At 43.5% G+C, this 141,902-nt stretch overlaps 11 protein-coding genes and 3 pseudogenes across 23 annotated transcripts; 8 read left to right on the top strand and 6 right to left on the bottom strand.

The window, feature by feature from the left end:
• The first annotated feature begins 4,740 nt into the window (after positions 1-4,740).
• On the top strand, positions 4,741-7,798 carry LOC133895599 (nuclear pore complex protein NUP50A-like). The gene is made up of 2 exons (XM_062336030.1): positions 4,741-4,902; positions 6,178-7,798. The coding sequence occupies exons 1-2, from the start codon at positions 4,780-4,782 to the stop codon at positions 7,576-7,578; spliced, it is 1,524 nt and encodes a 507-aa protein (XP_062192014.1). The 5' UTR covers positions 4,741-4,779; the 3' UTR covers positions 7,579-7,798.
• A 19,687-nt stretch (positions 7,799-27,485) lies between these two features.
• LOC133894854 (vascular-related unknown protein 1-like) lies at positions 27,486-30,634 on the bottom strand. Of its 2 annotated transcripts, XM_062335038.1 has the most exons (4): positions 30,203-30,634; positions 29,995-30,069; positions 29,508-29,704; positions 27,486-27,722 (listed from the first exon to the last, which is right to left on the bottom strand). In XM_062335038.1, exons 1-3 carry the CDS (start codon positions 30,554-30,556, stop codon positions 29,552-29,554), a joined length of 582 nt encoding a protein of 193 aa, XP_062191022.1. In that variant the 5' UTR covers positions 30,557-30,634; the 3' UTR covers positions 27,486-27,722; positions 29,508-29,551. The 2 variants fall into 2 exon arrangements, with proteins under 2 accessions (XP_062191022.1, XP_062191021.1); XM_062335037.1 differs by lacking the exon at positions 27,486-27,722 and having other exon boundaries at positions 29,184-29,704.
• An 8,463-nt stretch (positions 30,635-39,097) lies between these two features.
• Positions 39,098-44,835, top strand: LOC133896321 (homeobox-leucine zipper protein ROC7-like). The gene is made up of 8 exons (XM_062336901.1): positions 39,098-39,518; positions 41,133-41,416; positions 41,741-41,858; positions 42,085-42,714; positions 42,823-42,924; positions 43,013-43,780; positions 43,911-44,286; positions 44,392-44,835. The coding sequence occupies exons 1-7, from the start codon at positions 39,426-39,428 to the stop codon at positions 44,256-44,258; spliced, it is 2,343 nt and encodes a 780-aa protein (XP_062192885.1). The 5' UTR covers positions 39,098-39,425; the 3' UTR covers positions 44,259-44,286; positions 44,392-44,835.
• Positions 44,836-45,805: 970 nt separating this feature from the next.
• Positions 45,806-49,535, bottom strand: LOC133896322 (tryptophan synthase beta chain 1). The gene is made up of 5 exons (XM_062336902.1): positions 49,156-49,535; positions 47,783-48,139; positions 47,122-47,564; positions 46,943-47,037; positions 45,806-46,176 (listed from the first exon to the last, which is right to left on the bottom strand). Exons 1-5 carry the CDS (start codon positions 49,504-49,506, stop codon positions 46,001-46,003), a joined length of 1,422 nt encoding a protein of 473 aa, XP_062192886.1. The 5' UTR covers positions 49,507-49,535; the 3' UTR covers positions 45,806-46,000.
• Positions 49,536-63,285: 13,750 nt separating this feature from the next.
• Positions 63,286-72,570, bottom strand: LOC133895988 (uncharacterized; annotated as a pseudogene).
• A 794-nt stretch (positions 72,571-73,364) lies between these two features.
• LOC133895509 (zinc finger CCCH domain-containing protein 55-like) lies at positions 73,365-80,980 on the bottom strand. Of its 2 annotated transcripts, XM_062335894.1 has the most exons (6): positions 80,753-80,980; positions 80,532-80,618; positions 79,913-80,017; positions 76,619-77,195; positions 73,825-76,138; positions 73,365-73,715 (listed from the first exon to the last, which is right to left on the bottom strand). In XM_062335894.1, the coding sequence occupies exons 4-6, from the start codon at positions 77,095-77,097 to the stop codon at positions 73,686-73,688; spliced, it is 2,823 nt and encodes a 940-aa protein (XP_062191878.1). In that variant the 5' UTR covers positions 77,098-77,195; positions 79,913-80,017; positions 80,532-80,618; positions 80,753-80,980; the 3' UTR covers positions 73,365-73,685. The 2 variants fall into 2 exon arrangements, with proteins under 2 accessions (XP_062191878.1, XP_062191877.1); XM_062335893.1 differs by lacking the exon at positions 80,532-80,618.
• Positions 80,981-84,131: 3,151 nt separating this feature from the next.
• LOC133895510 (mediator of RNA polymerase II transcription subunit 21-like) lies at positions 84,132-86,479 on the top strand. 10 transcript variants are annotated; one of them, XR_009905616.1, is made up of 5 exons: positions 84,132-84,391; positions 84,983-85,054; positions 85,138-85,185; positions 85,284-85,371; positions 86,207-86,479. XR_009905616.1 is itself a non-coding variant. In XM_062335898.1 (5 exons), exons 1-4 carry the CDS (start codon positions 84,137-84,139, stop codon positions 85,358-85,360), a joined length of 456 nt encoding a protein of 151 aa, XP_062191882.1. In that variant the 5' UTR covers positions 84,132-84,136; the 3' UTR covers positions 85,361-85,371; positions 86,207-86,479. The 10 variants fall into 10 exon arrangements, 6 of the variants coding, with proteins under 6 accessions (XP_062191882.1, XP_062191881.1, XP_062191879.1 ...); XR_009905615.1 differs by having other exon boundaries at positions 86,180-86,479; XR_009905614.1 differs by having other exon boundaries at positions 86,174-86,479.
• Positions 86,198-86,875, bottom strand: LOC133895513 (major pollen allergen Ole e 10-like). The gene is made up of 3 exons (XM_062335903.1): positions 86,809-86,875; positions 86,657-86,694; positions 86,198-86,536 (listed from the first exon to the last, which is right to left on the bottom strand). Exons 1-3 carry the CDS (start codon positions 86,873-86,875, stop codon positions 86,198-86,200), a joined length of 444 nt encoding a protein of 147 aa, XP_062191887.1.
• Positions 86,876-87,219: 344 nt separating this feature from the next.
• Positions 87,220-89,852, top strand: LOC133895512 (uncharacterized). Its single transcript, XM_062335901.1, has 2 exons — positions 87,220-87,908; positions 88,652-89,852. The coding sequence occupies exons 1-2, from the start codon at positions 87,683-87,685 to the stop codon at positions 88,798-88,800; spliced, it is 375 nt and encodes a 124-aa protein (XP_062191885.1). The 5' UTR covers positions 87,220-87,682; the 3' UTR covers positions 88,801-89,852.
• A 6,005-nt stretch (positions 89,853-95,857) lies between these two features.
• On the bottom strand, positions 95,858-104,430 carry LOC133896369 (E3 ubiquitin-protein ligase RGLG4-like). The gene is made up of 11 exons (XM_062336963.1): positions 103,892-104,430; positions 103,663-103,747; positions 103,364-103,504; positions 103,137-103,250; positions 102,908-103,005; positions 102,713-102,792; positions 102,532-102,637; positions 102,262-102,389; positions 101,961-102,099; positions 96,346-96,402; positions 95,858-96,242 (listed from the first exon to the last, which is right to left on the bottom strand). Exons 1-11 carry the CDS (start codon positions 104,072-104,074, stop codon positions 96,156-96,158), a joined length of 1,218 nt encoding a protein of 405 aa, XP_062192947.1. The 5' UTR covers positions 104,075-104,430; the 3' UTR covers positions 95,858-96,155.
• A 10,789-nt stretch (positions 104,431-115,219) lies between these two features.
• On the top strand, positions 115,220-120,819 carry LOC133895986 (uncharacterized; annotated as a pseudogene).
• Positions 120,820-123,147: 2,328 nt separating this feature from the next.
• On the top strand, positions 123,148-128,227 carry LOC133895593 (probable sugar phosphate/phosphate translocator At3g14410). Of its 2 annotated transcripts, none has more exons than XM_062336025.1 (8): positions 123,148-123,358; positions 125,004-125,111; positions 125,271-125,305; positions 125,937-126,049; positions 126,146-126,407; positions 126,497-126,765; positions 127,525-127,713; positions 127,882-128,227. In XM_062336025.1, the coding sequence occupies exons 1-7, from the start codon at positions 123,245-123,247 to the stop codon at positions 127,659-127,661; spliced, it is 1,038 nt and encodes a 345-aa protein (XP_062192009.1). In that variant the 5' UTR covers positions 123,148-123,244; the 3' UTR covers positions 127,662-127,713; positions 127,882-128,227. The 2 variants fall into 2 exon arrangements, with proteins under 2 accessions (XP_062192009.1, XP_062192007.1); XM_062336023.1 differs by having other exon boundaries at positions 127,803-128,227.
• A 191-nt stretch (positions 128,228-128,418) lies between these two features.
• Positions 128,419-134,305, top strand: LOC133895594 (rRNA (cytosine-C(5))-methyltransferase NOP2C-like; annotated as a pseudogene).
• A 4,816-nt stretch (positions 134,306-139,121) lies between these two features.
• Positions 139,122-140,830, top strand: LOC133895719 (glycerol-3-phosphate acyltransferase RAM2-like). Its single transcript, XM_062336210.1, has one exon. The coding sequence runs from the start codon at positions 139,189-139,191 to the stop codon at positions 140,656-140,658; it is 1,470 nt and encodes a 489-aa protein (XP_062192194.1). The 5' UTR covers positions 139,122-139,188; the 3' UTR covers positions 140,659-140,830.
• Positions 140,831-141,902: the final 1,072 nt, after the last annotated feature.

Here is a 141,902-nt window from a genome sequence, read left to right as displayed (position 1 = left end):
ATGCTGCTGTCTGCTTGCCGTGCGTGCGCGTCGCATGCTGCAGCGTGTCACCACCGAGCCGTCGTGTCGACGTGCCGCTGTGCTTTGTGCCGGCTGCCGCATGCTGTGCACTAACCGAAGCAAGCCAGGAAGAGAGAAGCTAGAAGAAGCAAGGAAGAAAGAAAGAAGAAGCAAGAAAGAAGAAGCCAGGAAGGAAGAAAGGAAAAGAAGGAAAGAAAAGAAAAGAAAGAGAAAAGAAAAAAGGGAAAAAGGGAAAAGATGAGAAAGTTGGAAATTTCGGATTTTCGTCGGATTCGTCGTCAATTTTTTTCGAAGGCGATTTCTCGGTAATTTCTGAACATTTGTAGTTGGATTAAATCAAATCAAACAATTTCTGTCGTGTATTATTTCATGTGATCAATAGTCTGTTTCGTTTCGATAATCATTATTGATTTGAAGATACGACATCCGAGTCAAAGTATTCTTTTCGTTCATCGAAGCGAAGTCTAATTAATGCGAAGTTTTGGTTCGACTCTGAATTGGAAATAGTGTATTATTTCATGTGATACGGTTTTCTGTTCGGTTTTTTGAAATTTAGGCGTATACGCGATGTTTTCAGGCGTAGGATTGACGCTTCATATTTTATGTGTTTTAAATGTGTTTTAGTTCTAATAGTATGCCTGTACAGGTGGTACTATTTCCGGACGTTCTTGATCGAATTTTCTTCATCGTCGGTAAAGGCAAGTGAATGTATTGTATGACTATGCTTTAACCTAATATTAGGTTGCCTACATTCTTTAATTACAGTGCATTCATCTAATCTGAATGACTGATTTTGGGCTGAGTACTATGTTGTTTACGTTTCCAGAAGTTTACTCGATGATTGATTTATGAAGTGCAGTAGGCACGATATGCCATTCTGCAGTTGTTCATTAGTGTTGTATGCAATGTTTTTTTTTTGAAGTCTCAAGCATATTCCGGAAGTTATGTTGGTTATGCTTGAAGCACGTCATACATATACATCTCATGCATTGGAAGTTTGTCGTCGTCTTCTGGCCGCGATCGTACCGGTACAGTACCGTATGTCACCCGAGGAGAGGTACGGTGCACACCCTTACGTTACCCGAGGAGGGGTAAGGGTGAGAAAAGCATGTCATGTGCATGGTTATGTCTTCTTGTGAAATTCAATGAATTATTCATATCAAATCTTATTTTCCTTTAGTTAGCGTGTATATAGATATATATGCGGCTCTGAAGGTTTATACCAACCGAATGTTAAAACGTTTAATGTTATCGTTGGACTTGCTTAGTCATAACTGTTTCTCCTAGTGTTGGCGGTCTGTTTCATTACTATTTTCTATTTAGAATTGTTAGCACATTCAACTGTGGCTAAATAGCTTTTTGTTAAAGTACCTTTCACTTGCTGAGATTTTTGAATCTCACCTGTGTTTTCTTTACAGGTATGTTTAGATGTTGACGTGCATTTTGGGGATGGATCTCGGTAGCTGCACACACTAACTTATCACGATGTCGATAGCTCAACCGGTGTATACAAGTGGTGTGTCTGATGGTCCGTCGTTTGTTTTTGTTTATGTTGTGGTACGACGCTGGTAGCGTCGTGGCGGACTCTATATATATGCTGGTTATATCTGTTTCTGTCTGCCTGTGATATTTCTTTTGGTCAGTTATACCTCTCTATAGAGGAAATACAGCCAAAATTTCTTTTTTTTAATAAATAGGCTTGGTTGTAAAGTAGGGTGTTACACTCTCTCTCTCTCTCTCTCTCTCTCTCTCTCTCTCCCCCCCCCCTTATCTCTTCGCTTCACACACGCCACCCAGATCTGGTTCCCGCCGTCTCATCCGTCGTTGCCCTCCAATGCTGGTGCCATTCTCCTCCTCTGCCCCGCTCTACACCATCCCCTCCACCTCTACCTTCCACGCTGTCGTCCACACCAAACGCACCCTAGATGCGGCTCGGTGTCGACGACCAACAGGTCGGCCGCTGGGCTGGGACTCGGCGGCGACGTGCTCAGGACATTAGTCGTGAGATGGCGCTAGCGCTGGAGGAGCAGAGGCCGCGACGTGGAGCAACGCGGCGGCGATGACGTGGTCCAGCGCCCACGCTCACTTCCATCCGCCCAGAGGTGAGACGCGGCAGTGGCGGTGCAGCTTGGTGCTCACGCACGCACACTCGTCCGCCCGTCGGCCTCCCCGTCAGGCGTCACCGGATTCGATGCTGAAGGGAAATAAAGGAACAAGCTCTGGGTGTATGTGTGTATGTACTTTCTTCGAGCAAATTTGGATCGTATTTAGTAGCAAGCAGAATTTGGTGTTTGTGTGTATGTGTGTGTATCAGTCGCCTCTACCTTCGATTTTGTGTTGATTTTGTGGTTTTGATTTGTGTATGTGGAGCTCGGTGTATGTTGATGCCAGCAGAGAAGGGGGCACGGGAGGCGCGGAGGAGGGTGGTGAGAAAGAAGGGGAGCGGCGGCGGGAGCCGGCTCGATTCCGGCTTCGGATGCCGCTCCCGTCCGCTATTTTTTTTTATTCTCTGAAAATAGTAATAATATCGGATGAGCAACTAGTACTGATAGTATCTTTCTATCAGTACCAAGTAAAGAGTGCCGGTTGAAAAACCGGTAATGAAATTATTTTTCAACTAGCACTGATGAGGCTTTTTATAGTAGTAGAATCTGGATGAGAAATATCTTCAGGACACTTTGAAATGAGTAATATCCTTAAACAATGCCATGTAGGAGGCAGGAACTACTTACAACACTCAAAACTTCATTCCGGTGACCTGCTCCAGCAAAAATCAAGATGCAGATCCCTCTACGGACATTCCATAGCCTAACAGATTCATCCTATTCAATGCCGACCGAAACAGCGTCAGAACACAAAAATAATTTTGTACGTCCAGCCTTAGAATAGGTTATTTTCCAGGTTGTAAGATTGCGAATCCATCTGCCCAGTAGATTTTTTATATGTCCATATTTATTTAGGTTTAAAACAACCTACTCTATCTTATTACTATGTTAAAAAAAACCCATTTTAATCGTTTGATTCCTCTTTACCGAAAAAGCCCGTGCTTGAAATAATCGAGGATAGGTTCTTCTGGTCAAAACATATTTTGTTTTTATTACTTTATCATGAGTTATTTTCCTTGGTTAACAATACTGGTTGTTTTTCCGATTTGCATGTTCATTAATTTTCTTTTTACCTCATAAAAGAAACAAAATCGTTAGGTGGTATATTATATCTATTTGTTTATTAGAATTCTTTCTAATGACTTATGCATTATGTTATCATTTTCAAGTAGAGGATCCTTTAATCCAATTAAAGGAGAATTCTAAATGGATAGATGTTTTCGATTTTCACTGGAGATTAGTAATCGATGGACTTTCATTAGGATCTATTTTTTTACAAGATTTATCACTACTTTAACTATTTTAGCAGCTTGGCCAATTACCCGGAATTCATGATTATTTTATTTTCTTATGCTAGCAATGTTTAACAGTCAAATATGATTATTTTCTTCAAGAGACCTTTTTACTTTTTTATCACGTGGGAGATAGATTTAATTCATGTTTACTTACTTTTATTCATGTGAGGGGGGAGGCGTCTGTATTCAGGTACCAAGTTTAATTTGTATATTGCAAGTGGTTCTATTTTTTCTTTATCGAAGTTCTGGGTATGGGCTTATATGGTTCTAACAAACCAAGATTAGATTTGGTATGATTGATTAATCACCAATAATTACTCAGAAATGTGAACCAGAAGTAGTAAAAAAAAATCCTATACTGCTATCTTTTTAATAAGAAATGCGAAATAAAAAAAGTGAAGTAAAAGTACCCATAGATATTTGATCTTGCCTTGAGGAAATTTTTGATGAAGAAAAAGGACCAATGAATTTATCTATTCATTGAACCCTAGTGCGCGACTGACGGGACTCAAATTCGTGCTTCCACCTTGACAGGACATGCTCTAACCAATTGAATTACAATTCTGTTGGGTGTATGACATACCTATTTTTAAATATAACTATAAAAAGATTCTATTCGTCTGTTGTACTCTAAGAAATAGATGAATCAGTACTTACATATTCACATAGGATATATGGGGACAATAAAAGTGGCATAACTAGTATGTCGCGATTTTTTATCCCTAAAAATAAATGATAATCTACTTTTTAATAAGAAAAACTCTTTTCTTATAAGAGATATGGATTTGAAAAAAAATCTTTTTTCTCTTTATCTCTATTTCTATGGGTCGGATATTTTTTATTCGGAAGAAAAAAATTGATTTAATTTATACTCACAAAACCCTAAATTTTTGGACATATATATCTAAAGGGCTAGGGTTCGACGAACTTTCGGGGCCTTTCCCTACGGTTCCATGCACGCGGGGCCGCATGTGTATTACTGTATCAGTACTGTAGCTACGGTCTTAGATATTTACCAAAAAATAAAAAATATATTTATTTCATTCTAAAATAATAACAACAGAATATCTCACTTATTTCTTTGCTCATACATGTGGGACCAGAGAAATCCAGCGTGTCCAAAAAAACTCCAATCGCTGACAAAAAATCCTCACGATCTTATTTTTCCAAATTATTACTTCTATTAATCTTTATTATGCTACCTGTTTTTCACAAAATAATAATTTTAATAATAAACCTGTATACTGTGCTACTATTCAATTAATTCTGCATGTAATTTTTCTCAATACACCTCTATTTGCACTTTACATCCTCTTTTCCAAGGATTTCATAATTGGTACGAACGGGCCAGGCTTAGCATGCCAATCTCGGTCACGGGCTCACGGCTTCTGCCTTCTTCCTGCCGCACGCGCCGCCCATTCGACGGCCGGAGCTCTCGATCTCGGCTTCTACCTTCCGCACGCGGCCTTCCCATCGCAACGGTATGTCAGCCCCTTGATGCTGATCGAGGGAGACTGCATTTCTGATGGTTTTCTCACTCGCCGTTGCTTCGCTCGGGGTCGTAGATCTGCCACCGGAGGGGGGTGGTTGTTGCTCCGCCGCCGGCCACCTCTGGCGGCCGCAAGAGCTCGCCGGGGTGGTAGATCCGCCCCTGGCTTCGTGTCACAACTTTTTTTTTTTGCTCTGTTTTTTAGGGGTTTAGGATTCTACTCCCTTTACTTACCAGATCGATGCATCGTTTAGCGGTCGACCCGGTTTGTAGGCTAGTCCAAATGGAACTGGGGACTCGCTCCATTCAGTGGGCAAGCTCACCGGTCGGATTTCCGTTTGTTTTGAGCTGCACGTATGCGAAGTATAGAAATTTGACCTAAGATCTGAAAATACGGTAAGGCCATTAATATGATAAGAACAGGGTTCGGAATAAATTCACATGTGCAGTTTGTTGATGGTGAGATTGCAGTACTAGCTGTGGCTAACACGCACGAACATTAGTGGGTTTGGGTTGAAAGATAAACTATACGGTAATCCAAGCTCTATTGGATACTAGGATAGTAAGTTTCTCATCTACAGGGCTAGATTTGGTGCAAGCATGTTATAACCATCGAGTTTCCGCTAAAAAAAACTGTCCGTTACTCTGGTGTCTGGAGATAGGTAATTCCAGTAATATTGTACATTCGTTGTCAATGAAAAGCAGCTAATGTGTACTTGCAACATACTTTTATGTACACTATGCCTTGAAAATGATTGTTGGTCGCAATTTTCATTGCTCAGAAGTTAGTGAATAAAAATTTAAGTATGTAATATCGAGCTCTAGCTTTGCTATTTTCTCTTTAACATCGATAACCTTGCTCATAATCTTTTTTCTAAACGTTTACACATGCTACTGGCCATTTACCTCTGTTATGTAGACCAAGCAGAACAGAGAAAAATGTTTCTTTATTTCTAATGTATGGGGTGGCGGAGGCCTTTCGAGTTTTCTGGTTTTTTTTTTAAGTTTTGGTCTGTAGATACTAGATAGCTTGATGGGTTGTGAAAAGATCTTGCATATTAACATGTAAGTGCCTATAGTTTTTTTTTAATGTTTATGGGTCACTAGGTAGCAGCTTGGGCTTGCGGTTGTGTATACACTATTTTTTCTATTTTACATGTTCAATTCTGAATTATGGTACTCTGCTGTTGTCTCTGATGATTGCATGGTGGCTTGTGGAACTATTTATTACTATTTTCTTAGTTTGTTCGTTCGTTTGAATTTCCAGGTACTGCCCGCTTGGAAGATGGTAGATGAGGAACATGCTCCAAGCTCTAGGAAGAGGATTGCGGGTACCCAAATCAACAAGGATAATCCTGAGCCTGATGATGACGGACCAGAGCAAGAGATGGGGACATTTAAGAAAGCTAATGAGGATGTGATGGCAACCCGGAGAATTGTAAAAGTTCGGCGCCAGCAGCCATCATCAGCTCCTTCTTCTAATCCTTTCTCAGCAATCAGATTTACCCCCAGTGATTCTAGTGTTCAAACAAGTGCCCCTGTCCCAGAGCCTCAACCTTCAGAAGACAAAGCTGATGACAGCAGCAATGGTAGTGGGAAAGATACTTTGTTTGTACCGGTTAAGAATGCAGATTCTGGTGAGACACCTGAGATTCAGAAGGATGATTCAGCTGCAAAAACGGACTCTGATGCCACAGCTGAAGCGCCGCCTCAACCTGTTGAAACCAATGACAAGGCAGAAGACACAAATGATGGATCTGATGAAGACAAAGTAGTTGGAGAACCCAAGGAAGGTAACAGCATGTCATCTGAAGTTGAGGGCAAAACAAAAGAGGGGGATGCTGAAGAAAAGAAAGGGGTAGATGAAGCTGGAAATGAAGATAAAGTCAGCAAGGACAATACTGAGAAGAAAGATGGAGGTAAATTAGAGACCAAGGATGGGTTGTCTGATGAGCAGAAGGATGCTGATAACAAAGGGCGGTCATCATCAGCGACACCCCTGTTCTCTTTTAAGAATCTGTCAAGTGGTCAAAATGCCTTCACAGGTTTGACTGGAACTGGATTTTCAAGCTCATCGTTCTCATTTGGCTCAGCCTCTAAAGATGGCTCAAGTGCTGGACTCTTATTTGGGCTAAAGAGTGACGGTTCTTCATTCCCTTCTTTTAACCTTGGTGCTAGCAACAACGGGAGTTCCTCCCTAGCTCTTGCTACTTCAGCAGAAGCACCCAAGAAATTTGCTATGCCAGAGGGCCCTGTTGAAACTGGCGAAGAAAATGAGAAGGCGGTATTCAATGCTGACTCCGCATTGTATGAGTACTTGGATGGTGGTTGGAAGGAAAGAGGAAAGGGGGAACTAAAGTTGAACGTCCCTGTATCTGGTGGTGAGAGGGCTCGGCTTGTCATGAGGGCCAAGGGCAATTATCGACTGGTTCTGAATGCAAGCCTTTACGACGATATATCGCTGAAGGACATGGATAAGAAGGGCGTGACATTTGCTTGCGTGAACAGCATCGGTGAGTCACAGAGCAGCCTTGCTACATTTGCTCTGAAATTCAAGGACACCTTCATCAGGGAAGAGTTCAAAGCTGTGGTGGAGACTCACAAGGCGAGAAAGGCATCTGACGCACTGAAGACTCCCGAGAACTCACCGAAGGCAGCTGATGTCTGAAACCACTCGGGTTGCTGTATGTGTCAAGGGAGGAGCTGCGGGCGGCTGATGAGAGATACTGTTTGTTATTCCAGTCTTAAGTAACAATATCGTATCATGCCATGTCTGACTTGCGATTGCATACGGTTTCCTGATGCTGTTTTTGGAACAGTGGGTAGCCTGTTGAACTTCCATTGAAGTCATAATCTTAGTAAACGGGAGATGAGACTCCTTTGGTCTATAGCTTTTTACTGCTCCTTTATCCTCTGTTAAGCTATGCGCGCTGTGTTATCCATTTATGTCTTTTGAGAATGAGATCTCTCACTAATGTGAGCTTACTCTGCCTTCCTTCGGATGGGCTTTCTTATGGTGTGGCATCCAGCAATTTGTGGGCGACTTCTCTTTTTGGTCCTTGTTGGGTAAGATGGGCCGGTCGCCGGATGATGACCGATTCATGTCTGTTCGACAAGAAGCATTGCATTTCAGTTCAGAACAGCCGAGTCCCAGGGCCTGGGCCTGCTTGTGAAAATTTCGAGAGGAATGGTACTCCAATTTCATAGATACTAGCTGAGTGGCCATGTTGTGCTACAGAAACAAAGATTTGCTCTTAACATAAGCACACCCATTGTTGCTATGGAAACACAAGATTTGCCCTCAACACAAGCACACCCATTGGTATTACTTCGGCGTTGATGTCATGCATGTGTATGTAAGCTAATGCGCATTTAGTTATCAAAAGAAGGAAACCTACATGGAAACATGATTCTAGAAACAATACTTTCCTTAACACGAACGTCCTACAATTCGGTGAACAATTTCCTTGTAAAATGATAGAACAAACAACTTTATTTGATTACAAAACATCAATCTTTTTTATTCTGGCTACTATCAAAACACATGCCTTCGGCAGCTCAACCCTGGATATAGACACTAAGGAGCCAAATGTGCCATCCTTGCTTAACTACAACTTTCTTTACTTATTTCAACCTTCAGTTAAATTACCACTGAAGGGCAGATCATTTATGAACAAATGAAGAAAAATCAGGTCAACACACTGATATAAATTTGAAGTAAGAAAAGCTGCCACGAAACGTTGAGGTTGTACAGTGTATACACATGATACTATATGTTCTGGCAAGTGTCTGCAAGATATTATGCAAGTAAAAGAAAAATTATACTGGAAACATAGTAAGAGTGGATAGTTGCAACAAGATGGTAACAGAGACCACAGAGAATACACATAACCTTCAGCTCTCTTGGCGGAGAAAAGCTTATCACACTTTAAAAGCTGTTCAATTGATATATTCGAAACATACTAAGAGTGCAGCTCAAACTAAAGCACAAAGAATTTTCAGTGAATGCATAATACCTTAGGAATGATTTTCTCTATAGCTCTAACAATACCCAGAATATCTCTTAAGAAAAATTGTAAACTCGCACCAACAATGTGCTTCTCTAAAATAGGGAGAATCCATTCATTATCATCACATATTGACTGAATCTGAAGAATTTCAAGAACATTCTTCGGCCCCATGGCAGCAACTGCTGAACCAAGACATGCATTGAGCTGCAGAATAGAAATAAATGAATGTGAACCAGGGGATTAACTAATCATTCAGAGACCAAATAAATTCTAGCAGTATGAAGGCCATGCAAGTGCACAGAAAAATAGTATACATTATTCTTAAGTAAAAGTAAGAGTTATCCGATAGCACAAGCACACAACAGCCATCATTCCACCATGCATTAAACTCAACACTAGAAACCTTTTAAAAAGGAAAAGATTCAAGGTTGAGGGAGATGACTATAGCTGTGTGCTTTGCAACAATAGGACTGAAGAGACTGTCTTCCACTTGTTCTTCAACTGCTCCTTCGCCTCCAGATGTTGGAGGGCTAACAACATCACCTGGAACCTCAACCTCCATTTTTTCTTATGCTGATAAAGGCCAAACATGATTGCTACTATCCCTTCTTCATGGAAATTTTCATCATTGCGACCTGGAACATTTGGAAACAAAGAAATGAGTTAATCTTCAAGGTCCCCCCTTCCTTCAATGGCTGGAAAGATAGCTTAGTTCAAGATTTTCTTTTACAATCAAACTGGATGTCTCTAGACCTTAGGCTGCTGGTTTCCTCCTGGCTCACTTCTTTCTCTTAGAGCCTTCCCCTTTCCTTGCTCCTTTGTTCAGTGTTCTCCCTCCCTCTCTTTTTCCTGTTTTTGGTTTCCGTTTCTGTGTTGCTTTGGCCTTACGGCTTCATATTAATATATCTACCACAGTAGGGGTTCCCCTATTGTTTCCCATCAAAAAACATCTCACAAGCATGAATGAGATTGCTTTCTCACCTACAAACCATGGAAGGAAGCTATGAGTTACTCTTAGAATGATAATGGACTGAAACATTTTGGTCATGGCCCAAAATTCTCGGGAGTCATGTAGTTAAGTCATGGAAAATCCACGTTCATAGAATAATTTCAAGGTAATTGTAAAACTGGACAGTTTCAAACTTCTCACTAATGCTGAATGATACTTTACAAAAATGCCATAATTGTTTGGCTGCTTTGCACCTCTAACCTGGCTATATGAGGGGCAACAGCAAGACTTTCCTACATAGTACATGCTAATGAATCCCGAGTGAGCTGCTATTACAACCAAGTTACACAGGCAGCACACAATGGCACTACCCAGTGAGGAATATCATAATGGAATAGAACGATTTTTTTGGAATAAAAAGTTTGAGAGCTTTCACTTGGCTAGTGATCGGTAGCGAGCCGCAGAATGGCCGCATAGAGACGCTCTACTGCCTCCTAGCTTGCCCTCTCCCCTGCGGAGATCAAATGCGTGAGGCATATATCTCGGGAGGCGAGGCGTGGGAGATTGTTTTTTGGTTTTTATTAGGTGCCAGGGGAAGACCGGTTTTTTAAGCATGAGGTGGACAAAACTCGGTTTTTTGTAAGGGATGGGAGGAGGAACGAGATTTCTTGGACAGAAAGTATCTTTGTTTTCCCAAACTTTTCGACAAAAAATGCTACACGTACTATTTCTATTCCCGTACAGCTTACATGTTGGAAAGAGACAACCATATTACTTCAGAGAAATACATTTAGCATGGGCAGGCGTATTGAGAAATTAAAAACATCACTGGAATTAGTTTAGAAATGATGAGCGAAGGCTTCAGGGCTTGAGTTCTTATCTCGTTTATTGAATCACCATGGCCAACAAAGCTCTGCATAATTTTGTAAAAAGAAATAGGACACTCACTACATGCCCTTGATTCATAGTTTAGATGGTAATTTAGTGGCAAGCCCAGTCCCCTGAGGCCCTGACTACAAATCACAATAGTACATCCACCTGAATTTACATGTCTTCACTGTAATATATTTACTGAAGTATTCAACACCTACAATATTCTGTGGAAAAAAGTTACAGTTTGCTAGTGGTATTGATACATAGCAAAAAGACAATTCCCTAATCAGTGCAATTTTCAAATGACTTTCTGGAATAGACAACACAGGTAAACCGACATTTCTCAAGCAAACGATGCACTGATTTATGCAAATGACACTTCATTCAACTTTGAAATAGGAACATAGGCAAGCCTGGGGGTACTAGACCTTAGATAACTTCTCGGTAGCACAGTTGATGACCCGAATGATCCCACTACTTCCTGCTGCCACCAACAGCGGTGAGCCATCAACATGATAGCGAACCCAGCTTAGTTCGGAATCAGATACTAGTACTCATCCTTCTGAGATACATAGGCAAAACTAGCATTAGAGAAAGCACATTATCAAACTTACATTAGCAACCACAGACATTGGGCATTGTCTTTCTTACATCCTCATCAACGTATGCTTGTAGAAGAGCAAACTACCATTCTCAAGGCACCGGTAAGTTGTCACCTGCAAGATCAAGAGGCAAGCGAGGCGATTTCTCAACACGAGCAGGGTGAAAGTAGCATCTTTTCATCTTAAGGGGCATTAAAAGATTATCTTATAATCAAAGTAGTAGTAGTACTAGTATCTGATTCCGAACTATCCTTTCCCCAATGATCAATTTTTTTTATCAAAAGTTGCAGCTATTCATCAAATGTATCAAAATGTACAGCAAATTTCACCATCTTTTCGCAAAACAGATCACATTATGGTCAGAGATTACGGACTTCAAATTCCCAACCAAACAATGAATCAAAGGTCCCAGCTTTTGGTCCAATTTCGAAACCAAAAGCTACCGTTTCCCAAAATCCACAGCTACCCACACGAAAATCGTAGCTTTCCCGACCATTCATCATCAAGAACTCCCTGAACCTCAAGAACACATAATCACAGCAAACAAGCGAGCAAGGAGTTGGGGATCTTACGCGGTTGCCGCCTACGGTAGCGAAGACGTCGTAGTAGCGGGCATCCATGAAGTTGAAGCCGATGGCGTAGAGCGGGCGCTTCCCCTCGGTGTGCTTGCCGCAGGGCGTGTACTCCCGCTTCCGGCTGGGCGCGAGCGACCCCTCCGCCGCCTCACACCCCAGCCCCTGCCCCGGGTCCAGCTTCGCCATGAACGGCATCAGCGCGGCAATATCCAGCTCTGCCGGGCCCTCCCACTCCGATGCTTCCCCCTTCTCCTGCTCCTTCTTCTCCGACGACGGCCTGGGCAGGGCCGTACCGTAGATTTTTGGAGGTCCTGTGCCAAAGCTATGATCAGGTCCCAAAAATACTGTCTCTTGCTGTAAACACAAGTCGACATTGAACGGTCTAAATGTACCACAAAAGTAATACATTGTTACAAATCACAAAAGTTCTATATTATGAGTATACTTTACATGATAGAATTTTTGAGACATAAACTTCATATGATCAATTTATATCGATATTCAAAATAAAAGTATTTGATCGATATAGCTTCAGAGACAACTTATATGCGCAATCACATAGAGTACATAACAATTATAGTAAAAAAATAACATGATCAAAATATTGATTAGATGCCTTATTCTGCATATTCACAACCCAATAAGGCTTGACAATTCAGTCTAGTCTATTACATATATTAAAGAGCTAAAAATTAGAGCAATTCTTAGAGTTAAGTGCTACAGCTACTGTTCATGTGGGTTACATATATATGTGCGTATACGGATACATATATATACGCATATGTGTATGTATACATATACGCATACATATATGTATCCGTATATATATGTATATATATTTTTTTGCAAAATTCTAGAAAAATAGCGAAAGAAATAATAGTTATATTGATAAATTGACTGAAATAATCTAAAATGCATAGAAAAATATCTAAAACTCAAAATATGAAACAAAATTAGTTAGGTTCGTATTACTATCGTCTATATGTAAAATTATATGCATATATGAAAGTACCACTATTTTTTCATAATTAAATAAATATGTTAAATATTGATAAATTTATAAATAAATATTGAGATGCTCAACATTGGTGAATCTAATTTTTTTAGACTTTTTCTTGTCATGCTCTGTGAAAAAAAAAAATGGATACAACGTAGGCATGCGAAACCACCTAGTTTCACTTAATGCCCCAACAGTCAAGGATGATATGCATGCACAATTAACTCACTACTTAATTATACACTCTAATTGAAAAAAAAAAAGAAATGCCTTATTTGCGCCAATACCATCGCATGCAACTCTTGTCTAACGTTCTTGGGGGAAAATGTTATCTCTATTTAGATTATGCATTTAATTTGTATTGAGTGATAACTGATTGATGTACAATTCAGAAAATAACCATTACTTCCTCTGTTTTTAGAAATAGTATGAGTATTTATTTTTGAAAAAATCAAATTTTCTATACTTTGACTAACATTTAATGAAGAAAAAAGTTAACATAACCCCTGAACTATCGACTGGTATATACTTAAAACCCTAAACTACAAAATCAAATATTGTAGACATTAAACTTTGCAAAACCGTTTACTTACCCCCTAACCTAGTTTTCTGAGGTTGTTTTCACCTCGTTGGTGTCCACGCTAGCACTGATTTTGCCACACATGCGGGGATAGGCACTGGGACCTCATGTCAGTTGCCTTGGGTCCACTAATGAGGCTAGTGGTGTGGAAAGAGAGAGAGAGAGGGGGGGGGGGGGCGGAGGGAGGTGACCAGGGAGGAGGCCGGAGGGCGCCGGAGAGGAGTAGCCCACCGGTGGAGCCTCTTCGTGTGAGGAAGAGAGGGGTGGTTGGGAGAGGAGGCTCGTCGGGGTTGGTCTTCCGACCGAGCGGCTAGCGGCACGGACTGGCTGCATAGTGCCACCATGACCGACCGGCTTGGCTAGCTCTCACCAGTGGCAAGCATCGGCCCAATCAGCCCAGCCGAGGGCACCAATAGCTAGAGCGTGCCGCGGGGAAACCATTTTGGTGGGTTATGGATAGCGGTTCTTGCCGGAAGGTGGACAACGATGAGCACAATGGTGGTGGTAGCTCGTTCATCAACAGAGAAGAGGAAGGAGAGGGAGATTCGACCATCTAAGGGCAAGGGAAGCTCTAGTGCGCTAAGGGAAGCCGGCCATGGGGTTCTCCGGCTAAGGGCCTGGCCATGGCTCAACCGATGGTGTGCGGTCGAGGCGTGGCAGGGTTGGGTCACAGCGGAGAGGCACACCAGCGTCGGGCTGAAGGGAAAGCGACGAGCGCAAAAAAAGGAGGAGGGCAAGAGGAAGCTCACCATGTGCATTTTGGCCGAAAGAAGCGTTGTAGCGGCGGCTCGATGTGCGACCGGATCAGGTGGTGGCCAGAGTTAGGGAAGAGGCTCGGTCCGGTGGAGAAGAGGATGAAATCGGACCACGGAATGATGGAGAGCGCCAGGTGGATCTCCCCTTGGTTTCACACAGCTAGGCTATAGAGGAACAAGGATCGGGCGTGACCGATTTCGCTCGGAGGCATGGGATTTGGCCGGTGGTGGCGCATTGTGAATCTGGGCACTAGTGCTTGCTTTGTTCAATTGGTAGAGACCAGAGCGGTCATTGACATACGGTCCCAGTGCCCATCCCCACCTTTGTGGCAAAATCAGTGTCAGCGTGGATACCAGTGAGGCAAAAATAGTCTCAGAAACAAGTTAGGGGGTTAAGTAAACAATGTTTCAAAGTTTAAGATCCATAATACCTGGTTTTGTAGTTTGGGGTTTTAAGTATACATCAATCGATAGTTCAAGGGGTTATGGAGACTTTTTATTTTAATCAAATTATAAGAATATCTAGTGTACAAAAATTATACAACTAGATTCATAATTCAAAATGATTTCATATTATATAAGTATTATAGCTATAAATGATATATTTTGTGAGAAAATCTTATTTAAAATTCAACTTCAAAGACCAAGTCTAAAAGAAATACACCTACTATTCCTGAACGGATGGGTCACTTAATTGTTCAAATTTCAGATGCATTTATTAACTAAAGTGGTCAAAAGGGGGGGGGGGCATAGATTCACAACTCAAAATGATTTCACATTTTATAAGTTTTGTTGCTATAAATGATATATTTTGTGAGAATCTTAGTTAAAATTAACTTCAAAAACCAAGTCTAAAAGAAATACACCTACTATTTCTGAACGGATGAGATAACACCTAATTGTTCTAATTTCAAATGCATTTATTAACTAAAGTGGTTAAAGAGGGGGCCTAAATTAGTGGGGGGCATGTGCAGCCGCTCATCTTGCACATGCTAAGATACAGCCTTGGGCCTGGGCTTCGGGGTAGTAGTGGTGGCAGCGGCGACAGGGACCAAGTGCGGCAGATTCCTTCAACATGGCTAGAGCAGGGTTCGAAAATTTGTTGAAAATCGCTCGGTATTAGCAATATTCGGCCAATTTGTTGCGGTCCACATTCAGAAATCAAACAATATTCAATTTTGAATTCAAAAAATTCAAATCGGATTTGAAAAAATAAAAAATTCCATAAAAACCAAAGACAATTATAAGACTATCTGTGAAAAAAAATCAAAAAAATATCGTTTGCATCAGGAAATATGTGCTGAAACATTGATAGTTCGAAAAAAGGTTGAAATGGGTTGAATGCACAGTGTAGATAGCCTGTTTCGGCCCAACTCAATGAGATAAGGGCAGGAGCAGGATAAGGTCTTCCCAGAGTTCCCTCGCTTCGCCCAGAGCAAAAATGATGCCATCTCCTCTAGCCCGGCTAGATCCGCCATGTAGCCGAGGAAATACGGCGGAGGAAGTGCAAAAGGCGGTGCGGAGTAGTAAGTAATCGAGCGCATTGCAGCGGTATTCGCGATTTACAGAGGGAAAAGCAAGCGCCTGACGCCCGACCACATTTTGATGCAGTTCGACTAGTAAGCGCCTAAAGCCGAGCGATTTTGTGCTTAATGCGATCAGTATGCGCTCGTAGGAGGTCGTCAGTGCGGCTAGTTGTCGATGCAGTCGAATCCGACCGATTTATTGTGTGATACGCTCATATTTCATCCTGATGCGATCGGTTTTAGGTCATGTGCGCTCGATTAATACGTTTTACCGATTGGTTGGTATATTTTATGCTTGGTTAGGGTTGGTTCCAAGTGGTTAGTGTCGGTTAGGGTTCGCTTTTAGATTGTTAGGGTTGATTAGTGTCCGATAGCGTTGGTTAGCGCCTAGTACATGGTTTTGTTCAATGTTTACTCATTGTTAGAATTTGTGGAGTGCTAATAGGATGATATATGTTATTTTGTAGTAATCGATGATGGATAGAGATGTGGGTGGTAGCACAGGGACAACTTGCACCTGAGGTTTAGGTGCAATTACTGTAAGAAGGAAAAGAAGGGCGGTGGTGCCACAAGGTTGAAAGAACATTTAGCAGAGCGCAAATCGAATGTTATAGGTTGCGATAGGGTGCCTCCAGATATATGTGATCACTTTATACGTGAGCTTGATAGGACAAGAGATAAGAGGAAGAAAATGTCTGATACATAGTTGCTATCTACACAGCGAATAATGCTTATGTTCATCGAGGAGTATAATACAACCGAATTTAATCGGCCCGTTAGAAGCTGATGCTATTGAAGGTGATGCTTACCTTCTGGAACAATTTTCTAATTTTCTATACATAACAAAATATCTGACTAATTTTTTTTTCATCTGGTAGGTTGCACATGGCGTTGATGCAATAAAAACTATGGATCATCACTTTTGGTAAGTGTGGATGGCTGTATGCTAGTATCAAATGAGTTTTGTAGCATGTGATTGTGTTTCTAGCTTTTGTGCAGATAATTCGATATATTTGTTAACTTGAGATGCTACTTATGTAATATATGGATATATTCAATGAAATAAGTATATAGTCACACTCGTAGTTCTATTAATATGTATTTGTTTCCTTGGAAATATCCAAAATATAGCAAAGGTTATGCCAAAAGTTTTTCTAATTTTTTCTAATTTTCCCCATATGTATGACATATGCATGAATTAGATGGTATGATTAAATAAAACTTAGCAAATCTCATACAATATTTGTTTCTATTTGTTTCTGATTTTTTTGACTTTTTCTGATATTTTTATATTTTCCTTGAACTTCCCTAAAATTCGAACAATGTGCTCAATAAATCGGCCAATTCAACCGGTTTTTGACAAAATTGGTCGAAATGCGGTTCATGCCGTCAATGCGATAAATTCAGTAAATTCAATCGGTTTTCAGTTCAAACCGAGCGATAACCAAATGTCGATTTGATCGGATTTTTCCACTGATTTATAAATTTTACCGAACGAATTTTGAGCGAATTTTCCGATATTCGTAAATTTTGGAAAATCGCTAGGTAGCAAATTCCGATGGTCCATCGAATTTGTAAACCCTGGGCTGGAGCGGGGCCGCACTTTAGAATTTGAGGGTTTAAGTGCACTGATTAAATAGGGGATTAACGCTTAATCCTTTTCTGGAAATCAAATTGGAAGGGAGGCTTTCACACTGCAAATCGAATTGAATCAAATCCTCACTAGAACATCGAAACAAACGGCAGGACGCGGATTGAAATATGCAACCTTGACTGGTAGTGCCTTACTAATGTTGCGGTACAAGTTTCGCCGGCGGAAGAGGCGACGACGAGGGGTTTGGGGAAGAACGGGACGAATGGGGTTTTCCCAAAAATAAGAAACTTCTGGCCGGGGGTCTTGGTAAAAATGGAGTTCAATCTGGTGCGTACAAGCTTTGATCGGACGGTTCAAAAATTTGTGGGCCTGATCTTGTAAAAAACCTGATTTTTTAATTTAACATCACTAGTTTCTTTATCAAGGCCTTTTATCTAAAACGAATAGATGTAAAAGTACAAGCTGCAGTTTGCCTGGTGTATATTGGGGAACAAGGGAAATTTGTTAAATGAAGCACGATGCAAATGAGCTAGACACAAAGGCTGTGATTGATTGCTCGCATAGATTATATATGCAGGTTAAAGAAAATAGGTTAGGTGGAGTTATATTTATTGAAAAAAGGAGTGTTTGATATGTTAAATTGATTGAGTTTTTGTTTGGTTGATCAAATCTGAGTTCGTATGAGCAGATGCTAGAGTTAATATTATAATTAGTTGTTCGTATAAAGGTGATTTTATGACACTAATAAATGGGTCAGCTTGTATGAGTAGATGTAAGAGTCTGTATCCGTCAAGCCAGACTGAAGATGTATATTTGCATCTGCACGGACCAAGATGAACAATGAATAAAGACATCAAAATATACTTCTTTCTCAAAATATACGCACCCATCAAACCAAAATCACCTTATACGGACAACCAATTAACTCCAAAACATATAAATAGACTAAACACAACGTGATGCAAGGAACCGCTCATATTCATACCCACCTATTTAGTTGGGATTTTAAGGCCATGATTTTTCTAGCAATCACTTGCATCTTTCGACGTGATTCATGTTTCTTTCCATCGGACTCCTCGTTCTTCTCATCGGATTCGGTCACCTGTTTCTTGCCATGAGACCTTTGTTTCTTGCCACCTGACTCTGTAAGTAATCACTCTAATCAAGAATGATTTTATATATTGAATTGATGACCAGGGAGTACACCTATATATGTAGCCCAGCCGAGATATTCTCCACGCGTGATTTATAAAAATAGTTATTAGGAGGAGGAAATCTCGGCGGATCCTATTGATTGGGCGGAGATTGACTCAAGGGCGTGATAAGCGGTTGACCAAGCCGGGTAGTCGAGCTAATCAAGTCCAGGGTCATCACGCATGTCTAACATGTCTCAGTAGTTAGAGCATCGGCGGAGCAGACGTTCAGATTATATCAAAACTTGATGAAGACAGAGAATGCAAGTCCTTTGCTGAAGATATCGGCGTATTTGGAAGATGTCGGAGCATGAAGGACGTGGAAATCACCCATGACAACAGCTCTCGAATGAAGTGAAGATCAACTTCCACATGTTTTGTGCACTTATGCTGAACAAGGTTGGTTGATGAGCATATGATTTCTTCGGGTATGATCAATACTGTCAATAATCCTTAAATCATACAACATCCAATTATAAGAGCACGTGCATGATAATTAGATCACGAGATGAATTCATTTCTCGTTGTTCATGATTCCTTAGATGGATTACTACTAAATTCTTGTGGTGTTTTTATTGCTTAAGAATATAGGAAAAGCACCATAATCTTATCCGAATGTCACCTCTTGAAGGTCAAGTCTACTCAAACTCGAGGCTAAGCTCTAGTCGTGGTCGTGGTCGTGGTCGTAGTCGAGTCTCAGAATAACACATCAGTAAAACGGGCATAACTCTCTTATACAAAATCCGTTTTAGGTTATCTTAGACATTATAAAAAGCTTACGATTAGCCCTTTCTAATAGATATGAGCTCGATCAAATATTCCTTATAGTTCAGTTATAGTCAAAGAAATAAGATATTATGCCACCATTTTGAACCTAATTAGGTCTTGTAATCCTGTCGGGCTCCGAGTCCAGGTTGTGTACGCCTCTTTCTACGGCTGCACAACCTTAGGTTGACCTCCTCATGTCCCCCTATAAATATATAGTAGTCGTCAAGCTCGGGTTTAGTTTAGATTATTCTGTTTTAGACAGTTTTGTTATTTATTGGTTTGTTGAACCTCAATAGTACTTCATTCATAATCAGTAATATTCAGATTGCATCTACATATTCTGTCTTGTATTCTCGATTCGCTGGCAGAAAAAGCCTTCTTAACAAGGTCAACCGCGTCTTGGCACGGTTGATTACCACGGAGTAGTAGTGTAGTAATTGTGAGGGTTCTTGATTGTTCTGATCGAAACCTTTGGATCATCAACATCAAAGCTCCATCAATCGACTTATCATATTAACTACGGAAGATCGGGCACCCCGCATCAATGGTGGATAGGTACACCGCACATACATTGTCGTAGTAGATAATGGTGGCTCGACGAAGAGGACTGTGGAGCTCCTAAAGTAATTAGCGCAGCCAACAAGCCTCGGTCACAGCATTGGCCACAGCATGGTACTCAGCCTCAGCACTAGAGCAGGACACGGTGTTCTGTCGCTTCGAGGATCAGGAAATGAGATTGTCGCCAAGGAATACAACATAGCCAAATGTAGACTTGCGTGTGTCAGGACAGCCTGCCCAACCAGCATCAGAGTATAGCACCAAATCCTGCTACTAAGTGCGATGTAGATTAAGACCAAGATCAAGTGTGCCACCAAGGTACCACAAAATTTGTTTAACAGCTGCATGGTGAGGCTCCCGAGGATCGTGCATGTGAAGACACACCTTGCTGAACCGCGTAGGAGATGTCCGGACGAGTAAAGGTGAGGTACTGTAAAGCTCCGGTAAGGCTTTGGTAATCAGTAGGGTCGCCCACAGGGGGGCTGCAGTGTTAAAGACCTTCGGATTGGTGACCACAGGTGTGCTGCATGGCTTGCATTCTGACATACCTGAGCGGTCCAGAATATCCAATATGTACTGGCGCTGAGAGAGAAAGAGACCACCAGGATGGCGCTACATAGAAATACCCAAGAAGTGATGGAGTTCCCCAAGATCCTTCATGGAAAATTCACATTGCAGTGCGCTGATAGTCTGGTGGAGTAACTCAACAGATGAGGCCATCAGAACAATGTTGTCCACATGAAGGAGTAGGTAGAGAGTGTCAACTCCATGATGGTACACAAAGAGAGATGTATCTGTATTAGCCTCGATAAATCCAAGTGTCAGCAAGTACGAACCAAACCGAACTGGCTGTACCAAGCCCAGGGTGCCTGCTTAAGTCCATAAAGAGACTTGTTGAGGCGACATACAAAATCCGGATGTGATGAATCCACAAAACCCGCTGGCTGGGAGTAGCAGACTGTCTCAGAGAGAGTGCCATGAAGAAGGCATTCTTGACATCAAGTTGATGGATGGACCGGTTCCGAGAGAGAGCCAAGGATAGAACACAACACACAGTGGCAGGCTTGATGACAGGACTAAAAGTCTCATCAAAGTCGACACCCAAACATTGTGTGAAACCTCGAAGAACCCAACAAGCCTTGTACCTATCGAGAGTGCCGTCGGAATGTAGCTTGTGCTTGAAAATCCATTTATCAGTGACCACATCCGCCCCAGGTGGACGTGGAACGAGGTCCTAAGTATTGTTGGACAGCAATGCCGCATACTCGTCCTCCATGGTAGCCCGCCAATGTGGATCGGCTAAGACGGACCGATATGTCTTGGGCAACAGGGAGAGGACCACAATATTTAAGTTGAGCCGCTCAACTGGCTGCCGGAAGCCATGCTTGCCACGTGTGGCCATGTCATGACAGTTGACGGTGGGCGGGACAAGCACCCCACCGGCTAGTAAAGCAGCCGTGGGTGCAACCGGTGCCACGGGAGGTGATGCGAGGCCAATGGGACCGACCGTGTGTGGCGATATGGCGGGTGCTGGGGAGGTCGCAGTGGCTGTGCATGGCACGGACACGTCGGGCGACTGAGATGCTGCACGGGCCACGCGTGGCATGAACATGGCAGGAGACGGAGGGGCCACGTGTGGCAGGCATGCGTAGGGCGACGGAGGGGCCACGCGTGGCAAGTACGCATCGGTCGACGGAGAGGCCGCACAGGTCGCACGTGGCACGAGTGTGGCAGGTGATGGAGGGGCTGCGCGTGGAAAGCATGTGGCAAGCGATGGGGTAGCCACATATGGGCGCATAGATGCAGCTAGTGCATCTGGCACCATACTGGCTATGCCAGTCACGTCTCTGAGGGAAGCTCTGGCACTAGGCACGGTGTGTGCACTGTCATGCGCATGGGAGGAGGCATCTGTAGAGGAAAACAACTACTGTGACCCAATGGGAACAGGGGCAGTGTCATCATCAAGTAAAAAAAAAATCAAAGTCATTAGTGGTTATTGGTTTATCTAACTCGGTAAAGGGGAAGGACGCCTTGTCAAACGTAACATTCGGAGAAATGATGACCAGGTTAGAAGTGAGATCAAGACACTAGTAACCTTTTTGGTCAGAGGAATAACCTAAGAAGACACACAAGGTGGAACAAGGGGGAAGTTTATGAGGTGTGGTGGCTAAAAGTTTGGGATAACACTTGGAGCCAAACACGTGAAGATGAGTGTAGGTGGGGCGGCGACCATGGAGGGCAAAGAAAGGAGTAGAGAAATTAAGTGTCTTGGTGGGAAGACAGTTAATGAGGTATGTGACGGTGTGGAGTGCCTCAACCCAATAGGACAGGGGAGGCCGGCCTGGAACAACAGGGAGCGCATAATGTTATTGGTGGAACGGATAATGTGTTCGGCCTTGTCGTTCTGGGGGAAGGTGTAAGGGCATGACATGCGAAGGTGGACGCCATGAGTGAGGAAGAAAGTGCGAGCGCTGGAGTTGTCAAACTCACGACTATTGTCACATTGGATGTTCTTGATCGTGGTTCCGAACTGTGTAGCCACATAAGAGAAGAAGTGAGAGATAGTGAAAAAAGTGTCGGACTTAAAACGAAGAGGAAACATCCAAAGGAAATGCTAGCAATCATCAAGAATGACCAAGTAATATTTATAACCAGACACACTGACGACAGGTGAGGTCCAAAGGTCACAATGAACTAAATCAAAATTCTTGAGAGCTCAAGACTGAGAAGTGGAAAATGGCAAGCGGACATGGTGACCAAGTTGACAAGCATGGCAAATGGAGTCACTAGCACTTTTATTACAAGAGATGGTGGACATATTAGCTAAAGTGGAGAGAGCGTCATGACTGGGATGACCAAGATGATGATGACATAAGGAAGCTGGGGCTCTGATGACAAAGGTGCAATGTGTGGGGAGGGACACCAGTAAACATAAAGGATAGAGCGGCCTAGAGCTATTACACTTGACGATCACGTTCTTGGACCGAAGATCCTTCACAGAAAGGCCAGTAGGGTCAAACTCGATGGAACAATTGTTATCAATAGTAAACTGGCGAACAAATATGAGATTTTTTATGATGTGTGGTGCAACTAAAACATTATTAAGATGAAAAGGACCCACAAAATTGTAGAGCCAGTAGAGGTAATGGGAAGCAAAGACCCATTACCGATAACAATCGATGAAGGAGTAAATGACCATGGATGGGCAACTAGTTACGAAGTGACCGTTTCGTTTTTGTAGGATGCTCCGGCCTATTGCTCTTTCCTTGTGCTTATTTCGCTTTAGGTGAGTCAAGGAGAGACTACCGGCATTCGATGTCATGTGTGATGAAGCACCAGAGTCCATGTACCACTCGTTGGTGGCAGACGGAGTCAACATCATGGTACTAAAAGCGTTCACCAATGATTGATGATCCCAAGAAGCAAGGCCCAACATCGGCGACCACTCAGGTGCTGGAGCCACCTGTGGACCAGGGGCTGGCACGGAAGAGTAGTGGAGCTACAAGAGGGGCGCCTGCACCAGGCCGTAAGGTGTGGCCATGTTGTAGTGCGCGATGGATAGGGGCACGTCGGGCACGCTGTTGCCCACCTGTAGCACACGGCTAACCTCCTAGAGCAGTCCTTGGACCCAACCACATCTGAATTGTGTTGGTACATGGATTGTAAAAGGAGGGCCAGGGTGCGTTGTTGACGCTGGATGAGCCCACGTCGCCAGAGGCCTTTCGACCACCATTGCCCCGGCATCGATGGCAATTGGAGTTGCCAGAGCCACCGAAAGAATTGCCATGTGGAGCGCCACCATGAGGAGGGATGGGCGTGCAATGCCTGGATGCGCCGCCGCTATGTCTGAACGACGCGCCCCTGCTTTGTGTGCCTTCACGAGGGACAGGTGGTGTAGTGGCGATGAATGCGGTGGCGGAGGAGGGCTAGTTTTCCATCATCAGTTCCTCGAGGAGGAGGTCAGAGAGAACCTTGTGAAACGTTAGGAACGAATGTTAGCGTTTGAGCAAGGCGGCCATATAAGCGAACTTATCGTTCAACCCGTGAAGAATGGCGAGAACGAGAATTCGATCATGCACGGGCTCACCGAGGGCTCCAAGGGCATTGGCCATACTCTTCAACTTCCTACAGTAGTCGGACACAAAGAGGTCGCCTTGGATGAGCTGGCGAAACTCGGCGTCAAGGAACACGACGCGAGTCTCCTGATTGCTAAGGAACTTTTCCTATAGGCCGAGCTATACGAGATGGGCGGCGGCATTGGGAGACATGAGGATCTCCACAAGCTCATTGGAGATAGTGCCATATAGCCACGAGCGAACAAAACAGTCCATCTGGGACCAATTAGGGAGGTCGGGGTGGCCGTCGTCGGCGAGGACGTGGTCAGTGAGGGAGTATTTGCCGAGTGTGAGGAGCAAATGCTCACACCATTTGCTGTAGTGCGGAGAAGAGAGGTCCAGAACAATAGGAACGAGGGCCTTGATGTTCTGAACCACCACAGCTTGGGCATGAAGGTTGGAGAGGGTGACCGCTTCATGAAGAATCAGCGCATGCTGGACTTGGCTGGCATGGCTGACCTCGCGCTCCCAAGCGACAGTCACCTCATGCTCCCAAGCAGTGGCAGATTCACACTCAAGAGTGGCAGCGGCCTCGCGCTCAGCGGCAGCGGCGGCTTCACCATCCATGGTGGAGCGTCAGGCTTGGGCGGAAGCGTGCGATCACAAATGCGACCGGCCTGATACCATGTAAGCAAGTAATCACGCTAATCAAGAATGATTTTATGTTTTGAATCGATGACCAAGGAGTACACGTATATATGTAGCCCAGCTGAGATATTCTCCATGTGTGATTTATAGAAGTAGTTATCAGGAGGAGGATATCTCGGCGGATCCTATTGATCGGGCAAGAGATCGACTCAAGGGCTTGATAAGCGGGCAACCAAGCCAGTCTAGGGTCATCACGTCTGTCTAAAAGACTCCATCTAGGGTTGATAGAACTTTTGTTGATCTCCGATGGTCAACTACATGATAAGAGGTGTAGCAATGTCATCCAAGTAAAGGGGAAGTTGAGAGGGGGCTCAATGAGGTCGTTGGGACAAGTACACAACGAGGTTGTTTGATGGTGGTCGATCGGAGGTGAGATGAAGGGGGAAATGGTGGCGGCTCTAAGATGAGGAGATGCGGTAGAGTTTGAGAGAAGGGCGCCTTTTATACTATAGCTTAGTTGATAGGGGCTCTCGGCGAAGCATGTCCACTAGGTTCGAACTTGAGCACTCACTTTTGGAGGGGGGTTTTCCCTTCCATTATTCTTTTAAAAAAGTAAGATGGGTGATTATGTGCAGCTTTAGTGGCGATTGGCTATCCCTATCCCACAAAAGCCACAAATCCCTCTTTAATCAGTTTCATTTTGCAACTGTTCCGTAAAGTTGGCTCCTCCAAGAACCAACCGGAGAAGTTGCCATTTTTTAGTGTGCACGCCATTTTGGATACTCATTGTGTGTGTAGCAGTGAGGGGAGCAGAATTGAGGGGAGCAGAATTGAGCAGAATTTTGTGGTGGTCGCAAATAAAGATGATTATTGGATAGAAAATCTATTTTACGTGTAAACTAAAGGGTAGGAAACCGGTTGCTCTATTGGATCCCGATGAATACGATTAGTGAAGTGCCAGGAAGATAAATAGGCTCAAGATTGTGGGTTCAATCCTAGGATGCTTGAGGTAAAACCACCTAGCAACGGGTCACTTCGAACGCTGAAAACAGCATGGCATGGGAAGCTTGACTTGTGAGGACTACATTTCAATTTGTTTGTATGACTCAGACATATTCCATTCTATATCTCTTGACCCACATGTCACTGATAGATAATTCTTGAAACGCCACATTTTAGAGATGTAAATATTCGACAACCATGCACCACAATGGCTCATGTCACTACTATAGAAACATCCATCCACAACCCTCCATATTGCTGGTTCTTTAAAACCGGCTAGGATAATGTATCAATGCTGGTTTATGTCAAAAATCGACACTGATAGTGGAGGGAGTACGGTTTATATTGTTTTGCAATCAATTTTTAAAAATTCATAATTTTTTTCATATGACGTTGAATGAAGATAAATTTTATATGAAAATTATAGCTCTCGACGAAGATCTATAACTTTATAGTTGACAAATATTTTATTTGAAGTCATCTAGATACCAAAATCTGGTGTACAACTATTTTGGCATTCGTAACTTATCAAGTTCAACTCTTCCGTCGTGGTTCACTCTTGGGAGTATCTAGCATTTCTAAACGAGATGAAAATAGATAAAATTAGTAATAACTAGTGAAATGATAATATATACAATGCTTAATCACTAAATAATGATTAACATAGAATAAGTGTAATGCTCTTTTTAACTTTGGTGTGGGCTAACTTACATGTTGGATGAAAAATGAAATGATATAAAAATATAACTTAGGCAAATGATCATCTCTAATAGTAGTAATTTCATTATAAAATAATAATATATACAATGTTTAAGTTGGTTCATGTTGAAGTAGGGTAAAACTAGTGTTGGTTTGCATGTTTTCAGTGAGATATTCAAAATTTCATAAAATATTCACACAAAGTTGGATGGAGAAATTTTTTATATAATAATTATAGCTCTCGATGAGATCTACAAATTTATAGTTGATAACTTTTTTAATTGAAGCCATTTTGATACCCAAATAATCATCCTAGGTTTTAGGCAACAGGGGTTAAAGGGGGGAAAATACTATTACTTTCAGCCATCTATAATAGGCTTTGGGTAAAGTGAGAGGTCTACACACATGTAGAATTTTTTTTGGATTTTTTCAGCCCCAAATTATTTAGAGGCTGAAGGGTGGGCCACGGTGACTTTTTAAATTGAGTTGGAACCAAGGCATCCATCTATACCGACTAGAGAAATTTCTATCTATACCGACTTGGAGAAATTTCTAGCTTAACTGGCCTTAAGGGAGGAAAACATTTTCCCGACCCCTGCTTCTAAGCAACAATGCATATACCCTTGTTCAGGTAAAATAACATTCCTTTGCTTATATGTATAGATAGATGTTAATGGTATAAATTGGACGCCGTTATATATACCTGAGTAAACATGCTTTCATTTCTGAGTTTTAAATAAATCAAGTCTTGTCATGCAAGTTCACGCGATCAAATCCGATAGTAAAGTTTGGCAAAGTTGGGGAAAACATATGATAGTCTGAAATGGTTGTCTCTTTTCCAGTGGAGTCAGAGTAGAATTCAATAGCCCAATAGCAAATACCTTTTTTTTTTCTATAGAAAAGAAGTCTGCAAAGGACCAATTGCAACAGTCCCGACCTTGCCCTTCTCAACTGCCCATCTGTTGTGGCACATGGCTCGACCTGTTCTACTCATGGTACTTAGTAGTACCTAGCTACCCAAGCATGTCTCCAGAAAAGAAAGAAAAGCTAGCCCAAGCATCTTATTAATGCATAGACATCTTGACACTAGCTTCTTCTTTTTTTCCCATCACACAAAGCTATGCGAACTTGCGAAGACATCTTGAAATTTAAAAAAAAAATTGAACACACAACATTTCGGTATCATTTTTATAGGAATTATAGTAAAATAGTGTTTAAGATTTACATGTATTCAGTGGCGAATAAAAAAAATAGAGAATTTCGTTCTTCATGCTCTCCTCATCCTTTTCTCTTCTTCCTCCTCGTCTTCTCTCTTCTATGCTAAAAATTTTAAGAAGAGCTTAGGAGGCTCATAAGTGCGCCCGAGTTAGACGACTTAAGCCCTCCTCCGCCCCCTGATGGATCTGGTGTTGTAGATATCCTACACCTCTGAATCATGGTGTAAAAAAGTAGAGTGACTACTCACAAGTCACAATATAAACAAGCATACGAAAGAAACCACATAGGAATCGAAAGAAACTATGACAAGAGCCTTTCTAGTTGCAGTGCCCCTGACATTGCTTGGCCTCGGCTAATCTTGACATCATTTTTATGTTTTTAGGATACATTTTGAATTTTGGAATGATAGATATTAATATGGGAATTATACAAAAAAACTAGTGGATTTGAACTTTGATTTATCACTATAATGGAATGTTCATTTTCTATTTTACCAGCTCTTGTACAAGGTAAATCCTGTATTTTCAGTATTTCTTCTTATATATGTTTCAGCCTACTAATGGTTAATGGAGAAATTCCAGCTAATCAATAAATCATCATGAACGAAAAGGAGTTTTACATGTCAACCCCAACTGGAGCCTCTATTTGTTGATTTGTTTTCGCATCTATGAATTAGAGAAAAAATAATCGCAGTTATAGCAGCTGAAAAATGCATGGGTAACAATGTAGTTAACTCTATTCATTTTGCTTTACGGCCTCTTGTTTATAAGTTTTATTTTGTTTCAAACTAAATTAAAGAAAGCAAACAAACTGGGTTTTCAATTATTGTCACTAAGATCCTTAGACAAGAAACCAAACAAAAACCTACTAGTCCTCTTCAGTTGACCAAGAATTTTTCAGCGCGTGCCAAAATATATTTAGCGCACTAGCTGCTAGCTTAGCTCGATCTGGATTATTAGTTCAAGGTCTCATCTGTCAAATATATAAACAAATGTTCTTTTGACCATAATGGTATCTCAATTCATACTGTCTGAAGATCTCAGAGATTAAAACTTCTTGATTTTCTTTGGATAAGGAAAATTTGAATTCAACTATTATACAAGGATTTAAATTTAAATTTGAACTAGATCCTAAAAGTAGTTTAAATTTCCACAAAATCAAGAAATTTGCCCGAGCAATCCCTCGTCCAACACCCACTTAAGAGCATGTTTGGCATAACTTAAGCAGAGAATGAATAGGTACTACTGCGATAAACTGAACTTGGGGTTAACACATTTAAATTTCTGTTTTCAAAGGATCACCTATACATTTAGGTAGCCAATCATGTGCATAGACAACTTTTTAACAAAAAACATCTGCAAGAGAGTAAATTGCCAGGAATATCTCAAACTTCGTTATTATCTGATTTTCGCCAGTCATATCTTTAAATTTCAATTTGTTTGCTCTAAATTTTTTTTGCTCAATTTTGACATTGAGCTGAGGTCCACCTATCTCTGAAAATGATGTGGAAAATTTTCACCCGACAAATGCACGTGCACCCATGACTGCATAGCTTCTTTAGATCAATTTTGGACGCATTTCGTTTTCACACAATCATTTAACATATCCTGATATCGTGTCGTTTTCGCATTATGCACTTTCATATTATATATCTTGGTTATGAATTCATGATGGAACTGGAACGAGGAAGGAACTGATCAATAACCTGCTCATGCAGGAACGGAGCAACTAATCTTCACAAGATGGAATAGACCCCATATCTAACACACACCATTGTGATCCCTCACCTAACACTAAAAAACCATGGTGGACCTTTTCATATGTGAAGTTTGCACCCTTTTCATGAGCAGGAACAGAATAACTAATCTTCACAGGAGTTGTACCTACTGCCCCACACCTTTGTTCGCAAGACTCTAAACACTTTCATATGTGCAGTGCAGTGTGTATATGCATGCATGTTTGTGAGAAGAGATAGGGTTGGTGCTAGCTTATTACCATATGTACAAGCAGCTAGCAACCAGTAAGTCTATTATGATCAGCTATACATGGAAAGCAGACACAGGGACCAAGCAAAGGCCTTTCTTCCTCAGCTCATTGTTGGCATATGCAGCATCATCGTCGTCCATATCTGTTGCTGTGTTTTCTCCATTGTTGGTGTGGTTATTGCAACCAAATTTATCAACACTAGTCTTCTGTAAATTCAGGAAACATGTAAATTAAAGTGAGAATTCTTAAAAAATATATATATGTTCTATGTGTCTCCAAGGTCAAACTATATCAAATCAAATGATTCCCTAATTAACAGTTCATCATCGTGAAAAGTGGAGTATGATTTCACCAAAAGATTGTGCATATGTTTCTACAAATCTACTGGCTATTTGATAAGTTCACACAAGCAGATTTCTGATCAGGCATACTGAAAAATATGAAGAAAGGGAGCAAAGGTGAAAAAAGAATTTGTTCTGTTAGATAGTTACTTTACCTTAGAATGGAAAATGTCATCACGGGCATCCTCTTTCTTCTGGTGGTTGGCATCTGAATCCCTCAACTCAATCAACTGAATCATACAATTAATAGAATTTACTTTCATAAGCAAATCTCCCAAATCAGAATAAGAATCTGATTTGATGAGGTGCAAAATAAACAAAAAAGAATTATACAGGACCATAAGCTTGTAATTAAGCTCTAACCTTAGGGCTACTGATAGGAGAGGTGGCAGTATCCTCCAAGGACTCGTCATACAGGACCTTCTTCCTCCTCCCCTCCTTCTTGAGGCTCAATCTTCCTGAAGCCTTCGACGGCTCGACGAGGGCCGGCAGCCGTGTAGAGCCTCCTATTCCTGCACAATCACCGCTGTACTCCGATGCAGAACGGCATCCAACATCGCCAGTTGAGGGATCAGCACCACTCTCTTCTTTCTGTGGCCGCTGTGTCTCCATGAAGTAGTCGATGTAGGACGTCCAGCCGCTCTCCTCCGAGGCGTCGCCGTCGCCGGAGAAGGAGTGGTTGGCCGTGGAAGAGAGGTCTTGGCTTGAGTTCTCCATCGGAAAGAAGGTGCAAGTAGGTTGAGGGTTTGAGGCGGTGAAGTGTTGCTGTCTTTTATATACACACACAGCAATATAATGAAATGGCGTGTTGGAGAGCAGGAGGAATCTATATCAATTTGCACTAGAGAGAATTGGCCACACAAAATTCTTCTAATTTGTACAACTATATATATATATATATGTCAATATGTGTCCGTGACTTTCTGAAATTCTTTTTCTAGGCAGTGACGACACGATGATCCAACACCAAAAGTGGAATTTTCAGAAGCTGGCCTGGTCTCATACCTATCGAATAAGTATAGCGCATAAACAAATTCATTGGCAGTGTTTTCTAGCTTGCAACAACCAACCCTGAATTGTATATGAGCAAATATACGATTTTTTCACTTGTTGCAAGAACTTTAATATCTACTTGTTTGATTACTTATAGACAACTACAAATGGCATTAGTTTTACTAAAGTACAAAAAAATTGCGTGATGTTGTCAACGTAAGATTTACAACTCATAAATCAGTTATAAATCACATATTCAAAATGAAAAATTAAATCACATAAATAATCTTCCCAACCTAAATTTTCTTCTCTTTCCTTTTTTCGGATATCCCAACCTACAATTGACATCATAACTGAACATGTTAATGGTTTTAGTTGTTAGCCGGATAATGATGATGTCATAGGTCGATTATTGGAGTATTGGACAATCCAACGGTTGGTGTGGGGGCATGGTGGATAACCATGGGTATTTCTCCCTCCATTAATGTTTTTAATAAAAAGGAATCATATATTCGAGTGGCCCAGATTAATTCCGACAAAAATAAATTAGCTATCAAACATCAAGTCTGAAATCGCAATCAGAATAAGATAACTAAACAACCATACATATATATCAAGCACGTAAATTAGTTGCCAGGTCAAAATGTTACCAGAAAATCAATCGATTTAGATGACGGTGCAATAGACTTATGAACATACTAGCAGCTACAGAATAATAAAAACATGTACCCATCCGATCGAAAGATGTTTGCTTGCTACTGGATACATGCATGTGGCGTGCCATGTCTGCCCTAGCTAGCTAGAAACGGCCTTGTGAATTGAACCAGCCGGCTTCGAGAGACAGCAATGGATGGCCCCTGACATCTGAGGACGACGACGCACGACAGCGTCCTCCTCGATGACCTTTGGGCTTCTTCTGTACCTGCTTCGTCACATCACGCGTGCATCATATCCATGTGTGCAAGAGGGAGCCATGAATGGATATATGGATTGCATTGGCTTTTTAGGGAAAAAAAACTGCATGGATTGCATTGTCATGCGACCATAATTGATGCAGGCATTGTGCATGATAATGTTTCCCTTGTGTTCTGTTAATTGTTACTCGACTCCTCTTATTAAATAGATGTTGATTAAAAACGTGTGTAAATTAAAATATTTTCACCACTGATATATACAAAAGTAGAAAAAGTTTGCCGCATAGAAATGGCATTAGTATTTAAAAAATAATATCAGTAGGTTTTTCATATAAAATCTTTCAAAACATTATATTTTCAGCACTCTTTACTAACATATTTTTTCCTTGCTTGATTTGATCAATGTGTAGTTGGTTGGCGCCAATGTCTCTCTGTTATTACTAAATTATTGCATAGTTCATTGGCATAGTTCATTGGCACCTCTTCGCTCTCTAGGGAACAAAGGGGGATAATATCATCTACACCGGACTTGACATAGGCTATTTGGGCCAAAATTTTCGTCACAGCCTTACTATGTTCTTTGTTAGAAAATGCAATTCCGCATGTCACGTGCACATACGGCTTCTCTCAACTATCCATTCCTTTCGTATGATATTCATACATCTCTTGATTTTTCTCACCTACCTTATAATTATTTTCACCTATCTCTCCGGTATAAATCTCAACACAAATGAATAGTCCTGATAAGCAATGTGCGTGCAAAGGCATGTGAAAATTTCCTGTTCAAGCTTTGTTGCAAAAAAACATTGCAAACTAACTAATTTATTGGTAAGAGGATATGTTGGTTGTAAGGACCGATGATACCCTAAGAAGATGGTGAATTAGAGATTATAAAAACTAATCAGTTTAAAAACAAGATAAACCTAGCTAAATCAAATTATATCTAAATATGCTCTAGGTTTATCTAGTGTGGCTACTTTATCACAACAAAACTTTGCACCCTAGATGCCAATCCTACAAACTATGCATGAAAATTCTAGGAAAGGTAAATGCGAAAAGGAAATGGTACAATATCTAAGTGCGAAATGTAAATGAGATAGAGAGCTCAAACTCAGCACGGTAACTTTTTTTTGGTATCGATGAGTTACCCCTCACCATTAATCCATGTTAGAGTCCTCACAAGGGCCAAGCTCTTTGATCGGATAACTCTACGACTCTTACCATTATAGCTCCCCACACACCGGTGTGCCTCTTACTAGGGGCACCTAGATGCTCACTGCCATCTTCACTAAGGTAGTGCTTTGACGCTCCAGCACGGACCACTCCTCCTGATCATAACACTATCACTGCCGACTAGTAAACCCCCTTCACTGTCGGTATTCCAGCCGGTAGTAGGCAACAGGCAATGATAGTCCTCGACTATCACTGCTGGCTCAGAGAACTGGTAGTGAAGGAGGTTGTCACTGTCGGCTCAATGCTTGAGCCGGTAGTGATACCTAGAGTAGCACTGCCGGCTCAATCCTTGAGCTAGCAATGTTTTGCCTCTCCTCTCTCTTTCCTACCTCTTTGTCCTCTCCTCTCTCTCCATCTCTCTCTCTCTCCCTCTCAATACATGCATACAATGAGACGCAAATTTAATGTAAATCAATAATAAAGACACCTTCATTAATATATAGTAATTCATGTCTTTCATTAATACATAGTAATTAATGCATTCATTAATATGGTGTCATTTGATGATATATACGTTGTTTAACCCTTTGGTAGACTTCTTTCTTATCGCATACTCTCTACTAGAAGGTATGGTGTTATCTGAAGGTCCTCACGTGTCGACGACACAGTCAGTTCATGAAACATGTCTTTTGGGTTGATAACATGTTCGATGAAGAACCTGGTGATCTGTTCTTGAATGACATGTATTTTCACAGGGAGTATCACACTTGTGTGTTGTTTGAAGCGTTGCGTTTGAAGAATCCAAAGAATTAGTCCTTGAACACGTATAGAAATTGAAAAGAATGCATCGGTATGTAATTTTTCTTTGAAAGTAAATTCTTCATGAACAGTAACAACTCTGTGAAGTTTGTATCAGACCAATCATTGCTTGTTTTCAATTATAGCAGTGAAAGTATGATATGCAACTTTATGTGCTCCTTCTCGTAGTCCAGGAACAACGGTGTTTTAGAGTTCTCTACCATACGCTGAAACTTTTAAAAATCTCTTTTATTGGTGAAGTTCCCCCCTCCCCATCACACAACATTTGCTCTAGATCATCGTCATTGTCGTTAGCTAACATCTGCTCTAGATAATCATCGACCAACGTATCTCCAACAAGCGGCATATCGGTGTATTCGTCAGTCGACATATCAGTGCACAAGTCTTCGTCTTATCTGCCAATATGTTGCCCTTCATGTACGATCTCAGCTTCACCATGCTCAATTCAACCGGTATAGCCAAGCATAAAGCCCTTTGGTATCAAGTGAGAATGTATCTGCTGGGTGGTGGAAAACAATCTTTTGTTCTCGCAATTGACGCGTGGACAACACGTGTATTGAGACTATGTATTTAACTTGTGCGACGTGGCTGCTACCAAGAAATACTCCACCCCGTTCTTATACTTTACGCTCACATGGCTCGCATCGTACATCCATCTTCTATCTATCTATAATTATATCATTATTGTAAATTTATATTCAAAATATCTAAAAGATTTTGCAATCACCAACAGATAAATTACCTTGACATCTCTTATCGGCAATTGGCCTGGTTGGAGGAGCCACATTTTGTATGTTTTCGCGTCCACTTTCGATGAGTGTTTGTTGGTGCCATCCCTAAATTTTTTTATTCAACCCTTATGTAGGATTAATTAATTAAAAATAAAAAATAAATACGCTCATACATAAAGTTTTGATATTGGAGCTTGCTAATTAAATAAAATATAAAAAATATAATTGGATCTTGCTACATACCAAAATATCATAGCAAAAAAATTTAATTCATTAAAAATCAAAATAAATACGCTCATACTTAATGTTTCTATATTGTAGCATGCTAATTAATTAAAATATAAAAAATATAATTGGAGCTTGCTACATACCAAAATATCATGGCTAATCTTTCTAATTCATTAAAAATAAAAAATAAATATGCTCATACCTAAAGTTTCTATATTGAAGCTTGCTATATACCTTAATTTTATGGCTAATTTTTCTAATTCATTAAAAATTAAAAATAAATATTCTCATACATATAGCTAATGTAAATCAATAATAAAGACCCTTTCTACCATAAAGCTATTAATTGAAGCTTCCATATCATAAATGGGGTATAATTATATCTACATTGTCTTAAAACATCATGGTCATAAGCTCATCTCCATCATTTCAAAATCTAGAGCAATTTAGCAAATAAAATTCTACTAGAAATGGATTGGTGATGAAGTTACATACCTTAGAACACCTAGGGCATGAGGATTCCTCAAAAATTTAAAGCCACCAAGAACTTGGTGACAAAAAATGGCCGCAATCGAGAAGAATAAAGCTCCTCTCTATTGTGCTCGGGCTTAGGGAAGGAGATGACGTATTTTATATACCTGAGACATCATTGTCGGCTCATATAACCAGCCAGCAATGATACCCTGCTATCACTGTTGATCGGTGGTTTAAGCTGGTAGTGATGAGGGAGTTGGATATAACCGCTGGCTCAAGCCATTGGCCAACAGTAATAACCCTTATCACTGCTGATTCATAAGCCATGATGACTGATTCTTCCCGTGCGGCTTATGAGCTGGCACAGATGCTCCATCACTGTCGGCCTATTAGGAGCTAGCATAAAAAGGTCGGTTCTGTAGTAGTGGTGGTTGCTCCACAAACTCGTTGAAGGGTCTCACAAGACTCACCACCATCATACCATCTAGGTGTATAAAAACACTTAGAGTAACAAGTATGGATCACTCACTTGATCTAATTCTAGGCTAATCACCTAGCTAGATGCACACTAGCCCTAAACTAGCACTAATCAAGTTCTTAATTTTGTGCTAATTACTTTGATCTTCTATATCTTCATTTTCATGACAAGAGCTATCAAATATATGCAATAACACTCCCTTTAGTTCCAACAACCTTCAAATAGTCATGGGTAGATTATTTATAGGGCAAACTCCAAAAATAAGTCGTTGGAGGTATCTTCCTAGAAACTCTAGTTATCGTATGATATTGTGACTCTCACTGTATAATACAACGACTTGATCCTCTCGGGCACCACTTTGACAAACTTTGTCTCGTGGTACGGTGCCCATCGTATGATATGGTGACCTCACCGTGTGATTCGATGACCCTAGAAAACTTCTGATATCTTCTATCTTGACTCACCATATGTTACAGTACCCCACTGTATGATACACTGACTTGATTTTCATAGGGGATTTGTCCAATTCAATCCATCTCAAATATCCTAGTATTTGTGTCTTTTCTTTCTTGATGTATTAGGTCATTCTCTAGTCTATTAGAGCTAGCAAAACCTAGTGTGAATCACCTACTAGGTAATTAACTTAAATACACTAGATCAAGCTACTAAATTCAAATCCTTCTTCATACTACAGTCAAAGAGAACAAACCTATCTATACAAGTGATGCTCTTGACACCATGATCATTTGTCTAAACAACATATCATTATATCTTCATGAAGCTCTTGATGTTCATCCCTTTAAAGTTTTTAGAATTCCAAGTTCATCACATACATAAACTCTTTTTTACCTTATGTTCATTCATTTGAGGTGTTTAGAATTTCAAGTTCACCACATAGCATAATGAGACTAAACTTCATATACTAGCAAACAATATAAGTTCCATTTATTATAATGATATTATTCACTAAGATCATATTGACCCAATGCTAAGCTCTTTGACATTTCCGTTGATAAGTGGTGTGTGTTGATTGTGTGTATCTTATACTCTATCTCAAAAGAAAAGGGTGATGCATCATGTTTATACCATATTGATATGGAATCAAGCATCAAAACTCCATCTCTCTCCATTTGCTATGGCAAGAAGGCACTTTATCGCCTACGACAACCCTATAGCCACCAACCTTTTCATGTGCCTTGCCGCCACACCTATTGTGCCGCCCCCACCGTCTCCGCAACCACCTAGTGGTAAATTTTCAATGCAGTTGTAGCCTCCATGCATGTAAATTTTTCCAACAAGAGATTTTTCATTGCAGTAGCGTGTCGGTTCATTGTACAAATTTCAGTTAGAGATTGGGTTTTAGTTGCACACTTTTTTGTGATGGTGGTTTGTTGGATTTAGTTACACCACTAGCTCTATGTTTGTTGCATTAGGATGGGTGTCTGTTATAGATTTTATTGCTTTCATTCTCATGCTTAACATATAAACATCTTATTTTTGCTTTTTGGGCTAGACAAATCCGGCCCGATGGGCCTAATTCCCAAGCATAACCCCAGCTTTAGACCCTAAAAAATTAGGCTGGCGGGCAGAGCAGGACATGAACAGAACAAATGTTGTGTCACTCTCCGGCGTTCTCTTCATTAATCCTCTTTCGTAGTCAACATTGTAGCAACGTTGTACCCAAAAAAAAATGTGCTAGCGTCCATTGTTTGCATCCAGTCAAATTACAGTACAAGTTAGTTCCCTCTATGCTCTAGCACATTCTACTCAATAAATTCTGTCAAATTTAGAGTTACTAAATATGCATGCAGACAAAATGGCCAGCATATCTCAAGAGTATACCAATTAATAATATATATATATGGCATGTATTTATACCAGTGTTCTGTATACTACGTGACGATCAGGCTAAAGTTTTGGCCGTAACTATTTGCATTAGGTGAGGTGTTAGCTTGATAAACATAGGGTCTTTGGATGAACGTTGTTTCTTAAGAAACCCCCAAAACTTTTAAAGCATATACAATCCAACAAACATTTATTATATTCTCCGATGGCTATTAGGGAATCATAAATACTTACATATCAATTGGTATCCTACAATCTGTAGTGGTGATAGAAGAAAAGACAAACAACATTAGTCTGAACTCAACATTTTTCATGATTTTCTGCAAAAAGTTAAAAAAAGATGAACTCAAAGCCAACCAAGAAAAGGCTAGTTTTTGATCATTTCCCACTCATTTATTACAAGAAAACTGGTACCTCTAATATCAGCATGTAGTTTTAGTCTATTTTAATTTGCATTAGGGACACCAGTCCCCCTCCCCCGCGTGACATGTCGCACAACAAGGCACATTTCAGTGACCAGCATCATGTTCATCTCCAATGACTTCCCTTCCATCATTCCCCATAGCTTAGCCATCGAGTTCTCGCTACCATCGCCTCTTGTGGATGACGACAGTTGGTGGTTTCTAGCCGCACCACCGGCACTCCTTGCTCACTGTACCCCACTTCTTCAAACCAGCATCCACCTTGCTGCACTGCCGCCATGCCCACAATCCGCCCTTTGCAGCCAATGCAAGAATAATGTTCATGAACTCTAACCCTAACACTGTCGCCACCTCGTCGGTCGTCGTCAGAGATCAATTCTTTTGCGGGTGGAGCAGTGAGTGATCGAACGCGTTCCGAGTTGCGCAAGCCCAAGAGTTATACGCTTGGGCACCTCCTTCACCCGATCGATCGGTACACTCACTAAAATTTTAGCCCTAGGCTGCTTTTTTTGGGTACCATTACCACCTTACCATGAGGGCATGGACATGGTAAAATAAACTAAAAGAAGAACATTTAAAGGTCACACACATTGCTCCGTTTTATTTAGCTGCTTCATCGATCGTGTACCTCTTGCCGAGATGGAGATCATATCGATCGAGTACCAGTTCAGCTCGATCGTGTACTCCTACATATGCAACGTCCGTCAACCATGATGGGTGGAGGATATTATGGATCCATTAGTATAGATCAGGGATTAAAAATTCACTAAAATTTTGACAAAACTTTGTGAATTTTGAGAATTTCAGAGGAAACGAAATATCTAATTTCGAAATTTTCTTTTACTGACATATGAGACCAATAGAGCAGAGGATAAAATTTTTATAATTTCGGTCTTTTCCCAGCTAAAATTGTAAAACGAAATTTAAATCCTGTATAGATATCATCACTCCCATATGTGTACCCATCCATCTATCTCCTCTCCTCTCTCTCTAGCTAGCTGTGAGCGAGAGTGAGCGGGTGTGTCGTGTGTGTCATGCAATAACTCCGATCCACTCCTCATTGAATGCCATTGCACCCTCTCGCTACTCTCTCCATTACAATAACTCCCCTATTCAATACGCACACCCTCCACCGTTCGTCCCCCACTTTCTTCCTCCTCTCCTCCATCCCCCCCCCCCCCCCCGGCCATCTCCATCACTGCCATCCCTTTCTCCCTCCTCGCCTTCTCTCTCTACAGCGCTCACTCACGCGCTTGCCAGGCCTGCTTCTCTGGCCGACCTCGTCCCATCACTGTACTCTCTCTGCTCTCTTTGATCGACGAGCGAGCAATTTGCATGTAGAAGATCACAAGGGGTTGCAGAGGCTGCGGAAAGGTAGCTAGATCTAAGCTTGGGGGAGGAGGAGGAGGAGGAGGGGAGAGAGAGAGAGAGGGGAAGCTAGCCTGTGCGTGTATGGTGAGGTGTTAGGGTTTGAGGAAGGAGGAGGAGACTAGCAATAGCAAGCTAGATATGCCCGGAGGGTTGATGATCCCCGGCCGGAACATGCCGACGGCGGCCATGATCGGTGGCGGCCTCGCCAGCTACGCCGCCTCCCTCGGCCAGGTACGTGTACGTTCAATTCACTTGTCATCCCTACCGACCAGCCTCATCTGCGCCTCTTGATTCTACTCCTCCTTGCGTGTGAACTGGATTCACTGTATCTACGTATCAACGTATGTATGCATCTGTTTAGTTGTGCCCGGACATTTTTCAAAAGGACAAAAATTGCTAGGACAGGCACTAACCTGTTCCACTTTTGAGATATTATTATGATGCTTAATCTTGTCCTTTGCAACACTGATTGTGCTGGTTGTGTGCATGAATCTGTGCTTTCAATGTTAAAATTCATTCAACTCAATTACTCCATTCGTTCAAGAAGGTACTATTTTATTCTGACCTGGTTTTCAAAATTATACTTTGACTATTATTTTCTCATAAAATATATCGTTTATAGATATGAAATTAATAGTGTGAAAATATTTTGAAATATAAATTGAGTTGTATATTTTTAATACACTTAATATAATTATAATTTGATTAATTCTTGATCAAAATATACACAGTTTGATTTTTTTAAATAAAATATGTATTTTTTAATTGAGCAAGTATTTCTTACTACTATTATATATATCATCTTGGAGAAAATATCCACAATGTCACCTTTATTTCGAGAAAATGAGGCATTTAAGTAGGAGATAATTAAATGGCAAAAGGGGCTCGTATCTCCAGGATTAATTTGCTGCATCGCTCACTTGGGTTAATTGAGAAAGGACGCATGGTTGGTGGTGCACTTTCTGGACCTGTACCGTACGAGTGGAGAAGCTAGAGTGATCTCTACCGAAAATAGTATGCATTTAGTACTCCGGCCTACCTGTACTGGAAATACAACTCAACATTTACTTGTGTATATATGTTTCATCTGATATCCATCTATTTTTATTTTATTTTAACCTTTAATATGAATCTTAACATAAATAAACAGTTATGATAAACTATACACAAGCGTATTCACATACCTATACTGGTGTATCAAGTTAGGGCAAGTATTTCTCAAGCTTAATTTCTTCCTCGCATGCATTTATTGCTCCTCAAAATGTACCAAAAACTTCTACAGTACGTCTTCCAAGTCATTACAAGAACTCTTCTTTTGCTGAGTTGTTTTCCTTGCATGATCCTGATCGATCTCATTTGAAATTAATTGCTGCTCACATTTTAATTTGAATCTTCCCCTTTTGCTTCAAAAAGTAATTAAATAATGCACTCGTCTTTTTTTCTAGCTAAGATCAATAGTCTTTAATTTTACTGCTCCACTAGCATATATAGATGCATATTTTCCCTCTTAATTTACTCTTTGGGAAATTCAGAATATACTATCAGTAAACATTTTTCTTCAGAATTGCAAGTTCCATCACAGCTGGAGATCGATCAAGTGCGTCAAAATCGCAACATCTCTTCACGCGAACATACATATTGATTCCTCCATTGCATGCCTTGGTATTATTTATCTATAACCAGAATACATAACTGTTGAAGAAGAGTGACGTAAGATCAGCCAAATTAAGAACCACTATCATATCATGTCTTTGTATTTTCTTGGCACACTTAGCTTGATTTTATTGTGTGCTTGAATGAAATCAATTAACTCCGATATATCGGCGATGCAATGTTATAATGCAGAACATGTTGGATGGGCCGCATCAGCTGCCGGTGATGAATCAGCATGGCCAGCAGCTGCTGCAGCAGGCGGCCGCGAGCGAGAGCGACACGCGCGGCCCGCGGCACGACGAGTTACTGATGGAGAGCAAGTCCGGCACCGGCAGCGACAACATGGAGGGCGGCGGCGGCGGCGGCGGGTCGGGCTCCGGCGGCGAGGAGCTGCAGGAGGACGACCTCGGCCTGCAGCGGCCCCGCAAGAAGCGCTACCACCGCCATACCCAGCACCAGATCCAGGAGCTCGAAGCGTACGTCCACACCCATCTCTGTCGCCTTACTCGTACATCTCCCAACTGATGATGAATGCTCCGATCCACTACACGGCATGCTAATTTCTCTAGGATGTGATCAGGAAATTTTAATTTGTGTAAACAATTAATCTGTGAAACATGATTTTTAATATTGCATGGTTACATGAATTGTTTCAGTTCGCAGAAGCAAAAAAACAACTATATATATATATGAACAATTCTTTTTCTTGTTGCATGTATATATGAACAGATCGAACTTTCTTGTTACAATTTACGTTGCACATTGAATTTGTTGGGTGCCTGCAAATGCATGGGTTGCAGATTCTTCAAGGAGTTCCCTCACCCTGACGACAAGCAGAGGAAGGAGCTGGGCCGGGAGCTGGGCCTGGAGCCTCTCCAGGTCAAGTTCTGGTTCCAGAACAAGCGCACCCAGATGAAGGTAGATATATACTTCAATCGTAATTGATCATCAACTCTTAATTTGTATTCATCTATAATATATGCAAACATGTTCAATCTTGCAAATCACAAGGGATCACTTCTTTAAAATTCATCCTTTGGTGTACACTTGTGCATTTCAAAAATTTATTTTTTCATGCCCTGCTGTGCTGGTGTTTGGTAAATGGTAATGGAGTGCTGTTGCTTTGCATGGGGCTGGAGCGCAGACGCAGCAGGAGCGGCAGGAGAACACGCAGCTGCGCGCCGAGAACGAGAAGCTGCGCGCCGAGAACGCGCGCTACAAGGACGCGCTCGCCAACGCCGCCTGCCCCAACTGCGGCGGCCCCGCCACCGCCGTCATCGGTGAGATGTCCTTCGACGAGCACCACCTCCGCCTCGAGAACGCGCGCCTCCGTGACGAGATCGACCGCATCTCCGCCATCGCCGCCAAGTACGTCGGCAAGCCCGCCTCCGGCCTGCCCAGTTCCAACATCTCCTCCGCGGCCGCCACCGCGCCCTACCCGCCGCTCTCCTCCCACCACCTCCTGCCCGGCGCGGACATGTTCGGCGGCCTCCATCATCACGGCGCCGCTGCCGGGTTCGACAAGCCGCTGGTGATCGAGCTCGCCGTGGCTGCCATGGAGGAGCTGGTCCGGATGGCCCAGCTCGGCGAGCCGCTCTGGGTCCCCGCCCTCGTCGACGGCGCCGCCGCCGAGGCACTCAACGAGGAGGAGTACGCGCGCTCATTCCCCAGGGGCGTCGGCCCCAAGTCGCCGGAGCTCCGCTCGGAGGCGTCGCGGGAGACCGTCGTCGTCATCATGAACCACGTCAGCCTCGTCGAAATGCTCATGGACGTGGTAACTAATTTAGCACGTTAATTTCCTTGCACTAATACATAATTTGTGCAAGATGTAGATTGCTATTTGCTAATCACTCCATCCATGAAAAAAATAATCTTGGTGCAGAACCAGTGGTCGACGCTGTTCTCGAGCATTGTGTCGCGGGCCGGCACGCTAGAGGTGCTCTCCACCGGCGTCGCCGGCAACTACAACGGCGCGCTGCAGCTGGTAATTAGTCTCAAAGATTAAAATTTTCATCTTAATTTGATTGATCGTTTCTTGTCTGTGAATAATGCGAGGTGACTGGTGGATGCAGATGACGGCGGAGTTTCAGATGCCGTCGCCGCTGGTGCCGACGCGGGAGAGCCAGTTCGTGCGGTACTGCAAGCAGCACGCTGACGGCAGCTGGGCGGTGGTGGACGTCTCGCTTGATGGCCTGCGCGGCGGCGTGCTGGGGAGCGCGCGTGGGCGGCGCCGCCCCTCGGGCTGCCTCATCCGGGAGATGCCAAACGGCTACTCCCGCGTGACGTGGGTGGAGCACGTGGAGGCGGACGACGCGATGGTGCACGACCTGTACCGCCCCCTGGTGAGCTCCGGCCTGGCGTTCGGCGCGCGGCGGTGGGCGGCGGCGTTGGAGCGGCAGTGCGAGCGCCTGGCAAGCGCCATGGCCAGCGGCGTCCCTGCGGCGCCCGCTGGCGGCGGCGCCGACGCCGGGGTGGTGACGTCGGCGGAGGGGAGGCGGAGCATGCTCAGGCTGGCGGAGCGGATGGTAGCGAGCTTCTGCGGCGGCGTGACCGCGTCGACGACGCACCAGTGGACGACGCTGTCGGGGAGCGGCGCCGAGGACGTGCGCGTGATGACGCGCAAGAGCGTGGACGACCCCGGCCGCCCACCCGGCATCATCCTCAACGCCGCCACCTCCTTCTGGCTCCCCGTGCCGCCGGCGCGCGTCTTCGGCTTCCTCCGCGACGACGCCACCCGCAGCGAGTGGGACATCCTCTCCAACGGCGGCGACGTGCAGGAGATGGCCCACATCGCCAACGGCCGCGACCACGGCAACGCCGTCTCCCTCCTCCGCGTCAACGTACGTCCTCCATCTTCTTCTTGCCTCTGCCTACGAGCTTCGTCTCTGCTCAAGCTAGTGCGTGATCTGATCTGACGCATGCATGCTTGCCATGGCCGTCGTCAATGGCCGGCGATTGGTGCTGGTGCAGAACGCGAACTCGAACCAGAGCAACATGCTGATCCTACAGGAGTGCTGCACGGACGCGACGGGGTCGTACGTGATCTACGCCCCCGTGGACGTGGTGGCCATGAACGTGGTGCTCAACGGCGGGGACCCGGACTACGTGGCGCTGCTGCCGTCGGGGTTCGCCATCCTGCCCGATGGGCCGGGAGCGGGCGGCGGCGGGTCGCTCCTCACCGTGGCGTTCCAGATCCTGGTCGACTCGGTGCCCACCGCCAAACTCTCGCTGGGCTCCGTCGCCACCGTCAACAGCCTCATCTCCTGCACCGTCGAGCGCATCAAGGCCGCCGTCGCCGCCGACAACGCCCACCGGTGACCATATTCTACCATCCATCATGCCAATGGTTAGCACCAATCTTTCTTGCTCGCCAATGAATGAGTGAATGAAAATCAAATCAAAAAGAATTCCTGATGAATTATTGCTGTTTGCACGCATGTTGTGGGTGCAGGAGAAGAATCTGGGGAGGGATCAAGAGCGGGTTGAATCAAAGTAAAATTAAATTTGAGAGGATTTGGCAACGCGGGGAGTCAAGAACGCACCGCTTTCTCTCCTTGACAAGTGTTGCCCTGATTCAGAAGTAGCGATGGGGCAACACTCTGCAAGGGGGTTGGTTCGGGCATTGACTTTTCTCTCTTCCTCTCTCTCTCTCTCTCCTTCAATCGACCTGCCAGTCTCTCTCCAGAAGCTCCATGGATTGTAGTAGAAGTTCAGCTAGCAGCTAGACAATGCATGCCGTGCAAACTTTTTTAATTTGACTCTGTTGTAATGAGTCTGTACCTGTGTCTTGGTGTTCCTCTGTCTCCTCTAGTTTTCTTATCTGCATGCATGGAGGATTAATCTCAATTTGACTTGGAGATTGCAAAAGTTTGAACCGGTTAATTGGACCTTTTTTTCATGCTTCCTATTCTTCAACCGATTGAAATTAGAGACTCTCGGTCGATGGTATGAATGTGCCTACGGCAAGCTTCCGGCGATGGATTCCTCTGTCGTGGGGCTCAGAGGGAGGCAGGATGGCCTGGCGGACGTGGGGAACCACCGGTTGGCAAGAGTTGGGGCGGAGGCGTGAGAAGGCGGTCGGGTAAGCGTGGGAGGGGTCGGCGGCGGGGACGCCACCGGAGACGGAGTAAGCGGGCAGGGCGGGGGCGAGCAGGAACGACGGCGGCGACAGCTTGTTCTTCAGCAGATTGATCGAAGTCTTACGAAGAAAAAAAGCTGGAGGAAGAAAAAGAACCAGAGCCACCCGGTGCAGATCCTGGTGACTGTTAAACGTCGACTGAACTGATACCCATTTCTCAGTCAATTGAAAAATAGTATCACTCTTTTTCATTTTTCTCTTTTTTGCCATCCATTCCTTTGCACCCAATTAACCACGGAAGAATCAAAGTTTACATTGAGGCAGCAAAACTCGACTTGTTCCGTTCGACTTGACACCTGGTTGTCTGACTCGGAAAGCTTAGAACTTTTCGGACAGCTTGAGGGCTCAACCACTGAAAAAGATGTTCAGATCAGATTCCAGTCTCGGGCAGCAATTGGTTCAGTAAAATTTCCAATTAGGTTACCTATGCAGCAGCAACAAATCAACTGCAAAAGTCGATGAATCCAGCCTACTCGTTTTTTTTTTTCATCCTCATACAAAAAGGAAGAAAAAACCATTTCAACTCTCAGCAGTACTAATCAAACCACATTAACCATCAGGAAGCAGCAAGCCTCCTCCACATCAAAGCCTCGCTCGGAACGCAAGATTTTTTTCCTGCGTCTTGCAGGAGTGGGAATCCAACTATTTCCCGACAAATGCCTGCCTTTAGAAACGCACAACAGCAGAGATCAGCAAGGGAGAAAGCTTGATAGCAGAGATCAGCAAGGGTGAAAGCTTGATCTTTATTTAACCTGCTTCGATATCATTCGGATACAAGACAACAAACAAACACACTACTAGCTAATACAAGCTTCCAAGGATTATTTGTACTTCATCCAAACGAACGCCACTAAATTATTGTTGTGCTCTTCAGAAACAGCTCTCATTGAAAAGCTGTTATTTAGCCTCTCTGGAGTGGAGTTCAGACATCAAGGTACTTGCTGGCGGTGTGGACATCCTTGTCTCCTCGTCCGCTGCAATTAACCACCACCCTCACGCCGTCCGGCAGGGTCGGGCAGAGCTTCTCAAGGTATGCAAGCGCATGGGACGTCTCCAGGGCTGGGATGATGCCCTCCAGCCGAGAGACACGCTTGAAAGCTGCATGTCAATGTCACCACGGGATTAGATGTTGAACATTGCATTCAGGACAAAAAGGAGTTAAAACGAGTTTCAATCATTCAGGAAAAAAAATTAAAAAGTCCTAGAGGACAAAGACACGTTGCACTGCAAAATCTCCAGGGTTTATAGCATATTGTAGTTCATGACTTCAATATTAAGTTTTTGGAAAATCACATGTCAACAGCAGATCATTGTTTATTCAATCTGGAGTACGGCAGCATATTACTATAATCTGTGTTTCAATATACTAAATCGCAACGTCAATTAAATTTTAACATTTAGTAAGTGAAGGCTTACATCTTGCTGATGAAGCATGTTAATCCCTTTCGGATGCCTCACCAACACAATTTCAGATTTTTGACATTCAATAATGGCTAAAATGTACCATATAATATTTATACGTGACCTTCAGGAACAAATGACTGTACAGTGCAGTTTGACATGGACACGGGTGTCGGAATCTGATTCGGATTCGGGTGTCGGAATCTGATTCGGATTCGGGTGTCGGATTCAATAAATAAAATTTGAACACTCGGAATCTGACACAGGTATTGGAATCCGACTCAGATTCGAGGTGTCCCATTCGGCAAAAAGATTTGGACACATGTGTCCAGGTAACATTGCACTTGTACTGATATACACTAAGTAGACAGTTGGTAGGTGGAACAGAAATCAACTGGATGAAAATTAATTGCATCCAATACAAACAATGGTAGTGTAAATGCAGAGATAGTGAGATACATACCATCCAGAGCCTCCTGATCTGTCACACTGTCATATTCAGCACGTCCAATATCCTTCAAAAAACTGTGTTCAGGTCCAACACCAGGGTAGTCCAGCCTATACGTCAAAACAATGGATAGTTAGACCACTTACTGTAAGAAAAATATAAGAACCTGTCAATGTAAACTTCAGAATACCTACCCAGCACTGATGGAGTGCGGTTCAATAACTTGTCCATCGTCATCCTGCAGCAAATAACTCAAAGACCCATGAAGAACTCCCACTTCACCCTTTGTCAAAGTTGCCGCATGCTTGTCAGTGTCTACACCGTGACCAGCAGCCTCCACTCCAATCAGCCTTACATCTTGATCATCAACGAACTCGTGGAACAGACCCATGGCGTTTGATCCACCGCCAACGCAAGCAACCAACACATCAGGCTTGCCACCCCACTTGTCCATGGCCTGTCTCCGGGTCTCCTGGCCAATAACTTTATGGAACTCCCTCACCATCATCGGGTATGGGTGAGGACCAGCCACTGAGCCCAAGATGTAGTGTGTAGACTCTACGTTGGTGACCCAGTCACGGATAGCCTCAGAAGTTGCATCCTTCAAGGTTGCTGTCCCAGAATGCACTGCCCTAACCTGTTTCAGCAGAAGGAAGCAACCCACGATGAGAAACAAGTTAAGGTACCAAACGAAGGTATTCCAAAAACCAAGCCGAAGCACCACACTACTCATAGTGGATGGTTTGCTCCAAGAAGTTCTAATCCCGAAAACAACTGCAAGCACAAACCTAACCTAAGAAAACATACCATGAAAAAGAAAATACCAAAGACAGAAAGATATAGTCTCCACCATACCTCTGCTCCAAGAAGCCTCATCCGGAAAACATTAAGCGCCTGCCTCTCCATATCCTGCGCACCCATGTAGATGATGCACTGCAGCCCAAAACGGGCGCACACCGTGGCGGTGGCAACACCATGCTGGCCAGCCCCAGTCTCAGCAATGATGCGCTGCTTCCCGAGCCTCTTGGCAAGCAAAGCCTGCGCCACGGCATTGTTGATCTTGTGGGCACCGGTGTGGTTAAGATCCTCCCTCTTCAGGTAAATCAGCGGGCCTGTGCCATCGGCGCGCTTGTAGTGCTCCGTCAGGCGCTCTGCAAAGTACAGGGGGCTCTCACGGCCTACATAGTCCTTGAGAATGCCGTCAAGTTCTTTCTGCAGATAACAAAAAAGCAGGGTCAGATACAACTCTTGTCGTCGTCCATAATCTCCCTATGCAGTATGCAACAACGACTATCATTCGGCACGATTCAAGGATCATAATTCATACAAAGTTGATAACACATTAGAGTGATAAATTCTATGCTTTGTTTTGAATCGTACATAAAAGGTGCACCCTTTCGGGCCTCCTACATGCAATTCCTCTCAGATAGGTCACTAGTCGGGATCAAATACAGTGTAACGCTCGTTTCCACAGTAAGCGCCTATGCGGGCTCGGCTCGGACTGAGATCCTCTCCACTGTGCAGTGCAGAGAGGCTACAGCCTCTGCATTACCTTAGGCCAGGTCAGCGCTACAGTAACTTATGAACAATAAATACAGTCGCTACAGTGGATCATATTTGCACGATTAATTAATGCAGATTGCTCATTACACTGTTTATACAGTGATTCTCTGCATTCATCGTAATTAAGGCAGAGGATCCGGGTCCGGGTCCGGCTCGGTTCGTGCAAAAGGACAACACAGAAACCGAATCAATTGATTAGGGCTGGACGAAAAGCCGAAAACTTACGAGCTAATTTAGCTTGTGTCTGATTGCCTCGTTCCAAAATATACATTTTTCAGTACATGTTTTTTTTTTCATCCTAATAGCTAATTTTCGGCTCGTTATAATAAAAGAATGAAACGAGCCGAGTCCAAACGAGTCGAGCTGGTTCGTTATCTGACAAATCGAACGAACCAGAGACAATCTTTCCAATCCAATTAGATGTGACATCCTCCACTTCGACAAATCAAACATCTGAAAACCGCGAAACAAAAACCCGAACTTTAACAAAAACAGATCCCCTTGTATCCATTTAAAAGAATAAATTAGTTCAGCGAAATGGTGCCCAAATCCCTCAAAGATCTGGACCTTACGCAGAAAAACAAACTAAAAAAACGATCTTGGAGCGCCGGGCGAATACCAAATCCTCCGAATCAGAAGCTTCATGCGGACACGTTAGCGTTTACCTGGAACTCGTCGTCGGAGGCGAGCGCGTGGAACGCGGCCTCGAGCTCGGTGAGCGCGTGCATCAGCGTCTCGGGCACGTACTTGCCCCCGAACTTGCCGAACCTCCCCATCGCGTCGGGCCTCGCCAGCCCGCCGACCGCCGCGCCGTTCCCGATCTCCATCATGGCTGGGGACGCCTCCGCCGCGACCGCCTTCGCCGGCTGCATTGCCGCTGCGACCACGGCGCCCCTCCGGGCGCCAGACGCGGGAGGCACCGGCACCCGCAGCACCGAGCGGGAAGGGAGCGGCGCGGCGGCTGCCCTGGAGGTGGCTGCGGTGGGGTTAGGGCTCCTGATTGCGGAGGCGGCCATTGGAGCAAGTGAAAGAGTAGAGACGGATGTGGGTGGGTACACGGCGCGGGTATATAATCTGGTCGTGCTTGGGATTATTGGCGCGGGGTAGGTGAGCCACCTCTGACTTGGCCTGGACCCGGCGTTTCGGATTACGCACTCCTACCGAAGGGTTCGTTCTGCTGGTGTTGGTGGACCGGGTGTAGGGAGGTTGGAGTCCACCGGATCGGAGAGTGTAGAGTACTAAGCATGGGTGGTGCTGAGGCGCACGTTTCTTTTATTTCTTACGTTCCTACTACCTTTTGTACGGTCATCATTTTGTGTAAATATCTAGGGTAGGAAAGGAATTCGCCCCCCTCTCATAGACTTTGTGAAGAAAAGTTATTGGATTGTATAACCTGAGTGAACAGTAATGTATTATTATTTACTGTAGTAAATTACTGTAGTCAGAGGATACGAATCATAAGAGCCTCCATCAGCAAGGATTTTGACCCATGAGCACTTATAATCTAAGAAAAAAAGTATTTGATTCTCTGTATTACTATTTAAGTTTGGTATGATAAAAATATAAATATATATATATATATATATATGTAGTTTTAGCTCGACGGATATAAGCTCAGCATCCACTCATATAAACGAATCTAAATCATCTTTAGACAGACAACTAATCATAAATCTCAACTCTTATATCACTCATGTGACTTCAGATTCGATCAGCTCAACCTATCTAGAAAAAATACAATCGATCAAGCACTCTTTTTTTTAATAAAATAATTTTATTCAAAATATTTTCACTTAATCTACATCTACAGATCATATCAACGAAATCTTATATGAACAACTAATTACATCCTTACTGTTCTCCATCCCCTCTCTCTAGCTTATCTCTCTATCTTTCTCTAGTCACCCTAAGAGAAATGAGGTAGTTCCACTACCTCACTTTTGTTCTTCGGAGCAATGCAACCTAAGAAAATTAGTGATACTAGTTTTATGAGGATTCTTGTTCGATTTTGCTCAACTCAGATCCTGCAAATTATATCAAATGGCAGCATATAGCGGTTTTCGCGGCTGGGTCCCAAGAAAGCTCTAAAATAGCTGTAGCTAGCTATTTAGAGTGTGGTTGGTTGTATGTATGAGAGCAATTTGATTTGATGGGTACGTATAATCTCAGAAAAAATATGTTTCATTGCTCACATGCGTTGTTCTAGTCTGATATAGTAGATGCAAGCTCCTGCATTTACTCATACAGGCGGATTTATTTGTCAGTATCACAAAGTCATCTTCATTCGAACAACAAATTATAGTCTCAACTCTTACATCAGCTTATGCGACCTCAGATTCAGTCAACCAAACAGAAACTCAGCTCAATATGTCCAGAAAGATACAATCAATCAAACATTATTCTTCAACAAATATGATTTCACTCAGTATGTATCCCCTTGACCTATTTATACGGTCCATACAATTAAAACTCATACGGATGACTAATCACACCCTTAATATCTTGATAGGGTATATATATACGTTTAGACTATCACTACATAAAAAAAAGGTCTTCAGTAACAGGTGATAATTATCATAGGTGACGGATCCAGTACCCATCACTTCAAACGAGATATTAATGACTAGTTATAAGTGACTCGTCACTTACGAAGGTTATCAGTGATAGGTCATAACCGTTACACGTCATTTGTGACTTTTTATAAATGACGGATTATAATTTTAACCTGTCATTAATGACTGATAAACGTTTTTCGTGTTTTTTGGATATGAAAAAAGTCAAAAAATATATTTTTTTCATCCGAGCCATCCCAACGTAAGGGCCATCACCACTCGTCATGGGTCACTTGCTATTTTTCACATTATTTTTATATTCTGTGTTCCATTGGAATCGAACCTGTGACCTCCCTCACGTGCAACCCCCTCACCACCACACCCTCCCATATGTTCTAATTAAGCTGAATAATTTATCTTTTTAACTTTTTTTTCAAATGTCATTAGTAAGGGGTCATAACCGTGACTCGTCACTAATGACTGTACAACATTAACGAGTTGTAATCTTACCCCGTCACCAATAATTATTTTTGTCAATAAATGATCCGGAGTGCTTTCGGTAAAATGGGTATAACTTTTACATACAGATTCCGATTTTGACGTTTTTTTTACTCTACGGATATCTACAGAAAAAGTTATATCCGTTTTTCCCCACTTTGTTGGGTTCAGCAAATTTTTTGAGGCTAAATTCGGCCAAAAAGATTGAGTTCTCGTCTCTTAAAGTCTATGTACCATTTTCGAAATGCGTGTGTATGTACATAGCCGTCACCTCTTATATTAAACTTGAGCAGAAATGTACAATAATTCATATTTTAGTGTTGCTGAGGTGAGAAAAAATGAGAGAAAAAAATTGTGAATATCGTATCTTCAACGTTGTCTTCTTTTCATCTCTTTTATTCCATCTCTTTTCACCCCTCTTTTCATAGTACTTTCCTGCTTTCTTTTGTAAGATATTGGCCTTAGCTTTTTATGGCTTCTCTTCTGTAGGTATGTTCATGAGTATGTTTTTTTTGGTAATAGATTTTGTTAGGTAACGGGTAGACTACGCTAGCCTAAAATAAAAATTTTCTACCGTATTCATCCAGTAAACCATGCTAATAGGAGATCATAGATCGTTACCGCTCGATGCACAGTGCAGCGGAAAAAGAGTTGGAGTAGACCAATTCAATGCCATACGCGTCAAACTTCTCGAGAAGCTTCTCGATCCGATCCGTGACCAGCCTCGCACAGGTAGTCACGCTCCCTGACCAACTCCGAGCAGGTGGTCGTGCTCCTTGATCAGTTCCTCGATCAGCTCCCAATCAGTTATGTTGCGTCCTCAACCAGTTTTGAATGGTCGTATTGTGTTGTCCGACTAGATTCGAGTGGTCGCGTTGTGCTTCGCGTTCAGACAAGCAGGTACGTCAATCAGTTCGTCACGGCCGGTGACCAGTCTTGAACACATCGCAATCAACTCGCTGAGAAGATTAGTGTCGCAATAGCAGCAGCGTCTCTACGGTATCTATACGTACTGGATAGAAACGATGAGCACCGATGTGCTAGCACCGCACGCCCTACCCATGCCTCTCCTTATATAGAGCTCGCCAATGGGCTCGCACGTTGGAAGCCCTTTAGAACTCTTAACTTCTCATGGATCACAATCCAATCAAAACCCACATACGAATCCAATTCGCATATTTTGTTCTAACCCATGAAGTGTGTGATTCATTAGGTTCATGTATAAATGGCTACGACTCGAAAACCCTTTCCAAACCAAAAACCAATAGTGCTCCCTAGCAGGACATGTTCATTCCCGAGTATACACAAAAGATCATATCGGCTGAACCTTGATATACATATGCACCGATCTCTTCACCTCACGATACCACTCAAGCTCAAGACGAGATACATGTCACCCTTGTGATAGCTCGATCATTCACTCGATCAAGTAGTAGATTCATCATGACTAACTCTTTAATTATATTGGTATGGCCATATACTTTCTCGATCCAACTACCTCGAGGGGCCTAGAGATATCTCTCCCGTTATCAAGGAGGGACAAATTCCATCTTGATCACTCACACCCCACGACATGTTTCATGACAAGCCCGAAAACTACCTTTATGACTATCCAGTTATGAATAGCGTTTGGCAACCTCAAAGTATGTCACTACGTATTCTGGAAATCAATGACGATATTAGGTCTAAGGATCTTGCAGGTACACAATTTAAGATAACAACTGATGGCACATCATAAATAACAATTCCAGCAGTATCTCAAGGTGGGTCTATCCAACATCATGCTCTCAAACATAAATGTCCACATAATTTACTTGGTATCCCTATACCTATAATCTATGAAACGTGATCATCAATCAATACATGTGTTGGTCTTATATATCATTACAATGATATGCGACCAGAGATCAACTAAGAATAACATCATGATATAAACAAAGAGTTTCATGAACAAGTCACATACTTACTAATCAATATAAAAGGTAGTCATTCTTAGAATAAAATATTATTCAAAAGTATATTAACAAAGACGTGTGATATAATTATTTTTATGATTACCTCTGGGGCATATCACCTTCACATTTGTGTGTGTTGGTGTAGTTGTTAGTAGACATGCTCATGGACATCATGGCCCGATCAACCTGACCTAACACGGCCCGAAAAAGCCTGACCCGACCAGTGCACGGGCCTGGCTCAGGCTTAACTTCATGGTTCATAGGTTATCAGGCCAGGCTCAAGCTTCAAAATTTGTCCCCAAACCCGGAAAAGCCCGAGAAAACCTAAGCCGGCCCGAAAAAAACCCGTTGTTAGGCAGGGCTCAGGCTGGGCTCGGGATTTTGGTTTTCTCGTTAGGCTTTTCAAAGCCCGGTCTAGCTCAACATTTGAACAGGTATAGTTGTTAGCTAGTAATATATACAGAGGCTAACCCCTATGCCTGGAATGCATACATGAACAAAATATATTTTGATGAAACAACCACTCTCATGAAATTATTATACGTCATAGGCAACAGGTGAAGAGTATCACCCATCACCTATTTTCAGCACGAGCAACGATTTTCAGAAGCAATCGTCAGAAGGTCCGGTGACAAGCTGACAAACACGCACAGACCAATTTGAGCAGAACTAGATTAGAGAGAGCTAAGTCATTAGTGACGGGTGACCCGTCACTTATGACTAGACCAGGGAGACCCGTCAATAATAACTGGCCTAGGATGACCCGTCATCAATGAGTCATCATTAATGATGTGTCATCATTAATGATGAGTCATCATTAATGATGTGTCACAAGTTGACCTATCACTAATGATTGGCTTATGATGATCCATCACTGATGAGTTATCATTAACGATGAGTTGTAAGTTGACACATCACTAATAATTGTCTTAGGATGATCTGTCACTGATGACTAGTCATAAGTGACGGGTCACAATTACGACCCATCACTATTATCATCAGTGATGGGTCGTTTTACGACCCGCCACTAATTTTGTGTCTCCTTTGTCTATTTTTCACGTAGTGTATCCAAGGTTGAGTTCTCTTATACATGAATTTAAGTGCTTATTTAAAAAAAGGTTAATTAGATTTATACAATTATAAATATCACGGTTTTGAAATATACCATTGCAAATCCGGTATTTGGAAATATGCCATTATAAATCTCTTGAAATTATATCTATGTCATTACTATTATAAATCAAGCACATTTAGTAATGGCATGATCCAATTTCAGGAGATTTGTAATGATATGAATTCAAATTTCAGGAGATTTGTAATGGTATGGTTCCAATTTTTAGAAGATTTGTAATGCATGAACCCAATTTCAAGAGATCTATAATAGCATGTTTCCAATACTAGATTTATAATGGCATATAAAACCGCGATATTTATGATGGTATGAATCTAATTAATCCAAAAAAAGCTTTAAAAAATAGCTGTGCGCATCACGAACGTCTCCTTGAGGCAAAAGCTGGAAGTTGTACACAAACTGACACTGATGTTGACATCAGATTCCATTGATTCTCAACCTCCGGGCTAGAGTAGATCACCTAAACATCGGCACCCATAGCACCACGCTAGAAGAGAGCGGTGGCGCAACCTCCCTATTGTGTCGGGCCTCGCCAATCCTCCAGACATCGTGCTATCCCCCCTCACCACCGCGGCCATTGCCTTCGTCGGCTGAATTGCCACCATGACCATGGTGCCCCTCGAGGAGCATAGGAAGACAACATCCTCAGCATCGCGTGTGAAGGGAGCAGAGCCGCGGCCTTGGTAGCGGCAAGATTAAGGCTCCTGACTACAGAGGCAGCCACAAGAGACAAAGGTGAAGGTTAGGACATGAACCACGTGAGTTGAGGTGGTGAGGAGGTGTGGGCATGCGAGAGTGTTGTGACGGTGTTGGTAGAATGGGTATACGTGGGGTGGGGGTGATAGTGGCGCCAAGCCTATCGGATCGGGGAGTTGGATCGTCACTAGCTAGGGATGCATTTGGTTGCATGGTTAAATTGGATGGGATATAACTATTTTTGTTTTTTAAATGTGATGGTTTAATTTTTTTGTTTGGTTGGATGGATAAGATAAGCTAGTTTTCTGTTTGGCTGGATGAATTAGATGAGTTGAGTTGATTATGATGATCTTTTGGTGAATTTATCCCTTGATCATGCAGCATTTTGATGAATTTATGCATATTTGAATTTTTTTAATTAAAATTAAATTAAAAAGATAATATCACATGAAATGATAAAGATACATATAAATAGAACATTACAAAAGAACTCATTTTTTTTACCAAATAAGTTAGGGTTTTTATAAATTAGCACATCACATGAGAATATTACTGAATTTTTCCTTATTTTTTAGAATTTATTTGAGACATTAAAAATTATTAGAAGTTATAAAAACAAGTTTTTTAAAATTTTAATTAAATATTGGCTCATACTTTTTTTATCGAATCAATTAAAACTAGTTGCTAGTAAACTCTGATTTACTTATTAAAAAAATTTAGAATTTTTAGATCACTATAAAATCCAGAGTTAAATGAAAAATATGAAAATATACTTACACGCAACAACCGATCCTGCTGCTGAGTCGCATGGGGAGCGTAGAGACAGAACGCGCGCAGAAGAAAGGCGGACGGCTTCTTCGTCCGGATATTTTTCCTGGACAAACTCATCTGGTATTTGATGAAATATTCCCTTCGGTTGGATGATCGTACGCTGAAGCAAACACATCTAGGTGGTGAGGTGAGTATACATCTATTTGCAGTGCGACGCCAGCCTCTTGCTTTTTTTTCCCCTCTTTTTTTCTTTGGCCGGTGCCCGTCTGTTGGCGTTCATGACCCACGTCCGGGAGCATTTTCGGAAACTATTATTCTTGAGAAAATATTGGAGGGATCACGTGTCACACAAGGCTATTCTGGATCCACGTCTCATCCTTCGTGGTCCGAGGAGGTGATAGTGAGGGATTAGAATCCTCTAACTTCACATGTAGAATTAATTTTACACGTTAATGATAAAATTATTATGATGTCGATGTTAAAATTCAAATCCGATGATAAAATATTGCATGGGTCATTGTCATTTTAATATCCCTATCGCTTACGTGCATATCGAAGTATCCTTCGTCCACGGGGGCGAATCAACTGATAGTGAAGAGTCGTTGGAAGATCTATCATGTCTTGTTCATTGGTTTATTTCCTGTGTAGATTTCGCAAAAATACAATCAGCATGTGCCCACGAGATCGTTCCATCGTGGACCATATCCTCTCATTTAGAATGTAAATACGTGAATCTAACGTACCTACAGATCCTTTTTAATTTAATTAATAGTAATATATTTTTAAATTAAACAATTTTATTTAAAAAAATTTAGTATAAGTAATTGAACTAAAGTGAATCAATAAATACTCTTAAATTAATTAATTTGCATCAGTTGGATTGCGATGGTGACTGGTGAGGTCGACGCCTGCACAGATCCTCCATCCATCCGATGGTGAAAACTTGAAAGCTCGGTCATTTTTTCTCTCCCTCTTTTTGTCTTTTTCGATGGGTTTATTACTTTATTTCGCTAATATTGCTTTGCATACGGTGCAGAAAGTTGTCGTATGATCATATAAAATGGTTACCATCATGTGTAGGAAATATACTGAACAATATTTTCTTCTTCTTAAACCTGTCATGACAAGTTGCTGTCCTTAAAGTTAGCAATGGGACTGCACGGCTAGCTCATTTAATCGTTGTACGAGTCGTAAGCAATATAGCGTTGCAGATTTTTTTTCGAGCAAATTATAGCGTTGCAGATTGAATTGCTAGTCTCCATAATTGTCAGTCTAGTAGCTTAACCCAACTCAATTAGTTAAGGGTATAAGTATACGTCTAGATCATTCAAATTTGAGTTTTTTAATACAAATTTAAATATCTACTTTTTAAAAGAATAGTTGTGGGCATCATGGACATATTGACATCTACTTGTAGAAGTTGTGTACTTGTATTATCTCCGTTACTAATTCTCCACAAAATCGACACTGATGCTGGCATGGGAGTTTATTGACTGTCCACCTCCAGCTCCACCGGAGTCCATTGGTTCTCCACCTCCAGGTGGTGAACATTTCATAGCAGCAACGGAGTTGCCCGTGCGTATACACAAAATGCTCCTTCCTGCATTGTATTGCATCGCATCATTGGTCAAGGACAAAGGTATATGAAGTCTTCCACGGCACGTATATGCATTCTTCTTCATCCGATCAGTCAGTCACACCTACTCTGAAGAAACGGAAAAGCTCCAAACTGGTCGGACGGCTGGGTCGTAAGTCGTACGTGTAGCAGCGCCCCTGCAGAAAATAGTTCTTAGTTCAATGAGTATGACCTGTCTGTCCGATGTGAGATGCATGCAACGCAATGCAACACCGTTGTCCTGATATTTCAGTGGCCTCGAGCCTAATTAAAAATAGAACTCTATTAAATATAAATATTAAAATATTTATATATTAATTGCACAAACAATATTTTAGTAGAGTCCGTGAGTATTTACGATAAGCTGAAACAATTTAAAAAGTGTCCGTTACGGTAAGCTGAAACAACTTGAAATACGTCTGATTTGATGTATTCTAGATTGTTCCAACTGATGATCAGATGTATTCCAGATTATTCCAGTATATCATAAATGCTTGCGGGAACAAAATTATCATAAATGCTCGCGGGAATAAAATTGTGAAAGATCGAAGTACACGTACCTATTCTTGCGTTAATACATGCTAGCTAGGTAGAGATACTCACTCGGTCAGCTGTATCTGCATGCCTATATACAACTTGCTACGTGCAGCTCTAGTTACTCACCAGTACATGTAGCAGGTAGCTTGCAAACATAGTATGGCTTTAGAGTTATCTGACAGGTGCCAGCACCACAACACAAACGCTGCGCTGGTAGGTAGCTGCTTACTGCTAAATGGCTAGGTTCAACTACTAGTGGTCAATCGGCTACATGCTTCAATGATTGGTAGCGTGAACGATCAGGTTTTGTGACAGTGATGATTGGGCGCACGCCGGAGCCGCTCCTGTACCGTGCAACGGAGCCGGACCCATCGATCGCCAGAGCGAGCGGGGACTTTTTCATATTTCAAACGTGCAATCTCAGCAAGGGTCGGATACATTTGAGGTGGAGTAGAAACTATAGAGGAGAAAAACCAGCGACGAAAACTCATATGGCAATAGTTGATGCTGGTCCTTGATCAAAGCTGCGCGCATTTGGAACGCCTTGGAGTCGTGGTTCCACGGAACGTAGAAAACTGGACTGACTGGACAGAAGAAAATATGAAACGGGCAAACAACCAAATAGGCTAGGCATGCAGACATGTCACTTAATTTTTTATGAATCGAAGGAACCAAGCCACATGCATCCTACTATACGGACTATTAGACATACCTATTATTTTAGACCTAGTTCTATATATTATCATACGGATATATATATATATATATATATATATATATATATATATATATATATATATATATATATATATATATATATATATTGTACACAGGTATATGAAAAGGGTCCCATAGTTTTGGGGGCTCGGGGCGGCCGCCCCGCTCGAACCACCTCAGGGCCGGCCCTGTGAGTACGCTGTAGAGCCAGCCCCAGCCATTTTTATGATTATATTGTAGTAAGTGATGTGGTACTTCTAACAATTTTCATAAGTTAAACCTCCATATTACTCACATGACCCTCATCTTATACAGACCGAAGAGGCGTACGAGATGCATATACAGACGGAGCAAGCTTGTGGGGAAGCAAGCGGGTATAGTGGTAGGTTTGTCTAGGAGGCAAAGAAGTATAGTGGTGTTGCCTGACCAGTATGCATTCCACATTTAGATTCGTCATTTTCTATTTGGTCACCATACTTATCTTTTTTTCATTGATTCGAATGCTCATCTTTTGCATTAGGTGTTACTAGAAGACACAGAGTTGATCAACAAAGATATCTCAAACTTCTTGGTGATGTATATGCTATTCGGCGGGAGTGTGATGCCTGGTTTGCGTGAAAACGACGAAAATCAGTGAACCTAAGGGATACAGGGGCGCTCGTTACTATTCAACCAGAAAATGAAAAGGATGATGATTTCATGCCACCAATGCCTCGACGTTCTGGCAGTAGTACAGGAGAAGGTTTAAGAAACACTGCAAGAGGACGTTCACGCACCAAATCGAGATGGCGTGAAACCAACAAGGAAATAGGACGTGCTTCTACCATGATAGATCAAGATAATGACAACGACGACGATTTCATGCCACAACGACCCCTCCCTCCGATGCCTCCATCTCCAGAGGACATTGATGTCCCTGAAGATGATGGTGAATTTGCTTGTATCTATCCTTATAACTTTCCATCACCACCTCGGAGATGACAACTATTTTACCCTGATAGCATTGACTGCCATAACTCACATTCTTCAGCTAATTTGCATCGCCACTTTCCACCGCCATCTTGATATGATCTAGGTATTCAATAGCTATACATTATACATATGATGGTAATGTTTGTAGCTTTAGCAATCTCTTGCAATCTTTTTCTCCTTTAACATCAACTTTGGGCAAAGGCACGATCACAACGTGATGCAATTAGACCACGAGACACAGAAGATGTCAGCCGCTTGAATTTTAAACCCCAAAACATAGAGCTTTCCTCGCATATCACGCAGAACGATAATGACCCTAAACCAATATATTCATTTCTCTTTGATTTGGGATCCTCATTCCAATAGATTTTGTCGAAGTCTCATTGGTTGATCCAGATGGAAACTAAAATTTAACCAACTTTGTCCATTCATGTCAAAGATGAATAAATTCTCCACGAACTAAACTGTTGTGATGGAATATTCATATTTGTTTTAAAAGAATAAACATTAATTTGACAAATTTGGCTACCTCCATCCATTGTGACCACACATGAAAATAATACATTTCTTTGTGCAAAAGAAACACTAATTTGGCAATGTGTAGGATAGAATTACACAACTAATCAACCAATAATTTGAAAGACTACCGTTTCCTAAATGTATCTCGAGAATGAGAGGTTGCATGATCAAGCAATCCTACAATCAATAATGCACCTGTAATCCCGCATGCATGCATCTCCATTATTGCATGCAGATGGATCGATATGATCAAGCTGTGCTTTCACCGAATTATGGCAGAGGGAGCCAGCTGATAGAAGCACGCTGTACTCAACATGGGAGGGAGCCGGCCGACAGACAAGACGGGGAGCAGGCTGTTTTCGGCATATGGTGTGCCGAATATGGCACTGTTACCCGTATTCGACACGCCATGTGCCGAATATAGGGTATCTAGGAGTATTTGGCACACGGTGTACTGAATATGCTTGAGGTTTCATGTATTCGGCACATCGTGAGCCAGATACTTTTTGACCTATATGTTTTCGGCACACCTTGTATCGAAAACTTAATTTCGGCACACTACATACCGAATACACTTGCTATATTTGTAAATACAACATCATATTATCTATTTTTTAAATATAGCCTGATATATTGTCTATTTTTGAATTTTTGCCTCATTGCATCACATAGAACTAAAGCTAGCCAATTGGCCGTGCCTAGACCAACACAAGATCCGCTACCGTAGGCACAACACAACCTGAGGCTAGGCGGGCCGAACCGGCACGACCCATCTCGCCGTGTCGTGCCTGGGCCGACGCCGTGCCGGCATGGTCCGGCCCGCTACACCACCCCTCCCAACCGTCGTCGTCTCGTCACGCCACCTCGCCTAGCCTTGTTGCCGCTCGCCCGCCCCGCCACTGCCCCGCCCTACCCCATCATCGTTGTGCCTTAGCCGTGCTTCACGTGTCATACTGTGAGTCGAGCTTTTATCACGTAAATCGACACATCACGATCCCATTTTGTAGTTGGACCTGACAGATCATGTCTTAACCGGACTGTGCCTACGCGTGCCCATGCCGACACGGGCTGTTAGACCCACTTGACCAGGTCTGCATGGAACACAAACACAAGAGTTTCGTCGTCATCAGAAGGCGCCAGGAAGCTGCATATGTCATTTTGCCTGCCTTGTCAAGCGTAACTGCAGCTACCGTAGCCTAGGATAGGAAAGGCCACAGTAAAAGAATCAATTCAAAATGCTCTTCTCACGTCAAATATTTACATAGAAAAAAAAATGCAACTTGCAGTTCAACTAATGGTATATTAACTTGGCCTGGTAGTTGGCGTCCATAGCCGCCGATACCAGCGCCGCTACGTTCCTCCTCCCGATGGTCCCGGGCGGCCGTGCTGGGGCGGACTGCGGCCCAGTCGACCTCCGAGCATGCGAATCACGTTTTCTTGCACGAGAAAAAAGGACGGCGATAATTAGATTCACATTGCAAGCTGAAAGTGATGTACGGTGCCGACATGATTGATGTTAAAATACGTGTCGAATATGCGTACTAGTAGATTACATTTAGATTTAAAATTATATTAACAGTAAAGAGTAGAGTTGATGTTAGACTTTAAGTAGCCTGATCTCTTTGAGGAGGATCGTGTTGTAACCATAATAACATAACGCGTCAGGCTCGTAGGATGTCTGCAGCTCTGCAGGACCTCAGACACCGGTTGCAACTATAGGGAGGAGCATTTATAGTTTACGCTCTGGAGATATAGATCTAGACTAAACTTTGTCATTAAACATCGTATTATCGGTGCCATCTGTTATCTTGTATGGTTCGTGTCTGTGTCGTCTGTGATTTGTCTCGATGGATCCATGCCACTGCACGTGCTAATTCTCTAACAACCGATGTACCTGCATGCACAGCGATGGTGATCGCAACAGATTGAAGAACTGATGCTACGGTGCTGCAAATATCTTGATCCACTAATATGTTGTCATATCTTTTGTTGCTTTCTTTAATATGGTTTGGTCGATGCAGTAGGTACCTCGCATAACTCTGCATCCGTCGCTTCACCTGATCATGAAAACAGTCACGATATTGGTTTCAGGAAACGAAAAATAGTGGCCATCTAAACTACGTAAAGTAAATGTAAAGAAAATTGAATCGGTAGATATGCTAAGATGCAGTAAGCACTCAGCAGGTGCCAGGAGTGTGCTGTGGCTGCAGCAAGACCAGCAGGAGCAAGACAAGCAGCATGCACGGCCTAATTGACATTGTAACACAGCAGATAAGGCAAAGATATGAAGAGGAAACTGCTTTTGCGCAGGCATGGAAGTAGTTGCTGTAGCTGATCATATGTAAAGGCCAGTCAGCGATTCATTTCGATCATGATTTAAGATGTTTAGTTACAAAATGTACTGGAATTCCGATGAATACTTCAATGTGGACGCAAGGTGGCACATACAGGAGACTTCCTCCCCTCACATGTTTCATGTGAGAACATCTGTTTCAGAAGCCACCGTGCACGGTCAGTCTGACATAATATTGCAGTGCAGGTTTACTCTCTCCCATTCATAAATATGTAAGTATCATGGGCGGAGCCAGGAAATTTAGCCAATGACTTCACTCATTGTGAGGATTTGGTATGAACTAATTAGTATAAAGTACAATTTATCACCATCTTATAGCAAGATTATAGCACTCAAAGACAACAAAGGGATAGAAATATGACATCACTTATCACATATAGTTGTTACATTAAAACTAAAGAGTGCAAGACATATCCGTTGAATGAAATTATAAAACCACTTATTTACATATTTTAAATATAGTAGTGCCAAAATAAATTCATAGCTTCATGTGCAGCTTCTTATCTTCCTGAAAACATTGAACAAAAATGACATGTTAGTTTCACAAGTTTTAAATAAGTGCCATCAAGACATCAAGCGAAACATGTAAAGTCACTCACATTTTAGAGTTTTCCCTTTCGAACTTTCATCATCTTAAAAAGATCAAACAGATCATCATTACTAGTGGTAGAAACCATGTCTTTCTACACATAGCAAATTAGACAATCACTCATGAACTAATCACCTATTTTATTACGCAACTTTTTCTTGACAACATTCATAGCTGAAAAGCATATCTCCACTGATGCCATGGCAACCGACAAAATCAGTACGAGCTTTAGAAGTCGATAGACCAAAGAAAAAGTAATATGCTTATTTGTCTTCACCAATAATTTAGCAAGATCAACAATCCCATCCAAATTGGCAAACCTTTCATCTGCTCGCACGTTGTCAATGTAAGTGCGAAGTTCATGACCAAGATCATCCAATTTTTTGAATCAAAATCATCTGGATAAAACCCAGCTAGCTTCACTAAGCTCTTCAAGTTAAAAGTAGCAAATGAGTCTTCTGGGTTGAAGGAAGCCATGTGACCAAGCAATGCATAATTTACCTCGTTCAAACGGTCATCAAACTTTTGAAGTTGCCAGTCAATAACAGAATTAAGACACTCTATTTGGAAATGCTGAAGGTTTGTCTTATTGGTTCTTTGCCATGGGTTATGCCAATTGATATATTACTCATGCATGTTTAGCTTTAGAATGTGATGTTCTTCACATAATGAATATGCCTTCTCTAGAAGTGAGTCCCATCCATTCTCCCTTAGTTCTTGTAGATCATTCCTTGTTGACTTCACACATGACATGGCATTCAGGATGTCTTGATCTTTCTTTTGTAAAAATTGTGACAAAGTATTTGCACTTCCTAATATATGCAGCATCATGTGCAAATAAAACACAAAATCAAAGGTCTCAAAATATGCTAGAAGACCACATGCCTGACATTTCTTCTCATTTTTCCTTCTTTCTCAACATATTTCAGAACATAAACAATAGACAGGAACAATTTCACTAGACTTGAGAGAGTTCTGTGGTGCGAGCCCCAACGTGTGTCACCAGCTCTTTAAAGAGTTTGATCTTGTTTTAACCTTGTGCCAGTGCTAATCCGTCTACTACTTATAGATTTTTTTTATCTCCTCTTGATGTTTCTCTCTAATCATGTCTTTTCTTTTGCAAGAAGCTCCAACCATATTGAATAAAAGAGAGATCATGTAGAAAAAATTTGCAATATCTTCATTCTTCTTTGCTACTGCCACAGTAACCAACTAGAATTGGTGAGCAAAACAGTGCACATAATATGCTGACATATTCCCTTCCATAATCTTGGCTATCAAGCCATTGAACTCGCCATGCATGTTGCTTGCCCCATCGTAGCATTGGCCTATGAACTATTTTATACTTAATCCAATATCAGTGAATAATTTTTGAAGAGCAGCCTTGAGACATATTGCTGATGTTTCCTTCACATGTACAACTCCAACTAACCGTTCAATGATAAATGCACGCTTGCTAAGATATATGAAGACAACTGCCATTTGCTCTTTATCAGACACATCAGAAGCCTCGTCAATCAACAAATTGAACACATCACCCCCAATTTCTTCAATAATAGAATTCAAAGTTATATGTGCAAAACAATAACGAACTCATTAGAGATCAGTTGTAACTTTTAAGCAAACAGAAATAATAGACAATAGAATTAATGATGATGTTAGCTTTGCAAAATAATTAGCAATTTCCTTTTGAATGTCTCCGCATACCCATTGACAATTTTCTGTAGCATTCCTAAGAACTACCTTCTGCATAACATCATTTTGATCAGCTAAAGTCTGTACCAACTCTCGAAAGTTTCCCTTATTTTTTTACTCTTTTGATTCATCATGGCCTAGAAAAGCTAAGCCTTGACACAACAAGTATCTAACTGAATCAATTGAAGCATTAAGCCGAATTCGATTATCCTTTTTTGTAAGATCAGTTTGTTTATTGAAAGCAACCAGAATGATTGATCTTGATTCATCAAAGCATCACATATTTTCACTGCAACATTGTGAAAGCTATTAACATTACTCTTACCCACATAGGTATCTAGTCTGCATTTTTTTTCCAATGAGAGTAGGAGATAACGAGGGCACGGGGCGACAGGCAACAAGACGACGGAGCTTTTGGACTTTGTTGGCACGATGGTGAATTGTAGAATTGGGGAAGACGGAAGCGAGGCAATTGCAGTGCAGCATGCGTGCGTTGGTGCATCCTGTGTGCAGCGTGGAGGGCTTGGGAATTTCACTTGTGGGCTTTTACCTTGCGGGCTTGTGCGTTCAGTAGCCTGCTGGCATTGGATTTAGCCGTAACTTTTTAATGGGTTCATACTAGCTAACTACATAAATACATGTATTTGGCTGAAAAATTTTATTGGTGTCACTTGCACCCAATGGTTATATACTGACTCCACCCCTGGTAAGTACGCGGTCTACGTCTAAATCAACAAAAGAGTAGAGTACTCACATGCCATTGCAGAATCTCCGGTTGGAGGGCAAATTCCAGATAGTGAACCAGTTGAAGAAATCCACTGTGGCTATTTCTATTTGGACCATTAGCCAAGATTATTATTTCACAAGTCAAATGCCTCAAAATTGTAAAAATGCATGTTGGTCTTGTTGTCACCGTATGCACCTGAAACATGACCGAAACAAATAAGAAAACAGGTAAGTAAAGAAAACGATATAAAACACCAGATACATGTGAGACCCAGACCGGTTGATATTCCTGCATATCAGCATGCATGTTCAGCACCTTGACTGCTGACATACTGGGAATCGCATCGAATGCATTGCCCAGTGCTTTTTTATTGTCTTGTTCGAGCAATGGCTGGTGAAACGTCACTGTTGCCTTCTCTAATTTTGAGCAACCGTGAAGCCCTATAGGAATCGCAGCCCCTTGGTACCCAAAATGAGAAAGATCAGGAACATGAAACTCAACCATCTGGACACACATATTGGAAGTTAGCAAATGTCTAAGTTTATCGAGTTGGTGTGGTACATTCAGATCGGCTACACTTGAGCACGCGGTGAGCCCTAAGTCCTCTAAAAAAGAACAATTTAATAGCAAGCCTGGAAGATCTCCAATGATTTGAACACAGTGCAAAAGAAGCCTCCTGAGTTTTGTAAAGCCACATATATATCCAAGTGTGACTTTACAGAAACATTGGTGAGAAACAAGGACTGGATAAAAGGGAAGTGATAAACTTGTTTGGTTGGTCCTCCAATATACTTGTTCTTTACCACAGGTTAATATCTATGTTCTCCGCCTTTGATGCAGTGGCAAAGCAAATCCACCTATCAAGATGACCCGAGGACTTCTTCTGAAGGCCACACCTGACGCTGAACTTATTGAGCCCTATTCCGTTGTGCTGTTGAACAATAGAATTGACCTTTTTTGACACTATCCTCATCAGTGGACCGGTCTTTGGTGCCATCCCGAGAGTTGTCCAGTTTCTCGACACAATGCTTGTCCTTGCAGCCACTTTCAGTGAAAGCAGCGACAATACAAGAGGCTGAATTTCCTGTGACTAGAAAGGATGATAAGAAGGGTTGAGTTTTGATCAAAACTACCTGATAGGCGTGGCAATCACAAAGTACTCAGAGTCAGGATACACAATGATTAAAGTACATACATTGGACTTCAATGCTTTTCCTTTTTTAAGGAAAAGCTGCGCACATGCAAATCAGACACTCAAACAGATAAGATAGTGCAAAAGAACCAAAACACAGAAGGAAGATAATTAGGGTATGTTTGACAGAGCTCTCAGAGCAATTTCTTGGTTGGAATCAGAGGGAGCTCTGCTAAACAGTAGCTTTCAGCTTTTAGTTTCTTGAGTAGAATCTGTAGAAGTAATTCTCTGAAATAAACCTTCCCCTGATTCACATTTCGCAAAGAATTACTTCTTTCATATAGTTTATTTTAAAGAATCACTAAAGAATCACTTTCAGCCACAAAATCACTCTCCGCAGAAAATTTAAATCGAGAAGAACTTACCAAACATACTATTACTTCCACCAAACTCAGCTAGGATGGAACACTAGGGTACGGACGATCTTAACTTTTACCTAATTCCATGCAGCATGATGGATGTAGTGAAGGAAAAACTACAACAGATTGTGCTACAAAGTAGACCATTTGAAAACTTAGTAATTTGGACATTAGATGCACGGGAGAACCGTATGCCATATGGGGAGGATGCACTAGATATGTCCCCAGGGATCTAGAACAAAATTAGGAGGAAACTGAAAAGTTAAGAGTAATTAAATGGAGACTAGTTACGTGCTCGTGCGTTGCAACAAAAACACATAATTTAATGAGAGTTTATTAGCCTATGGTGATAAACTGAACACAGTGTTACATGAAGAACAAATGGTTTTGCATAACCCATGAGTAACAAAGCATTGGGAACCAACATATAAAAGACCGCAGTTTTCACCATGAGGAATTGGAAGCACTTTTCATCTTTCAAGTGCCAGTCACCATCCGCCGTGGTAAATCAAAGAACAGCTATATAACTTGACCTCTTGAAAGTAATGCAAGCATTGCCCCTGGCTCTCACCTAAGCTTATTGATCCCTCACATCACTAAATCTGATCCCCAATACTCAAGCAAAGTTACCAGCTTCAGCTCCATACAACAATAATTCATCTATCTTCATGAAAAACAAAGAAAATATAAACAACTACCCTGATCATTTCAAATTTCTGATAGAAGAATAAACAAATCTAATGCGTAAGTGGCAATCACGTTAAGATACATCCTAAACCCAGGAGTAGATACATAAAAGAAAATGCATAATTAATGCAATCAGACCCTAGAAATGAAATCTGGAAACACATTTATCTTTTAGACCACTAAGTCTGCTTCAGTGAGAAACAGAGAAATCTTACCCGTGCAGCAAGATGAGAGCAGGGCAGTCATCCTCCTACGCGGCATTGTTTGGAGTTAGGTAGCTATGGACCAGCATCGCTTACGAGTGGTAAATCATCTGGTGGCGTTCAAGGTTTTGGACACCTAAAATCACACAACAACTCAAACTTATCGAAAAATTGTAGCGTACGTACTCCTTCCTCCCCCACAGTAGCAGGTAGTCCCCAAGCTGTAGCCGTGCAACATAAGCATAGAAGAATGTTAGGCTTTAGAGTAGAGCATGAGTTCAACAAGAATTGCAACATAGGCTAGGCTTAGAGCCGAGCAAGAATTTGCCAAATCCATAAAAGCAGCATAGACAAATTGTAGAGAGAGAAAAAGATGAATCAGAGATGGGAAGTTGAATATCTCACCGATGCTGATGGGGAGAATGTCGACGCCATGGCCAGGCTAGGGAGACAGGAGATGCGTGGGCATCGTTTTGCAGATATGGTGTTGAGAGTTGCATCAAGGCGAAAATGGCAGAGGCTTGCTCATTGCCTTCCATGCAGGCGATGGCACTACCATCCTCTCCTCCATATTGGTGCATGCACCAACAGTCATGGCCCCGAAGTCGTCTCTCACCTTGCCTTGCAGCGGACACGTAGAACGGGGTGGCCACACACCGGTGAGCCGTGGCTGAGTTTCCCCCGTCAATCAGGGCCGCTAGATCCGGTGCTGGCGACGTTGTGGACAGTCGCATCTGCCGCTGGCAGGGTCAAGGTGAACAGATCAGCAGTGCTTTGATCCGCCGTTGCTTGGCCACGAACTCCAGCGGAGGGGCACGGCCACCGCGGTGCTCGACATCTGCGGCCAGGTCCTGTAGAAGGGGAAGAGGCGGTGGGGAGGCGCCTGGCCATGGCGCATCGGTTGGACTGGGCAGGGGACGTGGCGTTGGGGAGGAGAGAGACGTGGCGTTGGGGAGGAGAGATGGCGGCGGGGAGGGGATGGGGCACAGCTGCGGGAAGGGGAGGAGTTGGGTAGGCGGGTAGTGCAGGATTGTGCTGTTGGAGACGATAGATGAGCCGGGCATGGGGAGGGGAGCAAGGGACAGGACAGGCCCCATATGTCGGTGCACAGAAGCAGGGTGAAGTGTGGAATAGGAGCAAAACACGAATTGGAGGGGATGACGCACGGCGAAACTGTTGCTTTATATTAGTAGAGACAAAGAGCTAAAAAGTGGCTGAAGGAGTAACGGGTGTCGAATGCAGCATGTTTTGTGAAGTGGGACAATATTAGGAGACGGGAAGATTCTATTTCTAGATTGAAGGTCCTGAGGGATCGATTCAGGTGAGTGAAGAAAAGTTCCAGAACACAACTGATTTTTTAAAGCACCTTATGTATTGCAGGATATATCCTAATCTGAGAATTCTGGAGTGAGAAATCAGAGAAGGAGGGCTCATATTTCATATGTGTCTTGTTCAATGTGGGCTGTAGAACAGATTGTATTGATGGATGCCGATTAAGGTATGAAAAATCATTTTTGCAAGCATAGTTTTATCTTGAACAATGTGGCGTGTACGAAATGTTCATAGTGATTTGGCTTTTAACTTTTGAGGAACAAGAAAAATTGCGGAGCAAGACTTGGCACAGACGTGCCCGATTATCTGATAGTACAGATAGGGAAAAGATTGGTCTGTGACGAAATCATCCTCAAACATTGGAGAATCCAAGATAATAATTTGCTAAGGAATCTTGTTATAATTCCCAACCCAATACTAAAGAGAGGAGGTGAGAGGAGACGACAGGGCAGGAGAAAAAAAATGGAGGAGCAAGCACCCTGACAAAACGGAGGAGCAAGCACCCTGACGTCCGGAGCCGGCGCTCGCTCCGGATGATTTCAAGTCATCGGATCTAAATAGCTGGACATCAGCTCTGCCGTTCGATGCAAACTGGAAAATTTCCACCACAACATACCATCATGTTGCATGCAACAAAAGCCACCAATATCTCTTCTCCGTTTCAATCTCTGCTGGAAAATTTCCACCGCAACATACCATCGTGTTGCACGCAACAAAAAGTAGCTTACTGACATCTGATTCTAGAAGAGAAAAATCCCACTGCAATATCAGTGTCATGTTTCATGCAACATGCCACAAGAAAATGATAAAACGGTAATCTTAACATCGATAATTTTTTTCAACATTCCAAATCACCTGTTACAACATCCCAATCCCCTGCTGCAACATCAGTAAAATGAGTTGATCCCACCAAATCACATGTTGCAACATCAAATAAGCTAATGCAACATCCCAAATCATCTGTTAACATCCAAAATCAGCTGCTGCAACATAGAAAAAAGCTCTTCGCCGCTCGATTTAATGCCTTGCTGCTTCGTCTCACCCGCGCAGAAGTGCCGGTAAGCCGTGGCCCTCGCCGGACCCAGTCTAGTGTGCTGCTAGCCACTGACCACGAGGCCAGGACTACAACACCACAGTGGCGGTGTCTACCATGGCTCCAGGAGCACCACCTGCAACGCCGTGAGCGTGCCCACGAGCGTCGATGACGGCAACGGCCTCCCGGTGTCCTCGAACTCTAGCACCTTTGGCCGGCGCCAACGCCCAACGGCAACATGACCACCTCCAGGAGCTTGGCTATGATGATAGCCACGAAGGTGGATAGTGCACGCTTCTAAACATCAAAGATGATCGATGGTCATAGAATAGCAGGCATGGACCTGATCGGAGGGGGTTGGACAAGACAGAGAACGCAGGACAAAGAGCGGTGCTCTGTTGGAGACAAGAGACGGACACGCTTATCTGCAAACTTGATTGAATAAAATTTTGGGTCTAAGGTTACGCGTGGCGCCGAATGAAGCGTCCAGGCAGTACGCGGCCTCGGACGTCTTAGGAGGAGAATTATCGTAAAAAATTCCCACCCCAACATCACAAATCACTTAATGGAACATCCCAATTCACCTATTGCAGCATCAAAAAGACCAATTTGATCCAAATCACATGTTATAATCGTTGAAACATTTCAAATCGCCTGATGGAATATCAAAATTTACCTACTACAACATTGGAGAGAAACGGTTGCAACATCTCAATAGTCATAATTATTGTTGCAACAATCGAAATGAATATATGCATGCAACATCTCAAAGAGGCCACCGCAACATCCAATTGACTTGCCTATAAGATTGAGATTCTAGCCTCTTTCGATCCAATACGTAGTCGAAACTTCTCAACTCTGCAACTTCCTCCGCCATGACCCGAAACCCCAACCACTCTCCGATCCGAACGGGATGCACGGCGTCGCCATTGCGACCCCGGCAAGCCACAGACGTGTTGAATCGCGAGCTACAGTGGAAGCGCCAGCTCTTGGACGCCAACTTGACATCGCTGCAGACCTCACCAGGGATAGCGGCGGCTGCTGCTGCGAACAAGGGCAGATTCGACAGCCCCGTGGCCTCGTTCGAGTGCTGGGGAATTGGATGGATCAATTGGAGAGAGATAAAACAAAGGAAGAGGAAAGAAGCTACTGGAGACTATGGAGTTGTCTACATAGGTGCTAACGGGATTGAATAAAGTTATCAGTAGTTGAGTGGTCCCAACAGGCGATCGACGGCATCGTACGTAAGGGTGCTAGCATTATCGAAAAAATGAAAGATTTTACCTTGGGGAGCTTCTCTATACGGAAGGAGAAAGAGCGCCTGAGTGCGTCGCTGACACTGCGGTGGGCTCCGACCTCCTCAGCTTGGCTGCCGCCTCATCCTCGTACGTTGTTGTTGCTGCTGCTACTGTAGGAAGGGAGGCAACAAAACAAATCAGGGGTCCTCGCTCCAAACGCTGCTGATGCTACTGCAGGAAGATAGACACATACAACCCACACTGATGCCGACTCCGATGCCGACCGGGACCGGATACTCTCTTCTTTAATTTATTTGGAATCCTTTCTAGTAACAAATCGGGAACAACTGGGGGAGAGGAGATGAGATTTTAATACTACTACTTGCTGAGCTAGAGGGGGAAGCGGAGGATGAGGAGCTGCTTCGTCTCCTCAAGCTCCGATCATGTTGGCAGGGTGGCGGCTGTAGCCTGCAGGCCTCCAATGGCGGCTAGTGCGCAACTTAGGCCGTGTTTAGTATGATGGACCGCAGATAAGACCTAACACATGGAATGGGTGAATTTTTTATTTGAAAATAAATTTTCTATTAATTAAAAATTTGTGGTATTTTTTTAAAAAATCATAAAACTAGACGCATAAATCATCCAATAAAAAGGCGATACGTACTTTTGGTTGCAGCAACTCAGGTGACGCATAAATCGTCCATTCATCGCTAACCAACCACGCATCATATCTTCGGAAGATCATAACTTTTCCATATAAAATAAGATTTGAGATAATCCTTATATAAAAATTATAGCCCTTTATATGAAAATTATAGTTAGTCGAAATAATTGCTAGACCATTTAGGGTGCTTAGGCCGAAATTTGAACAATCTGGCACCAACTGAAAGCCCTTGCACAATCTGGCTACTGCTCCTCCTCCCCCGAGACGGTGGCCAGTCGGTAGGAGGCGGCACCCGATCGCAGCGGCGAGCGACCATCAACCTCCTAATGGCTGCGGTGCCCAAAGCTGGCGATCGGTAAGCTCGGGAGCGCTTTTGCGTGTGCGTGGCGCGGTTCGTCAACGACCAATGTGCAGCACGGCGCTACCGCCTCAGGGTGAGTGCGTGGGAGGTAGGGACCGGGGCGCGGTTGCCGTGTCCCGCCGCGAGGAAGGAGACAAGGGGGCGGCTCCTGTGCACGCATGAGGAGGAAGATGAAAGCGCCGGCTGGGATGGGCCAATGGAGAGGAGTGAGCCGGAGAGCCGGCCAGGAGAGAAAAGGAGGTGGACCGAGGAAGCATTGGGCCGGATAGAGCCCAAAACAGGGGAGGGAAAAGAAAATGCTTTGAACTTTTTATTTGATTTTCTGTTTTTGAAATTTCGAGATGTTACATGAATCGAACACGCAGAAGGCAGTAATCCACAGGTTACCTCAGAAGTTACCAATCATAACAAACTGAGATAATAACCAGCCACGATCGACTCAGTATCGCACAAGCCCAGAACCCCTGGCACATGATGAGCACAAAACACACCACAGCATGTCATTTGCCTCCTATTCATAAAAATGATCCACAGCTTGCATAATTCACTACAGAAAATTCAATCTTTGAATAAATATTCTACAAAAGGTACAGTGGTTGCTGCTATCGCACATTTGCACTAGCAGCGGCGCCACCTGCCTACCAATACACTAAACCCTGAAACTGCAGGTAAAAACTGTGACGGATTTAACCGAAGCCCCCACTTCACAGAATCCTAAACTTTTGAGCACAGATGAGGTGCTTTCAATCTTTTCGGCATAGGGCAGGAAGCTCACGTCTAGATGTTATTGATGGAATGTCATGTCTTGGCATACTTGCCAACATACGCCTGCATGCAATACAGCCCGGTTAGAGCACAGAAATGAGGTCAATATAAAGTTGAGTGAACATTGCAGAAAAAAGATTAAAAGAGCAACGGGGGAGGGGGCTGAGGTAACCTGTACAAGTTTGTTTAGTTTTTCTTTAGAGTAGGACATGTAGATATCAATCTTTTCTTTTGTTGGAGGGGTATTTTCCACCGTGCTTATAACTTTGTCGACAACCTTCTTCACAATGGTTTTATGAACCTCTCTGCTCAACTGACCCTCTTTCCATGTAGGTTTAAGTGCTTCTTTCACAAAGTCCGCAAGTGCAATTTTAAACATCTTCAGTGCCTTGGAGTCCTTGCTCTTCTTATTATCACCATCTTGAGCCTCTCCATCACTATCTTTGGTCTCTCCTTTCTTGTTTTCTGAAGGCATGGTTTCATTAACCACCGAAGCAGCAGTGTGACCAGTCGGTACACCTGAATGAGGTAAGAGCATAGTGTTGCCATTACTGCTACCAACAGCCATTGGTATCTGAAATGTCTGAGGAGCCTGCTGATGCTGTTCAGATGGAATAGACAGTGCAGATTGGACCATGCCTGCTTGTTGCTGTGCCCAAGGCCACGGATTGGGTTGAATAGCTGGAGGCGCAGCAGATGAAGTGACCATCAAGCTCGAGTTCATATTAGGCTCTGATGATTGTAGTCCAACAGTACCAGCACCCAAACCAGCATTTCCAAAGAATTGTGCCAAAGATGCAGTAACACGTTGAAGTTCTTCGCTTTTTGCTGCATTATGAGAAACAGGAGGTCCAACCATATCAGCTGAGGTGGAAGTTGGGACAAGAGATAACCCTTGCAAGGATTGACTCTGAGTTTGCACATTTGGAGCAACCGGCTGGAAATTCTGCATGTTTTGTATGCTTTGAGCACCACTGTCTTGACCCAGCCTGGGCATGTCCATTGTTGCCTGAGCCTGACTCTGCCCAGCATGCACAGTTTGAACATTCTGTGGAACTTGACCAGCAACAATGAAATTATGTCCATTATGTGCAGAGAGATTTGGCAATGCCTGTGCCCCTAGACCATAGCCATGTTTGTTGTGTCCCATATGAGGAGCAACTGGTTGGCCCTGCAAGCTAGGAGTTGAGTTATTTGCAGCTGCCTGGGGAACAACAAACTGTTCTTGCGGATGTACTGAAAATTTGCTTTGCTGCATGTGGCTATTCGAAGGCAACGAGGATGTAATATTCTGCGAATGAGTTGTGACTGGAAGAATTGGTGGCCTCGGAATTTGTGGAATTGCAGCTTGGCTCTGAAGTATTTGACCCAAGTTTTGCTCTGCTATAATATTAGCAGCATGCATCCCAGTTTGCATACTCAGATTGCCAGCTGTTGCAGCTGCACTCTGACCATCTGTGCCAGATACCTTGTCATTATTCATGCTATCTGCACTAGTTTGGACAGGAGTTAATAGCTGTGGCTGTTGTAAAGCAGCAACTTCAGGTTTGTTTTGGACTAGTGAACCAAAATCTTCCTCAGGAATAATCAGGTACTGGCTCTTTCCGGCATCTTTTGAATGACGGTTTTCGTACTCATAGCGAGAATCATTTCTGCCAATACTCTGAGAAGCAACATTTTCCCTGTCACCTCTGGGTAAAATCTGTGAAGTTGCATGCATCGCATTATTTTGTTCATCCCAGTTTGAGAAATTTCCTCTTGCTGTACGCCCATCGTTGTAATTCAAAGGCTCATCAGGAGCACTCAGACCCATCTGCCTCTGGGGAGCTTCCTCATGGAGATATGGACAATTTTCACCACGACGACATCGACCTTCAGCAAAAAATTTACAGGGGTTTTTATTTACCCTGCGTTGCTCAGTCCTATTCCCATATGATGAATCAGGGCCAACTCTATCATGGGCACTTTCCCTAACCTCATCTCTCCAACCACCATGAGAAGCAGCAGAATCATCATGAGCATATCGGCAACTAGCACCTCTGCTGCATCTCCCTTTGACAAAATTATGGCATTGTTCAGTAGACCGGTAATCCCTTCGGGGTTCAGATCTTTCCCAGGTCCCATCATCGTAACGATTCCGAGATTGCCTACTCTGTAAAAAGTCATTCTGTTCTCGTGAATCCATAGATTCCTTGCTCTGGTACCCATATCTTTCCCTTGGGCCAGCAGGATAATGTTCTTCAAATGGCCTGTGCTCACCATCTTCATGAAGGAACCTGCAATTCAAGCCTCTTCTGCATCTACCAGCTACAAAATCTCTACAAGGCAAAGGCCCTCCAGATGTTCTGCCTCTCTCAACCCTCCACTCAGACCCACGGTCAGCAAAATAAGGACTTCTGCTTCGGCCTCTGCCTCGGCCTTTGCTTCTGCTCCTGCTCCTGCTCCTGCTCCTGTTTCTGCTTCTGCTTCTGGAACGACTTCTGTTCCTGTTAACAGAAACACACATGGTAGAGAAAAGGTACTGCTAGTAAACCGAATCTTGAAATGACATTCCAAATAATACTATTCTAGTAGATGTTGTGACTGAGTTTAAATTAATATACCATCTCCCAAATCAAGATTGATTAAAACTTCAGAGAGACAGAGAGAGAGGTTCTTCACAAGTAGAACACAAAAAATCAAGACCCGAATATCCAACTCCTTGCTTCTAGTTCACAGTGCCTGAATGACGACATGGTGCTTGTGTACAAGTACAGGTGGTTAGCAAGTAAACCTAATGCAGAAATATTGACCTTGATTTATTTTACAGAAACAGAGTAGTCGTATATTCTGTCTTCGATACTTCCATAAATAAAATTCACTTAACATTAGCTCAAAAACTTGTTCGCGGACTATATACAGAGAACACATAATCAAATTGCCACTATTTGCACAGACAAGGAAACTAATTACTAGTTCAACAATACCTGCGTGATCTGTTCCAAACACCTCTTGGAGATGGACTGCGACTGCGCTGCCTCCATGCATCTGGATCAGAAGGCAACCTTGAAGAATAACCACGACTAAGAGCTGTACCCCATCCATCGCCATGTCTTCTGTCATTGGCATATCTGTTTATACCTTGGATACCAGCAGTCTTTTCCAAACCTCCCTTGCCCCACTCTTTATTATCATGCTCATCAGCCATTCTAAGAGGTTGTAATCTTTCAGAGGATGCCTTAGATTGCATTTCCTTGGTATCTTTATTGAACCCATCAGTCTGCTCCTGCTCATGTCCAGCACTACCGTGGTGCATGGACGTATCATGTTTTGGGAGCAAATCTCCACCTTTACGGTGAACATCCATATTCTCAGGAGGAGACTCATCTTCGCTGATCTCAACTATATCAGGAGATCCTTCCTTTGTGTCCCACTTGGACCGCTGTTTCCTAGAATCACCAGTCATTTTAACCCTTCTTTATTAATCTCACGAAATTAGAATATTAAATAGTTCCAGGTACAGGACCCTCCTTCCTCCTTGTGCAACAATATTCTTCTGGATCTCTGAAATATTCAAGGAATATGTATATGGTTATGATTAATCAAAGAATGGATTGCTTCAACAACATAGGCGTGAGACAGCTAGGTACAGTAGCTGAAAGGAAGATAAAACTAAAATTATGTTCTAAAATCCCAGATTCCATATCTTCAAAAGTTCAAATCAAAACTGTAATGAAGTTTGGAAGTCAAAAACACTTCAGGCCAATTTACAGTTATCTAATTATGAACATATCATGGCACATTGGCAGGATGTGGCTGGCCAACTCCCCAATCATGTTCCCTACCACATGGCAGTTGTTCATTGTTCGAATACTTGGCAGTGGATCCTAAGGGCTCATTTGGTTGCTCGGAGCGTTCCGGATTCATAGGCGATTCTTGCGGAACGGCATCCAAATGACAGTGATCAAAACGTTTCAGCAGGAAACGTTCCATGGAATCAGGCCGAATCACTGAAATGGCTGGGATGCCGTTTCTCCCGATTCTTTCCCGATTCAGCCCTTCTGTTCAGCTGTTGCGAGATTGCCTCAAAAATCCATATTTTCAATCTCTTTTCCCTATAAGTTAAACCTTCTAAAAGGCTCCAAAAAATCTACCAATTTTTGTGTAGGTTCTATAATCCATAAGCAACCCATTTTAACCGGTTGCACTTAAAAAGCCTTTACAGAATTCAAATTAAAATTCATTGAAGTTGACTGTTTTTGCACCTTCCATGAATTTTTAGAGCTTTAAAAGGATTCCCAACAATTAGGAAAAATTCACCAATATTCATCTTAGTTAATGGACTAATTTCTAAAATTATCTCCAGCTCTAAGTTATATAGTGAAATTTCAAGTTTCTTCACATAACCTCACTTTTCATGAATTTGATCAATTCCAATTAAATTCAAATGATGCAACAATTGCTCAAAAACGATCAGAGTGTATATGTATGTCCATTGTTGTTATTGCAAAAAAAAAAAAAGAGAAAATCAGCAAAGGACAAAGTGGTCAATTGCACCACCATCCTCTCTTTCAAGAAACCAAATCCAGACAGCTAACCAAACTGTTTCGAAAGGTGATTCTGATTCAGCAGAGAAACATTTCCAGGGAGAATCCGGAACTGAAATGTTTATAGGAGAAACCAGAACCCTACCAAACGCACCCTAAATCTTTCACGTCAAAAATATAGTTGAAATTATCTCTTAAAATCCGATGACTCCATGCATGAATGGGAACTTTTATTTGAACCCCGAGGCAATCAATGGTGAGCAACAAGCAGCATGAGCGAATCATGCACACGGGCGAGCGCCAAGCAGCACGAGCGACTCATGCGCGTGGGCGAGCGTTTGTTTTGGTGATACATTTTCATAGATCAGTTCTGTTTGGTTCATTGGTTCCATTTTCATTTTTTTTTTCTTTTTCGTTTTTTCAGACTATATGTTGCATCTTTTTTTATGTCTTCAATGTAGGGAACACAAAGATAAGATCCTCAGCTCTGGAAGCCTGGATGGCAAGAGCAGACAGCTGAAAGGGCATCATGAGATTAACAGCAGCTTATTTATATTTTCATTCATCAGGAATAGTTCCCAATCAAGACACATGGAAAAACTTCTTGTGTGCAACTTATCTCATTACAACACAAACAGGGCATACAGCTTACAAGTAACATGAGGAATACAGTACATGCTTTCTACACTTACAAGGCAGCTAAATCTAAAAAATTCAGTCCTGCTATCAAGAAAATATTTCAAGCAGTAATTGCAGAAATCTTGGGCATCAACGAGTTGCATCAAAATTTCTCCCTCAATTACTGTTACAGCGTTTTGCCGAACTTGGTGGATACTTAAGGTTCAGTTGCTACTATCTCTGATTGCTGAGACCCTGGGCACTGACATTATTAGCATTACACTGATGTTTCTCCCTCGATTGATGTGTTCCAACGATTTTGCCAACTTGGTGGCAATTAATAGTTCATTTGTTTCTTTAGATAATTGCTAGCTAGAGTCTTGAGGACTAAACCAAAAGGGCAGAAACTCCAAAAGGTTGCTTTTACATAATCCTGCATATGAGAAAGATAATTCTATCAGGCCCATGAATTCCTTCATGTTTTCTCCCAACTACAATCATCTCAATGATAGTTCTACTTTCTAGGCACATCAAGGCTACATTGTCTAAAGAACCTAAGTATCCACCAAACGCTGTTATATGGTTTCCGCTAAAAGTCAATCAAACAAAGTATGATTGCTAGGTCAGTAAGATAGCTAGTCCATCACGTACAACTGACAACTAAGCAGAACACAAGAGATCCTTGGTTGCAAGATTTCACATTATGCACAGCATTTGTCAACAATTTGGTCATCATTAACTGTATTACTGTATACTAGTAGCCAACATTAAGAAAGTGAAACATATCTTTGCATTTCTTAAAGTGAAATATTGTATAGACGACTAAAGCATGCAGCTTAAACTCTAACAACAGCAATTCAGCAAATCATCAACGCAAATGAAGGCAGTGGAAAGAAGACCCAAAAGAATAGCCTATAAGAAATTAAAAACAAAACTGTAATGGTGTCTTTAATTTGACATTTACATATTATCCAGAACGATGCAAAGAAAAAATTCAGGACAATGACATACAGTGTGTCTTAAGGTGTCCCATGGGACAAACTAGTAATCGACCATGAAAAACAAGGTCACATAGTTTGTTTGTTGAGACAGGAAGAATGAGACATAGATACCAACCTGAAATCGTACTTAGCAGTTGCCCTGAGATGATGAGTCAGACCAGCACCACAGATTTCGATATCCAAGCAGAAATCACGAGACCTTACCACGCTTATTTTCCATCTGAAAAATAAGGGACGGAAATTAACTTGTTTAAAATCGAGAAAGACTTAAAATTGATCATTGTAGGCCAAACTAAAATCTGAAAAAAAAAACTGACAACAGGAAAGGTAATCTGACTAGGACGAGTTATGGGAAAAATTCAGGCACAGTCCCACCAAGCGTTGGTGGTGAGTGCATATTCCATCAATCTCACAAACAACATTCATTATGTACGTGGTGAACGACCATTCTAGTCTACAGGAATCATATGCGCAGGACATAAAAAAATACATGACGCATTGCGTTCAATGGCATGTGAGCGAACTTTGGAATCCAGCCAAGCAAAATACTGGTCTTGCAATGCAATGTGAGGGCCTAATCCCACGCATAGCCTAGCCAGTAGCAAAAAGGAAACAGATTTAACAACACGCTCGCACTAGGGCAGCTAGTCACAGCGGTTTATACCAAGGAAACCAGGACGAACGAACTCAGCCTAGGATACGCGATTCGAAGCGCTGGAGCACAGAAGATTTACCCGCATCATCTGCAGCATAAATCCCAGAAGAATTCAAATCCCCCACTTCAGAAACGAGGGGTAAACCCTAGAGTGAATCTCGGATACCTAGGCGGGGCGCAAAGATCTCGGATTAGAGAGAGAGGTCTGGAATTGGGGGCTAACATTGCAGCGAAGAATAGAAGAGATTCCGCGGGACAAAACGAAGAATCCTTGGGGAAAAGCAGGTTAGGGTTCCTTACCGCCTAGCGAAGGAACCAGTCCGAGTACGGACGGATCTCCACTCCACTCCGCGCCACCGACGCCAGTCCAGTGGTGGATTGAAGACGACGACAAGGAATTTCGCGAAAGCGGGGTGGCTCGCAGCGGCCGGGGGAGGAGGCGGGTGGCGTTTCGGCGGCGGTCAGCGGAGCGGAGCGGAGGGAGGGGAACGGATAGAGCCGCGTTGATTGCTTAGGGCTGCGGGAGCGAGGCTGTTGTCCTTATTTATTTATTTATTATTATTATTAAGGTTTTTTTTAGCAATGCTACTCAGAAAAAAAATCAAAATTAGACAATAAATATGAGCATATTTGTTACTACCTACGTTTTCAAATAATTGTTACTGTTAATTTCACGCATCAATATTTGACTGTCAATTTTTTACAAATACCTACATAAATTATTCTAAGTATACAATATTCTTAAACTAATATTTTAAAATTATTATTGATCAAAGTTAAAGTTACAATAGTATCGGTGTCGATTATTTAAAATAGAGGTAGTAAAATAGATAATATATTGTCGTATTTATAATTTTAGCATTTGTATTTAACACATTATTTACTAAAAATAAAATTTTGATACACCGTACGTCGAAAAACCGCAGATCCGATCATATTCAGCACCCCCGTGTGCTAAATATGGCCAATGTGTTGGCACATCATGTGCCAAATATCAACCGTATTTGGTATATTATGTGTCGAATACGGGCTACAGTGCTGTATTCGACATACGATGTGTCAAATATGTCTTTTTTCCTACCGCATCGTGTGCCGAATACAGTTGACATTTGGCACACGGTGTGTCGAATACGGGCTACAGTGCGGTATTCGGAATATGGATTTTTAGCGTACGGTATATTGAAAATTTATTTTTAGTAAATGATACGCTCAATATGGATACTGAATTTATAAATACAATACCATATTATCTATTTTGATAAATACACTCATATATATTGTCTAATTCTGGATTTTCGTCTTGCTACATCTCGGTAGCAAACTTAAGTACGGGGTATTTTTCACTGATACATCGGTATTCAGTAGCATTTCTATAAGTACGTAAGTTTTGACAGCCATTTTAAGTAGACAAAGCATTACCCTTTTTTTAATCATACACATGTCTAAGTAAATGAAGATAAAATATTCCAGTCCCTTTTCTTTTCCTTTTTTTTCGTATTTGTTGACTAGGCGTCTGGGCTGGGGAGTATACTACATGCACCGTACATGAGCGGGAGTGCCGCTAAAAAATTAATTAATCAAAGAACCAAATCAAATAATGAAAAACTAGTGCTAATTGATCAGCGTAAGGCTAATGAATGAACTCGATCGACGGATAGGTAGATTGCACGCGCGCATGACTTGATCGAGGCCAATCCGATCCCAGCATCGATCGAGAGACAGCTTGCAGCTATACCAACTACCCCACCTTCCTAATCTTGTTGCTGCCGCCGGCGGCGACGGTTTCCTGCTGATCCGGCGCCCCTTTGACCTTGCCGCCACCGGCCGCTGCTGCGGCGGCCTTCTTCGTCTTCTCCTGCAGCTCGCGGACCACGACGGCCCTCAGCGCCCGGAGCTGCGCCTCGTGCCTGGCCGCCTCCTCCGGCCCCATCGCCGACACGTCCCTCGCCACCGCGCGCCTGATCGCCCCCAGCGCCCGCGCCTCCCGCGGCACGCCGCGGAACTCGTGCGCGACCGCGCCCGCGCCGGCGGGGCGGAAGGCCAGGGTGCGGACGTCCACGCCGAACTCGCGCGCCACCCCGCGGGCCTCGGAGACGAGCTCGGCGTACTTCGCCGCGAACAGCACCTGCTTCTGCTGCTGCTGCTGCTGCCACACGGAGGCGGCGGGTGAGGAGGCCGCGGGCTTGTTGGCGCCGGTGGCCATGGCTCTCTTTGATCGCTCGGCTCGCCCTGGCGATTGGATTAGGCACGTAATGAATTGGATTAGGCACGTAATGAGATCGCCTGGCCTATGCGCCCATATATATAGCCCTACGATCTACACCTGGCCTTTACTTAATTAATTCGGTTTCCGATTATAATTATTAGCCAATTAGTACTCCCTGTTAAACAATGTAAGACATATTTATTTAAAAATTCAAAATTTATAAGTTTTGATGGATAATTAGTTAAGTTATAGATATTTTTAGTATACAAACTTTGTTCCAAAAGATTTATATTTCAAAGTATTTTAAATATAATGTTAATTTTATAGTAATTGGCAAAAATATTATAAGAGAAATTGGCAAAGTTTGATGATTTTTTCAAAACAAAATACGTTTTATATTGTTGAGTTGAACAGAGGGAGCATTTTTTTTAAAAAAAATTAGGTAATAATCGAGACTTTTGTAGGGAAATTAATGGGGACGTTTTTTAGGGAAATTAATTGGGACATTTTTTTTAGCAGCAGCCATTTACGAGTCGGAGTAACTAACGGATGGAAACATAAACGGCTGGGCCCTGACGGAGCCCGAGGCCCACTCATGTGTCGGCCCGGTCAACATATTTTTGCTTGGGCCCTTACGGCCCATAATTAGCGGGCCCATTCAGGCCCAGCAAACCTTGCACCTATGGCCTCCGTGGGCTGGTGCTTGGTAGACTTGGGCAGGGGAGGGAGGTGGGGAGAGAAGAGGAGGGAGGGGTTCGCCATGTAGGGATGAAAACGAACGGGAACGGTCGGAAAAACCTTCTAACCGTTTTTATTTTCATATTTTCTCTCGAAAACGAAATCGAAAACGGGAAAGCCGAAAACGGATACAAACTCGGGAATGTCGGGATATCAAAAACGAACCAATCCGAACATAAATATGCGGGTATCAGTCAGGAACCGATAATTTAAAATGAGAACACCGATCCGTAGAACAATGATTTCAAGCATCGGCGCGACACATAATTAATTCACACCAACAAAAGTAATTTATATCATACACAGATGAACCACGTAATGACATAAGTATCAACTGAAAAACAACTATCATGTCGTAACTCGAGTACTCGGCATAACATACAATCATACAGAGACTAGGATTGTAGGTGGTATAAGAGCTTGAACAACATCGGTAGGTTAGCAGCCGACCGAGATTGGACTACTGGGATCTGGTTGAACTTTGGGATAGAGGTTATGTTTGGACTGGCCGGCCGGGCTTGGTATGTGGGCTACATCGGGATTTGTGAAGTTTGATCTCAATTAGAAAAACGGAAAATTCTAGATTAAAAACGGAAAATCCGAAAACGGTCGGAAAAACTCCATAACCATTTTCATTTTCACATTTTCTTTCGAAAACGGAATTAAAAACGGACAAGAAAATATAGAAAACGGATCGCAACGGAACGGGATTTATCCCGTCCGTTTTCATCCCTATCGCCATGGACATCATCTCGCAGCTGCAGGAGCAGCTCAACGAGATGGCCATGGTTGCCGTCAACACCTTCGGCACGCTGCAGCGCGACGCGCCGCCCGTCCGCCTCTCCAACAGCTACCCGGACCCGCTCAACCCCAACCCGAACCCCGACGACACCTCCAACCCCCAGGCCCAGCCCAACCCCGGCGCGCCGCCCGCGCTCGATCTCGCCGAGCACCCCAAGGCCATGAGCCACGCTCTCGTCCTCGCCGCCAAGAAGGTAGGTACCCTCTCCCTCTCTTTCTTTCCCTTGTCCCTTACCTCTCGGCCTCGCCACCTGCTCGACCAAATGCCCGCCCGGTGATTCCTCGATCGTTTGGTGTGATTACTGCAAGAATGTGAGGGCGGGGATCTGACTGTCCTATTATAATCATGCTCTCTTAGGACCGTGGCTGCAAAGGACTAGTTATTTAATTTTGCTTGCTTGTGCTTCTGTGGAGTAATAATGCTTACAAAACCATGTCTCGACCAATGAAACTGTGTCACCCCCACTTGCTAAGTTACTAGCCTTTATCTCTTGCCTGTGTGCACTGTTTGTCTGAAGTGCCAAATTTTCAGCATTGTGGAGTTTGTATATTTTACATTAATTATATCAATCGTCTAGGAGTGTCATTGCAACAATTTTCTGCAGACAGTGGAATGATGCACAGCATGATACTCCTGTTTGTATAAAAAAAGACCTATCCTTTTTTTGTTGCGTGTGTACATGTTTTATCCGTCCTAATGGCATAGTTGAAACGTGCTTATAGCGATTGCTTTCAACTTTTTTGCTTCTTCTCTGACAGAGGAAGAATTATGGCCTTCTATGCAGTTTGATGCTCTTGTAGTGGCGTTGCCACTATCGTCAGAAGAGGATCAGTTGAAAAGGATCAGAGAGCTACAGGTAGGTATCAGACAGTCAGATTAATTGATCCATCAGTAACTTTTGAGGGATGGGTATCAGGCTAACCTGTGCTATGCAGGCAGAGAATGAAATTGTGGGATTGGAGCTTCAGAAACAACTTGAAGCTGCTGGTAACATGCTTCTCACTGTACTGAGTTCCCGCATTTATGTGAAGTTCTAAGCATGATACGGCTGATTACTGATATGATGTATCTTGTTTGTGTTACAGAACTGGAGTTGAAGCAGGTTGAGGTGTTGTTTAATGAAGCAACAGACAACTGTATAAATTTGAAGAAGCCAGATTAGTAACTATGCATGTAAGCTTGGATGGATTCCTTCCACAATATCTCAGTACACTATCGATCGTCAATATTTTTTTCCTTCTGGTTTCTAGCGCATAACCCGTAACAGGCTTGAGCACAATTGTTCTTGCGATGTTTACTGCAGTACATGCTAGATGCACAACAAGAATAGCTTATGCAGGCCATGGACTTAAAGTACCGATTTATTGAATCTCTTGGCTTTATGTTTAAACTCAAATTTTCCAAGTGTCACCATTTATCCTGAGGAAGGCCTTCTGCTTTTCTGACGAAATCCAATGTTTCACATAACAGATTTGCTGAGAGCACATTTTCTAGTCTTTGTGTTGTCCAATGCTTGTCAGTTAGATTTCTAAACACTAATGCCAGCTCTGTCATGTTAACTTGTCTGTACTATGAAAGCACTTGCTGGATTAGGAATTAAAGTTTGTTGTATGAATAGTTCAGAATCAATTCAATCATTTCACACATAAATTGTGCTTGTATTCTTGTTGGATGAGTCTGGTCCTTACGAGCTGCCTCCCTTCTGGATTTCTTATATAGAATTCAGCTTCTAGTTTCCTGACTCAGTTACTTAGTGGCACCCGGATCTAGGGCTTACAATTCTCCCATCCAGGCCCTTGAATGGACCAATAGTACTGTGAAAGAAAACATATAATTTTCTAAAGATTATTTAGACACAAAAGCTAATATTGATTAGAATTCTAGTAGCTCTGATGCTGTAAACATACTCTGTGCTCACACATGAAAAAGAAAACAAAGCGGACATGCATCGCCTTCTAAAATCTTATTTGATCAGATCCAGTGCTCAGCTGCACATCCATCATCCCAGCTCAAACATACTTGGAACTACCGAGACCTGCAACAAGAAGAGGCGCCATGTGAACTCCCAACACTCATAAAAAGGTACTCTTCCTTCTCCTTGCTTACTGGGGTCAGTGATGGTGATGAGGCCGGTGCCATTGAAGAAGCAGTTCCATGAGTTCCTCCCCCTGGCCTGGTAGTAGGTGTTCATCGCCATCGACGCCCGTGACAGCAGGCTTTCGGGGTGGGTGCAGCCTCCGGTGCCCTGGATCTCGCCGCAGTCGCTCTCGGAGCAGGCGAACTCCAGGTTCGCCGTCAGCGCAGCCTCCTCCGCTGAAGGCTTGGCGACGCACCATGTCTTTTCTGACTGCAAACAAGCAGCAGCATGCCATGAACAAAAAGAAGGAAATCATGCTGGTTTGGATGCTGCAGAGCGGAGCAGAACAGAACGATTGGAAGAAGCTCAGGAGAGTTTCACCTCTCGATGACGTAAGGTTGTTAGTGCTGCTGCTTCTGCTGGTGAATGAATCGGTGTAAAATCAATTCGGTTAAAAATGTCAATTCTGGGTACAATTTGGCTAAGCGAAAGGAGGAAATCTGAATAAACTCAAGGCTATAAGAGATGTGTACCATCACTGTGGAGCACGGATAGTGCAACGGCAACGAAGGCGACGAACTTGGCGCGGGATGATGCCATATCTTTTCTCTTCTATAGTAGAGAATGCAAGAATGCTCTCTTTTCTGTATACTTTTGATGCAACAGCAGAGAAGAAATGCTCGCGATGTGGTTTTGTTTTGGCCAAATTTATAGGGAGGAAGAAGAAGAAGCACAAAGGGCGTGTAGCAGAAACGGCTGCTGTTGTTACTGCAAGAAACGGATGCTGTTACCACTACGAGAATTTCTACTACTTAAAACGGATGCTGTTAATACAAGAAACGGATGCTGTTACCATTATAAGAATTTCTACTTTACTTAAAAAGTCTCTACTGCATGAATCAGATCCCGCTTGTGCGTCTGCAGGTGGGCCGCTGTGTTCTGCTCCCCGTTTTCCGAGTTTTTTTATTTTTATATTTTTTCGATTAAAAATTTAAATAAATCCAAAAGGTGCGCTGGGCCTTTTCTCTCGCAAGATCGCGCCGCCTCAAGCCCAAGCGCCGCCACCTCGCCGCCTCAAGCCCGATTCGCCGCCTCGCCGCCGGCCCGATCGCACCGCTCCAGGTCTCTACCGCATCCGCTCCACGCTCCAACTCCAGGTCACAGCCGCCAAGTTCCCGGCCGCCGCCGCCAGTGTGGCTCCGCCGCCGCCGCTCCCTGCTCCACCGCTCTCATGCGACGCGCCCGTCCATCGCCCCGGCCGAGTTCCACCGGAGCCCCGCCAGGGCCGGCACGTGCGCGGCTCGCTACTCTCAAAAAAAAAAAATTTGTTGTGAATTCCCCCCAGAACTCTCCGCGTCCCCCCAAAGCCCCCCAGGCTCCCAGAGTCCCAGCGCCCTCCACTTACCCATGGCGGCGCCGGAGCAGGAGCCCAAGCCCGAAGCCGTAGGCCCATCGCCATCCCGCGAGCCGCCTCTGGAGCCAGAAGCCTATACCCCTGCCACTGCCGGCGGCCGGGCGCTGCAGCCATGGGAGCAGCACGCCGCCGTGATCAACCTCCCGCGCTACGACTACCACGCGTCGGTGTCCCTCCTCCTCCGCTCCTGCTCAGGCTTCCTCATCACCTGCCCCATCAGTGCGTGCCCTGTTCCCTTTTAGAGTTTATTTCTCCATTTTAGCAAGTTTGATTAACTTGGAAAGATATATAGGAGTAACCTGCTCAAATTAGAAACTTTCCGGTGATGGATTTTCGTGGATTCTCGCGGCAGTCGCAACTACCAAGCACTAGAGTTAGTTGTGGATATTGGAGGCGCCAAGGTAGCCTTTTTTAAGGGAAAAACGTAGGTACCATTATGCTAGCATCTGTGTTCGAGTTCTAATGAGCAGTGATTCTGAGGCAAAACTAGAGTTCTATTACGAAATGTGTTTGAGTTCCAATTGTCTGAAGGCTATATTGCTGCACATGGACCCATGAATCTGTGTGTGAAAACCTGATGAATCTCTGAACCTATCAAACTCTGAATTATGCTGATCCATAACCGTTCGGGTGGGCTTTCTGCCATTTCCATGCCATGGAAAGGCTTTCACGAAGATCAGTATAGCGAGCTGTCCAGTTGAGCTCGCTGTGGATTTTGGATGGGTCGCTGTATACCTCAGCATAGTCTCCGAGTCTACAGGTAAGGTATTCAATCTTGATGGAAGCTCCTGTTGCCTTCTTGCATGCTTCTACAAACTCCTTCACTGGTATACCTGATAAAACATGAAATACTTTATTCAGAAACGAGGGAAGATACAATCTTAAATAAGTGGGCGTGTTATTGTGCAATTGTGGTCTCATTATTTATATTTCAATAACCTTGGCCTGTTCCAACATTGTAGATTCCAACTTTGCTAGCCTGATCTTTATTAAGAGCTTTGACATGGGCATCGACAAGATCTGTGGCATCTTTGTAGTCCATAATGCAAGTTCCATCTGCAGTGGAAATCCTTCCGTGTTCATGCGGCTCTGGCCTTGGAGCTTCCCCTAGCCGTCCCTCTGGGTCCGATCCAATCACGTTGAAGTATCTAATTTATCGGAACCAGGAACCAACTTAGAATTATTCTATGGATTATATTCTAATCTAGGTAAGGAAAACCAAACCTTAAGATCATGACAGCCATGTTCAATTTCTTTGACTTTGTGAAATCTAAAATGATGTCCTCTGACATCTTCTTTGCCTTTCCATATGGGTTGATGGGATTCTGCATTTGTCTAGCAAATAGTTAGAATGAAACTATGGATATTATCCATAGAACTTGGAAAAGGGCTCATGCATTGAGAGGCCAACCTGAGGAGTTGTTTCTACAATAGGCATCGGATCAGGTTCGCCATATGTTGATTTCAAGCAACACTGTGGAAGTAGATGGCCATATATGGAGATTTTGTTACGATGATAAAGGAAAATAAGGGTGTTTTGCTACATACACATCAAAGAATTGCACAGGAATCAACCAAACTAGCATGCGATTGGAAGAAGGGGTGCCCCTGGCTGGCTTTTCTAGCTCCATGGTCCTGGACGCTTCCAAAGGAAAAATAAACATCCTTTTCGTCTTCGAGCATATTATATAGCTCCTGCCGAATGCTCCCTCCCTGGAAAAGGATGATGCAACATATTAGCTTATGAAACACAAATTGTCGGTAAATGACAGAAAATGGTGGGTATTTCAATATGATTTCTAATACACCCGTGGTGGGTATTTCAAATGCACTACTCTATGTATTTCAAAACCCGCTGTGGCTGGGACGACAGTTCTGAACCAGAGACCACCTTGCCCAATGGTTATGTGACATTCTGTGGAAACAAAGTACCCCTAAGGGCTTAACTTTATGAAGTATACAACATTATTGTAAAACATAAATACATTTGAGTTTGAGGAAAAACATATTGTAGTATGTGCTGATCTTTCTACCTTTTCTCTTTGTTTAGCATTGGTTCCGAAATAAGATATATGTTTTTTAGTTGAACATTGGTTCTTAGTTTGGATCTTATTTACTTTGTAGTTTAGCCCTTTGCAGAATGTGACATGTTTTCTAATAATACTTTTCTACAGTTTTGGAATAGAAACAGAGTTCTGGATGTTGCACAGTAGTGCGTCATTTGTAATATGAAACTACAAATAAGAATGAGGTTTGTCCCTAATTTGCTGTTATGGTGTTTACTCATGCATTGTGATATTTTAGCTGCTGGTCTGCGGACTCATACAGCATGCTGTATCATGTGTTACCTTTGTTTATTCCATGTGCCCTGTGAAGTCCACTACACACCTTCTCTGTCCACATGTTTTTCCATTGATACATGAAGCATCACTTGCACTGGCAAAAATTAGGACGATATACCATCTCTATCCCGCTTGTTTGTATTTGTACTTCTTTGAATATCTTTCTAATATACAGTGCACATGTTACAGCAGATAATGCATTTCTTCGGACGAAACAATTTGCTTTCATTTATTTCTGAGTTGAGACACCCTTGCACGCACTCTAAATTTTGCATTTGACACCGACTCAATGACACCAGGTACTGAATTAGTAGATATATATGTTCCTAATTTTCACCTAATGTAAGCGATATGGTATATAGCATGCCAAACTATAAAGGATTCTAAATAAAGACATACAGACAGTACAGGACACTACTATGTTTTTGTCTTTTGCTTGGACTATTTTATGTTATTTCCCCATGATCGATTGATTTCACTGATGTGCTCGCCAGTTTCGATGCTTGTTCATGTATGTGTGATTGATTTATCGCGTGTAATTTCACAGAAGCGAATCAAAAAGCATCACAGTTCTGACTCTCTGTATATATCAGTGTTTGTAACTTGGTGTGTCAATATGAATCTTGGAAGGCTTGGCTCCAACAGCTGTGCTAGACTCTTGCCACTGTTAAGACGATGGCAACGTATATTATAGCGTAAAAATATTTGACGCCCGTTGTAATGTATGAGCACTAAGGACACACAGCCCTATAGGATGCCCTGTGCCCATCTGATTAGGATATGCTATTCTTTAAAAGTCTCAAATGATTTTATTTTTCTTAATTATATCATAAACCTTTGATTAGGCTAATCAAATTTCAGTTGAACATGTTTCTGGTGTACTACTTCGATTTGTCTGTCTTAATATTGGTAATTATTTACCATATCAACTGTTTATCAAGCCATCCAATAATTGTCTACCATGTCAACTGATTATCTAGTCTCTAGAATGCTTACATTTACTTTTTAGATGATTTTCTATAGCTTTCTGTAATAAAGTGTTGTTGTAATAAAGTGTTGTTGTTACTTTATAAGATGTTTCCTGCCCAAAGTTGCTTTTGTTGATCATTTCTTTATTTTACGGTTTTTTTTATCATACTTAAGTTGTCTTTCCTCAATAAATTTTATAGTGCAAAACAGACTATGAATGTACAACATTATTGTTTACATCGAAGATGACGTCTTTGAAACGAAACATAGGTCGCACTCCATTCTAAGACCTAACCAACATGAGCAGTACATGTAATATTAAACAGCTACTATCTAAAGGTCCTGCTTGGTACTTCACAGCTAAATACATGTTTTATAGACGACGTCAACATTAGCAATGTTGGTGAATCCATGACATCTAGTGCACATTTACTACTCGTAGATGCCAGAGAACATAAGAGGCAAAGGGATAGGGAACAGTATGCGCAACAAAAAATGAAATACTAAAAAAACGTCGTGAATCCCGTCAGCAAAAGAAAGCTGTGTTTGCCCTTGTAAATCCTGAACAACATCGGTTAGTTACTTTTCAGAATGGTCAAATTGAACTAGGGCAACCAGTGCTCCCTGAATACACCCCATCTGCAAAAGTATCACATCTATACAAATCACCTTAATACATGCAAGCATAATCTTTACCGCTCTAATTCAGTGCTTCACATTGTGTCTTTAGCGAGCTCTAATGATGTTGTGTGCTCCTTTTCGACAAACTCAACACTTTTAGAGCATTATGAAACATACAACAAGGAAAATATGAATCCTAACGAAAGTACTAATTGGTTGCGATCATGATCAGCACTTAGGCAACAAATCCTTCTACTTCATTGCTAGATAAAATGAATAGATATCTAATGTCATCTTACAATATTACCAATCAGTTAGTACTTAAATGACATCTTTCTTGTTTTGAAAGATAAAAGATGAAACCATGTGTTTACATTGTATGTATAGTTTTTGAAGTTCTGTGCAATCCATATTTAAAGATACAAATGGGGTCTATAGTTTATATTTGCTTATATATTTTTTTATTATGGTTTAAATAATATAACAGGTGACCGTAAATTTATTTTGTTTTAAATTTGACTTCCACGATAATGTTACTGATTTCATGTGCATGCTTTCGTCGCAATATTATTAGTTACACGTGTGTTACATATGCACATTAACTATTCTATAAAAAACACTCCATCCTCATGCTTATCGCAAATTGGCGATCTGCTTCTAGTCTTGACACCGCTCCTGGAGTGGCATTAGGTGGATTTAAGGGTGCAACTTTATATGCTCTGATTGACATATAGTTAGTGTGCAAAATACAATTGTTTCATGTAGAATATAGATTTTTGTTGCAATGCTCAGACACTTAACTAGTAAAATAAAAACGTCTAAGTGCGTTGTCGTTGCCAATGCAACATGAAGGCGGGGATATTCGAATGCTGCCAACGCAACAGGATCAACTTTGGATCGAGTTAGGAGTACACCTAGAGTAAAAAAGGGTAGATAAATGACCAAGAATCAGCAAGATCACAATGTAACTCAATCACACATATATGCATGTTTCATCACAAACTAGAAAAAATGATCCTCTTCTAAGTATTTATATACTCTGCTCACGGCTTGCCCACGTACGTTCTGCAGCACGTATTGATTTCAGCAAAGCCCGGCCCACTGGTAACCTTATTATTCCATCATAAAAAACGACTCAGTTTATGTGATGCTGAATTTCTACTGAGAGAAATAGTAGTGACGATGAAATATCTGTAAGGTAGTGAAGAGTTTTCTAATGGGCTTGACTCTTTCAGGAACAAATTAGTAAAAAAAAAACAGTATAAATTTAATCGGACTTAGTATGGATTGTCTCTTTCAGGAACAAATTAATCACGAAAACCTCAGAAATTTAACCGGACTTGGCTCTTTAGGAACAAATTAATAATCACAAAACAGTAGAAATTAAGCCGATTATTTTCAAGATTCTGCATGCACGTTGCTGAAGGATGAAGAGAACGGAGATGGGTTTTCTGTGCGTAACTCAAATAATACCAGAAGAAAACGGGGCCTGCGACGGCGACGGCGACGGCGACGGGGACGGCGAAGCACCCCCTGTCCACGGCAGACGCGCGCGCTCTCCATGCCATGGCTGCTCAAGAGGATGCTGCGCTGGGCCTGGGCGGTATCCGCTTTGAGTTCCATCGAACCTGAGACCATATTATGATTGCTCCCTCCAACATTTGAGTGCTGTAGGGACCAAACGTGATACCATCGACGGCAGCAGTCGCCGCCGCCGCCGCCATTGTGCATTCGTCTTGGCAGAAACAGCGGGGATCCACGAGGAAGCTAGGAAGGGATCACCATGCTCGCCATGGGTCGCCTCGACCTCGAGCTCCTGCCTGTGCAGCTACGTTCAGCTCATCGCCATGCCATGCCAACATCATGCAGCAATTGTTGGGTTGATCTCGGGCTAACCAACGTCCGATTTCTAAAGGAGTCTGACTTCACTACACGCCCTGATCGGTGTCTAAAATAACTCGTGGTCTCGGTCCCTTTGGTCCAGCACAACATAAAAAGGAGTCGGCTGTCTCACACTATCTAATGATTGGTTGAGATAGGGTTCTCAGGACTAAAAGTGATGATTTAGATGGAGTGAATAGAAGTCTTAATTATTTTTTATGAAATAAATAGTTTTCTCCTATTTTTAATCATTTAACACATCTCAAATCTTGAGTGAAAGTAAAATACTTATAGAGATAAAGTAAGATGAAAAGTTTTAAGCAATATAACTACACTGATGTAATATGATTATATGAACTATATGTTCTATTCAAAACTATTTCATACCTCTTTATATCCAAAGCTTGTAGCTTTAAAGATAGACGAAACGAAGACAAGATTATCAGGTAAGTAAACTCTCAAAGATGGTGCTCTAGAGGCAAAAAAATTCAACACTTCATCACATATACATGTGTATGTGAATTCTATACCTCTAGCATAAAAAAAATAACTTTCTAAGATGTTGAAAATTCAGCTAAAAAGAAAAACAAAAATCAACAACAAAACATCAAGAACTTGCAAACTACAAATAAGAATGGGCAAGGCCATGTGGCTTTTGAGTTTTGCGTGATTTCTTATGATATACTTAACACCGTTATTATGATTTATGCATATATCTAGTAGTAGTCGGACTGCTAGGGTGCTACCAAAGGCCTGCTCCCTGGCCACATTCACCACAAGCGGAGGCATAGGGCGTGTGGAGCGGTAGCGCTGTCGAGCTAAGGGAGAGGCGAAGTGGGGAGTGGTGGCTGCATCGGGTGAGGGTGTGGTAAGACGTGTCAACTAGAGGTGGGTGTCGGACGCCGCGAGGTAGGCAACAGGGACCGAGGAAGAGACGAGGCGGCACGGGATGGGGGTGATGGTGGGAGGAGGAGGTGGCGAAGCCCACAAGAGCAAGCGCAGAGGAATAAGGCGGTGGCACAGATGGCTCGAGTCACCAGCGACAAGACAGTGGAGGTGGGTGAGGAGCATCGAGATAGAGATAGAGACCAAGGAGAGGAAGAGATAAAAAAGGGAAAGAGAAACGGTAGGATTATTGAAAGGCCATGACCATCCGATCCCAATCTGACGGGCACCAGAGCGACGTGGCGTAGTTCTTTTTAGTGCAAACTTATGGTTTGCTTGATTTGCATGTTGTGATCAGAACGTGGAGTAAATCCACCCCCCACACGGAGGAAAAGCGCATCAAATGCAGGCAGTTGGTTACGAGTTTGTGTCTTTATATGTATACATATGTATGCCTACATGTATATACCACTTATACTTATGTCGTTACTAATTAAGTTATCTACTAAGCCCCATGGCCATCTAACTGATTTTCTAATTAAACTTCCTTAATTTAGTCTAAAATTGCTACGAGATATGTTGTCTAATCATAATATAAGTGGCACTAATCGTTGTCCAATTAATATTATCATAAATCCTAATTAAATATTATGGTTTCTTTATGCTATTTCATTTTATGGGTAATCATTTTGTGAATAGTTATTAGCTATTATTAGCTACTCGCTAATTACCATTAAGATTAGCATGATTCCGTTCATTTCTAAAAATGGAATTAGAAAATTATTAAATATTACTGCATGACTGGCCTGACTTAAATGATATTGGGCTTGACCCATCTCCCCTTTCTTCTCTCTTCGTTTTTTTTAAAAAGAAATGGGTAAGATCATGTGACCGGCTCTCCTTCTCTCCCCTCAGGTCGATAGGTCAATTGGGCCACGATCCAACTCCTCATCTCTTCTTTTCTCTCTCTCCCTCTCCCTCACCATCGCCTCTCTCTCTCACTTACTCATCTTCCTCTCTCTCTCACACACACATAGTGGTGGTAGCAGCGGGTCACAAAAGGGAGAGAGGTGGGGCTCACTTTGGTGGTGACTGCGCTAGACGGAGGCAATGACACCGGTGGTTTGAGTCCGACGACGATAGTGACATCGCGCGGTAGTGGCTTGAATCCCGGTGGCATGAATCCAGGTGGCAATGGCTCCCTCCCGGGTTTAGCTCGGCTTCCACCAACGTCGGTGATGCAAGAGGCGACGGAGGTGATGACGTAGGGCGGCGGAGCAAGGAAAAGTGGCGGAGGTGACGGGCTCGAGCTTCGGCTCCATGACCGTGCGATTGCAATCCGACGAGCCTCAATTTCTGGGTGATGTGGCGCAACGTGGTGGCGAGAAAGCATAGCGCTTTAGTATAAAAATATTATGGCTTGTCACATTTTAAGTTTGACAAATGATATTGTCCAAATCGGCAGCCACAAACCTTATTTTCACTCCACACATTTTCTTTATTTTTCACTCGCAGCGATACAACTAATAAAACACCCTAGGGAACCATACGAACCATCCTCTTACTTATTACAAATTAACATGACAAAAAACCAAACAAATAGAACCACTCCAAATCTAAAAGCTTCCTCACGAACGAGACATTGATTCATCCTATTCGAAATTCGATGCGAAGATGATCCGAAACCTCTCACCGATTGACCTGAGCTCAGTTCCTTACACATTTGACAATATGTACATGATTAGTCTTAGGTTTTAGCATTTCCATTTCATCCGGAGAATAGCCTCAGCTTCGACCGTATCGCCTGTCGACATATCGGGCATCTGGTGAGGTTCTCCCCACATTCCCTGCAGCTCTGTTATTTGCGCAAAAGCAGAGAAAGGAAACGGTAAATAAAACATGTTTTCAGATTTCTAGGCTGCATTATTATGAGCTAGAAACTATGAACTTCTCCTCACCATATGGCCACAGCCAAATGCTAGATCCTTGGCATTAGTCAGGCAGATTGGGCACACCTGCAGCATGGACATATTCAAGCATTTGGTGTGAGATTGAACTGATATGTGATCAGAAATTCACAATCCACAACAAAAGAAAATTTTGATAATCTTTTTTTAAAACAAACCGGTAGGAGAACTGTCTGTTGTATTAAAAAGAAGTAAAACGACATAAGTGTTAGACTCCCGGATATTTAGCCTTGCATGGCTTGCATGTGTTTGATTCTGTTGCCGTTAATCCCTCCTAACCTCCCGATGCTATTCCATAAATCGGTTGAGTTTGTTATGGCAAGGGACCGGCTATATATGTATATGCTTGACGTGATCAATCCCATCATATTGTGTTGAGCATCAAATCCCTCTCTCTATCATGGCATCAGATTGGTTTCTTTCCTAGCTTCCGCTTCCTCTCGCCGCTGGTGCTCGCCATGACAGCGCCGGACGGCTCTCCTTCTGCACCACCGGCGGCGGCCCTCGACGCTGCTGCCGCTGCTGCCGGTGCGGCTGCTGCCCGCGCGGCCGTTCTTCCGTCGGACTCCACCGCCACATCCTCCTCTGCCATCGCCATCGCCGATGCTGTTGCGGCGGCTACGGCTGACGCAGTCCGGGCGGCGCTAGCCTCCATCGCCGGCTCCACAGCGCTCTCCTATCCGCCGGCGCCCGCGCAACCCTCGTCTTCGCACGCCGACCTCGATGGCGACGACGCCACGGCCTCCCTCCACACGCAAGCCGTTGCAATTCTCAACGTCAAGACGCTGGTTCCCGTCACCCTCGATCTCGCCACCTCCTACTACACGAAGTGGCGCGGCCTTTTCCTTGTCATTCTCGGCAAGTACGCCTTGGAGGACCATGTGCTGTCCGACGACTCTCGTCCAGACCGACCGGATTGGGTGCGGATGGACTGCGTCGTCCTCGCGTGGTTGTACGGCTCCATCTCCGCCGAGCTCCTCGAGATCGTGATGTCGTCCTCCTCCACCGCGCGCATTGTCTGGCGCGGCCTCGAACATCAGTTCCTGGGCAACCGCGAGCAACGCGCCCTCAACCTCTCGGCGGAGTTCCACTGCTTCGTCCAGGGCGATCTCTCCGTCTCGGACTACTGCCGGCGCCTCAAAAGCATGGCAGATGGCCTCTCCGACCTCGGCGAACCTGTCACCGACCGCACCCTCGTCCTCACCGTGCTCAAAGGTTTGAACGAAAAGTTCCGTCATCTCTAAACTATTCTTCCTTTGCAAAAACCTTTCCCGATGTTCGTCGAAGCCCGGTCTCAACTTCTCCTCGAGGAGATCACACGCGGTGGTCGCTCCTCCGGCACCTCGACGGCTTTCCTCGCGACTGCCGGTCGTGGTTCTTCGGTTGGGGGCACTTCTGCCACCACCCCTGGTTTCGGCGGCACTGGCGGCGGTTCCGGGGGCGCCGTCGGTGGCGGCTCCCATGGTAGCAACGGCGGCCGCTCCTCCCGCAGCAATCGCCGTCGTTGCGGCGGGCACGGCAACGCCAGCTTCTCCACCTCGGGCGCTCCCTCCGGGTCGCAGCAACCGAGCGCTCCATGGCCCAGCTTCACCAACCCGTGGGCCGGCTCCATCCAGATGTGGCCGGGACAGCCTCTGGGCCACGGTCTTCTCGGGCCGAGACCGGCTGGCCCAATCGGCCAGCCCACTCCGTTCGTTGGCGCGGCCTGGACCCGCCAGCTCGCCGCGTTGGGCCACCCGAGCGCTCCTCACACACCACACGGGCCTCCTCCTGCATATGGCGCTGGCTCGACCCCGGTCCTGCCGCCCCTGTCCGATCCGGCTTCCACGAACATTTGGAGCAGCACCAACAGTACCTCTCCGGCGCCCGCGTGGGATCAACAGGCTTTGGCGCATGCCTTCTCCACCGTCTCCTTGCCGCAACCATCCTCGCCCGCGCACGCGCATGATTGGTATATGGACACGGGTGCTACATCCCACATGGCTTCGGATGCCGGTATCCTCTCCCTTTCCCATGCACCACCTGCACTTTCACCATCCAATATTATCGTTGGCAACGACTCTAGTCTTCCTGTCACCTCTGTTGGCTCTACCTTTTTAGACACGAATGACACTACTTTTGCTCTCAATAATATTTTAGTTTCTCCTCACATCATCAAAAATCTCATCTCTGTTCGCCAGTTTGTTTCTGACAACAATTGCACAATTGAGTTTGACCCATTTGGCTTTTCTGTGAAGGATCTTCATTCCAGGACCGAAATTGCCAGGTGCAATAGCTCCGGTGACCTATACCCGTTCAGCAGCTCATCCACTGCCCATGCTCTCACTGCCGCCGGCACCTTGTGGCATCGGCGTCTCGGTCATCCTGGCCAGGACGCCCTCGCTCGTCTTGCCCGCTCATCCGTCATCCCCTCGGGAGTCTCCACCACCATGTGCCACGCCTGCCAGCTCGGTCGTCATACTCGTCTTCCTTTTACTAGTTCCTTCACTTGAGCCAATAACAGTTTTGATTTGATTCACTGTGATTTATGGACCTCTCCTATTGCGAGCGTTTCGGGCTACAAATATTATCTTGTAATTCTTGATGATTATTCTCATTATGTGTGGACTTTTCCCTTGCGTCTCAAGTCTGACACTTTCGACACTATCTCTCATTTTTTCGCTTACGTGCAGACCCAATTCGCCACCACCATTCGTAGTGTCCAGTGTGATAACGGTCGTGAGTTTGATAACTCCACCGCTCGCGCCTTCTTCCTCACCAAGGGAGTCACCATGCGCATGTCTTGTCCCCACACCTCTCCTCAGAATGGTAAAGCCGAATGCATGCTTCGCTCCCTCAACAATATTGTGCACTCTCTTCTTTTTCAGGCTGCCCTCCCAGGCTCTTTCTGGGTTGAGGCCCTCCATACCGCCACCCACCTCATAAATCGCCACCCCACTAAGACACTAAGCCATCACACACCCTACTTTGCACTCTACGGCGCTCACCCATCCTATACGCACCTTCGTGTCTTTGGGTGTGCCTGCTATCCCAACCTCTCTGCCACAGCCCCACATAAGCTCTCTCCATGTTCCGTCCGTTGTGTTTTCCTCGGCTATCCCCTTGAACACAAAGGATACCGCTGTTTTGACCCCGTGTCCAACAGGGTTATCGTCTCTCGCCATGTGGTCTTTGATGAGCATTCTTTTCCATTTACTGAGATATCATCTACTGCGCCCTGTGCTACTGACTTTGATTTTCTTGAGGATTTTACTGCCCAGTCACAGACTCCGATTGGCCACGGCGTCCCAGTTGCACGACGTTCTGCTCGAGGTGCCGGCGCCCGTCTGTCCGAGCTCCCCAAGCCGCGTAGCGCCTGGGCCTCCTGCTCCCATGGGCCGGCCGCTCCCCTCCAGTCTGCTGGGCCAGTCACCGAGGCAGGGGCGTCCTCACCGACCTTGTCCCCGCCTGGGCTGGCGTCTCCTCTTGGGCCGGCCGCCCCTCTTGGGCCTTCGGCTGCGGACGACACCCCCGAGCCTGCTATGAGCGAGCTCGGCCCGGTCAGTGCGCCACAGCTCCAGCTCCCTGCCGCACCACCCTCCCGTGCCCGGAGCGCACGGCTTCCCGGTGGCCGTCGCCCACCGTCTACCCTCGGGGTATCACCGATGGTCAACGACCATCCCATGGTCACCCGCGACAAAGATGGCATTCACCAACTGAAGCACAGGGAGTGTTTGCATGCCTCCACCCTCTCCCCGGTGCCTCGCACATATCGTGCGGCTCTAGCGGACCCTCTATGGCGTTCTGCTATGGAAGAAGAGTTCGCTGCCCTCCAAGCGAACAACACCTGGGATCTTGTTACGCGCCCCCCAGGCGCCAATCTTGTCACCGGCAAGTGGATCTTTCGTCACAAGTTCAAATCCGATGGCTCGTTGGACAGATACAAGGCTCGCTGGGTTCTCTGTGGGTTCACACAGCGTCCTGGTATTGATTTTGATGAGACCTTCAGTCCGGTTGTCAAGCCGGCCACCGTCCGCACTGTTCTCAGCCTTGCTGTTTCCCGTGCCTGGCCTGTTCACCAGCTGGATGTCAAAAATTCTTTTCTCCATGGCACCATTGATGAGACAGTGTACTGTGTCCATCCCTCAGGATTTGTTGACAGCTCTCGACCGGAGATGGTTTGCCGCCTCAATAAGTCTCTCTACGGCCTCAAGCAGGCTCCTCGCGCCTGGTACAGCAGATTCGCCGACTTCTTGGTATCTATTGGGTTTCATGAGGCCAAGTCCGACACCTCCCTTTTCATCTATCGCCGTGGTATCGACTGTGTCTACCTGCTTCTCTATGTCGATGACATTGTTCTCACGGCTTCCTCTTCTGCCCTCCTACAGTGGACGATATCGGTTCTGCAGTCGGAGTTCTCTATGAAGGACTTGGGCCCTCTTCACCATTTTCTGGGGATCACGGTCACTCGGCAGTCTTCCGGACTCTTCCTCAGCCAGCGCCAGTACTGCCTTGAGATTTTGGAGCGTGCTGGCATGAGTGATTGCAAACCTTGCAGCACGCCTGTCGACACCAATGCCAAACTCGACTCCGCCACCTGTGCGCCTGTCTCCGACCCCACCGACTACCGCAGTTTGGCCGGTGCTTTGCAGTATCTCACATTCACTAGACCAGACATCGCATATGCTATTCAGCAGATCTGTCTTCACATGCATGATCCACGGGAGCCTCACCTTGCTGCCCTCAAAAGGATCCTTCGCTATGTCCGTGGCTCACTCGACTATGGTCTCATCCTTCGGCCGTCATCCACTCACGAGCTGATTGCCTACTCCGACGCCGACTGGGCTGGCTGTCCTGACACTCGGCGGTCCACTTCTGGCTATGCTGTCTTCCTGGGGGACAACTTGATATCCTGGTCGTCCAAGCGACAGGCCACTGTCTCCCGCTCCAGCGCCGAGGCCGAATACAGGGCAGTTGCCAACGCTGTGGCTGAAACGTGTTGGCTCCGTCAGCTCCTAACCGAGTTACATACTCCTCCGACTCGGGCCACCCTTGTCTACTGCGACAACGTCAGCGCCATCTACCTCTCCACGAACCCGGTTCAACACCAGCGGACCAAACACATCAAGATCGATCTTCACTTTGTTCGAGAGAAGGTCGCTCTTGGTGCCATTCGGGTTCTCCATGTGCCTACGGCATCCCAGTACGCTGACATCTTCACCAAGGGCCTCCCTACTTCGGTGTTTTCCGAGTTTCGGTCCAGTCTCAACGTCCGTTCTACCGACGCTTAGACTGCGGGGGATGTTAGACTCCCGGATATTTAGCTTTGCATGGCTTGCATGTGTTTGATTCTGTTGCTGTTAATCCCTCCTAACCTCCTGATGCTATTCCATAAATCGGTTGAGTTTGTTATGGCAAGGGACCGGCTATATATGTATATGCTTGACGTGATCAATCCCATCATATTGTGTTGAGCATCAAATCCCTCTCTCTATCAATAAGTACAAAGAAGCCAAGAGGCGAAAAAAGAAGAGGAAAAGGGGGTTAAAAGCCCTATTCTCTCTTGATGAGGTGCTCGAGGCGCAAATTTTTTTTTTTGACTGTCTTGTATACTTTTTTCTTCTTACCTGATCATCTCTTGGCGCTGCAGGCTGCGCCGCTCCGGCGCTAACGTTGCTGTCTCCCCTCCTCAACGACGGCTGCCTCTGCGCATGCGGCAGCGGCGGTGGCGCGGGCACAACTCTCTTGGTCTTCCCCGTCGATCGGCTGCGTTCATGTTCAGACACCAGCAACAAGATCTATGTTCAGAAAGCTTCAGACTTGGCAGAACAACAAGAAGAATCACAACAGAAGAAGCCTTATATTAGCAAGGCATGCATGGAGGATGGAGCTCTAGTTTGTTTGTCTCACTGCCACGCTCTGCATTACCCCAGGATGCCCAGCTCCACGGTGGCCCTGTACTGGATGGGCACCTCCATGAGCGCCGCGAGCGCGAACGCCGACTCCTTCTGCTGCGGCGTCGTGCTCCTCGCCATGATCGATGTGAAGTTCACGAACTGCATGCAGCACGTGAGGATCACGTCACACAGACGCACAGTTTTGTGTTTGACGCAGGCCCAGAGCGGGCTGCATCGTGAACGAAATCTATGTGGTTCATCTTCAGAGTTCAGGCTGTGGATGGAGCTGATTGATCTTCACCTGGAAGTTGTCGAAATCGCGTGCCGGGAGCTTGTCGTCGAACTTCTGCATGTCCTCCCAGGGGCCATCCCCAACCCCAACCAGCACGATGGACAACGGGTAGGTGCTGAGATTAAGCCAAGTTTTTTAGATGTTTTCACAGTTCAGAGACCATGCATGGTGTCTCTTGTACCAATACTACCTTGCCATGACAATGGAGTCCATTGTTCTCCTTTCCTGTGGGCTCAGTTCGCTGTCACTTGTGTCAACACTTCTAGTCACCTGAATTGTACAGCTTTTTTTAAAATATATGATCATCATATATATGCAGGGAGCTAAGTGCACTTGTGAATCAGTCAGGAACCTAATACAAAATCAGGATTGCTTCTTTGAGCACCTGGCCATCGGCAACTATGACAAGAACATGGTACTGCCCTCCACTTCTGTCCACAATGTCGACCGCCGCCTCCACGATCGGCGCAAACGACGTCGGCCCTGCCATAGCGCCATGGAAGAGAAGACGATTACATGTACTATGAGCAGCCTTCGACATGGATCAATACATTATGAGAGATGCCATTTAGTGCACAACAATGCAGCAGGTTTTCAGAGGTTTTGATCATCACCCGATAGCCTGAGGTGCGGCACGATCTTCCTGTAGCAAGCCAGGACCTCCTCGAAGCCGTGGCACGGCGAGTTGTCCGGGTGGAAGCTGAACACATTGTAGTCATGGGTGGTTACTGCAAGAAGAAGAAGAACAATCGGTAGTTGTTTGCTTGAGCTCGTTTTAGTATCTTATTAACAACCTAGCAATCACTCTGTTCGTCCTGAAACCTATCGTGTCTGAACTCACCGTCGCCGAATCCGAAGCAGGGGATGAGATTGTCCTCGTCGAACGGAGCCAGCGTCTTGCCGATGATGCTGATGGCCTGCTCGTAGGGGTTCGGCGTATCGCCGAGCCTGTGCAGGCTCTGCCCGCCGAAAGAACGCTTCCCTGAACTCACGAAGCGAGCAGAAAGAAGATCATCGCATCCAAGAAGAACAAGAGGATCATCGCATACAAGAAGAAGAACAAGAAGAAGAAGAGGGGGAGGGGGAGGAGGAGATGGCATCATCTAAGATCGATTTCTCGAGATGAGATGCTGCTGCTACCTGTCCATTCGTTGCTCTTGGTGAAGTCTATGCCCAGGATCAGGTTCGACGACTCGAGGCCCTGCTCGCGCAGCGCCGCCGCCACCTGCGGAGCACGACGACGCATGGGTTTTTAAATGTTGACATCGGTTCCTCGTGTTCAACAATTCTTATGCAGTGCAATTTTTTAAACGGGAGTCATGCAAGAGAACAAGGTAGGACGAAGCTAGCTAGCTAGCTCGACCGGCACCTGCTCGAGTGATGTGTAGGTGTCAGGTATGAAGGAGTACTTCTTGGCCAGCACGGCTCTCCGGTGCCCACCGCCGGCGGCGTCGTGCGCCGACGGCTGCCGTCCCAGGCCCCGGCGCCTGGCGGTCGGCGCCGACCTCCCAGCCGTCCGCCGGCCGAACAGCGCGCCGAACGCACCGCCCATGCGACGAGCACGCGTAGCTAGCTAGCGCCTGACTGACTGTACAGGGGCCAAGAAGAGCCTGTCCTGTCCCTGGTAGCTTTGTAACATGCGAAGAAGAAGAAGAAGAAAGAAGAAGAGCTCTTCGTTTCTTGGAGTAGGCCGCGGCGGCGACGGATCAGAGGAAGCGGCACGCGAAGAACAACTAAACAAGCCGCCGATGGCAAGGCAGGGAGGACGGGCCAGCTGATCGATTCTTCCCCCGAGGAGAGAGATTTCGGAAGCTGCAACGAAGCTTCTTGAGCCTTTGATCCGGCAGGGAGACAGGGTAATTAAAGCTCTTTATTCCATGCCCTACTTTGCTTTGTTGATGCTCAAGCTGTCTCGAGACGGCCGCCGTGCTTTGTGTTCGTCACAGCATACTTGGCGCCGTGTCATCCTGGATAGGCCTGGCAACTTGATATGTAAAATCCGACCCGACTCTAAAACTAATAACGAGTGAGAATTCATCTTAGCTTTGAACCCGACAGGATCTAAAACCCGACGAGGACCCATGGTTAAGATCTGAGTGTCGACGTCGTGACAGCCTGGGGCGGGCGGTAGCACGGCACGCCGGTGCCAAGACGAGCGCGGGCGGTGGTAGGCAGTCGCATGATGGGAGCGAAGGCGGGCACGAGTGGCGGCGAGCAGGCGGGAGCGGAGGGCGACGACGTTGCGGGGGCAATGGACGTCAGGGTAGGGTTAGATGGGGGCGACTAGCCAGCTTGGGTGGCTGGAATGTTGTTATCATGCACCCGTTTATGTTCGTGAACAAAAAGATATCTCCGTACATGATCTGAACACTAATCAGGTCCCTAACCTATAGCTCCACAGGGTGAATTTTGAATCCACTCATGTTCCTGCCAGATCTAAAACCCATAGAGACCCGACTGGTCCTGATCTGATGCCAGCCCTAATCTCAGAAACCTTCTGTTGATTCATCAGTGATTTTACTTTTGAAACCAAAATTAAAGGATTTATCAGTTCGTAAAAAAAAAAAGCTCAAGATTCCGAGTGTTCGTCACGAAACTCGTCGCAGAGATTCCTGCCTGAAAATAGTGCAGGCAAGTGTACCGTGGCACTGCCTAAAAGAGAAAACTTTGACGTGTCAAAACTGTGACGACTACCAAACGGTTGCTAGGAATGGTAAGGCCTGTTTGTTGGAAAAACTTAAGAAAATCATAGGAATAGGAAATTTTTCTTTGTGCTCACTGTTTATCCATTTGGTTCACAGAAATGGACACAAAAGAATGACACGAAATTTTCCTTTGCGTTCCGTATCATAGGAAAAGTACAGGAAAGAAGAATTCACTCTGAGCTCTTTTTTCTCTTCTCATCACGTATCATGTGTTTTTTTCGCGCTCATCCAAATACCAACTTTAAAGATTTTTTCTATGTTTTTCACCCACCACCCTATCCTATTCTTGCGTTTTTCTGATCATACGTTTCAAAGGAACCCTAAAACTCTTCTAACTTTGTTGCAGTAAATTTTGCGATGAACCAAACATGCTCTTAAATCCACCGACAACTAATGTTATTCTGACTTTTATAAATATTTTTACTCACTCTTTTCCTTTTTATACGATGTTTCTTACTTTTGCAGTCCCCATGACGTAACTTTTTTTAAATACTAGTATAACTCGTAGATATGCGCACACTCACATCACAACACTCATACACTCACGCAACACTTACCGAAGCCCGGGGATGCAGAGCTTAAATAATGATGAAATCACCATAAGCGTATCGTTGTCGACGAGTACGTTAACTATCACTAAAGAAAAATCCACTTTAAGAAAACACATAAGGAATAAGCATGAGATTTGATCTAATGGATAAGAGATACAACCACCACAACTAAACATCTAAGCCAAGGCTTAGTCCTCCCCTAGTACGTAACATGTAAGGCTGACTTATATAAATTATAATGCTACAAAAATATTTTAAATGACAAAACTAATATTTTCATCTAGCTAATCTATGTACTTTTGAATATTCGATAGTTAAGCTTTAAAAAAAAATGACGGCACTGATTCGATGTGTAAAATGAAAAATTCGTTCTATAGGTGCATCACATAATCGGTACTCAATCAATCCTTGACTGTTCGTTGGATGAGAGTTTGCGTTATAATAGTTGGGCTAATGCTTATTTTATTTTTAAAATAATTCATAATAAATCTCAAAATCCCATTAGGAAAGTGGAGATGGTGATTTTTAGTGCTACATTGTTAGTAGAGGTGAAGAAAGACTAATTTAAAATAAATTGTATCCTCTATCCTCTTGAGCACACGCTAAAAAACGTGTTAATTAAGAGTCCGATCACAATACATCTCGACAAACCTACATTGTACTGTCGCTATTACTTAATAGTTTGACGGGATGACTTCTTTAAAAGAACCACGGAAAACAAAGATAAGTTAGAGTTGGTATAATTTTTAGATAATGGACAGCAGTTTTCCGGCCTCTGCACTGTATATGCTACAAGAGTTCGGATTCTGAAAATGACACGAGACTGTAGTGTCTAAGTGTTTGGTGCCAGCCCACAAGGAGGTCCTCACGTGGGCGTACATCTATACAAAACTTTGCAATGACATTCAGATATTTCTTTCGTCCTATAAAGATTTTTAGGTCAGCATATAAAGTGGGGAATCATGTTTGCAGCAATTTTTTTTTATATAAGATAAGTAAAAGGATCATGTCAAAGCTTCAGACATCATCCGGACGCGTGTTCGATAAGCTATAGCCTATAGGCAAGGGAGCTGATTCCCTTCGAAGAAAAAGAAGCCTGAAAGGAGGTGCATATGTGCCATAATCCGAGCCTCCTTTGAACAAGAAGAATGTAGAAATTTCATAGGATTTGGGTTTTATAGAAAAAATTCCTATAAAACTTTTTGGAACAAAGGATCAAACCTCTAGAATTTCTATGGAACGGTTTATTTTATAGGATTTTTGGAGGATTTCTGAGGAGGTGTTTGATAGGGCTTCAGGTCTAAGGATCCACGATGGATCTAGGTGAAGCCTTGATAAATAGGGCAACTCTACGATTTTGTAAAGCAGTTTGATCCATAGATCTCCCTACATCCCTGTGCAATTCTACGAAGTAGTCAAAATGTGGATCCACCCATGTGGAAACCAACCAGTCCATCAAATTAAGAGGATATTACCTATTTTCACCATTGGTCCACTGATAGATTTGTGGATTGTGGATTTTTATATCAAATATGGAACTTGAGCCCTACCAAATAAGCCCTAATATGAGGTCTACCTTCTTGAAAAGTTTCCTATGTACCTATCTCTCTCTTCTCATTCTTGTGTTTTTCCCACCCTCCATCTAAACAGTCAGTCCTTGTGTTTGAAAAGTTTCCTTTGTGCCTATCTCTCTTTTCTCATTCTCGTGTTTTTCCCGCCCTCCATCTAAACAGTCAATCCTTGTGTTTTTTCATTCCATAGGATTCGAGGTGCTAGGATACTCTAATCCTACGTTTTCTCTATTCCCATGTTTTGAGAATACTATGTTCCAAAGATACCTTCAATGTTTGGAAAATATTGTCCCTTTCTCAACCATATTCTAGCATGAACTAATCATATCTAGATTCGCTTATATTTGACAAAGATGCAAAGTTGCAATCCTCAATATGATTTTTTATGGGAAATTTGATAGTTTTGCACAGTGGGCTTCGAAGATTTGGCATTCCTTGCAGAGGTGTAGCCCATAAACTGCAATTTTGTACAGTTTTGACACTCTTATTATCCCTCCTCCTTTCTTCTTCTCGCCGCCAGCCATGTCTCCGGCGACCACCCCATCTAGACCTCACCTTCCTCCACCCCACCACCAGCATCCTCTGCCACTCTCTTTTTCCCAGCTTTTCCACTTGTCTTTGAACTCTCCATTTTGAACGACAATGGCCAAGGCCACCTTCTCTCCATTTCCACTTGTGTAAAAAGATTATAAATATGAATAACTAACTTGTAAATGGTGCAGCTTGTATGTAGCTACAATCTAACTAATATGTAGGGGGGGGGGGACTAGTTTTAATCATATAGGCCTTGCTTTAAGCAGCCTAGCTAATTGTTAGCATATAAGACCAACTTTGTAAGTATGCTTTGGTCTCTTTGATCATAGGATTTTAAAAGATTCTCGTAGTATTTCAATCCTAAGAAATTTTTCCTATGAAGCATGTACGGAACAAAAGGACCGCGGATGATACAAAATTTCTATGGAATGACTTCGAATGCAACGGATTCCATAGAAAAATAAGTATGAGCGCCAACCTCGTGTTATTTTCCTTTTGTGAAGTCCGATGCAACACTCTCGTTTTCTCTCTCATGTTTCCTCAAAATTTCCTATGTTTGATTCCTATGAACCATCCAAACGCAACATCTTTCACATTCATGAATTGCGAAAGGATGCGACTACAAACTAGTAATTGTGTATGTGTTTCATACACGTGAAATTAATTCAGGATTTATTTGATAGGGATCTAGATTCTCATAGAAACGTTTCGGTTTCAATTTCTCTCTAGAAATATTTCTCTTGTAAATCAGGATCAACTTTGAAAACTGTTTAGCTAGATATCTAGATTCAATTTCTTGAAAGAGAGTATGATGGTGCAATTGATCATTTTGCTCTTGTGCTAATATGATGTTTATTTGTTTTATTTGCGATAACAATATTAGAAATAAGTGATAATAAAATGATTTCAATATAATATTATAAAATACATGATTCCAATACAATGTTACATGTATGACTCAAATATGTAGTAGTACTGCTTGTTTCAAGCATGCCAATAGTACTGCTTGTTTCAGTTACCATTTTTTGCTGCAGCATCATTGAACAGAGCTAATTTTTCTCATAAGCTGCTGCATCTTATAATTGAATGGAGCAAATTATTAACATCAGAATTAACTAGTATACGGCACTTGTTTTGCACGTCAGACGCGGGAGCGCGTGGGATCCACGCGGGAGGGTGTATGAAGCTGCGGGAGCGTGTGAGACCCACGCGGGAGGGTGCGTGAAGCTGCGGGAGCGTGCGAGACCACGCAGGAGGGCACGTGAAGCTACGGGAGCACGTGGAACCCACACAGGAGGCCGTGGGAGGGGAGGGTAGACCACGTAAAGGCTTCAAGAATCAGTATAGCTTCTGGAATGCTATGACCATCGGCTATACTCGGATCAAATTTGAGTCCTCCCTGAAAATAACTAAATCTATTTGTAAACTCTAAACTCAATAGGACCAAATCCTCCCTCTCCCTCAAAATTGCACAAGGGGGCCGGGGAAGGGGGGAGCGGAGGGAGCGCGGGGGTGGCGTCGCCGGCGTGGCTCGAGCGTGGAGGAGGAGGCGACAGCGACGTACTGGAGATCGGCCCCATCAATAGAGAATGTGGAAGGGAACGTGGGATGGTGTCGGGCCCATGTGTCAGCATGGTGGGGGGGGGGGAGCAGAACGGAGGCAGACAGTGGGTTATTTGAGGAATAAAAACTACGTATTTTTTAACTAGTAGAGAAGAGAAGTAAAGATTAATATTTAATGCTGCTTTGTTCAATAATTAACCATTATCATTTGTCAATAGAATACGGTAACTGCAGGGCACCCAGCGTAGCCACGGGCCATTGGGCACAACAATACCACGACAAACTTCTAGTGAAGAGGAAAGAGAAACACAGTAAATTATCCGATTTCCCCAATCAGTTTGTAGGTCCACCTGTCACTCCCTCTCTCTTTTCTCTCTCAATAGCCTGGCCCACTTGTCATCCCTCTCCCTTCACCTTCATCTCTCTTCCTCTCTCTCCATCCCCCAATCCGTCCAAAATCAGCATCTTCTCCCCCATCTCCCTCTCACAGCGTCACCTCTCTCTCCTTCTCTGTGTGCTGCCACGCAAATCTAGTCAGCCACAAACCAGAGCACCTCCCCCCATCTCTTTTTTCCTTCTATCTGAAGCAGAGCAACAGACACCTCCATCTACGCCGTCTTGCTCCTCTCTCATCGGTGCTCCCAAATCCACAAGGACCACTGCTCAGCTCTCTCTCTCTCTCTCTCTCTCTCTCTCTCTGCCACAGGAACCAAAAAACATCACTACTTCCCTCTTCTAGATATCGCTGCCGCCAGCTCCTCTCTTCTTCTCCCAACGCATATCTCTCTCCTCACCTAGTTGTGGTGAACTTGCTCGAGTTCCACGCCGTGGTGGACCGGCTCGAGGACGTCCACCTGTGGATGCTCCACGTCAAGCGCGGCGAGTGCGTCACCGTGAATTGCATCCTCGCCACGCACCGCCTGCTCCACGATGAGACCAGTGCCACAGCAGATCAGGATCGCAGGCGAACAACGATCGAAGGTCAGACGACAGCAGCGACATGGGCTTTGCATCGACGAGCTCCTCCGATGGCAGATTGAAGATGGCGTGACCTCAGAGCGGGCTTCGTGTGGTCCCCTCTCGCAGTGCTTCTGGTGCGCGGGGTGTGGTGCGGGCGGGGCCGTGGCCAGGGGAGGTGGCGCAGGGTGGAAGGGAGGAGGAGGAGGCAGATGTGGTGGTTGGGAGAGGCGACGCGTGGTGGAAGGGCGGAGGAGGCGGCCAGGTGGGGGGTGCATAACGGGAAAGAGCAGGCGTTGCGTGTAGGCCCACCTGTCGGGCATGGTGGCCGAGGGAGGGCAGACCGTGGGGCGTGGAGCGAGAGCAGAACATGGGACCCACACGGGAGGGCAGACCATGGGAAGAAGCACTACAAGTTTTTTAAGTACTAATATGCTGCACGTGCTTTGCATGTCAAACCCGAGAGCGCACGAGACCCACGCGAGAGGGTGCGTGAAGCTGTAGGAGCGTGCGGGACTCAGAGCAGAGCACGCGGGAGGCCATGGGACTCACACGGGAGGGCGAGGGAGGGGAGGGCAGATCGGGATCAGTATAGCTTTTTTAAGTAGTAGAGATTAATCTCACAAAGTAAAAAGAAGATCGGGATGGCCGAAGGGATCCACTTCGGAGACCAGCGCACAGAGCATCTCGCACCAGAACCTGTGGTCAAGTGCCCTGCAGTCTGAAATTTCCACAAGAAAAAAAAACAATAATTAGCCACATAATTAGAATAATTAGAATGAAAAAAAGGTCATCGAAGGAACAAACAACAATTAGCCGCATAATTGGAACAAACAACTTGAAGGAACAAACAACTGAGCCTGAAATTAGCAGCATAATTAGAATGAAAAAAAGGGTTGGTCAAGTAACAACTAATCATGCAGCTAGCATGTATTAAACCCTAGAAGTTTGATATTTTTTTCTCCTGCAGCAATATCCATCTAGCACGTAGCAAATCCTTCAAGTTTTATGCTTACTCTTTCGTGACAATGACCAAACAGAGCAATAAAAGAAGAAACATTTGGATATGATAACTATTTACTAACGGCATCGCTGCACCAGGAACAATAACACAAGCAAACTAATACACACTTTGTGCGAGTTTACGCTCACTGTGATATGATGCACTGTGGAATCCAGTTAATAGGGGGAGTCTTTATTAATTATAGCATGATTTTACTGTTACAGTTCCATAAAGGATGCTTTTAACTAATTGCTAAACCCAAGATTAGAAACAAAAAAGCACTTCTGAAAGGACACCGCGCTGCAAAACAGAGCCTCAAAGACGAAAACAAGGTAGAGAGAACAAAGTACACCGTTAAATCATTTAGCTTTGCTAATTCTGTCTTCAAGAACTACATATGAACGGGGCAACTGACCGCAGTTTTAAAATGATAACATCAACAATAAATACTAATAAGGACACTAACATCGCGAACTAATGCAGCAGTATTTGTTCCCAAAGGCGAAAACTCTCAGGTATTAATAAGGCCATCTCCAGCGGGAGCGGCAAATCTTTCCGTAGCACTGTGTCGACGATTTTTTTTGTCCTTTGCTGATCGGAGCCAGCCGCAACTTGCTCTAGCAGCTCCGGTTTCTACCTCTACAGGGATACGGTGGGAGTTGGAGAGCGGCAAAGTTGCGGACGGAAAAGGGCACTGGTATCACTGTAGCTAGAGAATGAATGTGGGTCTGAGAAGAGATAGAAAATAATAGAAGGTAGGAAATAGGGTAGCTGCTGGAGATGAAAAAATAGATGATACTGTAATAGTGTTAGGGGATACTGTAATAGTATTATTGGGGATGAATTTTTAGAGTATCTGCTAGAGACGGCCTAATACAACACAGCTACTCCTCTGTCACCACCAAACCAAATCTCACCGATCCAGCATCTATAGCGGCTCTGAATTCAAATCCCACCCACCACAACTGAACACCTCGTCGCACTAAAATTACATCAAGAAGTCGCCCGAATCTATGTAGTACTGAATCTCACGGCAACCATCCCTGCAGAAGGAAAACGAAATCAAGACGCACCTCAGAGTACCACTTGCCGAAGTTGTCATCCTTCTTGTATGCCATCCCAAGCTTCGTCTCCTTCTTCCCTGCAACCCACGCACACACAAGCAAACCCACCTTGCCTCAGCAAAAGACCCAAAAATCAAATCCAAACCCGACCAAAGCCAACGCCGCATGAAGACGTCGACGAACAGAACAGATTCGCACCTCTGCCGCCCTTGTTGGTCGACATGCTACCGGATCTGGTGCTCAGTTCCACGGATCTGCTCCAAGGGTGCGGGACGAGAAGGAGGTGGTGCGAGTGAGGCGCTGGCCATGCTAGGGTTTAAGTGATGGCGGCGGCTAGCAGCTGACGGAGAGCGCCGAGCCGATGGTAGATCCCGGAAGGAGGCGACGGGAAAGAGGTCGTATGCGGTGGGATCGGGGAAACCCGCCGCACCCTCCCCTGAGCTCTTGTTCCCGGCGTCCGACGGCGATGACCCAAGGCCTTGTGGCTTCGATCCGGTAGACCAAGAGGAGAAGGGCAGGGACGCCGAGCTCCTTAGCGACATCGATGGCGAACGCAACCGACACGGAGGACTTGGAAGAGCAAGAGGAGGCGAAGAAGGGGCGCGGGCGTGGTGGCCCGAAGCGGCGTGGGGTGGACGGGGAGGGCGAGCGCGACCTCGGACGCAGCGACTAGGAGGGGATCGGCCTCGGCCAGAGCTGTGGGCGGTGACTGCGACGATGCATACCATGGGGGAGAAGCGAACGTAGGGAGTTCGGTGGGCGGCGGGCGGCGCGAGAGGGGAGGGCAAGGTGGAGAGAGGGGGAACGGGAAGGGAGGGTGCGACGAATAGGAGAAGAGATGAGGTGGGAGAGCAGGCAAAACGCGGGGAGGGAGGGGAGGCCGTTGGATCGGATCTGGATGGTTGGATGGAGGCAGACCACTGGGGAGGCAGACCGCGAGAAGAAGCACTAAGTGTTTCTTAAGTAGTAGAGATAGAAATAAGCTGCAATGGGCCTAGGGCAAACTAGGCAAGAGGACGCGTAAAATGGCCAGGAGGTACTGCTACTGCTGGAAATGTTTCGAACTGATTTGGCTGGAAACGTTTCACTGTTACTGTTGTTTGGTACAGATTCTGGTGAAACCAGCGAGAATTCAGACCCATTTATGTTGCCAAATGACCCCTCGATATAGCAATACGAAGAGATAAAAGAATATAATATAATGAAAGAGAGCCTATATGCACATATATAGTAGTGAGAGGGCTGATATGCAATAGTTAGATAGCCTATGTGTAAATAGTGAAGGCATAGATGTGACTTTTCATATTATAAGAGAGGAGAGTGGATGGAGACCAATTTTGATTGTGGATTGTTTGATCGTGTAACATGTATGGTGAAGATCGTTAAGATTTATTATAACTCGTGTATTTTATAGAAATATATAGATATAGATAGAACACTTTTGGATAATCTTAACTGGCGACACCCCCTTTGGAAAATAGAAACAAGCTACCTCGTTGTGCCAAAAAGTGCTTACATGTGTGAAGTTTGCACTGATATTCTACTGAGCCCATAGCTCATTCAGTTTGGTTCTTCATAATAAAAAAAACTACAAATCAACATAATTAAATACACAAAAATCAAATGAAAATGGGATGCTCTCTGTATATATAGATAAAAAAATTGTCTAGGTTGAAAATTTTGTACTTCTTGGTTGTTTGCATCATGGAACCTAGAGATAAAAAAAATAACTTTCGATACCTTATAATGACATACAATTGAAATATATTACGAAACTATTATGATTTTTATATTCCTGCGTTCTATTTGTACGTTTTCATATTCCTGCTTTCTAAGGGAGCTTTAGTGTAACTATATGATTTTGTGACTATTATGCTATATCCAACTTTTACAGATAAATTTGCCCTGATATATGAGGAGCATATTTTTCACAACAAATCTAACGATGCCGACAATCCAAATACATTGTTTGATATAGTGGTCAGATTGAGAGAAATTTGATAACACGCTTTCTGAAATGTCAAGAATACCAGATAACTCTAAACAAAATCCCATTCTCTACAGAGGAAAATAATCAATGTCCCCTATTTTTTAGCTGTATTACCCTTGTTGTTTTAGGAAATGAGTACACGACACCAAGAGAGAACTTTTTTTTTGTGAGAGGATCAAGAACGAACTACTGTCAGTTCCATACTCAAGCCTTTTATTTTTATATTTCAAAAATAAAAAAATTATAAAAATAGGCATCTGTTTGATTTTTTTTTTTTTTTTGCAAAATATGCTACTTTCGCATGTCAAAAGGACAATAGGCACATGCCACCCATCCAACGGGCGATAGATTTAAAAATATAAACCTACGCCATTCCAACGTGCACAGGTTAAACAATAAAAAAACCAATATGTCCCATTGCTCTCAAAATGCAAAACAATATCGAAATAGTCATAAAAAATTCTGAAAATAATTGGACATACTAAGTCCAAGCCCAAGCCCATTTTCTTGAAACCCACTAGGGCTGTTGCCATCCGCGCATTTAAAGCACAGGCCCACCTCTCAAGTAAAAAAGCCCATATCGGCCCACTAAGCCCAACGAACCCGGCCCATCTAAAACCAACCAACGCAGCTCGCCATCATTTCCCACTCGCCCTCCGCCGCCTCCCGCCGCGCCGCCTCCGCCGCGGCCTGCTGCTCCGCTGATCCCACGCCACGCGAGAGTCCTCGACGTTGACGAAGGAGGCTTCGCTCCCTACGATGGCGCAGGCCTCGGCCGCGGCGCTGCTGCGGCGCCTCAGGCGCCACCGCGACCCCGCTGCCGTGCTGCTCCCTCGCCGCCTAGTCTCCTCCGCTCCCGCCTCGTCCTCGCCGGGTGCACTGCGGGACACTAGCCAGATCGAGGGAGGTGGCGGAAGCAGCAGCCGCCTCTCCGTTTGGTTCGGCTGCCACCCGCGCCCCTGGCTTCCTCGGCGACAGCAGGCGGCGGCTACAGCTACCTGAGCGGTGCACCAAGCTGCTACGAGGTAGAGATTGCATAACCGCGCCTCGCTAACTTCTTCTCTTCCCCTGAAATGCCGGTTCTAGTTGGTCGCTGCTTGACAAAGCTGCGATTCCTGTCTTGCAGCTCCGGGAGTGTCGACGGCGTCCAGTGAGGCTAGCACTGTCGCTTCTCAGTTTGAGATCGTTAGTTCCATCAAGTCCGCGTTTGGGAAGCTTGAAGGTAAATATGTGACCTCGACATGTTAATTGCCACTTCAACCGCGAGCCATTGTTTGTTATGGGAGTAGACCCAGCACTTTTCGCTAGACCTGGGTCGAGTTGAGTAGTTGCGCATTGTTTCTTCCTATTTAGCTTGCTGGTTATGGAGGAGAATTATGTCCTTAGCAATATTGGTATGGTGAAAATGAAGAAACAGGAGGGTTCTTTTCAATGATGCTCGTGATGCTTACAAGACTACAAGAGTTATGCGCCATTTCATCTTTTATTCTTAGCACTGGAGAAACAAAATACATATAGTGAAAACCACCAGATTTAGTGTGCATACTCAGAAAAAATTACCAAGCCTTGTTCCAGTGACACTTTGGCAGTGACATAATTGCAACATTTTTTTCTTGAAATTCTTTTGGAAGATGAAATGGGCTTTCATCTGATACCCATTACAGAATGATGATAGTTCTGGCTATCCCTAGATGTGAGTAATGTGCTGAACTGTTGATCCTTTCTTTGGGGTCATTGTAATCCTTTAACCCTTTCTTTTATTTTTGTAATGCAGGACAAAATCATTGTTGGTTAAACGCCACGAATGGCATTTGGAGGACCTTGAATCAAGAAGGAATATATCTTGTTCTTTTGTATCGATCTTGTGAAACATTAAACAGCAACAGCAAACATTCAGCCGCTTTTGGAAGATTGAAATATCGTCAACAGAGGTAGTTGTGTAAAACCCTTCCAGCTTCATTTGATAAAAATCTTGGACTTTTCTAATCTCTCCCCTTTTAGGTACCCACGTCTGAGTGTTTTTTCTGTGCAACATGGGAGTGGTATCAGTTCCTTGGCCGCTCAGAGCGAAGCAGTTCATACAGTAATGAAGGAGTACATTACATTTCCCATCTTGGTATCAGACAAAGACTCTTCCAATGTGAGGGACATACCCTTGCAATTTTCACGTTACTAGAGAAGTTTAGAAATATTTCTTTGATTAAAAAGCATTTTCTGTACAGAATGTTCATAGATTTTTTTTTAATTATGCATTTTTGTAATCTGTCTCCAATTCTCTGTATAAGCAGAAGATCTGTGTTCCTTTTGTTTGTTTGTTTTAGATATTGTATAAATACATTGTTAAAACAAGAACTGTCCTTTTGATGAGTGTTTAGATGACAAATGGTGCTTGCTACTTGCTATTTGAAGGTTCTAAGGACCCTATGCTATTCTCAACATGGGATGAGGAGCCTAACATAATGAATAAGGGTACAATCTTAACATAAATAGCTACATTGTTGATGCTATAAATGCTATTTTGCTTGTCTATTTTTGTTGGCTACTTTAGCTTCTCTGCAATGTTGCTTGGAAAGTTGGATGCCCTTGTATTTGCCAATATTTCTCAAACCTCGAAATCATTATTGAATGCAGCCATAGAGGAACTTAGTACGTTAAAAGAAGAACCGTCTGAAAATGTTCTATCAAGGGTTTCTTGGCAAAAAGAAGAGGTTGTCAAAGAGCCATATGTTGGTTCCTTCAGAAACTTGTTACTTTACCACCCAAGTACTTAGTTGCAGCTTTTTCCTTCATGCAGCTTATTACTTAAACATCAAGTTTGCAGCCTAAATCGACTATAGGTTTTGTTTTTGCAGTCAGAAGTGGTAGTCTACAATTTAATATGCTGCAGCATGCATATCAGTTGATGAAGATGGGGATCGCATTTTTATATCTGACAGTAACCACCTAAGTTACACGGATACGGATACGTGTATCGGTATCGGACCGATACCGATACACGGATACGTCTTTTTTCTGGAAATCCCGATACACGGATACGTTTCAATAATATTTTATTAAAAATAAGTAGCTGCCATTTGGGTCATCACCCTTAAGGAGTTACTTCCAGCAGAATAACACATAAGAACATATAAGAAACACAATCTCACATGGACAATACTTGCACTTCCATCTAGTATTCCCCCCCTGCTTTAGGTCTCTCTAAAATGTGGACATGATCCCACAATGGAGCTCTAATATCTGTCGATGTTGCAGAAGCACCACCAGCAGCATCACTACTTGAACCTTCGGTCGTCATCATGATGAATCGGTGATAACACTGCTAAATGCTAACTGCTAAGCACCTAAGGCAATCGGGAGGGGGAAAATGGGAGGGGAAGAAGGAGGAGAACGCACCAGTGAAGTTCAACCGTGCTCTCCCGCACCCGTGCGCCGGCCGCTGTTCTCCCGCGCCCGTGCGCCGGCCGCTGCTCTCCCGCTCGTCGGCCGCTGCAGCGCCCGCCTGCCCGTGCGCCTGCCCGCCCGCCCGCCTACGCGTGCGCCCGTGCGCCTGCCCGCCCGCCGGCCTGCGCGTGAAGTCCGCCCGGCGCCCGCCTGCGCGTGCGCCCGGCGGGGAAGGCCGTTTGCCGCAGCGCCCGCCTGCCCGTGCGCCTGCCCGCCCGCCCGCCTGCGCGTGAAGTCCGCCCGCCTGCCCGTGCGCCCGGCGGGGAAGGCCGTCTGCCGCCTGCGTGTGAAGTAGCCGCCGCCTGCCCGCCCGCTGCCCGCCCGCCTGCGCGTGAGGAAGCCAACCGTGCGTGCGTTCGCCCGCAGCGCAGGTTAGGTTAGGCCTTCAAATGGGCTGAGCCGTATCCGCAACAGCACAAATACGTATCGGCCCACGTATCCGTATTTTCTGTAATTATTTTCGCACTGATACTCCACGGATACGTATCGGCCGTGTATCGGCCGCGTATCCGTATCCGATACGGCATCCGGTGCGGATACGGCACCGGACTGGAGTATCCGTGTTTCTGAGGTAACCACCATAGGATCATCATTAGCAACAGCGATGGGATGATTTTAGAATGTGTAAGCATAACATGATGTTTAACTCCGGTTCCAGTTTTTTCCCTGTGGGTTGAAGGTTTGCAGCCATACAGGATGATGGATTGACATTTACTGTTTTGCTTCGCAGATTGGATCCTCCCCAGGCTTTGAGGATGACGAATTTGAATGAGCCAAGTTCTTGCACCCAGCTGCGATGCAGCTGAAGACTGTCTATATATTGTAGATTGGGAGGTAATTATCCACAGTAGATTGCCTTTTCTATTCTGTTTGACAACATAAATACACCCTTTTCACTGCCTACATATTTCTTGGATTTCATACTAGATCAATAAAAACCAGTAAGGTGTTTGGAAATATACTTTAAGTGTTAGGTGGAAGTTACAGTTCTGTTGTTGTTTCATTATCCTTAGTTGTGAAGATTTACGACTATCCACAACACTAAAGAATTATCTGAAAATTATATGATTCAGCCTTTTCTGATTCTTTTACAGAATCATGCTGTCAGAAAAGCAGATTTCAGAAGAAGAATTTTAGAGACAGTTTACCCAGTTTTCAATAAAAGCAGTGGCATCTGTGGTTGGATTATTTATAAGCTTGGTTTGAGAAAGGAAGTTGCTCCAACTATTTAAGATTTTGATGCAGACTTAATAGCACTCCCATGGCATTTGCTACAAATTTCAGAGGATGACATTTTAGTAGCAGACCGCAAGTAGGTGCCTCATCCCCTCCATCTTGACTTGACGATTTTTGTATAATACTTCAGTTAGCTGTCTGTATAATCCGAAGTCTGATTTATCTCGTGCATTTTGTCCACCCTTCCTATGTTGAACCCAATATTTGGCTTGGGGCTTGATATAAATTTCTACAATTCAATCTAATTCTCAGTTTGATGATGAATATTGATTCTGATAGTGAGGCTTAAGGAAAATTCTGTAAATACTTACAGTCCATTCTTTTGATTGATGTGAGGGAGAACAACAGATATTAATGAAATATGCTGCATTTTCTATTAATGTTTAACAGATGTTAATAGGGGTTAATTGATTAATGCTATATTTTAGGTTTTTGTGGAGTATGGGCACAATATGCTGTTGGTCAACTATTGCTACATATTGACCTGTTATTGCATGGTTAGGCAATTCTTTTTAGTTCCGACACTATTGCTGTTTTGTAGTTTTGAAACACCATGGATCCTGAGAATATCAACTGGCGAGAAACAGGATATTGGAAGAGGTTAGTGTGACTTCTTTTGTTTTATATGTTAGACTTTATTTTTCCTAGCTCATTGAGTTAAAGTTGTGCGAAGGTAGAGCTGAAATAATAGAGTCATATCAGCAAATTGTAAATGAGAGGTGCACCCTTCTTAAGGATATGCACACGAATTGATCATCAAGTGATAAAGAACATTCTGATTCATTGGAGAAGATCCCCAACAAGGAACTTGTATCGTCAGTCTCAAGATTTCAGAATTACATTGTCTTCTGTGATACAGGTTGATCTATAAGCTGTTTGGAATTAAGGCTTTCATTTGGAGTCAAATCGTATCATAAACGGTTCCAATTCCTTTTCCTTTTTTTGAAGATGGTCAAAAGGTTTTGAAGCATGGTTTGGATACCAATAACACCTCAAATATCCATTTCTCGAATACTGTGGTCCTTGGGTTGCCATATTGGTTTGTTTGCAATCTCGAGAGACTATCAACCTGGTGAGCTGCTGATGCACTATTAAGCACAAAAATTGACTTGCTGTTGAAGTGATGATAGAAGTATGCCTTCCTTTTCATTGTTTTGACATTTCTTTGTCATTATCTTGAATTGACAGGGGACATTCAAATGGACAGTGTCAAGAGCATATCCGTCAAGTAGCTGTGATTCCTGGTAATTGTCATATTGCTTGTTTCTTCTGATAATATGCTCAGTAGTAGATGCTTGGTGTTGATAGTAGTGATTGCATTTATGTGATTTCTATCCGCAATAATTGGATGCATCGTTGTTCGACCTTTTTCCTTGTGATGGTACAATCATTTCATGATTGTATAGTCTGCAGGATTGTAGTACAGAAGGATGATACCTTTAGAGAAAATGATACCTTTTTGCTACTCACTGCCTTTGCTTCCTATATTTTTGTTAACTTGTGTACCTTCGATTGTCAAATGCTGGTGGCCTCTGCTGCGCTGTACCTGAAGATCAACAGAACTAAAGGCAACCGCGCGGATCAGAAAGCGCTGGCCAAGAGGATCCTCCGGTGCCAGCACCGCGAGGAGCACGCGGGCGTTGAGCTGCTGATGGAGAGCCGCGAGGACGCGAGGGACCTGGTCTTGATGAAGCCGGTGCATCTGAGGCTGAGGCTGAGGCTAGAGTGCGCTGATCACCCCGCGGGCGCCACCAACAAGGAGACCATCAGCACGGAGTCCAGCCTCAAGATCAGCTTCTCTTTGGACTAGCGATTTTGACCCCTTTTTTTTTTTTCTAAATACGCAGGAGAATTACGCATCTTTGTATTAAGCAAGTAGAAACATAATGTGTCTTATACAACGATCAAATATTAATCAGACATTAGGAGCTGAAAGCAACTAATACAATACTAGAGAGTTTTTATATGTCATGATCCTCGCTCCGAATGAAAATTTTCAGTAGCTACATTTCGTGGTGACTCATCCGTGGTACATCTCGCCCTCCGCTTCCTCTCCAATTATGCGAAGAGCGGAAATATAGTAATAGCTATACTGATTTTTTATAATAGAGTTCCGTATAATAAACACTATTAAATGACACTTTCCAAGAAAATGGACAAACAATGGGAAACATATTGAAATACTTGTTTGGTTATAGAGTTCCGTATAAAAAAATAATTAAATGACACTTTCTAAGAAAATAGACGAACAAATGGAAACATATTGAAATACTTGTTTGGTTACAGGAACCACTCCTGCTAGCTCTTGTTTGATTACTGGATTTTCATTGGCCACCTTTGATCTTACCCCTCGCCTTGTAGGGTCTATATCTGCTCCGTTCAAATTGCAGTGGAAGTTGGGAAATTAAATTGGTCCGAGTCGGTCAGATGCATCATCGGATCTAAGGTTTAGGTGCCAGTAAACCCGATAAATTCAACTCGAACTCGATACTCACAGATGGTCTCCTTCGTCGGAGAAGAACTCGCCATTTTCTGTTCCGTTTGGCGGCCACATGGTCGCAATGTCGCATGCACGATAGGACCTAACAATCGTAATCGTGCGTGCCAACCCTTTGAGTTGACTCGCCTAATTTTGACTTCCTAAGCAAAAGCGTCGCTTATTCTTAAAAAACCGTCGCTGGCACGGCAAGTGGGGGGGGGGGGGGGGGGGCTCATGCGCAGGCATCTCAGGATACCGATCCCAGCGGTGGCAGACAGATAAACCTTAGATTAGTGGAGTGAGTTGGATCACGATTAGTGGAGCGAGATTATATTTAATTTAAAATCTGAAACATCAAATCCGATTTAATCTCAAAATTCACATCACGTGCAAAACCATTCTCGATCCCGGCGAAGACTTAAGACCTGATAAGGAACTTGAGACTTGATATGTCTACAGCAGTGCAGCATTCCAACTCAAGTGACCGGTGATATGCAAATAACAAAACAAAATAATAATCATTCGGTCATTTTGATTGAAATTGCTAGCACCATGTAACAGCAGTACAGACGATTAATAAAACAGTTAACGTAGCAATCATAATAATAATTCAAAGTAGCAACTAGCAAGCCAATTGTAGTGATTATTGTTTATCTAGGATTTAGATTTTGCAAGCATCAATCATCAACCAACAACTGTTGAATCATATTTCTCTTGAAAACAGAGAGCACAAATGTAGAAATCAACACTTCAGTATAAACAACAATTTATAAGAATGATCGGATTATATTATCTCCTCTTCCCCTTCATGCTAAAACAAGTTATCAATACGTTAATAAAGATGAACTCCTAGCCTATTAACAAAGTTGTAGTAGGAGCCTTCGTCGTAGGAATGACCTTCCGCCGTGTCAACAGGCCGAGTTGTTGCCCGTCAATGGCTGGGGGATGGGGCGGGGGCTAGGCCACTGCCAGGGGTAGGTGACAGGCCGAGCCACCGATCACTGATGGGTGAAGGAGGAATGCGACAGGGTAGGCCACCGAGCCATTTGTTTATTGGTTTCTTTACTAGTCATCCCCTTAACTGCCTTGCTGGGCCGTGAGCCTTTGATCTTGTTGGGCTGCATTTGCAGCCCGTGGGGTACTCGTAGGTGCAGATTACACTTTGGTTCTAGATCTGATTTCAATTGGGTCTCGACCCAATAGTCCTACGAGACGATTTCTACACTTGATCTTATCCTGCAGGTCTGAAACCCATGACCCCAACCCGACTCAACCTGACACACTACTGTCCTTAAGACTATTTGTTTGGGTTGAGGCTTTTAAGTTTTTACTGGAAGCTAGCTTTTGTCTTTTGATTATTGGTTTCTACAAAAATTTTAAGTTCTCAACGCATAAAAACTAGAAAAATCACTTACAACTGACTTCTTAACTTTTTAGTTCATTTTATTAAAAACCAGATTTTTAGCTTTTTAAAAACCAGTTTTTTATAACCCTATTTATTTCCCTTTTTTACCAAAAGCTGAAACCAACATGCGAAACGCGGACATTCCTTCAAGACAGGGGAGGGAGCACGCGAATCACGAGGCGCTCCCACTCTTTGCATTCGCCGACCCACCACGCGACGAGCCATGGAGACGAATGGCGGGAAGCCTCCGCCGCCGGCGTGGAGGGACGGCGCGGTGACCTACTTCCACCTCCTCTTCTACATCGCCATCTCCAGCGGCCAGATCTTCTTCAACAAGGCAAGCTAAGCCCTCCCCTTCCCCCCCCCCCCTACCCCTTCCACATCCCGGGTCGCCGCTCCTCCGGATTCCGTCCCGATTCTTCGGCCCGCGCTCTCGCGGCTGCTCCGGCGGGGTTCGCTCGTTCCCGGCGCCGAATAGGCTGGGTTTCGGGATTCTTCAGGTCCCGGCTGGCCGTGTGTAGCGAGCCCGCGCCGCTGGGATTTGCGCCTTTTTTTGGGGGCGTTTTACTTAGCGTCGACGGGGGCAGAGCCAGGGCTGACTCGCCCGTGTCTCCTCGCAACGGAGGACGGGTGGCTGCTCTGATGCTGTTGGAATGCGTTCGACTTGGGGTTTTTTGGGTGGAGATATGTGGGTTACGACTCTGTGCTGTGGAGTAAGTGCCTTGGTATTGTTCGTGGTCTTGGAGGCATGTTTGAGCTTTGAGCTTCAGTTCGGCTTCAGCGATTGATTGCTCGACTGCTTGTTGATCCCTTGTATTTTTTAGTGAATCACTCACTGCTTCTGTAACAATTAGCAAATCTCATGAGAAAATTACAGGTTTTGGGAGCCGACTATCCTACCCAGTTAGTTATACTTCAGTGAAACTTTGTGGATGTTATGTGCACATCCCTTAGCTTGAGATCTGGGAATCATCGCAAGCTCATTTTGTTGCTTTGCTCATACGATGTGGATCTCCTTTTTGATGTGACATGTTGACTTGCTTGTCATGTGACAGCTTGTAGCTACTTTAATAATAAGAAATTGACTTTTCTATTTGCTGCTAGGGTTGGCAAAACCTTTGGTTATTAGACCAGTCTGGTGCAGTGATATCCAAGGGATTTAGAGTTACTTTTTGGCACTACGATTTGTTCTACGGGGAATTCTGAAGAAATTGTTTCCAGTTCTTTCTTTGCCAGTGGCAGGAGCTTTGAGAACATTTTATTCTGTATTTCTGTGTTTTACTGGACGCAAAATCCCTTTTTCCTAGCATATAGACCACATGACTTGGAAATCAACACTTGGGCAGTGAACACTTGTCGTTGATCACTTTTTTTTTTTTTTTTTGGTGTGACCAACTGGATTGGTTCTAAATTCTATTGCATCACCTCGCAGCAATTTGGAAATAAGGACTTTCCACTTATTCCATTGGCTCTGTCCCAAGTTCAGTATAAACAAGACTAAGAACAAAAAATTATAGAACAAATGGTTGTGCTGGCTTTTGCATATGCTCAGATATGAGGGCAAACATGGGTTAGTCATGAATTTAATTGGATTAATCATCATCTATAAGGGTCCTTGAGGACATGGTTCTTTCTGACTTCACACTGTAAAGCAGGATTCTGGGTTCAATTGCTGCACAGCTCAACATGTGTGAATTCCAAAAAGTTACTTTTAGTTGGTTGAATAGTAGTTTTGGTGGAGTAGCGAAATCATTTTGCCCTAGTGGAACTTACCTAGCTAGCTGTAGCATGAAATTTTATTCTTACTACGGATTCAAACTTTTAAATCTTTGATGGCATTGAACAGCCTTTTGGCAAAAAAATTCTTTTATGATGACCGTCTCTGTGCCTTCATTGATGTTGCAAGTAATATTATTTTCTTTTTCTTTCAAGGTTTTTGTAACCTTGCTAACTGTTAAGGACTTTGTTTTGGCTTGATGCAGTGGGTCTTATCCTCAAAAGAGATCAGCTTCCCCTATCCAGTGGCACTAACTCTGCTGCACATGGTCTTCTCATCTGTAGTGTGCTTTGCAGTTACGAAGGTTTTTAAGGTACTTACTCATATGTATTAAAAGGATACATAATTGCTTTCTATATCACTAGCAAGTGGTGTAATAGCTAAGACTTCCTGTGGTTCCATTTGCTCCCTTGGTATTCTGTAGATCTGGGCACACACTTACTATTTCCTTTATATTGATGATGTTTCCCAGATCATAAAGATTGAGGAGGGAATGACTACAGATATGTGAGTCTTGGTTCACTTATAGACTACTTTATTACTCATTATTTTCTGTGGGATGATTCCATTACCTATCCAATCATGAGTAAGACACATGCAATCTTGCCTTGTATAAACAGATCATGAAGGAAGTTTACGAATTTTGCACTATGATGTTATGTTCTAAACTTCTAGTATTGATATCTAAGGTCTTGCTGAAATATCAGTTTTATTACCTTAAGTAATAAGCTTAGTTTTCATCAAAGTAAACATGGTGGCGTTCTCATGACGAAAGGGAGACTTAAAAAGACGATTGATGAGTGATTTTTATTTTTTGGATAAACAGCACACTCTGAAGATTCTGATTTAGGGAATAATTGACTAAGCATATGTCAAAGTTGGAGGCATAAAAGGATGAGCATATTGATAGACATTAGATTTTGGCAGTTCTTGGATTACAATACTTGGTAATTGGACCGTGCTTTTAAGTTAAATCTGAATTTTAAAATGAGTAGTCTGCATATCCTTCTGGAAATGTTTTAATTTAAAAATGGAACTGTGGGTATATTGCTTGCCTGTGTTGTTCTGGTTTCATTGTTTTGTTCAAAGTAAGTACTGGAATTGCATTTTTTTCTTACCAGTTCACCTGAACTTTCAGATATATCAGTTCAGTCATTCCAATTGGAGCAATGTTTGCAATGACACTTTGGCTAGGGAACAGTGCATACCTCTACATATCCGTTGCGTTTGCACAGATGTTGAAGGCAATAAGTATATATGCCACTCTCGGTTTAGATTGAGATGGGAAGGCATAGGCTTTTGCTAATTTTACACGTAATATTAATAGTCTCTTATTGAACATTACAGTGCCTGTAGCTGTGTTTCTGCTTGGAGCAGCATTTGGCCTGGAAGAAATGAGCTATAAAATGCTTGCTATCATGTCTGTCATCAGCGTTGGTGTTATTGTGGCTTCTGTTGGTGAAATTACAATTAGTTGGGTTGGAGTGGTTTACCAGATGGGTGGAGTTCTTGCAGAAGCCCTCAGACTTATCTTCATTGAAATATTCCTGAAGAAAAAGGGTGTTAAACTGAACTTGATATCCATGATGTATTATGTTAGCCCTTGCAGGTATCTTTCTCATTTGCTCCTCTGGTTAATTAACTTGAATACACTGTCTTTTTGTAAAAATAATAATCATTCATCTTTTTCTCCTGCAGTGCTGTGTGCCTCTTTATTCCCTGGTTGTTCTTGGAGAAGCCAAAGATGGATGATAGTATTTCATGGAACTTTCCGCCACTTACATTGTTCTTAAACTGCCTGTGCACCTTCATACTCAATCTGTCAGTTTTCCTTGTGATATCTCGGACTAGTGCATTGACAGCTCGTGTTACTGGAGTTGTGAGGGATTGGAGCGTAGTTCTGCTGTCAGCTGCTATCTTTGCTGACACACAGCTTACCTTTATAAACATAGTTGGTTATGCCATAGGTATTCAACTGGTGAATCTGAATTATTTAACTTCAAAATTAGTTTCTTGCGGTATCTTTCTTTGTTAAATTTTTATCTCAAATGGTTTGCCATGATTTTTTTCCCTGGGTTGCAACTTTTTGTGCTGCCTTATTGTTTCACGCTCTTCTCAAAGCAACTTTTTGCTAGAAACATATCTAGAGGTAGTTAAATCCCAAGGGGATACAAGGGGACCATTTTGGTGTAGCTGTTTTCTCATTAGTAAATGCATATTGGTAGTAACTTGATGGATAGTACATCATTTTTTGTGGCAGTTTTTGAGTAGTACATACTCCCTCCAGTCAAAAATACATGACGTTTTTTATTTTTCACGATCTTCGACGTGCAACTTTGACCATTGTTTTCTATTAGAATATAGTTATAATATCTAATAAAAATATAATATTATGAAAGTATTTTTCAAGATAAATCTACACGTATGATTTTTATGTTTTCAAACTAAATATTTTGGAAACTATTGACGGTCAAAGTTTTAGATCTTGGTAAAGCGACAAGTATTTATGACAGGAGGGAGTAGTATTTATAAACTTATAATGATGATACATAATAATAGAAACTTGTGTGCTAGATGACTTGTTAAAATTTATTCCTCAAAGTTATTCAGAATCTTATCCCCCCCTTCACTGTTTTTTAATCCAAATGAGAGCTCTGCATAATTAATGGCATAATCATGACGAATCATATCTAAGCTAACAATTACTTAAATCCTGCAATCTGCAGCCATAGCTGGTGTTGTTGCATACAACAATCACAAGCTCAAAGCAAAACCTCAAGCGAACCAGTTGCAGGGTGACGAGAGCAAAGTCAACCCAGACAGCCCTCAAGACGTCGAGACATCAATGAACCCTACAAAATAAGCTTCGTGACACCAAAAGTAGTGAGATTTTGATAGATTGCTTTTGGGGAAAGGTAATATAAACTACAGATGTTATTACTGCACCGTGCACGCATATGTCATCAACGAAAATCCCTGATGTTTGCATTTACCTGTGACCCAGGAGTAGCGAGCTCTTACTTTTGTTGAGTTGGCCATCTCTCCTTGGATAATACATTCTTTTTCTTCCTGCCAATCGACAGCGAAGGCATTTTGTACAATGATGCTCAAGAAGTCCATGCATTGCCATACCATGTGTACTATTGTTGCTCAAAACGGCGGGGTACGTCATACAGATCAATTAGGCTGTGTAGAGATGCTTGTCTTTTGAACTGTTGTAGCAATTTCATCATGTGGTCCAAAAGCCGTAGCCCTGAATCTTTGTTTGTACTTGGTTGCTTGGGAGATCATGGGAACTAAGATGTACCGATGTGTGAAGTATGTTTGTAAGGACAGATTTTTTGACAGATCAAAGAATCTGATACATGTAATCCCTTGAATTCAGCAATTTTCGTGTTGATAGTTCTATGAAGGGTGTTCTTTCTGCTATCTATGTTGCAAGATGTTAAAGAACTTGTTTTGCACATTAGTTGAACTGCATGGTGTACTGGTAGTCTGTAATTGGCATGCATTTTTTCTTCTAACTATTCAGATGAGAAAGCTGGTGCAAATTAGTGCAATTTTACTAATTCTTTTAAAACTGCATGGTGTACTTAAAAAAAGTCTACTAATTTTCAAAACTAAAAAATACGAAGACAAAAGTGAATTGACTGAAACGGCGGCGGCGGCGCGGCGCGGAGTAGGGCCTTGGCGCCGGCGGCGGGCCTTGTGCACCGAGACGCCGCCCATCCTCAAGGCTCCAGGTTCGTTCACGCGCCATTGAATCTGAGATGAACTCGGCTTCGGTTTGTGAGTTAAGATTATCAAGTTTTTGAGTTGCTGCGCAGTTTTTCCTGAGGGAAATCGGCCTGGAGAGAATGGAAGAGATGGGTTCTTCAGAAATTCCCGTTCCTGATCACGAAGAAGAGCAGCAGACGGCTTCCCTGCCGCTGCCGGCCGCCTTCCTCGAGTTCCTCAGCGAGAATGGCCTGGACCCAGCGGTGTACTCCATGGCAGCCACCATCCCACGCTACAGAAGGTGAGGCTCAGCCCAACATTGACTTCTTTGTTGCACACTGTCTTGCATAATGCTTGCTTACTCTTAGTTTTACTCTTCTTTCATGTATTTAAAATGGGAGCTGTTTCTTCTTCTTCTTTTCTAATCCCAAGGCTAAAACCAGGCATGGAGTCCCACATCGCAGAGATCGAAAGTGAGTTGAAGTGCGGTCTCGAGAAGGTTTCCTGGCTGCCAGGTTTCTTTGCTATTCCGCCTGAAATTCAGATTGCCGGCTCCAAGGCTTATCAGCAAGGGAAGGTGAGAAGAAATTTATATCTCATTGTTCAGCTGTCCTGTTAAATGCCGCCATAACACAACGGTTTGCCTATCTTCAATCGATTGTAGCAGGCTAGTATAAGCTGATGGTATCTGCCGTATGATGCCATACATGTAAATTCCTTTCAAGGTGTCGTTATAGGGCGCCCATCGTTTTATGTAAAGTTACCCTAAATGGTACTTGTATTGAGAAAACATGTTAGAGACCAGATGCCATCAAACATAATTAAATTGGTAAATGAGTTACACTACATTCCAGTTCTTAACAATAGGGTGTAAGGCCAAGTTATGCTGAAGCTGTTCAATACGATAGAGTGTGAGGGTACTTCTTTTGTAGGCACTGAGATTGTCAAGGATTTACTCTCGGTTGCTACATGCGGCAGAAGTTGGAATTCCCTATGACAAACCTACTGTGTTATCATGTTCTTATCATGCCTTTTTTTTCTTACTGTTTATTCCTTCAAGCTAGCCATATTTTAAATGCATTGCAGATCTATGGAATCGATGCAGCTTCTGGAGCTGCTATATTAGCACTTGATGTTCGACCAGGGGACCATGTTCTTGACCTCTGTGCTGCCCCTGGTTATTATTTATATCAACCATTTCTTTTATACACATTGGAGCATCTGTTTTTTAGTATCAAATGGATACCATAACAAACAATTTGATTATTTCGTGCACTGACGGATGTTGTAGTATAGCAAGAACTAGTTTTATCCATAACCATAAGAGCATGAAGTCTCTTTGGTTAGGTAACTATCTTTCCCAATTTCATCTATTTGGCCACATGTTCTACTTGTATAAATCACTACTAGCTATCCTTTATTCTAACTCCATGGTATCCAGTCTATGTGTGCAACGGCATGATGCCTGTAAGTCTGTAATATGTAGTGTAGTGTTTTCCCCAGTATATGTGCACCTGTTGCACCCTTCATGTATATGCAAGCTTTATCCCTAAAATAGGATGTTACCCCTGTGACTTGGGGCTATAGCTGACTAGCTGTATTAACCCATCTTTCTCAAGTATTTTTTTCCTAATATATTAACGCTATAGAATTATTTGTTATATTTGTTATGACTGCTAGATTAGAACTTTAGTGGCACCCCCATTGCATCCAGACAACAGGGGTGTTACATTCCTGTATGTTTGGATTAGTGCAGTCTCAAGTTCATTAAACATGTCCAATTGTAACCTTTATTGGAGTTTCTTGCTATTAGGCCTGTAGCTTGTGTTAAATCTTTCCTTATTTGTGATATTGATGTTATTCACTGTGTTAACGATGCCCTATATGATATGCAAGGTGCAAAGCTTTGCATGCTTGCAGATATGCTTGGAAGCACAGGTTCTCTGACTGGTGTTGATGTTGCAAAGCACCGTCTTGCAGCCTGTCGTACAATGTTGCAGAAGTATTCTCTTGGAGACCGTACTTGGCTCTTTGTTGCTGATGGAACTTTGTTTTCCCTTATACCTGTGAACTCCATCCTGCTAAGAATGGAAGGTATTCTCGTTTTAAAGAACTCCTGCCCTTTTATGTTTCTTGTTTTGGAACACAGGAAAGGGTATAGCATTTTTTTGAGTTCATACTTCTGCTTGCTATTTGTCACAGGGTCAATTGGCCTCGAAGAAAATGGAATTACATTCTTAGAGTGGACCTCAAGGAGATCATGGAAGGATTAACAGAAGACTAAGAAAGCAAATGCAATAGTTCACAGCACCTACAGTCATTTTCAGAACCTGAACTGATATACTATGGTAAACATTCAGGATTAGTTGCACTGCATAAATGTGATGTTCTTTGTCCGTCAGCTGATGGTGAAGCCTTTACATCTGGCTATGATAAGGTATTCCATTTTAACGTCATAGCATATTTTGCTTGGATTATATTATATACTGCTGAGTGTTATTGAAACCAACTATGTGATTATTTTGTGACTTGATTTAATGCACTTGGGATGATTTAGAGTGAAAAACATCTGTAGTTTAGTAGCACTGAAGATTTTATCTTCATCTACCGAGGGGCAAAATATCTTGTGTGGTAACTGATAAATTATATTATAAAAACCTGTAGCAAGCGTCCTTCATAATTAGCAATAAGAATCAGCATGCTGAGAGTCTGAGACTGGAAACTCTGAAGCTCCTCATAACCAACCGCGCTTGCTTTAAAAATCGTCAAGCATGCAATGCTTTCTATTTGGCACTTTCACATTTTCTTTCCTATAATCTGGTTATGATGATGGTATATTTGTATTTTTGACTCGTTAGCTCTCCCAAAAGCTAATTTTTACAATAATCAAAACAGTACGGTTGGTAATGAAGTAGTGGATAGCCATGAACCAGGCCCTCAATTTGGTTTAAAATTCGTACTTTTCACTTTTTGGAAGAGCATTAAAGTACTCTGTTTAAAAATTTATGTTGTACATTTTATTTTCGTAATGATGTTCTTCTTTTGCAACTTATTTCCATAAATTTGATCTCTTCTTTGTTTGCTAATTTGGATGAAATGTATGCAGGTCCTAGTGGATGCGGAGTGTACTCATGATGGATCCATAAAACACATTCAGAAATTTGAGTTCTGGGGATGGAAAACTTTAGATCGCCGTGTACTTGATGCAGAAAGAACTGACAGCCTGCTTCAACTTCAGGTAGCACTTTCATTCTTGATGTTAGCTTGGAGGGTTGGCACCCTATTCAGGAATCAAGCTATCTATATTTTAAATACAATCAGAAATTTATTAACATGTTCTTGCACTGAAGTTTCTGTTCCACTACTAGTGAATTTTATGCTTTTTATTCTAAACAGATGGTTTGATAAACTTCATTTTCTATGCAGTTACGTCTTCTCACAAATGGTTTTAAATTATTGAAAACTGGTGGATCACTTGTATATAGTACTTGCAGGTGAGTAATCTCTTCAAATACGAGTGTAATAGTTCCTGCCTCACCTCGGATTAGAAGTAAGTCTTGACCTTGTTAGGAATTTCAGAAAAAATTTGTAGTTTTTAGCAGCAATTTAGGAAAATGATTGTGTGTTGTCCATCAAGACCCACCGCAACCTTTATGGTTAGGATTGCTATCGGACCTTAAGATGTAGCCGTGCTCTTATTGCACTACAAACTCGGACTCTTATATATTTCTAACTCAACAACATTTGTACCTTCTCCAGTTGCATTTTCATGTCATTTTATGTAACAACTACTGCTTTTGGTTTCAAATAGCTTGACAGTTGCACAAAATGAGAATGTGGTTCAGCAATTCCTTTCCACACACCTTTCAGCAGGTACAGATTGTGCTGCTCACTCCAGTGATTCTGTTGTATTTTAGTTTGCAGAGTAGAATTTATGTTTCTCATTTAGAGTGCTTATCCTGGCTGTTGCAGTTTTCCTTGACAATACTTAGTAGTTGTTTTCGATGTGGTTTCGTGAATCTTACACAGATAAAACATGGCTAGTTATGGTTGCAGAGAAATCTAATGTCCAAAGCAATGGTTTTTTCTTATGTCCTCATGAGATTGAAGCAAAATCAGCCCAGCTCAGACTAGGGTGACCTGATATGGTCCAGCAAAATCATCCCAGCTATGGCTTTCCTTGGCCCGGTCTTCTTGCGGTTAGCTCAGTGGACTGGACCACTATAGTGTCCAGAGCTTAACTGGACTTGTCTAGACCAACCTAATCCTGAACTGTTAGAGTTTATCTCTTTCCCTGTTTAGGTGATCCCCTTCTCTATTTAGATGGCTGGCGGTTGAGTCTTTCCCGCCTAGCCTTTCCTTATGCGCCTGATCTCCCAGATCTCGTCCCTGATCTTGTTTCTATAAATCAGGTAGAGGAAGATCCTCGGTAGAGATCTATATATATTGTACTCCTGTTATTCAGTTCAATATACGCAATATTCGCGCTATCATGGTATCAAGAGACCGTCACGATCCCGTGACAACTCGCTTCCGCTAAACCTCACCTGCCTACGTCGCCTCCCTGGTGCCGCGCCGCCGCCATGCCACCTGGTGACCCTCCGCCCTCTTCCGCCGCCGCTGATGCCCAGCAGCGCGCCGAGGACGCGGCCGCGCAGGAGAAGACCCGCCAGGACCTGGTTGGCGCCGCCGATGAGGCTGCCAAGGCCGCCGCCGATGGCGTTCTGGTTTTTTCAGCAATCCATCTTAAGTGATGTTCGATTTAGTCTAACACATTTGTATATTTTTCAACAGTGATTTATATACCTTGAGAAAAGCTAAAGGACAACTGTTCTAGTCTTATAGGCTCATAGCAATTAGGTGACATATTGTTCGATGTAGGCAAGATTAGAGAAGTGTTAACCAACAAAAATAAAAGGATATTAAAATCTATAGAAATAACAAATATGCAAAGACAGAATCAAGAATAAAATTGCAAGAATATAAAATTAGAAAAGCGAAATATTATGAAATTTGGCGCAAACATTCTTCTTTATTTTCACTTATTTGGGTTGCAAACTATCTTCTTTGTTCTGGTATTGAAATGTGCAAAATAAGGTTTGAGTAATTTTCGTTAGGTGTAGCATCGAAGTGGTTATCTAAATTATACGATATTTGTCTTAGTTCATCCAAGTTGACGGCAAACTTCCTTGATGGCCTTCTGTGAAATGTTGCTTGTGTTTCCAATTATCCCCTGATGTCACATTTGCAACTTGCAGATTTACAGAAGATTGATTCATCTGATAATTGGCCCTGCAGAAGTGGAGGCATCCCCAAAACCTTGCGATTTGATCCTGCAACTTCGCAAACTAGTGGTCTTTTTTGTTGCCAAGTTCACTAAACTACCAACTTGAAGCTTTTTCTGGTTTATCTTCCTGTCCCTTGTCCTACAGATGCGCCTTTCACTTGTGACACTAGTTTTCGTTGTCAGCAATTAGAATGATAATATACTAATATAGTACAAGTTGGTTCCCAATTTGCCATGCTCTTGTACTATATTAACATATGCTTCTAATTACGAAGAGACGAAAGGTCTTGTTCCGGCAGTCATCTGAGCCTGGATTGGACAGTCAAATGACAGCAAAACCGTCAGGTATCCAAATCTCTACTCGGGATGTGGTAGGTAAATGTTAGGTTCCAGTTCTTTTGGCAACAATTCATGCCGTGCTGCTTTGTACTTGTCGGCACACCCTCCTCTAATTTAAAAAGTTTTGTACAGTTCCTCTAATTTTATATCTTTTTTGCAATCATGGAGGTTAAAAGGCTGTTTTCCTTCATCAGTTCGATGCTGCCTGCTTTCATGATCTGAACTCTGGGGAAACGTGGGATGATGCCTGTTTTCTTCATGAAGTTGAGTGTAACTTGGCATCAGATTTTTTCCAAAATGACGGCGGAAAATATGTCGATTTTATCTATATTTTTATAAAATACACGAGTTGTAGATCCGAACGATCTTTACTATATATTTTACACGATCAAACAATCCATAATCAAAATTGATCTCTCGTCTCTTTCCTCTCCTATAATATATTAAGTCACAATCTACATATCCACCATCTAGCTACTACATATTGTTTGGCTATCTAGCTACTGCATATTTGCACATAGACTATTTTTTGTTATACTATATTCTTTTATTTCTTCGAATTATTATATTTTAAATTAATTTCACATGTGTGAAGTACATGTACAATTACTAGTATTAGAAGAAGAGAGAGCTAACTTGTGAGTCCAAAAGGTTACCATGGATTGCTTTGCTTCCTCATTTGTTTCATAGGATTGCTATTTCTGAATTGATTCAATGAGTATAAAATACATATACAGTTCTTAGTATTAGAAGAAGACAGAGCTAACTTGGCATGAGATGAGAGTCATCCTCATGTTGTGCCTTGTGAATCCAAAAGGTTTACATGGCTTGCTTTGCTTCCTCATTTGTTTCATAGGATTAGCGTAGCATTATGTCCAAATAATGAAGTGCCTGCAGTTAACTTGTTGCATCACATTGTCTGACAATTATAAGATGACAATTTTTTTTGACCATATGCCGTGATGGGCAGCTTGTAAAGTGACATGGACATCAATCAAACGCCAAAGTAGGTTTTCTCGCAATTAAAAACTAAAAACCATGGGCATTGGTACTGAGTGGGAAGATTACCTGCATGATGTAAATCTATGCTTAGGGCAATAATTTAGATGTCTAAGTATTATGGCCTAAATTACCTTTTCCCCCTTACTATGCACAATGTATTCGGCAAGTCGCTGTCATGTGACGTTCAAAGAAATGTCTTTACCTAAAACCAGGTAGTTTGGAAGGTTTGAACCTTGTTTTCAGGCGTCCGTGGCTCCTAACCTGTAGGCAGGGAAAGATGAACTGATCAATATTTGGTCACGTACAACAATTTTTTTTACAACTTGAGTACAACACAGGATCAAACGGTTGAAATCACTTGGATAGAAGCTCTGAAAATGCATCTAGGCCTTCTAGTGTGTTTTGGTGATTAAATGATAAAATAATTAAAGGACTAATAAGTTTTTTTTGTTTTAATAAGTATTTACTTGCAAATGACAAAATCAAGTTTATGCCATACGAAATATGTAAAAGTAAAGAGATAACGAGCTAAGATTAAAAAGGATAAAGGAGGTAATGATACAAGTGCAATTGTATGGTTCCATTGGTTATTTGCTTGCATAATTAAAGGAAATTGAAAGTGCATAAAGATTTATCAAGCTTGCTACACTAAAAAGAAAGGTGATCAAATACTTAGTATTTTAAGAGTTTTGCAAACTAAGGAAGATTTAGTTGAGAGCTTGCTTGGTCATAAAATTGATATCTTGATCAAGAAAAAAGACAAGTGATTAAATGCTTAGTTAATCAAGAAGAGTTTTCACTACAGTGACTTGAGCTGTTTTGTTAAATTGCGGAGTGTCTGCACTTTTTTACGGATAGTCCATATTTTTGCGGAGGGACTACAAATTCTAGGTCTAACAGCTAGTTTTTTAAATAATGGCTAGTTATGTTAAAGTCTGGATGGTCCGTAAATTTTTGCGGAGATTCGGCACCTTTCTTACTGTACCGGCTAGTTCTTTTGTGTGGGGTTTTTATACCCCCTCCCCTTCATTTGGAGGGTGCTGGTGCTAGTGCTGGTGTTCCTTACGTTCACAACTAAGGCAAAAGCTTATAGAGCTCTTTCCAACCACTCTTTGTGAGGTGTGTGCGTGATTTATGAGCAATCCTAAGAGTTAGGTTGAGAGATTTATGTTTAGGAGCACAAGAGAAAGCAATCCATCCTTGAGCACCTGTAGGCTTCATCAATCAATTTGTGAAGCATTTGCTACTCTTGGAGGTGAAGCCTCCTAGATGGTTAGGCGTCACTCGATGAGCTCCCGTGCTTGTGGTAAGACACAAGAAAGTTTGTGAAGGTCTATCTCACATCTGCAAGGGAAGAGATCAAGCTAGTGGATCGAAGAAAGCGGTTGAAAGAGACTTGGCTCCTTATAACTTCCTCAACGGAGATGTAAGATTCACGGTAGTGAATCCAAACTTCAGAAAACCAATCTTTATGTCTCCATTTAGATTTGTTTACTTTTAACTTCTTGGTTTAAGTTGTGCTTTCCACTAGATCTACTTGGTTATGCGTACTTGTGAGCGCAAATGCTTTATGGATCTGCTAGTGGACACCTCCAGATGTATGTCTCTTTGTTTGGTTTGTGCTAGAACTCATTAGACGTAGTTTACATTTAAGCTGCCTTTGTTTTTTATGAAAGATCCACAAAAGTGCAGAGGTTCTGCTCCGCTTTTAACTAATCCGCTGCAAGTTTATTTGAATTGCAAGAAAACGTCTATTCACCTCCCTCTCTCGATACTTTAAAGCTCGCAAATGCATCCCATGCTTTAAATGCATGGTTTTACTTGAGTTATACTAAAATGGTTGTACGCGAAGCATTTTCTATGTTTCAAAGAGGCTTGAACTTTATCCTTTTATTTATTTTCATAGAAGTTCCTACGGTGTAATTTTTAGTTTTTAGTCTTTTAAAAAAACATTTTTTTACAAATAATCCTCCAAAAAATGTTCTTTAGAAATAAACCTTCGCATGACATCACGACCTTTGGTGCCGAGGATAATTTACTCCCGGGAATCTAGAAAATACTATCGACAAGGATGACAACCATGAAATGCCACTATAGGAGCTGAAATGAGTCATACTACACCATTATCCCCTTCTTCTCTCTATTTCTATTTCTTTACAACCTAAAGTGCTATATGCATGTACCCTTTTGCCCTTGTCTCTGCCCAACACAGCACCAGGCGCATTTCAGCCTTGGCTCAATCAAACTAGCGAAAGGAACACAGCACCAGCCAAAATAAAATAAAAATTAGCATGACTTTTTCTCATATTTGCGGCGGGAGCACAATAATATTTCATATGACAGCCTCGTCGCGCATGAGCCGCCCCCTCACCGCACGCTGTGGTCGCACACCGGGCCGCCGCCGTCGTTGCACCCTACCTGCCCGCCCTCATCAGGCCTTGACTACCCGCTCTACCTCGCCCACCCACCCTCCACCACCATGCTGCCTTGCCCGCATGCCCCTCCCCCTCGCACATGCTTAGGTCCCTAGCGATGCCGTGTTTGAGAGCCGTTTTGTACCCGGTATCCATTTCAGGTGAGTCGGATTTGAGAAAATGGGTTTTAGGTCGGATCTATTCTAACAAAACCCGATGATGGTAGACCAGTTGCCACCCTTATCTCGACTCTTCCTCTCTGTCTTTGATCTCATACATCAATTAAATCAGATGAGAGTAGCAGCAGTATGTGGTCACATTGTATACATAGATTGAAACCGTGCCAAATCCTTTGGTCGTGGCATGACATGTTACCCAGGGCCCACAACGCACATCCTACATGTCAATAAGACGGCACCAAAGGTCGTGTTTCTGTGCGAATGGTCTATTTCAAGACAATGTTTTCTGGAGGGTTCATGTATAAAAATTGTTTTCAAAAAATTCTGAAAAATAAAAAAATCCACGTTCCTACTCTTCTACCTTATCTTCTTCCGAGACTTGTTCTACTTCTGCCTACTCCTCCACATTGATATATACTAAAACTTTTCTGAATGCCAAACTATTTCACGTGCAAACAATTCAGAATGCCAAACATGCAGGTTTGTATGTTCACCAAACAAAACAACTACATTGCTATTACTTTATACTTGTCATGAGAAACTTGTTGGATGTGGGCCTATCTCAGCTACATATCTGGATGCAACATATATTTCTTTTTGCTCCCATGCATGCCTTGTTCATGTGATGCATCCGTATCAGCTGCCACGTTCTACACTGCTTTCCTTTATTGCTCAATAACCTTGCCAACCATTTGTAGCCCATCATCCAGTGTCTGCAGATTCATGACTACTCAGAGCAGCTTCATTTTCTTTTTTAATTTTTGATATCAGAGCATTATCAATTCATATATAGGATCAAAGCGTAGAAATAATTATAGGAGAGTTGTATGTCGCTTTTGTACTTAAATCGCATCTACCTTGTGTGTTTGCATCTCAGTTCATTGCCGCCCTTCACCATTTACTATACCGTGGAAATAACATTCTCCATATTTTCTTGCATGGTCTCCAATATTGAACTTTGGCAGCTGATTTTGTGATCACATAAAAGTAATTTCAAGTGTTGTATATGATATTCCTTCATTATTATTTTTACCAGGTGTGACTTCATTTGCACGTTCTCTAAAATTAAACTTGGACAGCCGGTTTCTTCTTTACGTATATTGCTGCCAAGTCATGATCATATGTTAAATATTTCCTAGTGCTATAATTTCTGTACTGTGCTGCTACATATATTTATTTTATTATGACAGAAAAATATATTTATCGCTTGACTAATCTTGGCCAAAAAATCAACCTAAGTAGCAGAATACTTAGTATATATACACCTAGAAATAATTGACATTGTTACTTATGAGTCTGACACTTAGTAGATTTTACATGCCAGCAACGACATCACACGTGTACTTACATAACAGGATCTCTATATATATACACAGACAACCATTTAGTAACTGACACAAATACTTAAGCTTAGCTCTTCCCCAGCAGCTAAGTGAGACCGCAGCTCCATCCATGGTTGAGTCTCACCGTTGCACCAGCGTCGCCTCCGAGCTGGAGGGCACACTCCTCGTCTCCGGCGGCCTCTTCCCCTACTTCCTCCTCGTCGCGCTCGAGGCCGGCGGCCCGCTCAGGGCCGCCATCCTGCTCATCGTGTATCCTCTCGTCGCCCTGCTCGGCGCCGTCTTCTCCGACGACCTCCCTCTCCTCGTCATGACCTTCGTGTCTACCTGCGGCCTCGGCGCCAGCGACGTGACGGCGGTGGCAAGGGCCACGCTGCCCAGGTTCTTCCTGGCAGACGTCCGGGGAAGCGCGTTCCGGGCCTTAGCGCGCCACCCTGGCGAAAAGTACGTCGTGACGCGCCTGCCGAGGCTCATGGCAGAACCGTTCGTGAAGGAGTACCTCGACGCCGACGTCCGCGTCGTCGGGAAGGAGCTGGTGGTGGTTGGGAGGCGGTTCTCCGGCACGGTGGCCTCGCCGGGCGTCGCGGCTGGCGATCGGAGCCTGGGAGCTCTGGTGGCATTTCTCGGGCGCGACCGGATCATCGACGTCGGGCCCGGCTCCGGCTCTGCCGGAGACCGGAAGCCGGCGTTCTTGCATGTATGCCAGGAGCGCCGCGTGGTGTCCACGCCGGAGAAGGCGACGACGACGCTTCTGCCGAGGAGCGAGTACCCCCGGCCGCTGGTTTTCCACGACGGCCGCCTCGTCTGCCGGCCCGACCCGCTCGCCTGCCTCGCCATTGTCTTGTGGCTCCCACTCGGCGTGCTCCTATCAGTGACACGCCTCCTCCTCGGCTTCCTCCCCCACGGCGCCGGCCTCCTCCTCGCCGCGGCCACCGGCTTCCAGATGAGAGCCGAGCTCGGCGACTCAACGACGGAGGCGGCGGATCGCCGAGGCACACTGTACGCGTGCAACCACCAGACGCTGATGGACCCGGTGATCCTCTCGACGGTGCTGCGCCGGAAGGTGACCGCCGTGACGTACAGCCTCTCCAGCTTCTCGGAGCTGATCGCGCCGATATCGACTGTCCGGCTGACACGCGACCGCGGCAGGGACCGTCAGATCATGCAGTCCGCGGTCGCGCGTGGCGACCTGGTGGTCTGCCCGGAGGGCACCACCTGCCGGGAGCCGTACCTCCTCCGGTTCAGCCCGCTGTTCGCCGAGATCGCCGGCGAGGTCACGCCGGCCGCTGTCCGGGCTGGCGGCGCCATGTTCCAAGGCTCGACGGTGCGAGGGCACAAGTGGCTGGACTCCGTCTTCTTCCTCATGAACCCGACGCCGTGGTACGAGATCCGGCTCCTCGCGCCGGTGGCTACCTGTGGCGGCGCCAGCGCGTCGAGCCGCGACGTGGCAAACAGCGTCCAGTGTATGATCGGAGACGAGCTTGGGTTCGAGTGCACCGGGCTGACGCGCAGGGACAAGTACCGGATGATCGCCGGCCACGACGGCGTCGATGCGAGGTCATCGTCGTCGTCGTCGTCGTAGCTGGAGCTTGAATGAGTACGCAAGCAATGCATGCCGTGCATCGCAGACGTACGTTTCTTACTGTTATACCGTTACCAGCACTGAACGCGTGTTATTTGTGAGAAATCTTAGCTATTTGGGATTTGCATTATATATGCCGGTATCCTGCAATATTAAAATTTACTGAAACTCATGCTTGATAATTGATTTCTAAATAAATCTCTACTATATAAAATATAAGTTGATTTCATGTTATATCTTTCTCTATTCTCCTTCTATATGATAAAACTTTCTAAAATTTGAATAATTTATCCATTTTATCCTCCATTTTTGTTCATCAAACTCATGAAAAGATGTCATGAATTCGTCATCGTCCGACGATGATAAGGAATGCATTATTGCTGCAGCCAACCTAGCATGCAAGCAATATCAAGTTGTCAATGCGCCACGGTCTGGTGGTTCGGTCCCTGACCATCAAATCGTCAATCGCGACAGACAAAAAGAGCATTGGAGGCTATACCGAGACAATTTCTTGGATGATTCTACCTACGATCCGATGTTTTTTAGACACAGGTTTATAAATGAAGCCATATCTTTAGAGTTTTCATGTGAAAAGTTGACATATGGCCTTCAATCACCACAAATAGGCTGCTGTTTTACTAGTGGAAAATTTAGTATTCATGTGTTTTGGTGTAATCTGGTTTGCAAAGGACTACAAGATCAAACAGTTTGCATTAACCATCATCATCACAATCCATTTGTAACAATAAAAATAGAAAAAAGAAGAAGAAAGGCTACTTTATCCGGTCTCCTAGCTCCCACCGTAGCCTTCTTCCTCCATAGAGTGGGCAAGCAATATCGGGTGCCTTCAGCGGGATCCCCTCAGCCACCTCCATAGAGTTGTGACCACGCGTGGCACCGCCGGACACCTACCTCCATAGAGTCGCAGCCAGCCACCGGATTTGCCGCACCGTCGAAGCCCCCCATTGGTGCTCCAATCCCACCCTCGTCTGCCTGTCGTAGGGCTGCCACCCTCCTCCGACCAGCCGGCTGCCGCCCTCGCCCAACAAGCGCCGCAGCCACTTGTCGGGCTGCGGGGGGGGGGGGGGGGCTCACGAAGCAGCTGTCCCATCGGCGAGCGCTCCGCTGCAGGCGCACGAAGGAGGCGCGCGAAGCGCAGGACAAGTGTGGGATCGAGGATTTCGTCGACTAGGAGTCGATTGGGGTTCTCTACATCTTGCGAGCTGATATGTGTTTTTGGACAT

Source organism: Phragmites australis, chromosome 16, assembly GCF_958298935.1.
Source record: "Phragmites australis chromosome 16, lpPhrAust1.1, whole genome shotgun sequence".
Taxonomy (NCBI): domain Eukaryota; kingdom Viridiplantae; phylum Streptophyta; class Magnoliopsida; order Poales; family Poaceae; genus Phragmites; species Phragmites australis.
The sequence above is the reverse complement of the archived record's forward strand: the minus strand, read 5'-3'. Positions and strand labels throughout refer to the sequence as shown.

Coding starts and splice junctions, on each gene's coding strand:
- LOC133895509 (XM_062335894.1), bottom strand. CDS start 77,097: ATGACTGGTGATTCTAGGAAACAGCGGTCCAAGTGGGACACAAAGGAA. Junction 76,139..76,618: donor GTTTGGAACAGATCACGCAG/GTATTGTTGAAC, acceptor TTCTGTTAACAG/GAACAGAAGTCGTTCCAGAA. Junction 73,716..73,824: donor AACTAAACAAACTTGTACAG/GTTACCTCAGCC, acceptor TATTGCATGCAG/GCGTATGTTGGCAAGTATGC.
- LOC133894854 (XM_062335038.1), bottom strand. CDS start 30,556: ATGGAGAACTCAAGCCAAGACCTCTCTTCCACGGCCAACCACTCCTTC. Junction 30,070..30,202: donor CTCCTATCAGTAGCCCTAAG/GTTAGAGCTTAA, acceptor TGTATGATTCAG/TTGATTGAGTTGAGGGATTC. Junction 29,705..29,994: donor ATGACATTTTCCATTCTAAG/GTAAAGTAACTA, acceptor CTGAATTTACAG/AAGACTAGTGTTGATAAATT.
- LOC133896321 (XM_062336901.1), top strand. CDS start 39,426: ATGCCCGGAGGGTTGATGATCCCCGGCCGGAACATGCCGACGGCGGCC. Junction 41,417..41,740: donor CAGATCCAGGAGCTCGAAGC/GTACGTCCACAC, acceptor CATGGGTTGCAG/ATTCTTCAAGGAGTTCCCTC. Junction 43,781..43,910: donor TCTCCCTCCTCCGCGTCAAC/GTACGTCCTCCA, acceptor GTGCTGGTGCAG/AACGCGAACTCGAACCAGAG.
- LOC133895512 (XM_062335901.1), top strand. CDS start 87,683: ATGGCGGCGCCGGAGCAGGAGCCCAAGCCCGAAGCCGTAGGCCCATCG. Junction 87,909..88,651: donor CCTCATCACCTGCCCCATCA/GTGCGTGCCCTG, acceptor CCAACATTGTAG/ATTCCAACTTTGCTAGCCTG.
- LOC133895513 (XM_062335903.1), bottom strand. CDS start 86,875: ATGGCATCATCCCGCGCCAAGTTCGTCGCCTTCGTTGCCGTTGCACTA. Junction 86,695..86,808: donor ATCCGTGCTCCACAGTGATG/GTACACATCTCT, acceptor TTCATTCACCAG/CAGAAGCAGCAGCACTAACA. Junction 86,537..86,656: donor CAACCTTACGTCATCGAGAG/GTGAAACTCTCC, acceptor CAGTCAGAAAAG/ACATGGTGCGTCGCCAAGCC.
- LOC133895719 (XM_062336210.1), top strand. CDS start 139,189: ATGGTTGAGTCTCACCGTTGCACCAGCGTCGCCTCCGAGCTGGAGGGC.
- LOC133896369 (XM_062336963.1), bottom strand. CDS start 104,074: ATGGGCGGTGCGTTCGGCGCGCTGTTCGGCCGGCGGACGGCTGGGAGG. Junction 103,748..103,891: donor CCTACACATCACTCGAGCAG/GTGCCGGTCGAG, acceptor CGTGCTCCGCAG/GTGGCGGCGGCGCTGCGCGA. Junction 96,243..96,345: donor CATTTGGCTGTGGCCATATG/GTGAGGAGAAGT, acceptor CGCAAATAACAG/AGCTGCAGGGAATGTGGGGA.
- LOC133895599 (XM_062336030.1), top strand. CDS start 4,780: ATGCCAATCTCGGTCACGGGCTCACGGCTTCTGCCTTCTTCCTGCCGC. Junction 4,903..6,177: donor GCGGCCTTCCCATCGCAACG/GTATGTCAGCCC, acceptor TTGAATTTCCAG/GTACTGCCCGCTTGGAAGAT.
- LOC133896322 (XM_062336902.1), bottom strand. CDS start 49,506: ATGGCCGCCTCCGCAATCAGGAGCCCTAACCCCACCGCAGCCACCTCC. Junction 48,140..49,155: donor CCTCCGACGACGAGTTCCAG/GTAAACGCTAAC, acceptor TGTTATCTGCAG/AAAGAACTTGACGGCATTCT. Junction 47,565..47,782: donor TGAGGCTTCTTGGAGCAGAG/GTATGGTGGAGA, acceptor CTGCTGAAACAG/GTTAGGGCAGTGCATTCTGG.
- LOC133895593 (XM_062336025.1), top strand. CDS start 123,245: ATGGAGACGAATGGCGGGAAGCCTCCGCCGCCGGCGTGGAGGGACGGC. Junction 123,359..125,003: donor GCCAGATCTTCTTCAACAAG/GCAAGCTAAGCC, acceptor GGCTTGATGCAG/TGGGTCTTATCCTCAAAAGA. Junction 126,408..126,496: donor TATTATGTTAGCCCTTGCAG/GTATCTTTCTCA, acceptor TTTCTCCTGCAG/TGCTGTGTGCCTCTTTATTC.
- LOC133895510 (XM_062335898.1), top strand. CDS start 84,137: ATGGACATCATCTCGCAGCTGCAGGAGCAGCTCAACGAGATGGCCATG. Junction 84,392..84,982: donor TCGTCCTCGCCGCCAAGAAG/GTAGGTACCCTC, acceptor CCTTCTATGCAG/TTTGATGCTCTTGTAGTGGC. Junction 85,186..85,283: donor GAAACAACTTGAAGCTGCTG/GTAACATGCTTC, acceptor TTTGTGTTACAG/AACTGGAGTTGAAGCAGGTT.